Below are 144,179 nucleotides of genomic sequence, written 5' to 3'. Positions count from 1 at the left end.
TTGCAGCTTACAAATCAGTACCATTTAAGAATCAAGGGATTAGCAAACTATCTACTTTCGATTATCCTATTTGTTGGGATACTGCATGGGAGGACTTAGGGGGTTCATCTAAGAATCCCAATCATGAGCGGAAACACTTTAATTTCACATACAGGGTACACCGTCCACCAAGAAAATGTAATTTAATGAAAATCATAACCTCTCCTCTGTGTGATCTATGTAACCAAGGTGCCTTGGGCTCACAGGAGGTTGGTGCCACCTTAATTGGGGAGGATGGGCTTGTGGTAATGGCTGGAGCGGAATCAGTGGAATGGTATCACATATATCAAACACATGGTTTGATGCCATTCCATTCGCTCCGTTCCAGCCATTATTATGAGCCGTCCTCCCCTCAACAGCCTCCTCTGCTTGGGCTCCTTTACGCATATGTACTGAGAGGGGCAAGGGTGTGGAGAAATTTTGGGAAGAGGTATCCTCTGTCTTATCTGGCGTACTTGATATGACTATACCTTGTTCCCCCAAACTGTTATCACTTAATGATAATTCCCCACTTATCATGTCATTACAGAAAATACGTATCATGTTGTCAGGTTTGACAGCAGCTAAAAAGATATTGGCACTAAGATGGCAACCTCCACATTCTTTGGCTATGTCCCATTGGATCCGCCCTTTTGTAGATATAATTTATTTACAACTATCCACTGCTAGGATCCATGGGGCTAGCCAAGAAACAATTGACAGCTGGTTATCTGCAGCTGAAACCATCAAACTACTATAGTGCATATATTTCCCAACAGATTGCCTGTTACTTGTTCATTTTCGGTCTCATGTGCAAAAGTGTACCCCGCTGATTTTATCACAATTGCTTGATTTAGTTTTTAATTTCATGGAGATCAGGTTGGGTGGGTTGGGGTGGTCGCCAGGAGGGGATGGATGGTGGGTTGATGCAGTTGGGTGGCCGATATATGTGTGCATAGGCTATGTGGTCTATTCTACTGTAATTATGTAACCATTCCTGCTGCTTTTTGTTATTGTCTTTGTTCCTTTGAAAATAAATAAAATGTTGATCCCAAAAAAAGGAATAGGAGTCAATAAATGAAAAATACAGATTTTGTAATAAGGAATAGGCTTTTATTTCTACTGTGTCTACTGTTAACTTGTAAATGTTAATTACAGTACAAAAACATGGCTGTCATTTAGGCATTTTTAAATTACAGTAAATTGTGTTTACTTGCATCAGGTATCTGTATCTGTAATTGACAAAACAACAAAACAAATTGCAAGTCATTCATTAACATTGGTATCATGTTCAATGAAAATTGCTGAAAATTGCTATTCTTGGATTGCTTCTTTCTTAGACGTCTGATGCAGCAATGTTCTTCTGAAAACTATTACAAACTCATTTCCAGAAAGATAAACTTGCCTGCCTCAGCATAAGTGCTTCAATTCTCTAAATTAAAATAGTCAACTGAACCCAGCAACTGTGGGGTGTCTGTCTTTTATAGGCAGTGAGACGGTGAGAAGCAGAAACAGCAGCTACATCACTGTACACGGCCATGTTTGGTCCAGGGTAACAAAGACCTTCAGCTCGAATCGTTGCCCAATAGAACTGTGGCAGCATTCAACTGTGTGTGGGTATCTTATCTATTTTCATGCAGTAAAATAGGGCCCTGTTTCCCTCACACACTCCCTATCTAATGATCAGAGAGGTCATCTGTGGACTGGCCTACACCTGTCATTCAACTGAGTACCTGCCAATCACTGTCACCCACCTGCTCCGTCACTGTGTGATTCATGTAAAGGTAGAACCAGCTGCCTGACCATGAGACTGCACATCTCACAGCAGTGCACTACACTCTAAACTAATGGCCACGTCTTAGAGCACAGACATGTTCCTGAAAGAGCAGTGGATTACAGGCAGTTATTAAAAGACTGTTAGGATGGTTTGCTCTTCTAGCTCTTTGATTCACATTTGTAATGATGAGGCTTTTGGTTGAAAGAATGTTTCAGAGTTATAGTCCTTCTCTCTCTCTCATGCTTTGCCATTTAAATGCTCTTGTGGATTTTAAAGTGAAATTGTCAAAGGCATTTGTAGCCAATTATACACTCTGGCCTGCCTGTTGGGGAGGGGAGAATGAATGACAAACCTAAATTACTCTTAGCATCTCATCTCCCTAGCTGCATGTGGTGGGGCTCCACAGAGTGCCATCCACCTCTCTGAGCTGCTGGAGAAGGAAGGAGCGAGTGATAGATAACGCTACTCAAGCAGAAGATTTGCCCCCCACCCATATCCAGCATGTCTGAACAATGGATGTGTTCCCAGACTGACACTAACCATTATGATAATGTGGGGCTCATAGGGAATGATTGATGCTAAGGCAGGTCAAGTAGCTGGACCTGGACAATGGCACTGCCACTCAAATACACTACCTGTATCCCATCCAATAGTGTCAAACACTGCATAGACTACACTGTCCTGTCGCAATAGACTACACTGTCCAGTCCCTACTCCCTATAGCATCCACAGGATTCACCCCATGACCAAAACATCGAATCACGAACAAATCCCCTTAACAAATTGCAGATATAAGATATGGTCACAAAAATGAATATACAGTCAAACATTTAAATGAAATGTGCAGATGTTTTCACCGCATTAACATTTGGGAAATGCATATACACATAAATGGACCTTGAGGAATTCAAAAGAAATTCACATTAGGCACTAGAGAAATTCAAAAAGCCCAGAGTCAGTATTCATGACACACAGAACTGTTCAGGTTGATACACCGCAATCCACATGCATAATTCATGAGTAACAACATTATACCCCCCCGAATCATGAGTAACAACATTATACCTCCCCAAATCATGAAATTTTCATAGATCCAAAATGATGGTGCAACCCTGTGTTATATCACTCTGAGTATGAATGGTGTAGCAGAAGATGATCCATTAATTGAATAATTAATTCATCATTAAGTCTAGACGGTGATGACACACTCCTTAACCACCTGAGGCATTTCAATGACATGTCTCTTGGTCTGAGGGAGGGGATGTCACGTTGCTGAAACAAAATGTGCTGAAGGCCTATGCACAGCCATTGTCGGTAGACTTCTACAATGATATAGGCCTGCTAAAATAGCCTACTATGCTTGCTAAGTCTTGGTTATGTGACAGGGTTATGGTTCAATATAGCCTGTGGCCTATTTGAATGCAACACACATTTAGTTGAATGTGACAGAGACATAAGAATAGGATACTTGTTTGCTCTTATTTTAATAGGTCTTTATCAATAAAATGTCCCAATAAGGTGCAGAGCGTTCAATTTGCATGCTGGGGGGCAAGGACACCCGCAGCTCCACAAAAATGATTGACAACCATGTGCCATTATCACGCCTGCTTCCGCTCTCCCTCCCTGGCGCTCGAGGGCGCCAGGCTGCCCGGCATTACGCACTCCTGCCACCATCATTATGCAAACCTGCTTCTCTCGTCACGCGCATCAGTGATTCATAGGACTCACCTGGACTCAATCACCTTTGTATTTCCTCCCCTATATCTGTCTGCTCCCCAGCTCTGTTCCGCGCTTCTGCATTGATTGTCGTATGTCTCTGTACTACCCTGCTCTGACGCTGTTCCTGTCCTGTTCCCTGTCTGTTTAAATTAAATGCTCACTCTCCGCACCTGCTTTTCATCTCCAGCGTCGGTTCTTACAGAATGCTGAAGCCATCAAATGAAGCATCAAGGAGTGCTGGCGTTTCGGTTGGTGGTGACGTCGGGTCCGGGGGCTGCAGCCAAGGGAACCGGGGTTGCCTCAGCTGGCTCGTCGGGCTTCCACGCCCTAGCTGGCTCGAGAGGTCTCCTTGCCCCGGTTGGCTCGGCCATCCCACGTCAGGCCTCCGCTACATCGTCAGGGTCCAACGCCTCAGCCGGCTCATCAGGCTCCCACGTCCCAGCGGGATCATCAGGCTGTCAGGCCTCGACTGGATCGTCAGGCTCTTACGCCTCAGCCGGCCCATCAGGCTCCCACGTCCCAGCGGGATCATCAGGCTGTCAGGCCTCGACTGGATCGTCAGGCTCTTACGCCTCAGCCGGCCCATCAGGCTCCCACGTCCCAGCGGGATCATCAGGCTGTCAGGCCTCGACTGGATCATCAGGCTCCAACGCCTCAGCCGGCCCATCAGGCTCCCACGTCCCAGCGGGATCATCAGGCTGTCAGGCCTCGACTGGATCGTCAGGCTCTTATGCCTCAGCCGGTTCGCCAGGCTCCTACGCCTGTGCCGTTTCGTCGGGCTTCTACGCCCCAGACGGCTGGTCCAGCACCCATGCCTCGGCAGGCCCGTCAGACTAGACCAGGTGGGATGAAGGGTGACACCCCTAGAGGGGTGGGTACTGTCACGCCTGCTCCCGCTCTTCCTCCCTGGCTGCCCTGCATTACGCACTCCTGCCACCATCATTACGCACACCTGCTTCCCTCGTCACAGGTATCAGCGATTAATTGCACTCACCTGCACTCAATCACTTGTGCTATTTCCTCCCCTATATTTGTCTGTTCCCCGCTTCAGCATTATTTGTCATATGTCTTTGTATTTCCTGGTTCTGACGCTGTTCCTGTCCTGTTCCATGTCTGTGCAAGATTAAACATTCACTCTCCGTACCTGCTTCTCACCTCCAGCGTCGGCTCTTACAGCCGTTTTCAAGGGATTGCTAAATAAATGTGAACTGTGAGCATATATTGTGAGCATAGTCCGAACTACACATTTTCGATAATTCCATACAACACAATTGTGCACATTTAGCTCTATCAGAGTTATACAGCATGCTCTTCGTGGGCTCTCCCTGTCAAACAGCAGAAGGCTGCACTTGCCGATGTACTGTTAGCTGATAATGTTTACTTTGCAAGCTACTGCCAGAAACTTGGCTAACATGTGAAGTTGGCTAACATCCCCGTTTCAACATTGTTTTCAAGCCTGTTTAATCACGATTGCTGCTGACAGACATGATAGGCTACATTGATTGATGGACCATGTCAAATTGGCTAGCAGGTTAATAACAGATCACGTTAATATGGCTAGTTAACAAGTTAACTTTCAGGGGATAAATTATATGGCTGTATATCCAAATATTGTTTGATGTGCTTGCCATCTATAGTGGTGATGACATTAGTCCGACTGACAACTTTGTCAAACTCTTTCCAAAAGCATAATCTCTGATGACACACTGTTTGTTTGCTTAGCTAGCTACATGCCAAATGGATAGTCTAGCCTCACGTATCTGAAATGACATCATCAATTGATGTTTACTGAGCATAAAAAGCATGCAGTTACTTGCTGTATAACTCTGATGATAGAGTTAAATGTGGAATAATTGGAAATGTGTCGTTCTGACTATACTCTTCAAGAGGTGATGATATTAAAACCAAATAGTTATAACATTTATTTAACAATCCCTTGAAAACGGCATACAGTTGTCAATGGTTTTAGCGGAGTTGGATGTCTCCTTGACCCCTAGAAGTCAAATCGAACTCTCTGCACCGTATTGTGATGTTTTATTGAAAACAACCTATAGCAGGTAGTGCTGAGCAATCAACTCAAATGTCGGTTATTGTCAATATGTCAATATTTAAAAAACTAATTGACCAACATCGGTTCAATTATTTGAATTCCATTTCGTTCTGTTTTTTTCTGTGAGCTCAATGCCCAGAGAATTCAGATCAAGCCCAAACTGTGTGATGTAGTAGGGAGCTGTAGTTTCCAACAGGCCAATATTATACCTAGTTTAGTGCAGAAAACGTGGTAATTAATTACAATGACCATAATCCATTGCACGCCCACTTGTCCGGTCTGTTTGGTGGCAGACACACGAAGAGGGAGAGGGAGTTGGAGAGGGAGAGGGAAAGAAGAGACAGAAGAATGCACAATTGAGAGGATAGAGAGCAGTTGCTTCACAAGGTATCTCTACCTGAAAATACATAATCTACGTGATTGCTAGTTGGTATTCAACAGTAAAACTATGCATTATTTACTTTGAAGAACTACTAAAATAGTGATTTTGGCAGACAGCATAGGCAGCAGCTCTATAGAGAAGAGATGACTTGGAAATTCAACTAAAACAAATGTAATATAGACAACTTTTATTAAAGTAAAGTAATATGAATAAACAAGGGTTAATAAGCTATAAGCGGAAATGGGCAGTAACTACCATGATGGGACTTTAGTTCATTGTTGTGTTGTGTGTTGTTACAGACTTTAACCCACATCATGTATATTGCATTTAATGTTTTAACAAATGATCTGAACTGAAATCTAAAACCATGATTATTGTTTAATAATCTAACCAAAACCGAACCGACCTCAAAAAGCACCAATCACTCAGCACTAATAACAGGCGTCTACATATTTTTCCACCAAGTTGTCGGCTCCATCATAGGCAGCTCTCAGTGAAAGACGAAGTCTAGATGTGCCGACAGATGTGCCTAAATATACGCTGAGTGTATAAAACATTAGGAACACCTTCCTAATGTTCAGTTGCAACCCTTTTTGCCCTCAGAACAGCCTCAATTCATCGGGGCGTGGACTCTACAAGGTGTCGAAAGCGTTCCACAGGGATGCTGGCCCATGTTGACTTCAATGCTTGCCACAGTTGTGTCAAGTTAGCTGGACATCCTTTGGATGGTGGACCATTCTTGATACACACGGGGAACTGTTGAGCGTGAAAAACCCAGCAGAGTTGCAGTTCTTCACAAAATAAAACCGGTGCGCCTGGCACCTACTACCATACCCCGTTCAAAGGTACTTAGAATCTTTTGTCTTGCCCATTCACCCTCTGAATGGCACACATACACAATTCATGTTGCAATTGTCTAAAGGCTTAAAAATCCCTCTTTAAGCTGGATCCTCCCCTTCATCTACACTGATTGAAGTGGATTTAATATGTGACATCAATAAGGGATCATCATTCAGTCTATGTCATGGAAAGTGCAGGTGTTCTTAATGTTTTGTTTACTCAGTGTATTTGCATGATTTGAGTGTAGGCTACTGTAAGCTATTACAGCTAACTAACCTGCGGACCAAAATAAATGTACACATACATTTATTCAATCATTGCATCCACACTGCTCACGCGCATTAACGAGTATATGCGTAGCCAGGCTCTAAAATAGAACTTGGTTCTATTTCTGATGCTTGACGCGCTGCAAGGTCCCGCCTCTCCCACCTCCTCATTCGTTTTTAGGAGCATATACCCACATGGGTGATTGAATAATGAACTGAGGTCCACACTCCAGTCCAGTTGGTGGTGGTAATGCACCTTAAAGTTGGTTGCCAACCGCCATATAAAGTCCAAAGAAGAAGAAGCCCGAAGGAGGAGAGATTACTAGAAGCTAACTCAGTTTACTCTTTTAACTGAGGATTTATTGTCAGAGTAGAGGACCTCGTGCATTTCAAGTAAAATAACAACCCAATGTTAATATCCCAGGACAAATTAGCTAGCAAAGGCAAGCTAGCTAGCTAAATTGCAATGAATGTGTAATGCTTTTCGACCTGTCCCCAAATTAATATAGTTCGTTTCAGAGTTTGTTTTGACATTTCAACCTGCGTGTCCTGATCGCATCTGGTGTGGGTAGACAAAATCAAAATGTATGTGGTGGCGCACGTGGACGCACTGGCGTGCCAGGTGTAGTCAGCATGTAAGACTTCATTCACGATTTACAGTTGCATTTGGTTATATTTTGCCTATTGTAAGTTTACCAATACCTTAAGTATTTCCGTATACATAGCCTACTAGGATGAAGAGGAAATTCAGCAACTCTTGGAGGGCAGTGGAAGTTGATAAAAGAGTTTATGTGAAAGTAATGTGGGTTTTATACATTTCAAAACGCCCTTCTATGAGCCCAAAGACCAATCAAAATTGGAATACGAAACAAACATAGACTGACCAATAGGCTAGATTACGATTATGGAGGATTAAATTATTGTAAATGCAAATCACAAATGTATTTAAAAAGTCTTAAATCAAATAGTTTTTATTTCAAGGAAGTACTATTTTATTTGAAGTCGGGCTTTTTTTGTAAAGCATTTTTCCCAAAAAACGGAATCAGCCATTGCTTAGGACCTTTGCAAGCCTATTTTAAAGTAAAAACTATAGAATCTATAGAAAAATATTTTACACATGCCTTTCTGTAGGGAACATTTAAAGCTTTTGGCATATATCACAGGTGAGAAGACCATATGAGGGGGAAAACTCCTCCATAAAATGTATTAATGAAAGCCAACTCCCGCGCACTCCCAATGTGACTTTGAGTCGGTGGGTAGTAATGCATAATATGTCCTAAATTATAGGCTACTAGTACACAGGAGTGGCCTCGGCGGATGCTGATTTGACTGGGCAGACAGTTTGGCTTGTGAACAGGAGTATCTTTCTTTAAGCAAACAGCCCTGGAGCTTTGACATTCATGGAGTTCGAGGACAGGCAGACGTAGAAAACACACGCATCGAGAATATTGTTTTAAACGATCATCATGTTCCAGAGAGAAACGCGGGGTGTGTGGGTCCAGCATCAGTGACTGATAACTCACGGAACAGGTGGCGCACAGAGACCTTCAGGGCACAGGGTAAAGGGAGATCCGGGAGCAGGACACTGCTGGGCGGGCCGCTAATTTCTGCATTTCTGTGTCACGATTCCCTCTCTGTCTCTTGGCGGCTTGTAGGCTCTTTAACAATATGACCTATTAATGTAAACTAGTAGCTTTAATTATATACTGCACTATATGATTTAGCTGGCACTGGTCCCACGACGAACCCAGCGCTGTACCTGTATCGCAGTGATTAGTGGAAGCGCGCTCTTCTGGAGAAGAGATTAGTAAAATCATTAGAAGAGAGACTTTTATTATAACTTTGCACACATATTTAAATGTCACCCCACATAACGAAATTATACACATTATATAACTAGGCTATATAAGGCCTGTTTTTAGTAATAACACACATATTATTTAAAATAAAATAATGAATCAATACTAATACTACTGCTAATAATAATTATAATAATAATATTACGTATCCTTTAAGTTACTTTTTAGTATTTGCTTTCGTTATTTCTATAACACTATCATTTAAATAGACAACCACCTCGATTCTAAGACATAGCCTATACTTCACAGGACATTGGGATATTATGTTGATATAGGCCACCGGCAGACAATATTGTCAAACAATAAGCGGCTAAATGTACGGCGTTGTAATATTAATTCAGAAGTGAAATAGAAGGACACCATCTGGATAATCAATCACATTTAGTCTGTAGTCTACGCTATGAAATAATGACATAAGAGTATCGCTCCTGATCATTGTGGACAATGAGGTGAGCCGGTCGGTGAAAGAGCACGAGAGAGAGACCCCATGCTGTTCCCATGCCTCTGCTATGCCACATTGGTTGCTTTTTATTTCCTGGGCCCCGCCCCCTGAACTAGCCTACACTACAATACATGGCAGTGATCTAAACAGTTATTTTGGTCTCTTAATTACGTCTAAAACGTATACATTAGCCTTCTCAAAATGCCACATCAGCATCGTCACACAGCCCTAATAACTAACATCTAATTCCCAGTGGTGATTTCCGTCCTCCTCCTTCCGGAGCATCTTTTAGCCTATCTGTCTATGACGATCTAACTATCAGGCACGGTGAAGCAAACAGACATTCCTTGTCCCACCCCTTAACTAGGAGCCCAGCACATGAGCGTAAATGTAAACATACACAGACATAGGCTACAAAACAGTAGTATCCTAGCGGATGTGGGGTTGACACTTTGACAATTAACCGCGCGCACTCATTCGCACACGTGTGTGTGTGTGTTTCTGTGTGTGTGTAAAGCAACAACGTACTGCTTTGCAGGAAACTCCCACATGCCACAAACATCTACAATAATTACACTTTTTTATGCTCTCATTAGAGCCTCGAATGCTTTAAAAAATATATACAGGTTTTGAAAAGGGTGTTGCTGCGTGCATACAGAAGCAAAGAAATGATACCAGAACCGACCTTTATGCATTCCAGTAAACCTGTCTTTCAGCACAGTGAGTTCGTATATCTTTCCGAATTCCTCAAAAAGGGGCTTCAGATCTTTCTCCTCCAGGTTTCTGGGAATCTGTCCGATAAACAGCTTGATGGCGTCGTGGTCCTTCATTGGAATGGTGTTCTGACCGATCATGAGTCCGTTCATCCTGCCGGCGCTGTTCGTGGTGCTGAATCCATTCTCTTGCTGCACTCCGTTTGCAGTGACTGTAGCCATCTTTCCTAAATGGGCCGGCGGCTGGTCTTTCTCTCGCTCTCTCTCTCTCCCTTTCTCCCTTTCCCTCTCTCTCAAGTCAACTGCAAACTCCCCCTACTTTATTTGTATCTTCTTTCTCTCTCCCTGTCCCTCTCCCTTTTTACACAGTTTCTCTCTTCTTCTTTCTCCTTTCTCTCAATCTATCCTTTTGCTTTGATTTCGCTTTATTTATGTTTGATGTATTTTCATTCCTCTAACCCGTTCTCAATCTGTTTCTTTCTCCCTGTGTCAGCTGCCACTCTGCCTAGTGACGTCAGCTCGCAGGCTTCTGACTAGACCCCTAGCTAATTTGCATAACAAGCCCGGTTTAGCCAATTGGAGGGCAGAACGACCGAGAGCGGACAGGGTGTAGTGAGAATCCAAACATTTGTGTAAAGGGAAAGCTCGAGACTTTTAAGAGGAACAAAAACAGGAACGTGCCGCTACTTAGGCTACGTATGAAATTGAATTCTGTAGATAATCATTCTCACAGGTAGCCTTGTTCTGGCTAATAGGAAATACACAGTTAGATATGTGTAGGCTATTGTCTGCTGTGTTTTGATGTCGCGCGCTCAAAGAAAACCCAGTATCTACATTCCTAACATGTTGCTGTCCATGGTGCTGAATTGGCGCTACCGTTTAGTTTCAACAGTTTTTGGACTGATCTACGGGTTAATTTCCCCCGCTTCATAATCAACGGGACTTTGTCTATACATATCAAAATCCACATAACTGATGTATATGTTGTCATATTAAAGTACAACTAATTAAGTTTTGCTTTTGGTAATCATGGTTTATGAAAGGCTCAACAGTTTGGTCATAATTAGGTCAGAGATCCTAAGTGGTGATGATGTGCACTATTACGGCAGGGATGAGATTACTGATGGGATGCTGAATGACTCCAGTACTGTAAGGCTATTTTGAGAGCCAGGCAACAGGTTATGCAGAGATTAATTGTTCATCAGTCAGTGGTGGCAAATATTCTAGAGAAGGATATAACTACAGTTGAAGTCAGAAGTTTACATACACTAAGGTTGGAGTCATTAAAACTCGTTTTTCAACCCCTCCACAAATTTCTTGTTAACAAACTATAGTTTTGGCAAGTCGGTTAAAACATCTACTTTGTGCATGACACAATACATTTTTCCAACAATTGTTTACAGACAGATTATTTCACTTATAATTCACTGTATCACAATTCCAGTGGGTCAGAAGTTGACTGTACACTAAGTTGACTGTGCCTTTCAACAGCTTGGAAAATTCCAGAAAATTATGTCATGGCTTTAGAAGCTTCTGATAGGCTAATTGACATACTTTGAGTCAATTGGAGGTGTACCTGTGGATGTATTTCAAGGCCGACCTTCAAAAGCAGTGCCTCTTTACTTGACATCATGGGAGAATCAAAAGCAATCAGCCAAGACCTCAGAAAAAATATTGTAGACCTCCACAAGTCTGGTTCATCCTTGTGAGCAATTTCCAAATGCCTGAAAGTACCACGTTCATCTGTACAAACAAGAGTACGCAAGTATAAATACCATGGGACCATGCAGCCGTCATACCGCTCAGGAAGGAGACGCGTTCTGTCTCCTAGAGATGAACGTACTTTGGTGCGAAAAGTGCAAATCAATTCCAGAACAACAGCAAAGGACCTTGTGAAGATGCTGGAGGAAACAGGTACAAAAGTATCTATATCCACAGTAAAACGAGTCCTATATCGACATAACCTGAAAGGTCGATCATCAAGGAAGAAGCCACTGCTTCAAAACCACCATCAGACTACAGTTTGCAACTGTACATGTGGACATAGATCATACTTTTTGGAGAAATGTCCTCTGGTCTGATGAAACAAATAGAACTGTTTGGCCATAATGAACATTGTTATGTTTGGAGGAAAAAGGGGGAAGCTTGCAAGCTGAAGAACACCATCCCAACCGTGAAGCATGAGGGTGGCAGCATCATGTTGTGGGGTGCTTTGCTGCAGGAGGGACTGGTGCACTTTACAAAATAGATGGCATCATAAGGGAGCAAAATTATGTGGATATATTGAAGCAACATCTCAAGACATCAGTCAGGAAGTTAAAGCTTGGTCGCAAATGGGTCTTCTAGATGGACAATGACCCCAAGCATACTTCCAAAGTTGTGGCAAAATGGCTTAAGGACAAAAAAAATCAAGGTATTGGAGTGGCCATCACAAAGCCCTGACCTCAACCCTATAGAACATTTGTGGGCAGAACTGAAAAAGCGTGTGCGAGCAAGGAGGCCTACAAACCTGACTCAGTTACAGCAGCTCTATCAGGAGGAATGGGCCAAAATTCACCCAACGTATTGTGGGAAGCTTGTGGAAGGCTATCCGAAACATTTGACCCAAGTTAAACAATTTAAAGGCAATGCTACCAAATACTAATTGAGTATATGTAAACTTCTGACCCACTGGGAATGTGATGAAAGAAATAAAAGCTGAAATAAATAATTCTCTACTATTATTCGGACATTTCACATTCTTAAAATAAAGTTGTGATCCTAACTGACCTAATACAGGGATTTTTTAATAGGATTAAATGTCAGGAATTGTGAAAAACTGAGTTTAAATGTATTTGGGTAAGGTGTATATAAACTTCCGACTTCAACTCTATCTAGAATATATGCCTAACTAGTGGTTAACATTCAGATATTCTCATTACATCTTATGCATAGTTACATAGGCGCGGCAAATATTGATTGTTGCATGATTGTAACATCTATGCATATGATAAATATATATATATATATATATGTATGGTATGTCACTTCAATATTTTTTATTTATTTATTTTTTGAATTTTACCCCTTTTTCTCCCCAATTTCGTGGTATCCAATTGTTTTAGTAGCTACTATCTTGTCTCATCGCTACAACTCCCGTACAGGCTCGGGAGAGACGAAGGTTGAAAGTCAAGCTTCTTCCGATACACAACCCAACCAAGCCGCACTGCTTCTTAACACAGCGCCATCCAACCCGGAAGCTAGCCGCACCAATGTGTCGGAGGAAACACCGTGCACCTGGCAACCTTGGTTAGTGCGCACTGCGACCGGCCCGCCACAGGAGTCGCTGGTGCGCGATGAGACAAGGATTTCCCTACCGGCCAAACCCTCCCTAACCCGGACGACGCTAGGCCAATTGTGCGTCGCCCCACAGACCTCCAGGTCGCAGTCGGTTACGACAGAGCACGAACCCAGAGTCTCTGGTGGCACAGCTGGCGCTGGTCAATTCAATATTTAATACATATCCCAAGCATATCCTCTATGTTGAATGAAATCAAAATAGATCTTGCAGATGTTTTCATATTTGTCTTTGTAGGAGAAGGTTCCTCTCCTATGTATTCAGGAGTGTGGTTGTTGTTTGGGGAGAGGAGGGTTATTTAAAAGGCTCTAGTAACATCTGGCATTGCATTGCTTTGGTTAGCTTTAATAATTTATTTTCTATTTAATCACATCCTTGTAGATCGTTTTTAAAAAGATCCTGCAGAGTTTACATGCTGAATGGGGTATTAAAGCACAACAGGCCCCCTTGTCAATACCATCAGAGGCATTCATTGCCATAAAGGCAGAGCTAATGTAACGTCAGTGTCGCCCTTTGGTTTTGTGTTTTTTTTTTGTTTCCTTCTTTTTGTCGTCTCTCAGTGGGGAACCTTGCCTGCACAGCTGTGAAGACTTCCAAACTGCTTGGCAGGGGAACAGACATGCAGGTACTGCTGCCTGGCTGCATGCTATCTCCTATTATGCCACTGCTGCTGCTGTGTATACATCTTTTTGTTTGAGTGCGGGGAGGCGTCTCAGAAAGGTTGACAGGGTTCTCAGGCTTGTCGCTGCCAAGCCTCACCACCTGTACGGAAACGGAGGGAACCGACGTGCTTGGGCCTCTCACAGATGGAGTGCAGTCAGATGAGTTCCAAGCTGTGCTTGTGGAGGCATGTGAACTTTTCACAAAGAAAGAATGCACACAAGAAGAATATTATGTGTCCTCCAGGATTTTTCACACCTGAATACCCCATGTCACTTCATCTCTTTTTTATGACAAACATTATTCACAACGTATTCAAGGTGACTCACCGGAAAAGTCACAGGCAAGCTATTTGAAATACCTCCAAATAGATTCAGTGCCTTGAATTTCCCAAATCAGAGACGGACAACCCTGGGAGTGAAAAATGGTTTTAAAGGAAATGACCTCAGTGTGTGTTCATTATTAACCAATTAAACAGATCACGGGGAGTAGACGAGGTGTAATGCAGTCAGGCATCAACACATTTCACTGTCCATCTTGTAAGAATGAGTCAAATTGAAGAGAGAAAATAGCCATTGATATTCATGTTATTGCCTCTATGAGGTGTGATAGTATTTATGTGAATTTAGGAGTGGTATGGTAATCCTGGAGCTTTCTCCAACACACAGGCTCTATCTGCTGCTGGCTGCCTCGGGGAGGGGTTGTGCTGTCAGTGCACTGTTTCCCCACACGCCCCAGGAGAGAAAACCACTCTCTCTGAAGCAATCATTTGCTTTCAAAACTTGACTTCCCTCAAAATTCATTCATTTGCCTGTGCACAATGGAAGTGGCAGTATACCACTTGTTGGTCCAGGCCTGGGCTGCGTATAGAGGGATTTTTTAGGCTTGGTTCATTTTCATTTATAAAGGCTGGATTACATCTCATTGATGAGGGACTTATATCCTTTATGGTGGGCGTCCTCTCTAGTGTTAGTGCCTGGCCGTTCCACTGAATGCCAAACAGGCATCTTGCATTGCACATTAAAGAGTCGCAGTAAACAGAGGGAATGAATAAACGAGAGACAAACAAACAACAGGTCATAGAGACCGCCATGAGTCATCTGCTTCCTGGCAGCTAATGAATCCCACAATCCTCTCTGCCTGCCTGGTTCCCAGGAGTATGTTGCGCACTCAGGCATTTTGCTCTCTCTGTATGGTTACATTTCTCCATTTAACAACATCTGAATATGCATTTTTTTTGTTGCATTATGTTGGATGTAACAAAGCGACTCAGCTATATGAATACACTGCTGTTGGGTTATTGCAATGTCACAGTTTGGTGGAGAAAACCCCTCCCTCCCTCCCTCCCTCCCTCCCTCACACACACACATGCACACGCACACACAGTCACACACACGGACGCGGACACACTCACGCATGCACGCACGCACTCACGCACACACACACCGCTGTGAGTCAGATGAGGACAACATGGGCATCTACACAGTACTGTTAGGTGAGTAGAGAGTAGAATGGAGGACTCAGAGTCCATTCACACCCAATGGCAGGAGGGATCCACTGAGGAATCACAGGTAACAGTACTGACATACAAGCAGCCAGCAGGATCACTTCCTGGCAAGCCCATTCACAGAGAACAAAGAATCATCACCATGTTTTTCTCTCAATGCCCAATATGTAGAAGTAGGCAACACATTCTGTTTGATGAAGGGTATGTGGAGAATGAGTCAGTGTTATGGTGACAGCTGGAGGTGAGGCGCACCAGAACTCTCAACAGCAGCATCACATAATGTTAATGGACTTCTTTACAGCGCCGAGCGTACAGTTGTCATGGCAGTCTATTTTTACTTTGGTGGAGGCCCAGCAGGATCAGTGGTTCAGTGTGGTGTTTGAAGCTCACACCGATGAGATGAGTCACACGTATAGCAGCCCGGCTTCACAGAGCCCACTCAACTAGTTCACAAGCTGTTCTCGGTAGCTGCTGGCGCACATGTTGTTTGGCTTCCATCATCTCCTCGCTTTTGGAGAGAGAGGGAAGAAAAATAAATCTTTTTCACCAAATCTATTTTTCATTAGCTTTTAGCGCTTCTCTTGTATTAGCTGTTTGATTTCAGCAGAGATGTCTCTCGAGCAGTGTATTGTAGTGCCGTGTAGTGAGTTCTGGCTGTGCTAAAGAGTAGCTTACAGACCTATGAAAACCTTTGGTGGATCTTGCTTGGCAGGCATAGGAGCAGGCTTTACTTTGAATGCAGATGTAGAACCATGAGCAAAACGGTACTATTTCAAAAGCATGTAAATGCATATTCTGGGGCGTTTATTTGGATAGTACATCTGTAGACGCTCTACAGACTCACTAACATTTCACATCACTAACATTTCAACTAACTATCTACTAACCCTAAACCTCCAACCCTAACCCTTATCCTAACCATAAACTTAACCGTTACCCTAACCCTAGCCCTAACCTTACCCTTATTCTAAACCTAACCCTAACCCTAACCGTAACAGATAGTTTGTTGGTAGTATGACCATCTGTAGAGCATCTACAGATGGAAAATCCGGGACTATACAACTAAAGTGTGAATGTTATTTTATTTCAGTACATTTTCGACATTTTCATTTTAAGTTTGGAAAAGGTTGATTATTCAAATATCACAGCTTTCCTAAAGTCAGTAAGATAGTTCCAGTCTTGTCAATGTCAAGGCGAAGCAACAGTGGGTTGTAAACGTGGGATAACAATCTCCTTGGAGGAGAGGCAGGTATATATCCTCTGGCAAAGACATCAGAGAATGAAAGATAAACAGGGGGGGGGCAAAGACTAAATGTAGCCACATCACAATATGACTGAATTATGAATGTCTACTCAGTCAGTATGTAGGACACTTTTCTCTGAGGGCTTCACAGCATCATCCAGTTGACCATTGGGCAGTGGTATAATGGGTGACTCAATCTGTCTGTGTGTGTGTGTGTGTGTGTGTGTGTGTGTGTGTGTGGGTGTGTGTGTGTGTGTGTGTGTGTGTGTGTGTGTGTGTGTGTGTGTGTGTGTGTGTGTGTGTGTGTGTGTGTGTGTGTGTGTGCGCACTGCAGCTCAGTCAGACCACTGTATGATTTACTTAGATAAGTCTACCTGTTAGGATGCCTGTGTACCTCAAGGGTTCAGTACAGCATTATGCAGTTCCTCTCATTTCATACCACACAGAATAAACAAGAGAATGTGCCATTACTGTATGCAGGCCTAGTTTATGTCATATAGAAATGTTTGCTTTTCTCACAGTCAATACATTTTCCTCCTACAGAGTAGACAGACAGTTAGTCCAAGGTTGCACATGAATACATCTGCAAAGAATTGGTACTGTATGTTTGGGGTGATACAGAGGTCAGTATGCTGTATGGTTATCTTATGCTAATGCTTGCTGGAATATTGAGAGTAGTATGGCCAGCTACAAGAGGTTTTAACTGTCACATTATCTGGCCCTGTTACCCCTGCCAGCCAGTCATGCTGACCTCTGGCCAAACTCCTCTGGTCAACCTCCAACTACCATCAGGGGTTTTAATAGCTGTAAGGTCACTTCTGGCTATAAATACACATTTATTAAGCATTTCTGGAAAATCATGTGCTAACATACCCATATGTATTTCCTGTGTATTTACACATATTTGTGTCTATTCATGGAGGTGACATGTTGTAGCTGAATTATTTTCCAGTCTACTCTGCTAGCCTCCCTCCACCGGGTCCCAGACAGAGGCAGGACTAATGTCTGGTCCAGGGGGTTCCTTGAAGCTCTCCTGCAAGTTAATACATTCTGGGCCATCTGTTTCCACACACCTCCTTTCCATTACCAAGTGCCCCCCTCCCTGGCCCACAGTCTAATTAACTTTGGTCCCTCTCCCTCTCCCTCTCCCTCTCCCTCTCCCTGTGCCCAGACTCAAACTGCCCCTCTGAGAGAAGGGGAGATGGAGAGAGAGAAAGATAATGAGAAAGAGAGAGACAGAGAGAGCATCTTCCCCAATATTTGGAACCAAGGCCTGATCACCCCAATCCACAAAAGTGGAGACAAATTTGACCCCAATAGTTAGTTATTGGGGTCAAATTTGTCTCCATGCGTCAACAGCAACCTTGGGAAAATCCTCTGCATTATCATTAACAGCAGACTCGTACATTTCCTCAGGGAAAACAATGTACAGAACAAATGTTAAATTGGCTTTTTACCAAATTACCGTACGACAGACCACGTGTTCACCCTGCACACCCTAGATGACAAACAAACAAACCAAAACAAAGGTAAAGTCTTCTCATGCTTGGTTGATTTCAAAAAAGCCTTTGACCCAATTTGGCATGAGGGTCTGCTATACAAATTGATGGAAAGTGGTATTGGGGGAAAAACATACAACATTATAAAATTCATGTACAAAAACAAGTGTGCGGTTAAAATTTGCAAAAAAAACACACATTTCTTTCCACAGGGCCATGGGGTGAGACAGGGATGCATCTTAAGCACCACCCTCTTCAACATATATATCAACAAATTGGCTAGGGCACTAGAACAGTCTGCAGCACCCAGCCTCACCCTACTAGAATCTGAAGTCAAATGTTTACTGTTTGCTGATTATCTGGTGCTTTTGTCACCAACCAAGGAGGGCCTACAGCAGCACCTTGACCTTCTGCACAGATTCTGTCAGACTTCGGCCCTGACTTCGGTCTCAGTAAGACAAAAAAAATGGTGTTCCAAAAAAGGTCCAGTCGCCAGGACCACAAATACAAATTCCATCTAGACACCTTTGCCCTAGAGCACACAAAAAAACTATACATACCTCTGCCTAAACATCAGTGCCACAGGTAACTTCCACAAAGATGTGAACGAGCTGCGAGACAAGGCAAGAAGGGTATTCAAAAAATTTGACATACCAATTAGGATCTGGCAAAAAATGATTGAATCAGTTATAGAACCCATTGCCGTTTATGGTTATGAGGACTGGGTTCCGCTCACCAACCAAGAATTCACAAAATGGGACAAACACCAAATTGAGACTCTGAATGCAGAATTCTGCAAAAATATCCTCAGTGTACAACGTAAAACACAAAATAATGCATTCAGAGCAGAATTAGGCCGATACCCGCTAATTATCAAAATCCAGAAAAGAGCCGTTAAATTCTACAACCACCTAAAAGGAAATTATTCCCAAACCTTCCATAATAAAGCCATCACCTACAGAAAGATGAACCTGGAGAAGAGCCCCCTAAGCAAGCTGATCTGGGGTTTCTGTTCACAAACAGGACAGCAACACAATTAGACCCAACTAAATCATGAGAAAACAAAAATATATTATTTGACACATTGGAAAGAATTAACAAAAAAACAGAGCAAACTGGAATGCTGTTTTGCCCTAAACAGAGAATACACAGTGGCAGAATACCTGTCCACTGTGACTGACCCAAAATGAAGGAAAGCTTTGACTATGTACAGAATCAGTGAGCATAGCCTTGCTATTGAGAAAGGTCGCCGTAGGCAGACCTGGCTTTCAAGAGAAGACAGGTTATGTGCACACTGCCTACAAAATTAGGTGGAAACTGAGCTGCACTTCCTAACCTCCTGCCAAATACATGACCATTACAGAGACACATATTTCCCTCAGATTACAAAGATCCACAAGATTTCGAAAACAAACCCAATTTTGATAAACTCACATATCTACTGGGTGAAATACCACAGTGTGCCATCACAGTAGCAAGATTTGTGACCTGTTGCCACAACAAAAGGGCAACCAGTGAAGAACAAACACCACTGTAAATACAACCCATATTTATGTTTATTTATTTATCTTTTGTACATCGTTACAACACTGTATATAGACATAATATGGAAAAATATATATTCAGTCAACCTGTTGTTTTGAAGAGGACACATCTCTCAAGGCTACACATTCTGGGGTCCACACTATTCTGAAAGACTTTTCATTGTTCAGGGACAACGTTATTAATTAGCATGTGTGTGTGAAGGGTACTTAACACTTTGATAAAGAGAGGGAACATTTGTGAGCCAGTTGTATCACTGCTATTTGTAATAACCCAAATCCTTCGTTGGGAGAGGAATACTAATTGTAGGGGGATGAATAAATGAAAAGCCACAGAACAATTTAAAACCGAAGACATTCCCTGTGAAGAATAGACCCACAGAATGAAGGCGAAAAGGAAGTCATGAAAACTCGTTTGATCTATTCACATTTATGCCATTCTCAAATAAACATGAATACATCTCGTTTGAAACCATTTTTTGTATTTTCTCTGGATCTATTATTTTGTAAAGAACTAAGATGTAAATTGATGTATAACCTGAGGTGAGAGTAAGAACAGAACCATCGGGCTTTGGAAAAAGATCATTTAAAAATGTCGACGTCTTTAGATAATCGCGTGCCCTTGGCATATAGCTCGGTACTTGTTACAAACACTTTAAGCTTTTATTCCAGTTTAAATTCTCGAATCTTTGTTTTGTCATTGATCTCTAAAAAGTCACTCAAAACATGTACAAATTGGAGTATTGCAATAAATTATATACAATTTGTCACCCAACAAGCTTAGGCGACAGTACTGTATGCTACCTTAACACAGGTTCAGCACCTCCATTAAAGAGAAATGCAGATTTTATATGCAGCCACATGAAACTGTAATGGTCTTGGAGGAGATGATACCACAGCAACTTGCCTGTTGACTATGGAAGGGTGGTGTATACGGTTTTTTGACACCCTGTTGAAGAGTCTGGTATTTCCATGAATCCCATGCATAATAAATCGTACAGACCTGTTGTCAACCCTGGGAAGTCTCTTCATGGGGAAGCATGGCAATAAGTTACTGCTTCTTGTCATATGCCAGCCTGGTTTGCTATTACTGTTTGTGTGCAGGACCATTGTCTGTTGGCCCAGGGGGTATTCTATTCGAGGCTGATGTCAGCTTTATGACGCAGACAGACAGAGAGAGCCTCTACAAATACTAGGGAGCAGGCAGAGCCTTGGCAAACACCTACATCTCCTCTTCAAATAAATATTTCAATTCCCCTCCAAATTGAATTTGTGAGATGCAAAAATAGGTGGTGAGTATTTGCACATGACCATCAGTGGTGGGAGAGGAGGGGGAGGAGGGGGAGGAGGGGAGATGATGAGGTGTTTTACAACTCCGAGGAGCCTATCAGGAAGGGCACGTCCCTCATTACCTGGTGTTTGAGAGAGATGCAGCTGCAGCACGTTAAGAGGCCCATTTCACCCAGACCTCGACCTGCATCAGAGAGGGGAGGGAGAAAATCTCTGACATGACCTCCAGCGAGGCGAGCGTGTCGGGAACCACTGGAGACGGGGGTTGGAACGGATGGAGGAGAGGGGGATAAACACATGCCTCGCAATCAGCCATGAAATGCAACCTGGCAGCTATTGGGCTTTGGCCTGCAGGGGGCCTCTCTCTACAAAACCGACTGAGGCCTGTGGAACGACACTGAGGGAACCTGAGAGAGGGAGAGGAGAGAGAGAGGGTGAGGAGAAAGAGGGGGGAGAGGAGAGAAAGGACAGAGTGAGGGGGAGAGAAGAGAGGACACACCACCTCACAGGGCTGTTTATTAATGTAATTAAACACAGGCTGGCTTTCACTCTACACCACACCTGACCTCCACAGGAGAGAGAGAGAGAGAGAGAGAGAGAGAGAGAGAGAGAGATGGAGTGTTGTAACTGGGACAGGATATTGGAAGGATAAGGCAGGAAACAAGAGAGGACAGGCAGAGACACATTAACATATGACGTGATGAGAGGGAGGAAAGATGTGGACACAGAGGATGAGAACCAGGGACAGAAATAGAACAGGCAAATAAACAGATAGGATATAAAGAAGATGCACAGGTGGAGAGTGAATCACAAACCAACAACAGAAGAAGACATAACAACAACAGAAAGCCACTGAGAGGTAAATGAGAGGCCAAATGGAGGGGATCTAGGGAGAGGGAGAAGGAGAAGGCCAGGGCAGATTGTGGCCCAGGGGCCTGTGTGAAATATGAAGAATGTCATGTAATCACATTAGACAAAGTGCACTTCTGTGTCTAATCACTTCCCGTCCTGCCTGTCTGTCCCTCTCTCCATCCGCTCACCTGTGGGCGGAGGGACCCAGTGAGGCAGACAGGGCGGGAGAGACGGGACTGGGCTGTGAAAGGGTGGAGGGATGTGAGAAGGGTGAGTGGGGAGGGGGGTGGCAGCTTGAAGCACACCCTGTCACGATCCATTTCTCGTCTCCACAGCCCACATTAGACGCATTGTCACAATAATTACATTTCTCTGTATTAATTGACGACTTGTAATGGAAATGTGAGCAGTCGGGGAATGTATCAAAGTACAACAACAACAATAGCAGAGGCAATAACAAAACAAATATCATCTGGACAATTGAGGGAGGGAATTAGACATGATTGATGAGTATTGGGGCTTCAGAGTCAGCCACACACTGTCACACTGTCTGTGTGCTCTGGGACGTCTGACACTATGCATTTCACTGGCTTGTGTGTGTGTGTGAGCGCACGTGCCTGAGATTATGTGCATTTGTCTGTTTGCATGTGGGCTAAAGACTTTGCTCAGAGGGAAATTACACCAGCTAATGAGGAATGAGGAATTGGTAATCCACAGCAGAATTGAATTACCATGCAATAATACTTATTTCCATAACAAAAAACAAAAAAACGGACGTTTTGAGGAGCTTAATCCCGTTCATCTGTAAGCTTTCCTTTTGTCGTCAGTGTTTACACAAAATCATTTGAGCATAGAAGCACAGAATCATTACCTCATTGGCAGGAAAGCCCATTTCTCTCATGTTCTACATGTTCAATGCAGTTGGATGTGACCCTACCTGTTATTCTAGTTCTAGCACTAGATTCAGCCTTCTGATCATAGGGACAAGTACTGCAGAAGATTCAAAAGAGCTGCAGAAAGTTTCTCGCCATGTATAATCAATACAATAAACAGAATCAATCATTAGTTATAATACTCTAATATATCTGTAACCCCAGTGATCCTTCCTCATCTCCTCTATCTTCCCAGACCCATCACCGCGCCTTATCTTGCCCCACCATATGACCTCATCATTCAGGGCCATGTCCTGTTGCCCTTGGGGACAGGGCCACATGTTTGACTGACTCACACCACTCCCACATGGCTCTTCTACAGTACATAGGTAGAGTGGTTATGGACTGTGAGCTGCTACCTTTCTTTCAGCCTCTCAGTAAGGATGTGGGCTCAGGTTTGCAGTGTGTTGGAATGTCTATGGAGACAGGAGGACTTGAGTTCAGTGTGGTCCAGGGAGAGAGAGAGGGTGACCAATGAGTGAAACATCTGGCTGGAGACAGGGATTGGGACAGTATGGGAGTGGGGAAACAGAGAGGAAGCTCATCTGTTTGGCACATCTCCTTTGTCCCAGCCTCTCTTGGAGCACAATCTCTCCTTCAATGTTTCTGGCATCTTTATCTGAGACTGACAGATGGATCTCACTCCCTCGGCACACACCCACACAACTTGTACACACACACACACACACACACACACACACACACACACACACACACACACACACACACACACACACACACACACACACACACACACACACGCACACGCACACGCACACGCACACGCACACACGCACGCACGCACACACAAATCCATCCTTACTCTTCTCTTGAATGCTTTGGAGAGAATGGGAAGCTGCGCAAACATGCCTGGCACTCATTCCAGGGTTCTGAGTGAAGCTCCAGCCACCACAGCAAACATTTCCCCACACAGTTTTTATTCCTTATAACCATGGCGATGCAGCCGAGGCCCTGGCGAGGGGAGGCTCAAGCGCTTTCAGCGTGGCCAGGAAGGAACCAGTGAGCTGAGCTGAGCATACCGCTCTCTCCCTGTCTCCCTGCCTGCTCCAGGAAACATCTGCGTATTGGGGGGAAATGTGCGCGAGAGTAGGGACCCAGGCTGTCCCCGGGGAAAATGAAATGTAGATTTTGCGACGTGGGCTCATTTTCTGCAGTCTGGAGCTGTCTGATAGGGCCTGACTGGAGGCTTATTTGATTAGTTTAATTCACAGCCTCGTGTGGTCCTCTGCAGAAATGTACCCCCAGGTAATTAACAATTTTGTTTCTGTTGAGCAATGGAACAATCACACACAAAACTGTGAACTGTGTGTATGTTGCCTTCACAACAATGTTCATAGTTATGACACCTACACAAGAGGTGGAACAATCATCTTTTTTATTGCTGCCATGATTTGATGACTCCTGAGAGTGTGCTCTTCTCCAGCACGTCAGTGCCTCATCACTGTGAGATAAGCTGCTCTGCAGCAGGCAGCATCACTTCAGGAATCGCTCCTAGCTGAGTCATTCAGCACATCGTATTTCCTCATACAGTCTCGTACATGCCAGTGTCTCTTCTTCCTGCATCCTATGACTAACAACATGAGACAAAAAAACAACAGCATTCACTCTTAGAATTAGGGGTGACTCGAAGAACCCTGAAGATCCTCAAGGAACCCTGGAATTCCTCAAGCAACCATAGCTTTCAATGGTTAATACTTGCACCTTTGGTTAGTTGAGGGGTTCTTGGAGGAACCTTTAATGTTTCAATGTAGCAAAGGTTCCTGGAGAAACAGTATACACTTCCACCTTTAATGACAATACAACAAAACACATGATCAGGCATGACATTTACTCTCACGTGTGGTCCAAAATAACGATCTGATAGCCACACCTCCAATAAGTCACACCTCCAATTTTCTGATAAGGTGCCTCAACTATAATATATTATTAAAACGGTTCAACATTTAACCCCTCCCACAACAGAAAGGTTACTATTTGAACCTTTACAACGGGGTTTCTTTGAAAAAACCTTTTCAGAGGGATTCCTCAAAGAACCTTGAATTGAAAAGGTGCCCCCATAGTGGCAAACGTTTTGAACCCCAAAAGGTTTTTCGAGGCTCAGACATAGGAGCACACACACACACTCACACACACACAAGGGAACATGGACAAAGAAAACCGTAAATGTCACGCCACAGTGAGGAAGAAAGTGGAAAACAATGCATGATGGGAGGAGGGGTTAAGTGATCAGAGTGGGCGACTCTTACATCATGTAGGGCACAGTGCATGATGGGAGTAGGGGTTTGGCAACATACCCTTCTGAATTCCATATCTCAGTCCTCAAGCACTGTGAAATTAGATTACAAATGAAGACTAGACTATTTTGCCATGAGATCTGGAGGCACGATTTGAAGTGACAATGGGCAAAGGGGACCCAGCTCAGTAAAGGGGACCCAGCTCAGTGCAATATCTACGGTATCTCTCCTACCAAACGGTAAAAAAAAGTCTTGCTCCCTCTGCCCTTCTCCTTCTGTCTGCACCCTCTCATTTGTCACATTTACAATGGAAACATCCAAATTTACAGATGCTATCAATTAATCACCTCCGGTCTAATTACAATCCAATTAACCTCGCTTTCCGTGCTCCATGCCTGCAGCAGGACGGACACTTCTCTGTCCCAGTTCCCTCCATACTCAATCACTAAGCACATATACACACACACAAAGAGACAGGAAGTGAGGGAGAGAGACTGGAAAGAAAAAGAAAGAATGAGAGAGAGAGCGTGAGAGCGCAAGAGAGAGCAAGAGAGAGAGAATGTGACCATGAGCTGGAACCGGTCTCTCTCTGGAGGGGAGACACAGGTGTGTCTTGTGAGAGAGAAGAGCTGGATGAGCACTGTCAAGAGGAGGGAGGGATGTGTTCAATCTTTAGGCTTTGCTTTCCTCTGTCACCATGGGATAATTCAGTGTCATACACCAATTGGTGCCCAGCTCGTATGGGCTTATACGACACTATTTCTTTAAGTAGGTGGATGTGTGTGTCTCTCCCTCAGTTCTAACCCCAGATGGATATACACCATGACTATTACCTGAGTAGGCAGGCCTGGATTTACAGCGGGCTGTCAGCCGGGGCTTTTAACGTCACACTGGGGCTGTTTTACAGCTCTGCCCGAGGGCCCCAATCGGCTTTCAATTAGCAGGTGAGCTGCAGCCCTGCTACCAATCAATAGCCTAGTCCAGCCCAGGACACTGAAGCACAGGCAGGCTGGCTGACTGGATGGAGGGGACCCAGGGGCTGGCAGGGGGGAGAGGGGGGTGTACAGGAGGGGCTAGGTAGACTCATGCCACATAGCCAGAGGGCTGCAGGTGGAAAGGGTCTGTCATTCTCTGTCTCCCCTCTCGTTTTAAACTCAGTCTGCAACCTCCAGTGTGTCTCACTACTGAGAATACAAAACCGAGGGAAGGGAACTGAGGAACAGAGAAAGAGAGAGAAAAGACAGAAAGTGATTGCCTCAATTCTTATCGTCAACCTCTATGAGATGGTCTCTCTCTCTCTCTCTCGTACATGAAAAAGCCCAACTCCCCCTAGTGTCAGAAGAGAGAACAGACCTGCCAAGCCAGTGAATACTGTAGCATGGAATTACATGCAGCTCTTTCCTTGCATCACACTTGATTTTGAAAAGCGATGCTGTCATACCATTTCTGTTCTTATTCTGCTCACTTCAGCATTCTGTCTCTCCAAAGTCACAGCTCAGAAACAAAGAGAGGGAGAGCAGTATTGTGTCTAAGGGATGAGTGAACATAGAGGCATGGAGAAGAGGAGCTATGGAAGGAGGAATAAGCAACATGGGTCTCTTTGAACGCTCCACGGGGTGGGGATAGGGGAAAGGGTTTTGGGGGTTGTTGGGGGTTGAAGTTGGGAGTGGGGCCAGGGTATGCCTCCCTTCCACGCGGGGTAGCTTCAAGGGGGAGAGGCAACATGGGCGTCTTTGAAGGCTCCTCAGCAGGGGGGTAAGGGTGTGTGTGTGTGTGTGTGTGTGTGTGTGTGCGTGTGTGTGTGTGTGTGTGTGTGTGTGTGTGTGTGTGTGTGTGTGTGTGTGTGTGTGTGTGTGTGTGTGTGTGTGTGTGTGAGCGTGTGTGCGCTTGTGAGTGTGTGTGTCTGTGTAGAGGGAGGGATGTAGTTGGTAGAGGAGCATGGCAGCTATACATCTCACTCTGAGCAGAGAGAACAGAGCTGGAAGGGGAGACAGGCAGCTCTTCCCTCCACACATCTCTGTTCAAAGGCGCCATCAAAGTCTGGCAGAAATGTCAGTGCTGTAGGCAGGGGACCGGCCTCTGAATGTCACTCCTTCTCAGGTCAGCACAGAGCGTGCCTGCCATGCTCCAGAGGAGGGAGGGAAATCGAGAGAGGAAAAGTAGAGAAGGGATAGTGTCTGTGAGAAAGTACAGGGCTACTCAGTCTATCATACGATATTTCTGGGATTTTTTTTCCAGGCTGTTGGAGAGAGAGGTTTCTGAGATAGGTTTGACACCTGCAACCTCCTAGGTTAACAACAACCGTTCCCACAACTTTAGAGAACATTCCTTTCAGAGTCTTATTAGGTCATTGTCTAATGTTTTCTAGGAATGTTCCTTTGATGTGCAAGGAATGTTTCCAAGAGACCTTTCCATTAATGTAAATGAAAACGTACTCAGAATGTAAGATATGAATGTCCTAGACACGATACATGGGAATGTTACGAGAACATTCATGTGTCCAGTTTTCTGAGGTTTAGGAGAATATCCCATCAAAGTCCCACCAAACACACACAGAATATGGTTGCCATGTTCTCAGAATAAAAGATAATGGGGCCTCCCGAGTGGCCAGGGGTCTAAGTCACTGCATCGCAGCGCTAGAGGCATCACTACAGACCCGGGGGCGATCCCGAACTGTGTCACAACAGGCCTTGAACGGGAGTCCGATAGGGCAGCGCACAATCCTCCGAAGGCACTTAAGTAGATGAAACAATTTGATAGGTGTAAGCAAAAGCGTGAATGCACTTTTAAGTAAATCTCAGTTTTGTTAAAAGTACACTCAAGAAAAACTATTTTATTGATCATAGTGATTCAAGAGTATCATTAAAACAGGTTAACACTCTCCACCAACATTAGACAACTATACTGAAAGCTCTTAAATTATAAGTAAATCAAATCAATTATGAGAATAGTCAGATTTACCGATACATGACACAGACATGGTGGCGTAGCGGAGCACCGTGAACCAAGAGGTTGTGAGTTCAAATCCCAGGTGAGGACATGTTGAATAATAATTACTGCATAAATGAACATGTACAATGTAATCATGTACGTCAAATATGTAAGTTGAAAACACTGTATGTTAAAAACACTGTGTGTGAGTTTCCCTAACCTTGCCAACAGACAAAGAGCTATGAATGGATCAGTGGTTCACCAACCAGGGCCTTGATTGGCTCGGCGACAGTAACAAGGCGAGTTGTGTAATGCCATTTTTTGGTTTGGAAGAACTTTTCTTTGGGACCATCAGGCGACGTCCTGAGAACTGATACACAGAAACGTTCCTGCAACATTGACAATAAAAGTGTCTAGAAAACGTTTAGCTTATGCTCTGAGAACATGGCAACCATTTCCTGTGTATGTTGGGTGGGCAGATGATGGCGTATTCTCCTAACCCTGACAAAACTGGACACATGAATGTTCTCATGAACCAAGTCTAGAACATTAAGATATTGTCTTTGACCCACATCTCCAACGTCGTCGTCACTCTCCGCCACATGGCCTCAAACTGCACCATCTTGTTTCTTTCCATCGCCCATAAACTTTCAACATTTAGATAATAAAGAATTTTAACTTTCCATTGTTGTTAACGACAGAGGATTGGTTGATTTCCCGTTTTTAAGTGTATGTTTCTTCGTGACGATTGACTAGAAGAAAGAAATTCCAACCCATCGGATGCCACTGCACCCTCATACGGCATGTCGTGATATATGCAGACAGACGGATTAAAAGTACGTTTACATTGTAATACTTCTAACAGCCAACTTTCTACCGCCGCCCATACGTTTTGGACTTCATAACATTCCCAGAATGTGGATTATTGAGTCATTGTTAGTTGTACACTTCAAACATGACTCTGCCGTTATACTGTAGAATTTGTGAATTTTATCTCTTTGTATCAAAGTTCTATATTTACTTTATACTGGATTAAGCATACATTTTCGTTAACTGTAATTTTGTTAGTTATGTTCCAACATTCCCTCCATCTTGTGCCAATATCAGTTATTTTAAAGTTTTGGTTCCAATCATTTATATTATTTCTAAGAGATTGTCAGTTGGATAGGCTCTCTGCACGGTTTTGTATAGGCTACCGGTCATATGAATATCCTTTTCTGACTCAAACAGGGTTCCCTCAAGATTTCTCTGATGTACAAAATATTTCAAAACGAAATGAAAATATCTACAATGTTCAATCCAAAATGGCTTTTTAATGCTGTCATGGAAATGTAAGGTTTGTCTATGCCTTTAGTTTTCTTTGTGCACCAATTTATTGGTGAATTCTGAAAAACTATACAAGGATTGTTCCATAGGGTTGAGTTTTAGGGAGTGATATTGGTTCTTGTGAAATGTTTAATTTTCTTCCATATCATTATAGTGTTCTTAACTATGAAGTTGTTCATGTTCTTAGCTTTATCCTTGGAAAATAGACATGTGAAAAGATTCTGGGGGTGAGCTCATCTTCAATATGTTCACATTGTTCCTCTTTAGTGCATTTAACTATATGTGGCAAGTAAAAGCCTTGGGTGGCGAGTTGATACAATCCCGAGTCTGGAAGGTTAAAACCACCCTCAGATTTAAGAAGATGTAAAACTTTCCTTTTTATTTTATGAGTTTTATTTGCCCATACTGTATAAAGTCTGCTATGAACAAGTATACTTAAAAAATACATATGTATTCGATGGGGTAATTGGGATGACCGAGTATAAAATCTTTGGGAGCCATGCCATTCTGAATAAGTTTATTCTACATGTTAGATTTATGGGAAAACATGTTCATTAGGAGTGCTTTCAAATGGTTGAGTAATGGGATAAAGTTGTATTAATATATTTGTTGTTTGTTGTCAAGCATCCTAAGTATTTATATATTTTAGTCATCCACTTAAAGGATTGCTGTTATTGTCATTACTCAATTTTTTTCCACGTAAATTTTATATCCTGACATTTTACAGTATTCTTAAAATATTGAGTTTTCAATATTGGTCAGGTATATCAGGAGGTCGTCTGTATCAGGAGATCGTCTATATCAGGAGATTGTCTGTAAATAAGTTTAGTTAATATTTATGTTTACCAATATTGATACCTGTTACGTTTGGGTCCTGTCTAATTATTTCTGTAAGTGTTTCAATTGCCAGTGCGAACAAGAGGGGGAGAGAGGACATCCTTGTTTTGTGCACCTTTATAAAACAATTTCATCTGATAATGTATTGTTTTTGTATGTTTTTGCTTTAGGAAATTTACAGTGCATTCGGAAAGTATTCAGATCCCTTTAATTTTTCCAAATGTTGTTACATTACTGCCTTATTGTCACGTTCTGACCTTTATTTCCTGTGTTTTGTATTTATTTAGTATGGTCAGGGCGTGAGTTGGGTGGGCAGTCTATGTTTGTTTTTCTATGTTTTGGGGTATTTCTATGTTTCGGCCTAGTATGGTTCTCAATCAGAGGCAGGTGTCATTAGTTGTCTCTGATTGAGAATCATACTTAGGTAGCCTGGGTTTCACTGTGTGTTTGTGGGTGATTGTTCCTGTCTCTGTGTTTGCACCAGATAGGACTGTTTTGGGTTTTCACGTTTCTTGTATTCAGTTGTTCATGTGTACATTTACGTATTAAAAGAACCATGGACACTTACCACGCCGCATATTGGTCCTCTGATCCTTTTCGCCTCTCCTCTTCGGAAGAAGAGGAGGAAATCCCTTACACTTATTCTAAAATGGATTCAATCTACACATAATACCCCATAATGACAAAGCAAAAACAGGTTTCCATAAATGTTTGCACCTTAAAAATATATATATATTTATGGAAACCTGTTTTTTCTTTGTCATTATGGGGTATTATGTGTAGATTGAATCCGCAAAGTCTCATAGCTATGATACGTTGCTAAGAGACTCCAAATTGAAACGCCAAATGAAACTCTCCAAATTAAAATGCATCTTGTTTCCATTGATCATCCTTGAGATGTTTCTACAACATTATTGGAATCCACTTGTGGCAAATTCAATTGATTGGACATGATTTGGAAAGGCACACACCTGTCCATATAAGGTCCCACAGTTGACAATGCATGTCAGAGCAAAAACCAAGCCATGAGGTCAAAGGAATTGTTTGCAGAGCTCCGAGACAGGATTATGTCGAGGCACAGATCTGGGGAAGGGTACCAAAACATTTCTGCAGCATTGAAGGTTCCCAAGAACACAGTGGCCTCCATCATTCTTAAAAAGAAGAAGTTTGCAATCACCAAGATTCTTTCTAGGGCTGGCCTCCCGGCCAAACTGAGTAATTGGGGGAGAAGGGCCTTGGTCAGAGGGATGACCATGAACCCGATGATCACTTTTACAGAGCTCCAGAGTTCCTCTGTGGAGATGGGAGAACCTTCCAGAAGAACAACCATCTCTGCAGCACTCCACCAATCAGGTCTTTATGGTAGAGTGGTCAGACGGAAGCCACTCCTCGGTAAAAGGCACATGACAGGCAGCGTGGACTATGCCAAAAGGCACCCAAAGGACTCTCAGACCATGAGAAACAAGATTCTCTGGTCTGATGAAACCAAGATTGAAGTCTTTCGTCTGAATGCCAAGCGTCAAGTCTGGAAGAAATGTGACACCATCCCTACGGTGAAGCATGGTGGTCGCAGCATCATGCTGTGGGGATGTTATTCAGCAGCAGGCACTGGGAGAATAGTCAGGATTGAGGGAAAGATGAAAAGAGAAAAGTACAGAGAGATCCTTGATGAACAACTGCTCCAGAGCCCTCAGAACCACTTTACCATTGAGGACCACTTTGGAAACAAGCGTTTTAATTAATACCTTCAAGTGATATCCTCTGGGTCCACATTGTACATTTTGTTGTATTTGTCTGTTACCAAAAATAAATTCAATTCAGGACCTCAGACTGGGGCGAAGGTTCACCTTCCAACTGGACAATGACCCTAAGCACACAGACAAGACAATGCAGGAGTGGCTTCGGGACAAGTCTATGAATGTCTTTGCCCAGCCAGAGCCTGGACTTGAACCCGATTGAACATCTCTGGAGAGACCTGAAAATAGATGTGCAGTGATGCTCCCCATCCAACCTGACAGAGCTTGAGAGGATCTGCAGAGAAGAATGGGAGAAACTCACAAAATACAGGTGTGCCAAGCTTGTAGCGTCATACCCAAGAAGACTCGAGGCTGTAATCGCTGCCAAAGGTGCTTCAACAAAGTACTGAGTAAAAGGTCTGAATTCTTATGTAAATGTGGTATTTTAGTTCAATATTAAATTCTTATGTAAATGTGATATTTCAGTTTTTATTCTTAATACATTTGCAAAAAAATCTAAATAGGGGCTCTACTTTGTCCCAATATGTTAAATACAATTCTATGGGAAAGCCTTCTTAAATACCTAAATGCTTTTAAGGATATACAATGAAATCAATGTGTATTTCTCACCATGTAAGGCACAATTCAACATCAAGAAACGGCCTTTGTGGTCCGTGTGCTGGGATATTAGCGAAAAGGGTGTATTCTTATTTATCAGGATGTTTACACCTCTACTGTTACTAGAGTAGGTGGCAGCATAGGCCTCACCAACCCAGCTCCTCTTTAAATATTCAATTTAGCCTTTTTTGAAATGTAACTCTTGCAGGAAAACAACATCTGCTGATGGCACCACAGGCTAATAGGCACCACAGGCTAATAGGCACCACAGGCACCACAGGCTAATAGGGATTTTTTTCTTTACTCTCATCAGACTGAAACTTTCCCATTTGAAAGTATACATAAATACAATATATTATTGTATTACAAGTTGTATTTATTTTAAAATGAAAATATGCAAATGAGGCAACCCACCATAAATATGCGCTAATTTGCATATTACGACAATCTGTTTTTCAACACATTGCTTCAAGGCAGAATGTTTTGTTGTTGTTTTATTGTGATAAAACACGCAATGGTCAGACTTCTACAGATCAGTTTATCAAAATATTGTCATTTCATGGAATCATTTAAAAAACACTATTCACATGTATGACGGATGCATATTTTGCATAAATTTGCACATAAAATTACACTTAAAATCAAAACAACACTAGATATAAAAAAAAGCCTCTGTTAAAGAACCTGTGTGTGGAATAATGGGTATGTACGTCCTTCGAAGACTGATAAAAATGAATTGGCGCCCCAGGAACATGTCATTTTGAGAAAATGGCTGATAAATGATAGTCTATTGCAATTAAAATGTACTTTCCATAAATATGACCATTTATGTCACATTAATTAAACTCTTATTCACATATCACTTCTAAACTGACAAATAAACATAAAATATACATTTTACAAATACAATAGCATATTTAATACATTTGTTTCAACCTATGCTTTGAATACTGGTCTTTGGCAAATATGCAGTTTTGGGCAAATTCTCATATCACTTTGCTCAATTCGTCACATACAGTACAAAGATTTTGTATGACTGTTGAAATGTGCAGAACATTGACTGTAGATCTTTCTGAATCTCTGCAACTAAAGTGGGGGGACAAAGTACTTATTAAGTCTGTCGACATTACAGACATAACTGCAGGACTAAATATTAGCATATCAGCATGTAGGCTACAGCCCTATGACACTGTAAGCCTATGTTACAGTCTCAATGTATAGTTATGTTTTCCCATCACTCTGTTTTATTCACTTTGAATACATTTGCTGGAGCAAGGAAATAAATATAATTTATACACAGCAAGTCACCTGACAATAATGTGCTACAATCCCTTTTTATTTACCTGGCATGTCTCTGATATGAGCTGAGATGCAAGGAAGGAATCCCCAGGACTTTGCTTATTTTCTTTAGAGCTGCATAACCAAGTCCAAGTTCGTGGGCTAGAAGAACCATCCTCACATTTATATCAAATGCCACATGTACCCTGGAGCACTCCTGCAGCCTGGAGGAAGTGTCAACACTCCTAAATACATCACGATCACCTTCACAGTCTGCACATTCTATCATGACATAATTGCAGAATCACTGGTTGGTGAAGTCTATGGTGATTTTAAGTCCAGTGTTTAGACATTTATGGCAAATCAAATCATGTACATGTTGGTTTATTTGAGACATGTGGAATAAAAGCCATTGTTGTCTGTCTGCTGTCTGGTTGATCGCTGCTAGCGTAGTTGTCATCTTCATCTCAAATAATTTGGGTCTCAACGCGCTGCTGCGGGCTACTTCCTCTACCTATACTGCCACGATCGGCGGATCAGACAGATTTTTTCTTTCATTTACTGCTTTTCTCGCACTGGCTAACTGAGATCGCCTGTTTTTATTCACATACTGTAGGTATATTCTTCGACATTTTCTAATTGTGTCTCTTTTTACGTTGACTCTTCGCGGGAGATATTTAAAAAAAAAAATTCTCTCCCTAGAATTGTTAGCTGGAATGATGTTGTCAACAACCTGAGGTCATTGGGAGAGGAATGGCAATTGGGGAGTCACAGTGGTTTGCTTGCAGATGATGTCTACTGAAGCTCTTTAGGCAAAACATTGCAAATTCAATCAACAAAGATAAACAATGTGTTCTCTATTTCTCTCTCTCACACACACACACACACTCACACACACACACACACACACACACACACACACACACACACACACACACACACACACACACACACACACACACACACACACACCACAAACACTTCCTCTCTCAGTACAAGTCATGAAGGAGCTGTCAGATTACAGGAGGGTAATTGAATTTGGGAGTGCTATGGGGAGGGACCAGACAACACATCTTCCATTGTCTCCCCGGAGTGTCAGGAACAGGAGCGGGAGCTCAGGGGAAATTCCTGCCCGTTGATGGGGATTTCGGGAAGGGAGATTGTGGAGGGCAAAGGAGAAACGAGGTGGAGGCTGGGACCCACAATATGCACAGCTTTATTTGGAAACTAGTTCAGAGGGGCAGCCTTCAGTGCGCTGCAGTCAACAAAGAAAGACAGAGAGACACGCAGAGCAAGTCAACATGACAGACACACAGAGAGAGGAGAGAGAACATAAGCATGACAGACAGAAAGAGGGAGAGAGATACGGAGAGGATCGATGCTGAGAAAGACATGTGGGAGGGAGGGAGGGAGGGAGGGAGGGAGGGAGGGAGGGAGGGAGGGAGAGTAGAGAGAGAGAGAGAGAGAGGGAGGGAGGGAGGGAGGGAGGGAGGGAGGGAGGGAGGGAGGGAGGGAGAGAGAGAGAGAGAGAGAGAGAGAGGGAGGGAGGGAGGGAGGGAGGGAGGGAGGGAGGGAGGGAGGGAGGGAGGGAGGGAGGGAGGGAGGGAGCGAGAGAGAGAGAGAGAGAGAGAGAGAGAGAGAGAGAGGGAGGGAGGGAGGGAGGGAGGGAGGGAGGGAGAGACAGACATACAGAGAGAGGCTCAATGTTGAGAAAGACATGTGGGAGGGAGGGAGAGTAGAGAGAGAGAGAGAGAGGGGGAGGGAGGGAGGGAGGGAGGGAGGGAGGGAGGGAGAGTAGAGAGAGAGAGAGAGAGAGGGAGGGAGGGAGGGAGGGAGGGAGGGAGCGAGAGAGAGAGAGAGAGAGAGAGAGAGAGAGGGGAGGGAGGGAGGGAGGGAGGGAGGGAGGGAGGGAGGGAGGGAGGGAGAGACAGACATACAGAGAGAGGCTCAATGTTGAGAAAGACATGTGGGAGGGAGGGAGGGAGGGAGGGAGGGAGGGAGGGAGGGAGGGAGGGAGGGAGGGAGGGGAGGGAGGGAGGGAGGGAGGGAGATACAGAGAGAGGCTCAATGCTGAGAAAGACATGTGGGAGGGAGGGAGGGAGGGAGGGAGGGAGGGAGGGAGGGAGGGAGGGAGGGAGGGAGGGAGGGAGGGAGGGAGGGAGGGAGGGAGGGAGGGAGGGAGGGAGGGAGGGGAGGGAGGGAGGGAGGGAGGGAGGGAGATACAGAGAGAGGCTCAATGCTGAGAAAGACATGTGGGAGGGAGGGAGGGAGGGAGGGAGGGAGGGAGGGAGGGAGGGAGGGAGGGAGGGAGGGAGGGAGGGAGGGAGGGAGGGAGGGACAGACAATCAGAGAGAGGCTCAATGCTGAGAAAGACATGTGGGAGGGAGGGAGGGAGGGAGGGAGGGAGGGAGGGAGGGAGGGAGGGAGGGAGGGAGGGAGGGAGGGAGGGGGAGGGAGGGAGGGAGGGAGGGAGAGAGAGAGAGAGAGACAGACATACAGAGAGAGGCTCAATGCTGAGAAAGACATGTGGGAGGGAGGGAGGGAGGGAGGGAGGGAGGGAGGGAGGGAGGGAGAGTAGAGAGAGAGAGAGAGAGAGAGGGAGGGAGGGAGGGAGGGAGGGAGGGAGGGAGGGAGAGAGAGAGAGAGAGGGAGGGAGGGAGGGAGGGAGGGAGGGAGGGAGGGAGGGAGGGAGGGAGGGAGGGAGGGAGGGAGGGAGGGAGAGGCAAGATCACCCGCCTTGAGTCCATCTGTCATTGAGCAGGCTCTCATACCACAGGAATTGACAAGTGACATTTGGGTAGGACAAAGTGATATACAGCGCAATACTATATGAAGAAGATCAGGAAAAATACAAATGAATCAATGCTTTTTGTGAATGGAACGTATGGCTTTCTCATTTCTCTCTTGAGGTTCTACAAGCCTACAGTATGAAGTGAGGGGGCCGAGGTGGCACATTGACAGGCACCAGACTTCCATTGGGTGTCCTGTCTCTCTCCACACTCAGGCAGAAGCCTGGAGGCTAACTGAGTTGGAGCAGCTAACATGGAGGGTAGTTCAATCAGGGGAAAGCTAGCTAGTGTCTGTCTGTTTGCCGGGTGTGATGATAGCAGACAGGGGATGTGATGTGTGGATGTCATTAAGTCTGTGAAGTGGAAATAATAAAGAATTAGGATTGTCTCAGAAGACATGAGAATTAATCCAAAATGAATTACATGAAGGAGGAGGAGGAGGAGGGAAAATAAACATCAGCTTCTTTCCTCTCCTCTCTGCTTCAAGCAAGATAGGGGGCAATTTCAATGATTTCTCTGAACTATGAAAAATTGTATTAATAAATGAGAGAGCAAATAAAAACAGATAAATTAGTAACGATGTGGGGGAGGGGGAGAGAGAGAGAGAGGAGGATAGTCAGACAGATGATAGAAATAGAGAGAGAGAAGGAGGGGAGGAGATGGGCCAAGGCAAAGGCAGTAGTCAAAGCCCTGTGGCTGCCAGATTGCCCTGGTCTTTTGTTCCTGGTGTTTTTCTGGAGAGGGCTGCCAGAGTTAAAAACGGCTGCCGATTGTAATAAACGCCACTTGTAAATCGCGGAGTGGAATTATACAGCATGTAGATGGATCCATATGCCATCATGTGCAAAACGTGGCCAAAAACTCAAAGTGATAATTAAGACTTAGGGGGTGAATGGCAGAGACATTTGTGACAACGGAATATGGCGTCTCCTGGCACTGGGGGAAACAGAAGGGCTCGGAAAAGCTCTGTGTCACAAAACATTACCCACGCAGCTGTTGGCTTTATGAGCAGAGCTGGTGTGCTCTTCCCACCCCCTCACCCTTCTCTCTCTGGGTCGATATGCACAGTGGTGCTGTTCACTCCCAGTTTGTGACATTTTAAAGCAACATGTCCCCTTCTCACCTCACACTCCCCCTCAGGGAATAGACAATCATTCAAATCCACACACTATTACAAAGTAAAGGCCACCAATTCAATCTGAACATTGTTATGGTTTCTACTGTACTGGTTGCTCCTTGTGTCATTTGTTATTTAACTAGGCAAGTCAGTTAAGAACAAATTCTTATTTTCAATCACGGCCTAGGAACAGTGGGTTAACTGTCTTGTTCAGGGGCAGAACGACAGATTATTACCTTGTCGGCTAAGGGATTCAATCTAGCAACCTTTCGGTTACTAGTCCAACGCTCTAACCACTAGGCTACCTGCCGCCCCAATTATGCAGTGTCTTTGGGCTGGTCTTTATTGTGTTAGAGCTGCTGATCTATCCCAGAGCTTGTGTGTGTGTGTATGTGATTGCACTGTACCCTGCAATCACACCTGCAACCATGTACATGTGACTATTAACCAATCTGAATCTGCGTATGTGTGTGTGTGTGTGTGTGTCTGCCCATTGTCCCCCTTGCACCAGGAGTGCAGGCAGCGTAGACATATAGAGTCTGACTGGGAGGAAACCCTTAGCGCCCTGTTAAACCGGCAACCTCCTCTGTCACTCCTCTGTCTGCCGCCACTCCAGACACGGGGCTGGAGCTGCAAACAAAGAGCCCCCGAGCTCAATAAAAATGTGGGTGATTAAACAACTCTCCTTAATTGCTCCTTTTGTCCGGGAATCAAACGGTCACCCTGATTACACAGGTATGGGAGGGGCAGAGAGCTGACCGTGCCGACGAGAAGGCCAGACACCTCTGCTATCCCTCTGCCTGCCCTCACGGCTCACGTCACCGCCTTTTTATCCCACTAAACTAAACAACCAGCATCTGTGTGATATGGTGTGTGTGTGTGTGTACATGTGTGTATGTGTATGTGTATGTCTGTGTGAGTATGTGTGTCTCTGGCAGGTAGGGAGAGTGAGGTAGAGAGACAGAGGAAGAGAGAGGGTTCTGAGGTGAGCGACACCAGAGCTCCCCACAGTGGACGGTTGCTGTATTACAGCAGGCTAGCACAGTCCACACTCTGGGCTCTGAGCGAACAGCCAACTGGCTGTACTGCTGAGGGGACGAGCCAAACCCAGGGCCTGTGTCCAACGTGACGCAGCATGTGTAAGATCACAGCAGCATGGGAACCATACACATCACCTGCCAGTCACAGAAATGAAGACATTTCACTCAAACACAAGGCCCCGAACACAGCGCCTGTCAAATGGGTCAATATGAAAGGGAGGAGCTCAATTACTGTGCCCGCAAATATACACATTAAGTGCCTTTCAAGGGTCTGTAAGTACTTCACTGCAGTACTTCAATGCTCTCTCTCTCCACATTCACCACTTGTGAAACACAGCAGCCATTTTGGTGCCAAAACACCCATCATATTAGAGCTGGGCTCAGTCAGTTTCAGAGGAGAGTTTTCTACGGTCAGATTTAGAGAGTCAGAGTGGGAATTTGGCTGGAGAACAGGTCTTAACAACCCCTCTCTACGAGGGAAACGTGCTCCCTGCTGACACCATATGGAGCACCTACCTACCAACACCACGCACAACAAACAGGTCTCCTGTTAATGCATTCGTCTGACCAAACCCAGCAACCACACAAACCCCACAATTATTGGCATCGCCACGATGCACCTGTACACCAGAATGGCTTTAGCTTATAAATGTTATTTTTAATTGATGAAGTTAGATGTTTAATAAAACTGCCATTGATCATCACGGTAGTGAGACACACTGCTACAACAGTTGGCATGGTGGACAGTAATCACGTCTGGGTAGTCACACGGAGCGAGGACGCCCCCTGCAGTCTGCGAGCCACCAGTGCATATTTTCATGTAACGCCGTACGGTAACAACACCCTTTCTGCTCCACCAATCAACGACTCTCTAAACACTACGGAAAGAAAAGGAGGCAATTATTAAAATTGTGCAAAATCTTTATTCATTCCTTTCATCATATCTTTCCATCGTCGTCACCATCATGAACACACCACTGACAGAGAGGGACAAGAACAGATAGGGATCTGAATACAGTCACTCTTAATGGGGGGACAATAGGTATCAGCTGTCAACGGGCCCTTACATACCGCAGCCAGAAGGAGCACTGGATACTGAAGGCTGGGTAAGGTGTTTCCCCCAGTCTTTTCATCTCTACAAACAATAATTGACATGTGCAGATAGAGCCATTTCTCTCCCAACAGTACATTTCTCCTTCTCTGGTCCATATTCACATTTACAATGTTCAACACAACGCCACTATGCATGTATGTCCGAGTGAAGACATTTTACCATTAGGGACATTTAGTTATTTTGTTCACTTTTACTCCAAATATAAATCTTTCGGTGGTTCCCTGTCTTTCTACACACTAGACAGGTAGACCTTGAGACAGGCTGAAAGAGAGAGAGAGAGAGAGAGAGAGAGAGAGAGAGAGAGAGAGAGAGAGAGAAAGAGAGAGAGAGAGAGAGAACATACATTTTATCTGGGCTAAGCATGAATGAAGTGCAATGTCCAGTATAATGTACTATAGTACAGAAAATACGAATAACCCACACATACATACAACTAATTGATAAACAGAGTAAATTATACACAGGGTTGCCGTTCCCCAAGGTAAACCATAAATATGTAAGTAAAGCACTTGAACAACATCCAGTGTCCTGTGGGTAGGGCCATAGCCATATAATATCTTCATGTATTATATCTCTCAGAGTAGGGAGGGATAGCGGGCTGTAGGGCATGGATTCACCTGGGGTCACTGCCCTAGTCTCTCAGAGTGGGATGGACGGTACTTTAAGGAGCAAGTCACAAGTCAGTGCGACAGTGCTATGGGTTTTGCATCATGCTCTCTCAAATTCAGCAGTCTAGAGGGCAGCAATATTCTCTCTGTCATCATTTTGACTCTCCGGTCTAATTTCCCTAAATGAAACATCAGGAGAAGACAAGAAAGCCTTTAGTCTACAGAGGGAGCAGGCTGTGGCTGTGTCTGTCTGTGACTAGTCTCTCCTGACAGACTGGTAACAATATTAACTAGTGATGGATTTGTCCTGTGTAACATACAATCATTTTACTCAACCAGAGGGCTTCAGGTCCCTCTGTCTGTGCTATCTGGAGACAAACTGACCCACTACATGACGAGGCACGGTAGAACACTGCTTTGACCCGGGAGATAATTGCATCTTGGCCATCAATTGATGTCATTAGTCAAAGAATAGGAAATAAACGGATCACTGAGAAAATGCCTACAACACAATAAAATAACACATTTCTACATGCATGTAGATCCATGATTCAACACCCACAGGGGGGTGTAATAAACTAAACATGACTCCTTCTTCTTCTTCTTCTAGATATCCACAATGAGAACTGATGAATATAGATACACAGTCCAAAGGACTCTCACATTTGCAGCTGATAAAAGAGAGTGGATGAGACTTGACAGTGGCTCAGGAGGAAATGAGAGACCAGGGGCTGAAAGGGAAGTGTGTGTGTGTGTGTGTGTGTGTGTGTGTGTGTGTGTGTGTGTGTGTGTGTGAGTGTGTGTGTGTGTGTGTGTGTGTGTCTGTGTGTGTGTGTGTGTGTGTGTGTGTGTGTGTGTGTGTGTGTGTGTGTGTGTGTGTGTGTGTGTGTGCGTGTGTGTGTGCTCTTGCGCTTCAGCTCAGAGTGTGTGTGGCAAACCAGTCCGGCTAAGGTTTCCTTCATTCATCCCTGTGTTTTCCAGCTCTATCTAGCCCACAGGTGTGGCTCACCGGAGCACAGAGTAGGAACTGTTACACATGCTAGCCAGACACAGGGAGAACGGAAAGCAGAGGAATAAAAAGTGAGGGGAAAAAAGGGAAAGGGATTGTAGATATGAGGCGTAAAGATCCTCAACCTCCCTCATCTGGTCTGAGTTTGTGTTTCCCAAATGTCTGTCTGTCGGTCTATCTGCAGTACAGACCTGTTCCTCCAAGGGCCACCGGGGAGCCTCCATTAGCTGGAGTAGATCTGGGTGCCGATCACACGCATTATCTCCTTCTGCACCTTGGGCTCCTGGGTGTTGATGTTGGCATCTCCCACCTGGCCGTCCTCGTACCTGCAACACAGAGGTGACAGTTCACATTGGATGAAACGATGTGACTGTTAGTTCGCTGTCTTGCTGTGCGTTACGTTTTTATCCTTCCTCATGTTGTTACATGGTTGTGGAACGTCTTACGGAAACGCAATAACAACTTTACAGACAACAGACGGAACCAACGTGTCGCACTGATTTCTAGGGGAACGATAAGAGCCAGGACGAGGTTACTCACACGAAGAAGAAACGCGTGCAGACGTGGTCGGACACAGGACACACCCAGATGTTGCCGTGCTTCTGCAGGTCCTTGGACGTGATCACTGAGACAGGCAGACGGCGTTAACAAAACACACCACCCCACGACCAAGAACAATTGACCCAGCTCGTCTGTACATTTCATGTGGTACAGTATTTACCTTCACAAAGGGCAATGCAGTTTAGATTCCGGCTCTGGAGAAACCTTGACTGGATAGGACGGCTCTGTGGAGGCAGCCAACACAGAGCATGATGTCATGCTCGGACACGTATCAACAGGGCAAATGGTTGTAAGTCCTACGTGTATGAGTCTCTCACCATCAGACACTGCACCTGTGGAACGGTATTCATTCGGTTGTAACGCTGCACCAGCTCATCTTTGGTGGGCATGCGGTGCTGTCCTTTACCCATCCCTGAACACACAAACACGGATGGGAACAAACGCCAAGCTGGTCAGAGCTGTACTGGAGCTGAGATACTACCATATGCTGAGCAGGTCAACGGCTGAACATACTTTTGAGTTCTGTTGCTGGAACAACACAGAGGAGGTGAGGATGGCATAGGGTCAGGGTATTGCTCAACCTCACTTAAAGATGGCTGCTTGCTTACCCAGTTAGACTTGGACGCACATACACACACAACTAGATGACGTCAGATGAGTGTGTGATATGCAATGCACAGAGCCAGACACATACAGACCAGACCAGCAGCCCCACAGTGGACACACAGGACAATGTAGTGCAGGGACAGCACAGGTAGGTGAACCCAACCCAAAGATGAAGATGGACTGTGCCAGAGACAGAGACAAGTCAGCTGAACAAAGAGAGCAGACACAACCAACCGTCTGAAGGACGAGGGGTGAGAGAGAGAGAGACAGAGAGACAGAGAGAGACAGAGGGAGAGAGAGAGACAGACAGAAGAACAGAGCGAAACAGAGTGAGACAGAGAGAAAGACAGAGACAGAGATAGAGACAGACAGAAGAGCAGAGCGAGACAGAGAGACAGAGAGAGAGAGAGAGACAGACAGAAAAACAGAGTGAAACAGAGCGAGACAGAGAGAAAGACAGAGACAGAGAGAGAGAGAGAGATAAACAGACAGAAAAACAGAGCGAAACAGAGCGAGACAGAGAGAAAGACAGAGACAGAGAGAGATAGAGAAACAGACAGAAAAACAGAGCGAGACAGAGACAGAGATAGAGACATACAGAAGAGCAGAGCGAGACAGAGAGAAAGACAGAGACAGAGTGAGATAGAGAAACAGACAGAAAAACAGAGCATAGCAGATGGAGACAGAGAGACATAGAGACAGAGAGAGACAGAGAGAGAGAGAGAGAGAGACAGACAGAAAAGCCGAGCGAGACAGAGAGACAGAGAGAGACAGAGAGAGAGAGAGAGAGAGAGAGAGAGACAGAAAAGCAGAGCAAAGCAGAGCGAGACAGAGAGACAGAGAGACAGAGAGACAAAGACAGAGAGACAAAGACAAAGACAGAGAGAGCGAGAGCAGGCCATTGCCTGCAGGACAGAGGGTCATTCCTACCTGAGTATCCAAAGGAAATGCTGGAGATGGGGCTGAGATAGATACCCTTTCCATAGGCTGCACCATGCAGCTTGTGTTGAAAAGAGCAGGGGGAAGAATCACTGAGAGCCCACCAGCAGAGCACACACTCAAGAGACACACACACACACACTCAGAGACACACTGCCAGAGGAACATACACTCAGAGACACACACACACACACACACACACACACACACACGCACACACACACACACACAGAGAGGTAGCAGTGCAGAGAGAAGGTAGAAGGTAGAACACAGTGGGCTCTATGTTGAACCACGAGGTGAAGTGCAATAGAAAAAGAAACCTGCCTAAAGTACAATATATTGACTATTGTAGGACCCCATGGTCTCCTGTTCCACTCCCCCCACTAAGACCTCATAAGATGTTGAGGGGAGGTAACAAACGTCCATGTAGAAGTCTTGTGTTGAATATTCATGTAAATCATCCATAAGGACGTGGAACTACATCAGAACGGATGGCGACAGAACAAGGGGAGGACGAGGATGAAGACGGATGATGAAGACGGGGAATGTTTGATGGACATCCATGGCAGAGCAGAGGGAGTTTCAGCTCCAGTGGAGAGGTGACACCCACGGAAATACTTTGTGAGAGTGGAGGAAGAAGAATCACTTCTGAGTTTAGGAGACAGAGATGACATGTATCTGAAGGACAGCGTGAGAGAGAGAGAGACAGAGATGACATGTATCTGAAGGACAGCGTGAGAGAGAGAGACAGAGATGACATGTATCTGAAGGACAGCGTGAGAGAGAGAGAGAGAGAGAGAGAGACAGAGATGACATGTGTATCTGAAGGACAGTGTGAGAGAGAGAGAGATGACATGTATCTGAAGGACAGCGTGAGAGAGAGAGAGAGACAGAGATGACATGTGTATCTGAAGGACAGCGTGAGAGAGAGAGACAGAGATGACATGTGTATCTGAAGGACAGCGTGAGAGAGAGAGACAGAGATGACATGTGTATCTGAAGGACAGCGTGAGAGAGAGAGAGAGACAGAGATGACATGTATCTGAAGGACAGCGTGAGAGATAGAGACAGAGATGACATGTATCTGAAGGACAGCGTGAGAGAGAGAGAGAGATGACATGTATCTGAAGGACAGCGTGAGAGAGAGAGACAGAGATGACATGTGTATCTGAAGGACAGCGTGAGAGAGAGAGAGAGACAGAGATGACATGTGTATCTGAAGGACAGCGTGAGAGAGAGAGAGAGACACAATGAGATTTGCTGTGCGAGCTGAAGGCGTGACAGAGTGAACAAACACACGCTCAAGGTGAAGAGGAGGGAGAGAGCGAGGGACGCAGAACAAGGAGATGAAAGACGAGTCTTCAAAGCTCTAACGGCAAAGGTTCTAATACTGTAATATACTCATAATAAACTGCTCACTGACAACAAACACCCTGCTGACTTCTCCCGGTCATACAGCATAATACAACAACAGGAAGGAGCGAGATGTCGTGTTTCAAAGGTGCATTCAGCATGAACCTAAGAGTCTATAGACATAGAAGTAGATTGTCATGCATGTGGTTTAATGTCTTGTACATTGTCTTGGACTACCAGGAGGTTCAGCCATATACATATTAAACATCATTATGTTCAGCATAGAGGTAAATAAGAGAGACAGTATAGGTGATGACCGTTACTGACCTTTCTTGGGTCCCTCACCCACTCACCCACTCTGTGGATCCTCATAGCGAAACAGACATGGGGGCGGGGCAGCAGTCGTAACCTCTGACCTAGTCTACTCAGTGCTCTTAGTGGTCAACCCAGGCAGCCACGCCTTCAGCCAGGCCGACTGGTAACCCCCAGCCCCCCAGCAGACAACACAGCCCCTCCGCCTCTCTATCAGGACAGGAAGAGGCGTGGTGTCCACTGCTGTCAGAGCAGGAAACAGGAAGTGCTCAACATATGCCAGGGGGAAATTACTGGTGGGCCTGGCATTTTAATGCGTCCAATACATTGAGAGAGAAACCTGGCATCCGTTACTGTCAAAATGGATCAGCTGGACAGCCAACCTGCACTGTGTGTGAGGAGGACAGACAGGCTCTGTCCAAGGGAGGATGCGTCTTAGTTCAGCCAACTGCTGGATCTACATACCTGCAGTTTGGTATAAGAGGCATTGACTAGTCCATTTCTCAGAACGGAGTGCCAGTTCTCTATATGGGAACCACTAGAGCAGGTGCAGGGAGAGAGAGAGATAAGGAGAGCTGTGAATACTGAACACTTCTTCCTCAAACAGGGCCAGTGCTTTCTAAAGGCTCCAACAATGCTGTGCAGAGAGCGTTCAAAACATCATTATTTCCATGTTTGCATGCCCACCATTTATGGACAGATTGTTATACTGTACCTCGAGTAAAGCATTCATGCCCGTGAGATATCTACATCTTATTGGCAATGCAATAAGTCTGTTTCCACTGTGTTTTTGTCTGATTGTATGGGATAGTAATTCTATTTTCTCACATTTTCTAAACTTGTCATGTTTGTTTGCTAAAAACAGCAGGATGGCTGAGGACCTACAGCACAAGAACAGCTCAGAAATCTCCTGATATTACATCACCCCTCCTTCTCTTTTCAACAGCATGATGTTACGTGAATAGAAGTCTCGGTGGGAATACATCAAACTGTACCGTCTCTCATCTCTTATTGTCCTCAAATAAACCCAAGGGGTGAAACAGGGTAGCCATGCTGTTATTCTTAGAAGAGACAATGTTCAAGAGGAGTGGTTGTTGAATTTAAATCAGCTAGCTGCCTGGGGGACGGAGACAGTTCTGATTGCTTTGAGATGGTCCCATGCATGCTTCTGTTTCGTGCCTTTTGTACAGCAGGGGCATGGCTGTCTGTTGCTCACACTGATGTTGCTGCATCAGGGACCCAGTACTGCTGGGAAAACAGGGTGTGGTGTCTGTTCACTGTGCTGTCAGCTGGTGGATGCTGTAACTACCAGATATGTGGGACTCTATTATGTGTTGTCTCTGTGTCTATAAGACTGTGCGGCAGGTAGCCTAGAAGTTTCAATCCCGGATCTGACAGGGAAAAGAAAATCGGTCTGGAAGTGAGCTGGCAACCGGAGGATGCTGGTCTCTAATCCCAAATGCCGTTGCCTGACATTGTGCCCTTGAGCAAGGCACTTAACCCCCCACAACAACTGCTCAACTAGCGCCCAGTGTGGCAGCCCCCTGCTCCAACCTGGATGTGTCTTTGGGAGGGGATGGAATTAATTTAGGTTGGACTTTGTGCACAATTGACGAATCAAGTAATCTCAAACTTAATAAAACATAGTACCTATTCTGTATGTGGGAGTCTATGGTTACAGGGAGGTTGGTGCTGCCATATACTGTGTATGGGACCACTACAGGGGAGTGGCACCCTTAGGGGAGAGAGAGGGGACTCACTGGAAGGCAAAGGTGCTGCCGTAGAGCTTCTTGGCCGTGCGAAAGCGTGCCTCCTTGGCAGGCGGGCTGCTGAGTAACAGGAACTGGTGGGATGTGTGCATGAACTTCAGTTGCTATAGGAGAGGGAGAGAGATGGAGGGAAGGAGAGAGAGAATAGAGAATCATGTAGTGGAGAACACACGGCAACAGTTACGAGGAAGAGCAGACACCAGAAATCTGTGTTATTCATACCCTACTCAGAGGCAGCTTGACGATATGGGATCTGTTACTGGATATGATCCTAGAGAGGGAGAGAGGACGAGATAGGATGGGGAGAAGAAAAACAGGTTAGTGAAAGAGGCAGAACAAGGTTGGAGGTTTAGATTGCAGGAGGTGTAAGCAGAGACCTTCTACCTACCACTGTAGTAGAGGGTGGGCCAGGGGGTCCAGTTTGTCCATCTGTTTCTTAATCTCCAGATATGAGCCCTGGAAAAGACAGCTTTCATTATTTCACACCCCACTATCCTTTCGTCACTAGACTACCAAATCTAAATATGACAAGGAGACGACTCAATGCAACAACACATATATAGTCTCTTTTCACAGCCCAAGTCCAGCACAGGACTGCCCTTCCTTCATCCCAGCCTCCCCCAGCCTCAGTACCTGGGTCATCTCGCGGATGGACATGACACTGTCCAGTGCTTTTTGCAATCTCTCATAGTTCTTCTTCTGTGACCAGGGAGCAAGATGGAGCCACAGAGACAGGCGTCAGAAGGACAGGGAGAGAGACAAACATTGGATTAATACCTACAACCCATTCAATGAGCCCAAAGTAATGTTTCAGAATGTTATCACATATTAGGATAACCAGACATCCTGTAACGTGGTGTGTAACCACAGCAACAGTAGTAACCTTTGGGTTGAAGGCCAGAGTCTTGGGGTCGTTGGGGTCGACCACAGACGGGTAGGGTTCAAAGATGATGCTTTTACGAGGAGACTCCAGAGCAGCCCGACACATAGCCACCAGCAGATCCACCACCTAGGGATCAACATGAAAGCCCATCAGTTATCACCACATAGACAGGGACAGACAGACCAGACAGGGGGATAGAGAAAGTGTGTGTGTTGTTAGTCAGGCAGTCACCTCTGCTCCAGTGGCCACCTCCTCTGCTGCTCCTGACATCACCCCCAGAGTGTAGAAGGAGAACACACATAGCTCTCTAGTGCACACAGCCGGCTGCGCACCCACACACACGCACATGCACACACACACACACAGGGCAAGTGGCACACACACGCACATGAACAAACATCAATCTGAGTGAAACGGAGAAACTTGCTCATAACTGAATTGAAACGTTTACATTTTAACGTTCACTTCACACTGTATGTTTTCTGTGGTCTACCTTCAACATGGATCCGTTCTGAAAGACGTGCTGCTCGTCACAGACCACACAGTACTCATTGAGAGTGGGGATCCTCTGCTCCGAGTATTTCATTATCTGTCAGGAGACAAAACATGGTATTCCTGCTAATCACTCCCTCTTCTCCTCCAGCCCCATGTATCACTCTTCTATCATGACATGATCAGCTGACTGGGCCTCTTATCACTTTACCCAGGGTTGAAACAAACCCATTATACACACGCACATGAATCTAAATCATTTGATAGGTAAAACATTTCCTCATTTCAACTTTCATGAATCAATTAAACAGAGGTGGAGACCTTCTTTAAGCACACACTATGTCCTCTAACTCTTGGAAGGGTCATTTGACCCTTGATAATTTGACCCGTGATCAGTGTTTGTGCTTTGGAGTTGTTTCGGAAGGACGTTCAGAGTGAACTAAAAGCCCTAGCTTTGTCCTTGAGGTCTTATCTACCTGTACTAAGAAGCCATACTCCAAGGTAGGGATGTTCTTGCAGTGTCCGCCCGCCTGGGATGAGAAAAACAATTCAATCAGCTGCCTCGTGGTAATCTGCGCTGGGGCCCTGGCCGCCGGGACAGCCACAGTCTGATGGGTACAGTGAAGACAAAGCATTATGGGACACGGCGCCAGCCATGGTCAGGTATGGGTAGGGAGAGGCTCAGGAAGGAAGGTAAGGTACAGTACTGTAGGTGTGTTGGTTGGGGGAGGGGAACAGTCAAAGTGCTCAGGTAGTTCAAAGCGAGAAAACAATTAGATAGTGTGGATAATAGAATGGGGAAATAGTTGCTTGTTACGAGTATTGCTCTGAATTCATGCACTTTCTGATATGGATGATGCATTGTGTTTGACTGTTCTAGCTAGCTGTAAGGTCACAGTGATTTTTTGAATGCAATAGAATACACGTCAAAACACACACACATGAAATTTCATTAGGTGCAATAACTGGGCTCTGAGCAATATTTAGACATGTGTTTCTGTGTTTCACAGCTCAAATATCATCAGGTTCAACAGCAATATGTGGAATGACGTTTATGTGTATTGTCTTGACCTCTGTTTTGAAACGTGTCTGCATGTCTTGACTGCTGTTTTGAACATGTCTGATGTATGTATGTTGACCTTTTGCATATAATGTTGTCATGTTTATGTGTTCACCTGCCAAGGTGCTGCAGATGTAAGTTAGCTGTTAGCTAAATCTGGTGCAATGCATCTCTTCTCACTTCTGAGATGTTTTTGTTGTCCAAATAAACTTAACAAATAAAAATAAATAAATATTGTGTTGTCTGTGCTGATGTGTATAGGGGTAGTCAGGAGAGGGGTGTGTGATGGTGGTGGTGAGGCGAGGTGGCCTCCGACCTGGCTGTTTGGGGGGTAGCTGAACAGCTCCCCCTTGGGGTTCTTCATGGTGCAGGAGATGGAGCGATTCATGAGCCGGGTCACTCTCAGCTCTGGAACACTCAGCTTCCCCTTCAGAACCGTGTCCTGGATCAGAGGGTAGCTGGGGGACCTGGGAACACACAGACACACACACACAAACCAGAGACCATTAATGGATAGACCTGGAAGTATACAGCACATACACATACAGACAGACATTCAGACTCCTACGCAAGGAAATTATACGAACACAAAAGTTCAGCGCAACCAATTAGTGAGTATGTTTACATGCAAACTAATAATTCGATATTAACCTGTTAATGGCAATACTCTGAGTTTGGCACTAGTCATGTAAACACCTTACTCTGATTATCTTAATCTGCGTAAGATCAAGCAAAGTAAAAGCATAACCCAGTTAAAACACCTCCATTATCTAGCAATCTAGGACATGTAAACACCTTTATTAGAGTTCCTGTGTTGTTATTGATCTGCGCGTGTGCTATCACCATCAATCAGAGCCTCCCTCGAGCGAAGTGAGTTCAGGAAAATGTCTTTAAAATAGTTTACACATACAAATGTTATACGTCCAAACTCAAATAGGCTTCCCAAAAATAACGTGGTCGCTGTGATACAACGTTTATTTTGATTGGCAATTTTCGACATTTTTCCATCAGGAAGCCGGATTATGCTCTGTCCATGTGTAGCGGATTGTAAGCGAAATCGTTCTTCTTGCAAACCATGTAAACGTTTTAATCTAAATATTATATTAAACAAGAGTATTCACAATAACTGTAATGTTGAATGGATGTAAAATGTACCCATTGACTACTGAGATGACAGTGATGATGAAATCTGACGTAGCCGGGACAGTACTAGAAGCTATAATAGTATCCGGGATAGTACTAGAAGCTATAATAGTATCCGGGAGAGTACTAGAAGCTATAATAGTATCCGGGATAGTACTAGAAGCTATAATAGTATCCGGGATAGTACTAGAAGCTATAATAGTATCCGGGATAGTACTAGAAGCTATAATAGTATCCGGGATAGTACTAGAAGCTATAATAGTATCCGGGACAGTACTAGAAGCTATAATAGTATCCGGGATAGTACTAGAAGCTATAATAGTATCCGGGATAGTACTAGAAGCTATAATAGTATCCGGGATAGTACTAGAAGCTATAATAGTATCCGGGATAGTACTAGAAGCTATAATAGTATCCGGGATAGTACTAGAAGCTATAATAGTATCCGGGATAGTACTAGAAGCTATAATAGTATCCGGGATAGTACTAGAAGCTATAATAGTATCCGGGATAGTACTAGAAGCTATAATAGTATCCGGGATAGTACTAGAAGCTGTAATAGTATCCGGGATAGTACTAGAAGCTGTAATAGTATCCGGGACAGTACTATAAGCTATAATAGTATCCGGGATAGTACTAGAAGCTATAATAGTATCCGGGATAGTACTAGAAGCTATAATAGTATCCGGGATAGTACTAGAAGCTATAATAGTATCCGGGATAGTACTAGAAGCTATAATAGTATCCGGGATAGTAATAGAAGCTATAATAGTATCCGGGATAGTACTAGAAGCTATAATAGTATCCGGGATAGTACTAGAAGCTATAATAGTATCCGGGATAGTACTAGAAGCTATAATAGAATCCGGGATAGTACTAGAAGCTATAATAGTATCCGGGAGAGTACTAGAAGCTATAATAGTATCCGGGATAGTACTAGAAGCTATAATAGTATCCGGGATAGTACTAGAAGCTATAATAGTATCCGGGATAGTATTAGGAGCTATAATAGTATCCGGGATAGTACTAGAAGCTGTAATAGTATCCGGGATAGTACTAGAAGCTGTAATAGTATCCGGGACAGTACTAGAAGCTATAATAGTATCCGGGATAGTACTAGAAGCTATAATAGTATCCAGGAGAGTACTAGAAGCTATAATAGTATCCGGGATAGTACTAGAAGCTATAATAGTATCCGGGATAGTACTAGAAGCTATAATAGTATCCGGGATAGTACTAGAAGCTATAATAGTATCCGGGACAGTACTAGAAGCTATAATAGTATCCGGGAGAGTACTAGAAGCTATAATAGTATCCGGGATAGTACTAGAAGCTATAATAGTATCCGGGATAGTACTAGAAGCTGTAATAGGAGCCATACTTGGGGATGGGAGAGAAGATGCTGAGTCCTGCGCGGAACTTCTTAATGGTTCCCCCGGCCTTGAACCAGCTGTGTCTCTTCTCCTGCTGGGCCTTCAGGAACTCATTACTGAGGTGCTTCCACTGCTGGGACGTGAACGTACTCAGGATCCTATAGGGCAGACAGCACAACCAGTCACAATCAATTAGCAATTAGCAGATGTCATTGACTCTACTGTACATTTAAGTCCATAATATACATTAAATGACCAAAAGTAGGTGGACACCTACTTGTCGAACATCTCATTCCAAAATCATGTGCATTAATATGGAGTTGGTGTGCAGGCCAGTCAAGTTCTTCCACACAGATCTAGACCATTTCTGTATTGACCTCGCTTTGTGCCCTTGGGCATTGCTATGCTGAAACAGGAAAGGGCCTTCCCCAAACTGTTGCCACAAAGTTGGAAGCACAGAATTGTCTAGAATGTCATTGGATGTTAAGATTTCCCTGCACTGGAACTATGGGGCCTAGTCCGAACCATGAAAAACAGCCACAGACCATTATTCCTCCTCCACCAAACTTTACCGTTGGCACTGTGCATTCGGGCAGGTAGCGTTCTCCAGGCCTCCGCCAAACACAGATTCGTCCGTCGGATTGCCAGATGGTGAAGCGTGATTCATTACTCGAGAGAAGGCGTTTCCACTGCTCCAGAGTCCAATGGCGGCGAGCTTTACACCACTCCAGCTGATGCTTGGCATTGGGCATGGTGATCTTAGGCTTGTGCACTCGACCGTTGGCGGTCCTTTTCTGTGAGCTCGTGTGGCCTACCAGTTTGCGGCTGAGCGGTTGTTGCTCACAGACGTTTCCACTGCACAATAACAGCACTTACAGTTGACCGGGGCAGCACTAGCAATCCAAAACTTTGACGAACTGACTTGTTGGAAAGGTGGCATCCTATGACAGTGCCACATTGAATGTCCCAGAGCACCTCAGTAAGGTCATTCTACTGTCAATGTTTGTCTATGGAGATTGCATGGTGGTGTGCTTGATTTTATACACCTGTCAGCAATGGGTGTGGCTGAAGGGGTGTCCACATACTTTTGCATATTAAGTGTAAGTTGTATAGGTGTCATTGAAAATGGTGGAAATCTTGTGAAATTAGCGTAGGACCCATGGATAGCCTCTCTGAACCAGAATGTGAGGAATCGTGCTGAGTGGCATATGACTTGAGTAGGACTCACTTCTTGAGCTGCAGGCCCAGGCTGAAGCCCTCTTTATTGGAGGGCTGGAACACCTCCACTGACGGTTCTGAGAATAGATTGCACATTATTTCGCAACCCATAGGAGTGACGAGCTCAGCTCTCATTAAACACACACAGGCACACATACAGTTGAAGTCGGAAGTTTACATACACCTTAGCCAAATACATTTAAACTCAGTTTTTCACAATTCCTGACACTTAATCCTAGTAAAAATTCCCTGTTTTAGGTCAGTTAGGATCACCACTTTATTTTAAGAATGTGAAATATCTGAATAATAGTAGAGTCAATGACTTATTTCAGCTTTTATTTATTTCATCACATTCCCAGTGGGTCAGAAGTTTACAAACACTCAATTTGTATTTTGTAGCATTGCCTTTAAATTGTTTAACTTGGGTCAAACGCATCAGGTAGCCTTCCACAAGCTTCCCACAATAAGTTGGGGGAATTTTGGCCCATTCCTCCTGACAGAGCTGGTGAAACTGAGTCGGGTTTGTAGGCCTCCTTGCTCGCATGAGCTTTTTCAGTTCTGCCCACAAATGTTCTATTGGATTGAGGTCAGGGCTTTGTGATGGACACTCCAATACCTTGATTTTCTTGTCCTTAAGCCATTTTGCCACAACTTTGGAAGTATGCTTGGGGTCATTGTCCATTTGGAAGACCCATTTGTGACCAAGCTTTAACTTCCTAACTGATGTTGAGTGGTTGCTTCAATATATCCACATAATTTTGCTCCCTCATGATGCCATCTATATTGTAAAGTGCACCAGTCCCTTGTCATGGAAAATTGCTAGATTATGTTATAATGCTTGAATTGCTTTATAATGGTTATTTTATTCGACAGAATAGAATATTCTGTTAACTATTGTGTGTGTGTTCTACTGAGGATGGGCCTCTATGACATAACATTGACAAAAGAGATTTACGATGTCTTTGGGTGATAAAACCTAAAGAGCATTCCAGAGAACATGAGCGAATGGTTCTGTTCTATACCGTACCAGGGAGAGACGGTTTCTGTTTGGAGTAGGAGGGCCAGAAACTGGTCTTTACAATGAAAACTGTTGACACAGCAGTAACTGTCTGCTATGTTCTATAGATATCTTTCATACAAATCTTAACCTTTGTGAACTGTTCCTAAGATCTGTGGTTCGTCATGTAAGTTGAGAGGGGTGTATCTTGGCTATAAAAGATCTTTGTACTTTTCTGTTGGTACTTTTCAAATGGTTCATTAGAGATAGCGCATCATTGAAAGTCAAAAAGGCTATTGCAAAGCTCTTATTATTAAAGATGTAGTTTAATTATAACTCTGACTGGTGTGGGAAGTTTGTAACTCTCCTCATTTGGTAAAGCAGAAAAAAGCCACCACGCCCTCCTGCAGCAAAGCACCCCCACAACAGGATGCTGCCACCCCCGTGCTTCACAGTTGGGATGGTGTTTTTCGGCTTGCAAGCCTCCCCCTTTCTCCTCCAAACATAACGATGATCATTATGGCCAAACAGGTCTATTTTTGTTCCATCAGACCAGAGGACATTTCTCCAAAAAGTATGATCTTTGTCCCCACGTGCAGCTGCATACTGTAGTCTGGCTTTTTATATGGCGGTTTTGGAGCAGTGGCTTCCTCCTTGCTGAGCGGCCTTTCAGGTTATGTCGATATAGGATTAGTTTTACTGTGGATATAGATACTTTTGTACCTGTTTCCTCCAGCATCTTCACAAGGTCCTTTGCTGTTGTTCTAGAATTGATTTGCACTTTTCGGACCAAAGTGCGTTCATCTCTAGGAGACAGAATGAGTCTCCTTCCTGAGCAGTATGACGGCTGCGTGGTCCCATGGTGTTTATACTTGCGTACTATTGTTTGTACAGATGAATGTGGTACCTTCAGGCATTTGGAAATTGCTCCCAAGGATGAACCAGACTTGTGGAGGTCTACAATATGTTTTCTGAGGTCTTGGCTCATTTCTTTTGATTTTCCCATGATGTCAAGCAAAGAGGCACTGAGTTTGAAGGTAGGCCTTGAAATACATACACAGGTACACCTCCAATTGATTCCAATTATGTTAATTAGCCTATCAGAAGCTTCTAAAGCCATGGCATCATTTTCTGGAATTTTCCAAGCTGTTGAAAGGCACAGTCAACTTAGTGTATGTAAACTTCTGACCCACTGGAATTGTGATACAGTGAATTATAAGTGAACTAATCTGTCTGAAAAAATGTCTTGTGTCATGCACAAAGTAGATGTCCTAACCGACTTGCCAATGCTATAGTTTGTTAGCAAGAAATTTGTGGAGTGGTTGAAAAACAAGTTTTAATGACTCCCACCTAAGTGTATGTAAACTTCCGACTTCAACTGTACACAGGCAGGCGAACGCATGCACACACACACACGCACAGCCACTGGGGTTCTTCTCACCCGGTCCATCTAGGTACTGGGAGAGAGAGAACCGTAGTCTCAGAATGATGGGCTCTGTTCGGATGACCTTCCAGGCTGTTGCCACCTCCTCCTGGAACAAACACACACACAGATGATATACACATACACGTTCTACTATGCTGAATTGTAATACTGGAATGCCCAAAGATAATAAAAATGAAAACTCACATCCAAGAAACTGATATTAATCTGAAGGTCAATGTCCACATCATCAATGGTTCCATACTCTCTGAAAGAAGAAGAATAGCAAACATTCAGATGTAATAATCACATTAACTGAAAAGCTTTTCCGCACCAAGAAACTTGACATCTCAGTGGGTCTGACGTTCTCTGTAGCAAAGTATTTACTGATAATGACAATAACAGTTAGTGGTCTTGGTTTCCAGACTTGGCTGTGGCGACTGTGTGTGTACTGTAGTACCTGACAGAGACAGCACTGTCGGTATAGATGTCCTTCACTGCCTCGATGTCTGCATCCAGTTGGGGGTGTCGGTACAGGTCAGCAGCACAGCTCCCCTACAGGCCGGGAGGGGCACAGGTCAGACCACTGAATTATCCCCGGAGATGCTGCTGTAGCATCCATGTACAGTAATATGAGCTAGCACTGATACTCATGTATACAATGACTGTAGTATTAGAAAAGCTACAGGGGCAGTCTCCTGTTCTGCTGCCTCACAGGACTGTATCGGCGTGTCTCTATCTCTAGTTCCGTCTTCTATCTGTCTCGTTCTCACACACATATATTAGTGCCTACAAACAGGCTCTCATCTCTCGGTAGATGGTCTGAATCCACTGGAGAATAGGCTTTTAAAACCGGACTGAATTTACAGTACTTTCAACTCAATCCTTTAGAGATAACCTTTTGTAAAAAGCTGATTGAAAGATTAAGACATTGTGTATGTCATATAGGATTTGAGGTAATAAGATTGCAGTTACTGAAGACCCCTAGGGGAGTTCTGTAGACCCCATGTGTTGATTCTGTTTGTATTGGACCAAAGAGCCTAGTGGGCAAAACTGGTTGAAATGAAGTCATTAAGACATCATTTCAACCAGTTTTGTCTGGTTTGCCCTCTGGGAGGGATAGGAGGCCTGGGAGGATGTCATGACGGCCTGGGTACCTGGATCCCATAGAGGAACTGCTCCGACTCATTCTCCCCATCTGATTCCTCATCAGTCCAGGACTGGCCTTTGATGTCCTACAGGCATTCAGACAGATGTGAAACGCCATTCTAGTTATTATCGCTCCATCTCCCATCCTTTCTCTCTCTCTGTCCATTTAGCTGCCAGTTCTTCAAAGACTTCCAAATAAAGCTTTTTATGTCACGTCAAAGGGATGGACGGAGATCCATTTGGATAAACAAAGTACAACTAGACATGAAATAAGCCAAAGATATTCAATACATTATTTGTAAAACATGTATGACGATTCACTATTATGTTATTGTACTGCTTAGTAGTTATCGACAGCAAGGGATCACGCCTTATATATCTATTAGAGATCTACACACATCAGACATTCTGACTGTATCTATTATGATAACTGCAGTCTGATGATAAACAGAGACTACAGTATTACGACTATGATACTACCATTGGATATGGTGTTATACGAGTTGTCTCACCATTGGGTCTGTTGTTCATAGGGGTTTCTCAGACAGGGTTAGGCTTCTCCCATCCATAACAGCTGAGCTCCATGTAGGTGGAGGGATTGAGGTTGAAGTCTGGCCTGGTCACTCGGACTTCCTCTCAAACTGTGGTACCTAATCATTTGGCATGAGAGACAGGAGGAACACGAACAATAAGCTTACAGTATGTCTCTTATTTCAGCATTTTCACAAAGCATCTACCTTAAATAAACACAGTCTACTAAACAGTGATGCAATGACGTTTTACGCATTGCCACTTCCTAATGGTGGCCTCCTTTTCCCCTTTTTCTTTCAATCATCTGCACTCCACCTTGCCATGTATCCTAGCAACAGCCACTTCTGCCATCTGTCACCGTCCCATTAATCACAGTGAAGACGGAGAGTGTGTGGGAGAGAGAGGCTTTATGTGTTTGTGCTTTGTGCACAATTTTATGTTTAGGTCATCTGAATATCCAACAGAATCTTCATCTAACCTTTTCAATCTGTGTACAAAAGATAAGGAAAGGGTAGTCCATTTGATAAAAATCACTTCATTGTATTACCTGCACTGTCAAGTTTAGGAATAGTCTTTGTTAGGAATAATCATTGAAATTGTGCAAAATATTTATCTGGCTGAATTGGGAGTTAAAGCCAGGGATGGATATATTTCTCTCAGGGCATTTTTTACATTTTCTCAACATCCTAAAATTGTGATATTTCAATAGAGGTATCATCATCAGCCATTAAGCTCTCAGACCTCACAATGACATCAGAGGATGAGATCACTGTGCTAGATGGCACCAGGTGTGTACTTTTATAAACTAAATCTATGATATATCCCTAACAGCTCCTAACGAAAGCATAATAGCGTTACAGATTATACCGTACTTCCCTCCACATATTCCAGCTGCCATATCTTTACATTCAGATGTAAACACATCAGACATTGTGTCCCCTAAGCTAAATACAACATGCACTGAAGGCAATACCTTTTCAACATTGGACAAAATTACAACATAGATGGCAAAAGATCTAGAGTGACACATCCAACACAAAAATAATATTATATCAGTTAAACTGCATAATGGTAATGGACTCCTGTCAGCTGAACGATGCTCATAGTTGATAAACACACACTCACGCTAATAAACACACACTCACAACACATACACAGCCTGTGGCTGTTAGCATCAACAACAAATCCAACGATGCCTCCTCTACCAGATATGTATGAGTCCATAAAAATGAAAAAACACTGTCTCTCTTTTCCTCTCCCTCTCTCTGTCTCTCTCCTTTCTTCTTCTGTGCTTACTCAGTTCAGCGACCTCATCTCTCCCCAAAACTGAGCCATTTTGTTTCACCAGAAGCTGCCTCTAGCGAGACCACATTCAATTTCAACTATAATGTATTTATCATGCGTTATTTTGCTATTAATGGTTTTCCACATTTCCTGGATGTTCAGCAATCCTCTTTTGGAACCCCCCCCCCCCCCCTCCTCCCGTATTCCCCCACCTGCATTGCCTATCCCCCGACCCCCCCCCCCCCATCCCCACCCCCTCCCCTCTCTCTGTCATCTCACATACCGATAGAGATGCAAACTGACCCCCTCCCCTCATTCCTTCAATGAGAATTAAACACACGCAGAGGCATGCAGCTTTACCCATCCCCCACCTCTCTTCCGTCCGACACGCTTACCTATACAGGAGCTGGAGATGGAGGATGGAGATGGAGGATGCTGTCCTTGGTCCTGATCCTTTCCCTCTTAAAGGGAACACCTGCTTTTATATCCCTGCTATGTCCCCCCTGAATGAAACATTTAAATAAAATGACTTAAAAACAGCAGTGAGAATTGTAAATGCCAAAATGGCTGCCTCCCTCTCTCTCCCTGTCGGTATCAGCCTCTCTGCTTCCCGATGGCTGCTCTATGTCTGTGTTTATCTATTGCAGATCTCTGCTCGTACTGCCGTCTTAGTTTTTGCCTGACAACACTGAGGAGCCTGAGCATGCTCAGTTGGAGCTAGCAGCTGGTCATGTGACTTGCAGCTGACTGTGTTTCTGCTAAGGGGAGAAGGGGGAGAGAAAAATTTAGGAAAATGGCAGTCCTGTTAGTGCTGTGATGACTGTGTGTGTGTGTGTGTGTGTGTGTGTGTGTGTGTGTGTGTGTGTGTGTGTGTGTGTGTGTGTGTGTGTGTGTGTGTGTGTGTGTGTGTGTGTGTGTGTGTGTGTGTGTGTGTGTGTTTCTAAATCTGTGCCTGTGTATCTACCAGAGCAATCACTTTTTGAGAAAGAAGTGCATGTCTGTTGTCTGATACTATTTTAGTACCATTCTGTCTGTTACACTCACAAATCGCCTTTTCTAAAAGATTAAATGAAGAAAATATATACAGTGAAAACTCAGGAACAAAACCACAAAACATTAAACATATTACATTCTAATTAACTAATGAAATGTAGAAGCATTGGTACAGTATTTAATGTATTGCAGTGTGTATATCAATTATATAGCAGCATATTGTTTAGGATATTATTGTACAGTGGCTGAGTCAGCGTCTGAGCCAATGGCAATTAGCCTCTGTGCAACAGTCTTAATCAGTGTTTATCCTGGTTAGCTCCCTGCATCGTGGTAAGTACTGACCAATATAACGGACAGATTAGGCTCCGGACGAACTGTCTGTTTGGCTCTGCTCTGTGTCCACTCTTAGTAAGGAGTGCTGTCTCACTCTTTGCTGATGTGTTATGGCAGGAATTCAAAAGTGCAGTGACCCTTGTCAAGATTTTCTGCCTGAAGACAAAGATAGGACATACAGTGCATTCAGAAACTATTCAGACCCCTTGACCTTTTCCACATTTTGTTACGTTACAGCCTTTGTTCTAAAAAAAAAATATTTTATTTTTTAATCTCACCAATCGACACACAATACCCCATAATGACAACGCAAAAACAGGATTTTAGACATTTTTGCAAATTTAAGTATTCAACATACACTACTGTTCAAAAGTTTTAGAACACCTACTCCTTCAAGGGTTTTTCTTTCTTTTTACTATTTTCTACATTGCAGAATAATAGTGAAGACATCAAAACTATGAAATAACACATATGGAATTATGTAGTAACAAAAAAGTGTTAAACAAATCAAAATATATTTTAAATGTTCAATTATTCAAATAGCCACCCTTTGCCTTGATAACAGCTTTGCACACTTGGCATTCTCTCAACCAGCTTCATGAGGTAGTCACCTGGAATGCATTTCAATTAACAGGTGTGTCTTCTTAAAAGTTCATTTGTGGAATTTCTTTCTGTCTTAATGCGTTTGAGCCAATCAGTTGTGTTGAGACAAGGTAGGGGGTACATAGAAGATAGCCCTATTTGGTAAAAGACCTACTCCATATTATGGCAAGAACATCTCAAATAAGCAAAGAAAAATGACTATCCATCATTACTTTAAGACATGAAGGTCAGTCAATGTGGAAAATTTCAAGAACTTAGAAAGTTTCTTCAAGTGCAGTCGCAAAAACCTTCAAGCGCTATGATGAAACTGGCTCTCATGAGGACCGCCACAGGAATGGAAGACCCAGAGTTACCTCTGCTACAGAAGATAAGTTCATTAGAGTTACCAGCCTCTCAGCATCAACTGTTCAGAGGAGACTGTGTGAATCAGGCCTTCATGGTCGAATTTCTGCAAAGAAAACACTACTAAAGGACACCAATAATAAGAAGAGACTTGCTTGTGCCAAGAAATATGAGCAACGGACATTAGACCAGTGGAAATCTGTCCTTTGGTCTGACGTCCAAATTGGAGATTTTTGGTTCCAACCGTTGTGTCTTTGTGAGATGCAGTGTGGGTGAACGGATGATCTCCACATGTGTATTTCACACCTTACAGCATGGAGGAGAATGTGTTATGATGTGGGGGTGCTTTGCTGGTAACACTGTTTGTGATTTATTTACAATTTTAGGCACACTTAACCAGAATGCCTACCACAGCATTCTGCAGCGATACGCCATCCCATTTGGTTTGGGCTTAGTGGGACTATCATTTGTTTTTCAACAGGACAATGACCCAACATACCTCCAGGCTGTGTAAGGGCTATTTTACCAAGAAGGAGAGTGATGGAGTGCTGTATCAGATGACCTGACCTCCACAATTCCCCGACCTCAACCAAATTGAGATGGCTTGGGATGAATCAGACCGCATAGTGAAGGAAAAGCAGCCAACAAGTGCTCAGCATATGTGGGAACTCCTTCATGACTGTTGGAAAAGCATTACAGGCGAAGCTGGTTGAGAGAATGCCAAGAATGAGCAAAGCTGTCATCAAGGCAAAGGGTGGCTATTTGAAGAAACTCAAATGTAAAATACATTTTGATTTGTTTAACACTTTTTTGGTTCCTACATGATTCCATATGTATTATTTCATAGCTTTAATGTCTTCACTATAATTCTACAATGTAGAAAATAATAAAAAAACACTTGAATGAGTAGGTGTTCTAAAACTTTTGACCGGTAGTGTAAGTATTCAGACCCTTTAATTTTGATTGATTTATTTTTATTAAACCTTTATTTAACTAGGCAAGTCACTCAGTTACTAAGTAGTTTGTTGAAGCACCTTTGGCAGCGTTTACAGCATCGAGTCTTCTTCGGTATGACGCTATAAGCTTGGCACACCTGTATTTGGGGAGTTTCTCCCATTCTTCTCTGCAGATCCTCTCAAGCTCTGTCAAGTTGGATGGGGAGCATCGCTGACCAGCTATTTTCAGGTCTCTCCAGAGATGTTCAATCGTGTTCAAGACCGGGCTCTGGCTGGGCCACTAAAGGACTTGTTCTGAAGCCACTCCTCCGTTGTCTTGGCTGTGTGCTTAGTGTCGTTGTCCTGTTGGAAGGTGAACCTTCACCCCAATCTGAGGTCCTGAGCAGGTGTTCATCAAGGATCTCTCTGTACTTTGCTTTGTATAACTTTCCATCGATCCTGACTAGTCTCCCAGCCCCTGTTGCTGAAAAACATCCCCACAGCATGATGTTGCCACCACCATGCTTCACCATAGGGATGGTGTCTGGTTTCCTCCAGACATGACGCTTGGCATTCAGGCCAAAGAGTTCAATCTTGGTTTCATCAGACCAGAAAATCTTGTTTCCCATGGTCTGAGATTCCTTTAGGTGCCTTTTGACAAGCTCCAAGTGGCCTGTCATGTGCCTTTTACTGAGGAGTGGCTTCCATCTGGCCACTCTACCTTAAAGGCCTGATTGGTGGAGTGCTGCAGAGATGGTTGTCCTTCTGGAAGGTTTCTCCCATCTCCACAGAGGAACTCTGGAGCTCTGTCAGAGTGACCATCGGGTTCTTTGTCACCTCCCTGATCAGGGCCCTTCTCCTCCAATTGCTCAGTTTGGCCGGGCGGCCAGCTCTAGTAAGAGTATTGGTTGTTCCAAACTTCGTTAATTTAAGAATGATAGAGGCCATTGTGTTCTTTTTGGAACTTCAATGCTGCAGACATTTTTAGGTACCCTTTCCCAGATCTGTACCTCGACACAATCCTGTCTCGGCGCTCTATGGACAATTCATTCAACCTCATGGCTTGGTTTGCTCTGACATGCACTGTCAACTGTGGGACTTTATATACACAGGTGTGTGCCTTTCCAAATCATGTCTAATCAATTGAATTTATCACAGGTGGACTCAAATCAAGTTGTAGAAACATCTCAAGGATGATCAATGGAAATAAGATGCACATGAGCTCAATTTTTAATCTCATAGCAAAGAGCCTGAATACTTATGTAAATAAGGTATATTTAAAAAAAATGTTTTAATACATTTGCAAACATTTCTAAAAACCTGTTTTTGATTTGTCATCGTGGGGTATTGTGTGTAGATTGATTAGGAACATTGTAATTTAATCCAAGGCTGTAACGTAACAAAATATGGAATATGGGAACTCTGTCAGACCGCAGAGTGAAGGAAAAGCAGCCAACAAGTGCTCAGCATATGTGGGAACTCCTTCAAGACTGTTGAAAAAGCATTCCAGTTGAAGCTGGTTGAAGGAATGCCACGAGTGTGCAAAGCTGTCATCAAGGCAAAGGGTGGTTATTTGAAGAATCTCAAATGTAAAATATATTTTGATTTGTTGAACACTTTTTTTCAATACATTTTTAAACATTTCTAAAAAACTGTTTTCGCTTTGTCATCATGGGGTATTGTGTGTTGGTTGATGAGGTAAAGGGAAGGGGTTTAATTACTTTCCGAATGCACTATACTTCAAGAGCCTATGATGGGGGGAGTATGACATAATATTTTAATCAACTCAGTTCTATTGCACAGTGCATGACCCTTTCAATAGACATAATTATACAGGACAAATGTACACACCATCTCAAAGGATGGCTCTAGCTGCATGCGTACAGGGGATACTTGCCATAGACATAGAATAGATAGTTTTGCAGTGAATAGTGCTTTTCTAGGTATTTTTCAAAAATGGAATAACTTCAATGAAATATTATAAAAACCAGATGAAGATTTTCACATGATATGAAAATAAACTATCATCTTAGTCAGAAAACATATAATCTCACAAATCAAAATATGAATATATCATCACAGCCGCTTATCTAATATCTATCCTATATATCTATAGGATTTGACTGTGGATTTCACCAGGGTGAGGGTTATCTTACTGTATCTCATGGCTGTGGTGTGTGAGATGATAATGCCCTGTGACTGGTAGGGGCTTGGCCAGTGTGGCCAGGTGATTGGGTTGGAGGGAATGTCCCTCACCTGGGCAGGTGTCCATTGGTCTGAGGGAGCAGAGCAGAGTGCAGGACACAGCCAGAGTCTGGCCGGGGCCAGGGAGAAGCCAACAGTGGCAGCAGCTGCAGCAATGTTACCGTTGAGATCAGGTGAGGACTACCGTAGGAGCGGACAGAGAGGGAGGGGTTACATTCCATAACTGAATGGTGAACATGATGACATGTAGACAATCCCTACACAGTTAGAACACTTCGCCAGTGACAACAGGTAGGAATTTTCCTCTAACTTGGCTTGATGAGGGTTAGGCAGGACTTGTAGTCTCACTCCCATCTGTGATGAGAGCTTGAGTTGAGTAGGAATACAACAAGTCAGATTGAGTGAAAGGGTTTTTGTTTATATAACTCCTTTACCAAAAATATATTGCATGATATAAAAGTAAGAGAAAAGGTTAGAGGGAAACCATCAAAGGTTTGTGCTGGGGGAATGAATATTCAATTGTAGTTTAGCCACAGCAAGCTAAGCCTCAGCTAATCTTTTCTTGATAATGAACACTAGAGGGAGCTGTTGATTATAAATTATCTCATCCTCAACTGTTACAGTATACCAAAGATACTGTCTCCTAACTGTGGTTATACTTGTGCTGATGACAGACCCCTCTGAATTCTCTAAATTAAAAAGGGAACTGTTAAAGTGAAATGTTGTGGAACTGCCTTGCATGATGAGTAGTATCGTGATGGTAACTACAATTATGTAAAATATCGTTATCATCATCAGATACTATGTGTTTGGGTGAGATGAGTGGAGATTGGAAAGGATTAAAGTACTGATTTGTTTGAGTGCGTGAGACACGATCATTTTCTGACACATTTGTTACTTAACACAATAATATAACCTTTCAGTCATGGGCATCCCATGAGACACTGCGGCTTCGAGGATGTACGTGCAATTTTAGGTGTGTCTTTCCTGGGATTTTCACATCTCCAACCACCATGATGGGTATACATTTATGCAACTATTGACTATACAGTGAGATTGAGCATAGTGTAACTGAAATGCAGGTGTTTGAATATAATGCCCTATGGTACCCATTCCGATGAGATGTTCAAGAAATTGTACCGCATCCCTAAGTCACATGTCGGCCCCATACTTCAGAGATGCTTCTCGTTCCTGATTGGGCATCAGTGGTATCGCATCACCGCACTTTCATTATGTTCCTTTATGTAAACTTCCCCATGGTTTATAGTTCCAAGCCCTAGTTAAGCGGGTGTTTTTTTCTCCAAAGAATACATCATAAATCATACATAAATACATTCTAAATATGTCTGAATTATTGAAACCATATCTTTCGATTGAATTCATTATATACTTGTAATAGCGACTTATTTATCGCGGATGGATACGTGATGCATCGAACAAAAATAGTTCCGCTTTAGTATAGGAGATCACCTTGAGCTTCTGGGTGTAAGAGAAATACGTCAGTCTAGCTGTTGTTCATCGATAGAAGGTGAGTATCATCACAAGAGTTGTAGCTAGCTAATGACATGATGTGCGTTTGTTTTACTGTACTGCTGTCACCAAATTACAATTGTATTCAATTGACGTTATCATATTCTGTGTTGCCAGCTGTTTTTTTTAGTGGCGTAGTCCAGGCAAAGGATGGATTCCAAAAGATAATTGTCTAGCTACCTAGTAAGAGGTAACAGTAGTTTACACTTTGAACCATCGTAAACCGTTTAAATTTACAAACCATGTGGTGTTGTAGTCCTACAAAGAATGGTGTCGTTTGTCAGTGACTAACTCGGTGTGATGCAGTTTTCTCCAGCTAACTATTCATACAGGTTAACAACTATTTTTATGAGTGGAGTTATTTGTCATGAACTAACATGGTATCAGTCTAAAACATGTATTTTAAAGCGGAGAGAAAAAACTAACGCGCTCGTATTTTACTAGTCTCGTCTGGTGGGTGTGGTTGCCCGATGAACTTGGAATTCCATTGGCTAGGTTCTCTTCGCGATATCTTAAATTCGTGAAAATGTGACGCAGAAATGGAGACGTGCCCTGTGGCGCATCAGTGGATGCATTGTACTGCAAACTAATGACTGACCATTCTCATGTTACCAATTTACTGAATCGATTGCTTTTTAATAACAATGTTCAGATATGTGCGGTCCTCCCGGCCCCCTGAACAAAGCTGTTATTCACACTGACATTCAGTGGTCTGTTGTCCTTTTGTTGGAAGTAAGTCTACAACAAGCAGTAATGTGGCCTCGCTGACCTGTCAAACTCTAGGGCCCTATAAAATCCGTGAAAGTGGACAGCAAAAAAACACTTATATGGCCCTAACTATTTCTGAATGGATTGGCTTTGTTGACACTGGGGGGAGTCGGTGCAACCTTCTAGAACCCCTCTTCTGCAGTGCCTGTTTATTGACTAGTCATACATCAATACTGTAGCTCTTTCTATCAGCTAGCCTGCATCAAACCCTGACCTCGATCAGTTCTTCCATTTCTCCCACCTCCCAAATCAAATGGTCATGTAGGCCCTCAGTTTATTTATTTAATTTTTTTATGAAACCTGTCAAGACTTGAACAATTTGCAAATTTCATATCAGAAATGTGTGTGGTTAGTCAGTCTCAGAACTAATTTAGGCTTCAAATTAAGGTTTAGTGCTCCTCCTACGTCTGGTTAGGACTGTTCCTGAGATGCTCAGCCATTGTTATGTAACAGATTCTTCTGGCCCAGAGCCCTGTGTGAGTGTAGGAGGAAATACAAGCCACCCTGGCCCTATACTTTACACCGCATCAGCCAGGTCGCTTGAGGGAGACAACTTCTATTTTGGGATGCTAGGGCATAGAAGCACTTCTCAGTAGGTTAGGAATCATGTGTTATCAGTGGGGACAGGAGTGGCTATACTATGGTATGTCCCAACATAGTGCTTCTTTTAGGGGTGTGAGGCCTAGTTTATAATGCATACGTCAGTGCCCTATCTGGCAATCTGCATACCCGGAGTACTGGGCTGAAAGCACGTACGCTGCAGGCCCCACAGTAAATGTCTAAATACTCCCAGTATTGTGTCACTTTTAGTCATTTCCTGCTGTAACTTTCCAGTTTCAAATATCATGCTATAGCCCCTAATGGTGCACAGGGAGAATGACTAGGCACCTCTTCCTCTGAAGTTTGTTCTCAATGAGGTGAAATAAGAACTCAGAATGCCCAGGTTGATAACCCCACCTATGACTCACTATTCTGCACAGCATATTCCTGGTCTCCTACTCAACTGCAATTGAGAGTTGACTAAGAAGAAATCTAGCCATGGCTCCTCTTTGAACTGTCCTTAACCTGCTGCAGTGTGGAAGGGTGTAGGCCTACACGGACTGAATTTGTTTTGCTGCAGTAGTCCTGCTGCAGCTAGTGTCACTTTCATGCAGTCTGCCATACATAGTGGTAGTCTTGCCTCCTGCTCTTGGCTATGTCTGGCAATGTGAGACTAGCATAGTGGCTACAGGTGCTGAGTAACGCTAGGCTGCAGCGCAGCAGAGCATGGATACTATCTGCTGTGTAATGCAATGCAGCACAGAATGCAAATGTGTCACCCACCCAGTGATGTATGACTACTGCCACCCAATGGCAGCATGAAATGCACTAATCCCAGGCTAGCGTTTTGTCTTCTACACAGGCTTACCATGTGTTATTATTAGAATACACATCCACCATTTTTAGAGCCCTAGGGGTAATATGACCTAGTGCTGCCAGCATAACATGGCTGTGGTAAACGGCAGGTTTGAAGGTCTCATGTATAGCCGCAGTATCAGGGCACGCAGCCTGAACTGTGTGTACTGCAGCACGTTATCCTTGCTGAAGAGACTGGGATTTATTCCTGAGCCGTGCGTAGGCAAGCGAGTCACTCTACCGGGAGTTCCTGCTTGTCCGGTTAGCTCTACTGCTGTTCCTGCTGCGCTCTGTGGGGACCGGGGGTCACACAGCCTGGGGATCTTCAGGAGGTCGGTAGCAGCTACGTTCTTGTACGTCCCCAGGAGGAACAGAAAGGTTTACTGGTATGTAATGCCACATTGCTGGATGATGAGACTGAATCAATGTAGCGCAGGGGGAGAGTTAGGCTTCTGAGGTCGCCAGTGTAGAATTATTGGTTACGTCAGGGTCGTCATGGCTGCTCCTAGGATGTCATGTGATGTCACTCCTGTAAGGCAACCTCTGGCTATGCTGCCAATGCGCAGTGGAGACATCGCACAGTGTGTGCATGCATGTGTGAAAGTGAGGGGAGGGGGCAGTACGTAGGCAGAGGGGGCAGTACGTAGGCAGAGGGGGCAGTACGTAGGCAGAGGGGGCAGTACGTAGGCAGAGGGAGTGCATGGAGAGCGAGGAAGCATATTCTGTTCCAGTGAGAGGTGGTGGTGTTGGAAGGGATTGGGGAGGATTGATAGCAACAGGGCAGCTCTAAAGTTAGATATGCATCTGGGTCATTTAGTTTTATTACTGGTGTGTGTCACTGGCCCCAGGTCAGCCCTAACATTCTTTACATCTTTGTCACAGGCTTATGTATGATGTCTCAGTGATAAAGGGTGGATCAGACTGGCCTGGCATGGCCTTGGACTGTAGAGCATCTTTTGGCGAGCCATCATCAGCCCAGTTGTGTGTTGTGTTAGTCACAGGGTAGGAAGGGTTTCCTGCGAAAGCATAGCAGGCTGGGTTATGTCAGAACTAGAGGTCGACCGATTATGATTTTTCAACGCTGATACCGATTATTGGAGGACCAAAAAAGTAATAATGACAATTACAACAATACTGAACGCTTAACTTAATATAAATACATTTTGCCTCAAATAAATAATGAAACATGTTCAATTTGGTTTAAATAATGCAAAAACAAAGTGTTGGAGAAGAAAGTAATATGTGCCAATATGCAATATGTGCCATGTAAGAAAGCTAACGTTTAAGTTCCTTGCTCAGAACATGAGAACATATGAAAGCTGGTGGTTCCTTTTAACATGAGACTTCAATATTCCAAGGTAAGAGGTTTTAGGTTGTAGTTAATATAGTATTTACAGGACTATTTCTCTCTACCATTTGTATTTCATATACCTTTGACTATTGGATGTTCTTATAGTGACTATAGTATTGCCAGTGTAACAGTATAGCTTCCGTCCCTCTCCTCGCCCCTACTTGGGCTCGAACCAGGAACACATCGACAACAGCCCCACTCGAAGCAGCGCTCCACAAAAGCCGCGGCAAACTACTCCAAATCTAAAAGCGAGTGATGTTTGAAACGGTATTAGCGCGCTCCCAGCTAACTAGCGAGCCAGTTCACATTGGTTACACCAGCCATTAAGCTGATAGGCTTGAAGTCATAAACAGCGCTGTGCTTGCGAAGAGCTGCTGGCAAAACGCACGAAAGTGCTGTTTGAATGAATGATTACGGGCCTGCTGCTGCTCAGTCAGACTGCTCTATCAAATCAGACTTAATTATAACATAATAACACACAGAAATACGAACGAGCCTTTGGTCATTAATATGGTCGAATCCGGAAACTATCATTTCGAAAACAAAACGTTTACTTCAGTGAAATACGGAACCGTTCGGTATTTTATCTAACTGGTGGCATCCCTAAGTCTAAATATTCTTGTTACATTGCACAACCTTCAATGTTATGTCATAATTACGTAAAATTCTGGCAAATTGTTTCGCAATGAGCCAGGCAGCCCAAACTGTTGCATATACCCTGACTCTGCGTGCAATGAACACAAGAGAAATGACACAATTTCACCTGGTTAATATTGCCTGCTAACCTGGATTAGTAGTTATGACTAGTGATTATGATTGTTTTTTTATAAGATAAGTTTAATGCTAGCTAGCAACTTACCTTGGCTTCTACTCCATTCGCGTAACAGGAGTGCAATGGTTAGAGCGTTGGACTAGTTAACTGTACGGTTGCAAGATTGGATCCCCTGAGCTGACAAGGTGAAAATCTGTCGTTCTGCCCCTGAACAAGGAAGTTAACCCACCGTTCCTAGGCCGTCATTGAAAATAAGAATGTGTTCTTAACGATCGCTACAGTTGCATATCAGGATATTATTTTTGACAATATCACTTTTGCAGGCTGTACCAGAACTCCAGTATTTTTCCTTCAGAGCTTGTTTTCAGAGCTTTTATCTCCATGACTGATAATTTGTTTTCTCATGGTTTTGGGATGCAGAATACAACATTAGCCAAACAAATTTAGCCTCGGCTAATTCAAACTAGCCTGGTCATTTTGAGGGGAGGTATGTGATACGATTGTGCTTTGCAGTAAATGGGGCTACTGAGGAGGATGACATGCTCTCTCTGTCCCTATGCATTCTGCAGATTCTCATCTGTTTTTAAGTAGTGTCTTAGAGGTCTGCCAGACTAGTGAAACTGTTCACTGCAACAAGGTAGACTAACAGATGTAACCTATTAGAAAGCTTAGTATTTCCTAGAAGCTCCACCTTGAAGAAGCAATCAGTGAGCGTGTTCTCTGTTCATGTGATTGTCACTGTATAATTTAGACTGGGTTAAATTAAACTATCCACTGGTTAGTGTTTAGGCTAGTCCAGGTTGGTAACCCTGACTTGTCTAGGGCAGCCCTCCAGTGATCCCCCTCAGCCTACATACCACAGACGGCAGGTATGACATCTATTGCCACATTCCTTGGTTATGTAACCATGGCAACAGCCCCTGAAGCAGAGTTGACTCTACACTCTCAAAGAGATGCTCCACCTTGCACAGAGCTACCATATTGACTTTTTATTTATTTTTTTGCCTGCCCTAAAGCCACTGAGAATTTGGCCTGACATATAGTACCTGTACAAAGAGCCTGTTGTGTAATACTGTTAAGACACACACTAGAGAAGGGAAGAGTCTTGAGCAAAATAACTTTATGGTGCTAAGTTACTTCATATTGGGTTTGATGCAGTCCTCATCGAAATGTCCGCTTGTTTTCAACAGCTCTGTATTGAGCCATGTTGAAAGTGATCTGTCCCGGGCTAGGAGGAAATAATGAAAGCACTGCCAGTCAGGGCTGCGGTTGCCATGGGTGACTCAGACGAGGGGAGGAGGGGGAGAACACAATGTATAATGTGCAAACAGCTCAATGTGCTCCTCAATTAAAGAATGTTACTGGCTAGGAATAACCTCAACATGTTTCTGTAGCCCAGGCTATGTTATAGATCAATCGTATCTAGGCCCATGTCTTTTGTCTATTGTGCAGCATGAGAACCAGCAGGCAAGGGCTTCAATCACACTTCCTGTTTTTTCAGATGTGGTCCTCTTTTGAATAGGTTCCTCATTCCACAAACAAACGGTTATTTGCACAGATGTCAATTGATTCAAAGCCACACACTGTGCCTCAATAAGCTGTTGTGTGCTAATTCCTAGACTGGTGGCTCTAAAGTTGGTTTCATGAACCAGTGTGGTCATGTGTGTTTAATGTGGCAGTCCAGTCCATGACCTGATAATGCCTGAGATTGGAGACACTGAATTGAGTGAACCATTAGCACCTTACTGTCTTAGTACGCCCTTCATATCACCTCATCTCTCTCTTTCCTCCTCCAGGACTTCAAATTCTGCCATCATGCCCGGTTCAAAGTCTCAAGACATGGGCTCTGCCTTCGTCCAGACGCAGCAGCTCGGCGCTGCCATGGCCGACACCTTCCTGGAGCACATGTGCCTGCTGGACATCGACTCTGAGCCCACCACAGCCCGCAACACTGGCATCATCTGCACTATTGGTCAGTGGCCACGCTCTCACACACTAGGCTTGGGCGGTATCTAGATCTTCATACCGACCTTGTGCCATCCTGGGATATTCGGTAATACCGGCACTGAACACAAGGGCTGCTATTTTCAAACTCCACTGAGCCTCTGTAATCCGAAGGTTAGCAATGCTAACAGGTACATGTAAAATCCCATAGAAAATGCTAACAAACGTATTGTCAATGTCTCTGACCTAAACTATTTGGAGGACTGACATCCCATCTTCAGCTTCAGCTAGATGGCTAACTAGCTACTAAATTAGTAAACCAAATGCACAACTTGAGAGCATTTAGGACATTTTTAGACAATTAACTTAATAGTTATACGGTATCTAGATGGCAAACATTTAGTTGTGAATTCCATACTGTAACTAGATCACCTGGCACGTGCTGCACAACAGTAGGTATCACGGAATATCACCTAACACAATGAATGTTAGCGTTCAAATGTCTGTAGGCCTATAATATTTTTACATCTGTATTTTAAAGGCCCTCTACTAAGGATGATGCTGTGAAATACATACTGTATGACATCACACGTGTGTGTGCGCTGATGTTTCAACCCACCTCTGTCGTAACAGGGCCAGCCTCCCGCTCTGTGGACATGCTGAAGGAGATGATCAAGTCTGGGATGAACATCGCTCGCATGAACTTCTCCCATGGATCTCACGAGGTGGGTTCCCTAGCATGTCTAGACACCTAGACTTTTTCAGTGGAGGATGATCACACACTTCTATGCAGACTGGATCCAGTCCTAAAATCACAGTATCGAATCGCGATACATATCATATCGACACCAAAGTAGTGTGATATCGTGTCGCGATGTCCCTGGCAATTCCCAGTTCTACTGAATAGCACAAACCCACACAGGCTGTTTTGATGATTAGGTCAAGGACATTATTATTTTTTAAACAAAACATCAATACAAAACTACATGGGGGAACACAAGTGTGTCTGTGTGTCATATACACATACAAAGGACAATTGGGCTAGGGGGTGCAATATCACGTTACACAAGGACCTTAAGGGAAATGGAATAAGTGTTTAACAGCTTTTTTGTTGGTAGAGTATTTAAATGTCTTAAAATATAGTTACATTTATTTTTGTAAGAAATGCGGTGTTTGTAAATTGAGATTTTGAATATGAAATTTGGCCCCAAAAATTATGAAATTAATTACATAATTGTTTCAACTTATTTATATCGTAGTTAAAGAATCCAAGCAGTACATCTCTCCATAATAGTGTAAAATCCTCATAAACGTGTTCAATTATAAAGCTACTGATTCCATGAATACAATGCCAAAAAAATGCAACACCGTTTCTGGGTGGTCATTACAAAAGGTACAATGTGAATTAGTGTTTTTCTTAAACTTCTTTGTATGGTGGTTGGCAGGATAATAATTATGAAGAATTTAGAAAGGAACTTCCTTAATTTAGTTAGTAAGAAGAAAAATCTTTGTTACTGATGAGTCAACAGGGTTAATAAGTAGGTATGTTCTGAGAGTCAGGTCTTGACACGTTCCTGAATAATAAAGCAACACCTGAGGGAATGACATCTAAAGTAATTGCAAAATCATGAGGTGTTACAGGGATCTTAAAGTGATAAGAATTACCCTCTGCATTTTCAAGTTGGCTCACCGATAGGATATTATTTCAGAAACCAATATTCTAAAAACGATTTAAGTTATTTTATACTATGTCCTGATTTATTCCATATATAATGTGTGGAGAAATTGACGAGAACCTGCCGACGAAAAGCAGAGTTTCACTGGAACTCTGTCAATATTATAATTACAAACCAACGTGAAGTGAAAGTCACCAAAAGTAGAGAAGACATGATGAGGAATAAAGTTCTTCTTAGGAATTGATTTATCCAATTGATCTTAAGTATTATTTAAATTTAAGTCCAGTAAATTCAGCCCACCATACTCGTTATAATGCTCATTATAAGTTTCTTTCCTAATGTAATGGGTACGTATGGGTCCTCCACAGAAATTAGAAAAGCATCTGGTTTCTCTTTGTTTATTTTACTGTAAAGATATTTCTAGACTAACATATGCTGCTCTAATATGAGTACAAAGCTGTCATCAAGGCAAAGGGTGGCTACTTTGAAGAATCTCAAATATAAAATATATATTTTGATTTGTTCACTTTTCTTTTGGTTACTTCATGATTCTTAATGTGTTATTTCATAGTTTTGATGTCTTCACTATTATTCTATAATGTAGAAAATTAGTAAAAATAAAGAACCCTTGAATGATTAGGTGTCAACTTTTGACTGGTAGTGTGTGTACATTCTTAAGACCGTTCTCACTTAGAAAGAAGTATTAATAGCTACATAGAACAATAACAGTGTAAAATAAGTCATAACAGATCTGTATGCCTCAGTTACTGTATGCAGAAAAAAAATAATACAACTTTCAGTCTTTGTGAGTTTGCAATCAAAATAGGCCGCTATCTGGTCATGCAAGAAAGAAAAAAAAGAATAAATGATTGCAGTACCTGGTTCTAGGGAGGAATATGGATTTCCAAACTGTTGATGAAACCTCGTTCTCCGTAGTAGGCAGCATTTCATGCTTTTTGATCGTTGGCCGCAACTTGTTCCTCGTTTCTATGTCCTCCGGGTTGAAATGCTTGGCGACACGCAGACCGTGGCTCTGAAGGAACACGTTCTTCCGAACCGCCTCCCAGACAGCATCACTGTAGATACCCCTTAGTCTTGAATCATTTTGCTTTTTCTTCTTGGCGATGCACAACATCGATGGTAACATCGACGGTCTTCTCTGCAGGCGTTACTACTTGGCAGATGTGGATAGCCTTGCGTTGAACATCCTCATTCTCCACTTCGGGCATGCCGTAGAGTCTCAGGATTCATCTTCTTGTGTATTGCTCCAGATTAGTGAGATGTCTATGGTAGACATTGTTATTCTGTTCCACCTTTTTCCACACGCTTTTCAACTTTAGCTACTCATTTTCACATGCAAACTCCAATCTTTTTCCAGCCTTTGATTACCATGGTGTTAGTGAATACCATTTTCTCAATGGCATCAGACCTGGAGTTGATGAGTAAGGAGAGTGGAGGTTTGCACGGAGTAACCGATGACGAGTTTCCCTCTTTATCGGTTACTCCGTGCAAACCTCCACTCTCCTTACTCATCATCTTCAACAGCCTTCACATGCGTGAGATCATCCATAGGGCAAACTTAGTTATGGCAGTTGTCTATAAGAACGTTCCTCTCTTGTTGTTTAGCAATAGAACGGCTCGCTTCTTCCTTTCTCTTTTTGTCACGGCTTTGCATGGACATGCAAAAATAAATGATCCACTTATCATTCCAGTCACTGAAAAAGCTCTTATATCTTGAGCAAGTAAAAACAATAATAGGAATGTCTGGAATCGTTTTATTTCTTTCTTTTTTTTAAATTTATTTATTTTCTTTCTGAAGTTTGGTGCGCAACTCGCTAAAGCGTCTGTTCTAGCCGCCATTTTGACCGCCTCCCCTGCTCCAATGTCGTCATAGTGCCACTCGTCATTGTCTGTCAGGCATGCTTCTTTGCAAAGTATCATCTACCTTCAGAAGATGTCGTTTGAATATGAGATGTACTCTGTGCCAACCAGGGTGTGCAGTTCAAGGGTAGAGTCAGTGTGGAGTTGTCTGCTCAGGATCAAAGGTAGGCCCTAAACTGTGCGATGGAGCAGGCAGACCGCAGTGGAAACCTTACCTGAGGTTGCTTGTGCCAATATAAATACTTAATCTATGCCTTCATCTTGTAGTTTTATCACCCCGCCCAGGGTGCAGGCCTGGAGCAACGGGTGGAGTTCCTCCCACTCTGTCAGTCACCTGCTTCAATTCCCTATTCAGTAGAGGTCACTCAGCAGGCCAAAGACGCTTCCTCTTCCTCTGTCTTAACCTGCTACTCTCAGACAGGGGGCCTGAGCCACTCTCCTGGCCCTCTACTGTATCATGGAGGCTTATCAAAATGTTAGGAAGTGCACTTCCACGTCTTTATTTATATCTTCATGAAATGACATATCCACTCGCTGAAACTATACCCAGTTCTCAGATGACCTGGCTTTGTCTGACTAGCTGCTCTAAGGCATATGCTGCGAATGTAGTTATCTTGGTGTAGTTTGGCACTGTGCACTTGGCTCAATTTGATGCCAAGGCTTTTTGTGGTGCTACAGTAACAGCAGAATAACTGGGAAGGAGAGAATGGAAATGAAGCCCTATGTGACTACCTGCCAATTAAGTGCTTAGGTAAAGCTCAGGTTACTTTACCCAGATGGGGAGAAGCAGCATGAGCCAATTGGGGGCAGCTGTCTCCAAGGGTAGTGCTAGCACTGCCACTCAAGACCATTAGTATAGTTGTGATGTACATGTGGACAGGCAGGTTGTAGTAGTGTATTTAACTATTTGTACATATCCAGGTCATGCTGTCTGTGAATAAGGTTTTGTGTTAACCACACAAGTTTACAACGGATAAAGGGTGTTGTCTAATCTGAAATGGGGACTAGCCATAAATCAGGGGTTGATATTAAGCTTTCATGGGCACTTGCTCATCTGGCAAGTTGGGAGCAGTTTTCACATGCCTGAAGATTATGGTTTGGTTTTGCACATGCCATAAATGGAATTCTTTTACTCCAACGTGGGGGCATGGAATTAACTTTTTGGTGATTCAGCTGGTGAAGAAAAACAAAATCACCAGCCACTGACTTTACTGGGGGGTTGTAACCAATTGCTTAATGGCACACTAGCAGTTTGCAAAATAGCACCGGAAAATAGAGACACCAATTATTCACAAAAATGCAGCACGTGGTTGGAACACAGGCCAACTTCAATCCACCAGACCATTTATTTGCGATAAAGCGTTCATGATTTGGCAAGGAATGTAGTTTGTGTATCCCATCAGATGTTTTCTAGGCAGTATTTCTGCAGGCCTAATGGGAGCGTGTGTGTGATCTAGAGGGCGCGGTGAGACATGCAGGGGAAAGGAATGTAGTTTGTGTATCCCATCAGATGTTTTCTAGGCAGTATTTCTGCAGGCCTAATGGGAGCGTGTGTGTGATCTAGAGGGCGCGGTGAGACATGCAGGGGAAAGGAATGTAGTTTGTCTACAGTTTTGTGTATCCCAACAGATGGATATGTTTTCTAGGCAGTATTTCCGCAGGCCTAATGGGAGCGTGTGTGTGATCTAGAGGGAGCGGTCGGCATTGTAGGGGAAATAACTGTATAATGGCTTGGCCTTGGTTTATTTTTTTGTTGCGATTCGCTAATGCACATTAACAAATGGAACAGTAGAATCAATTTTACCTGTCCAATCGGGTAGCCACACAGATTTTCCACCTGCTCTACTGTTCCGTTTACCTGCCCAGGGCAATCGGGCAACAGTTAATGTCAACCGCTGCAAAATGCATTTGCCTTCTTGCCTCTCACTGTTTACATAAAGGAATTACTCTGTACTGCATGTTGTAGCTGAAAATATGACCAGTTTAAGTGACCTCTTCCTAGAAATCCGGGGAGAATGTTTTCTATTGCGCTTCAGAACATCTTAGCCTTAATTGAAAACCATTTGAACGTTCTCAGTGGTACCTATACAGAGGGTAGCTAGATGGATGTTTGCGCTACTGGTAACAGTTGTCAAGACTCTAGACCACATCCTGGATTGCGTCATATTTCTCTCACGCGTATGACCCCTTTTGTAGTAGTTATAAGCAGTGGTGGGGAAAAAGTACTAAATTGCCATACTTGAGTAAAAGTAAAGATGCCTTGTTAGAAAATGACTCAAGTAAAAGTCACCCAGTAAAATACTATTTGAATAAAAGTGTTTGGTTTTAAAAAATAAGTAAGTAACACTGAAATGTACTTATAAAAAGTGTATATATTTCTAATTCTTTATTTTAAGCAAACCAGGCAGCAATTTCTATTATTTAATTTTTTTGGGGACGGATAACCAGGGGCACACTCCAACACTCAGAAATAATTTACAAATAAAGCATTTGTTTAGCGAGTCTGCCAGATCAGATGTGGTAGGAATGACCAGGAATGTTCTCTTGAGAAGTGTGTGAATAGGACACTTTTGGGTGTCAGGGAAAATGTATGGAGTGAAAAGTACATTTTTCTTTTTTGGAATAAAGTAAAAGTTGCCAAAAATTACTTAAGTAAAAATACTAAAGTACTTTACACCACTGGTTATAAGATGATGCATTATCTTCTTATTGCCCTGCCCTTATTGCCCTGCCATGTTGTCAGCTGATTGTGTTCAGTTGCGTGACTCATTACACCTACACTAGGTTTCTACCCTCCGACATGAGTTTTCCCCATGCCTGGGTCATCTCTCACATTGTCACTGAAATAAAATGTAAATATCTGGCTGACATGTTGCTTTAGTGTTAAATGTACAAGCCTGTTCATAAATGATTTCCTTCTTATAGAATGTTTTATTTTTGTTCTTATTATATTCTCTGTTGCACAGTACCACTGTGAGACTATTAAGAATGTGCGTGAGGCCTGTGAGAGCTTTGAGCCAGGCAGCATCCACTACCGCCCCGTGGCCATCGCTCTGGACACAAAGGGACCTGAGATCAGGACTGGACTTATCAAAGGAGTGAGTAGAACCAACCAACACTTAACTACCATGTTCCCAGCACACATCAGCTGATTGGAGGCCCTATCAAATGTTTACTACACTCATTTTGTTGTACTAAATATTGAGTACAGATGTGGGATCTTAATTTGAGCCAGTTTGCTACAGCAGGAAAATAATCCTGCAGCAACGGGAAATGTGGATTATAGTTACTTGGCATGTATATAGGGGTTGATCCTTCTTTTCTTAAGGCAAAATCGAGCCTGAAATTGTATAGTGGAATTACACATTTCATAAGCCTTTTAAACCTCAAATATACAACAAGTTTTACATTTCTTGCAGGAAAGTTCTCCTGTAACTGGGTGATCAAATTAAGATCCTACATCTGTATGACATATTGAATGGCTTGTGGTAAAGATATCTTGGACCACTACAAGCTTGAGAGATTTTTCTTGACCAATTTCAAACTCTTCAATGAGCCATTGAGTGGTTGAACCCCCATAGTCATGGTTCCTATTGAGACTCATCCATGGTCCTTTGTGTGTGTCAGAGTGGCACATCTGAGGTGGAGCTGAAGAAGGGCAACATGATCAAGTTGACCCTGGATGATGCCTACCAGGAGAACTGTGATGAAGACAATCTGTGGCTGGACTACAAGAACATCACCAGGGTGGTGGAGCAGGGCAGCAAGATCTACATCGACGATGGACTCGTGTCCCTCCAGGTCAAGGAAATCGGTGAGTCCATGTCTGGCTCCCACTTAAGAGCTGAATAGACTAGAGAATATTCCTTTGAGGATCTATGAGCCCTAGAATCTCCTCACTTACTGAACCTTTGGGTGGTTAAAGGATGGGCAGATGGTCCTTTCCTATTCTTTATTGCCTGGAGATAACAGTTAAGTGTCTCCTCTCCAATGTGTGTCCCCAGGTGGTGACTACCTGATATGTGAGATTGAGAATGGAGGGACCCTGGGCAGTAAGAAGGGTGTGAACCTGCCTGGTGCTGCTGTGGACCTGCCTGCTGTCTCTGAGAAGGACATATCTGACCTGACCTTCGGCGTGGAGCAAGGAGTGGACATGGTGTTTGCCTCTTTCATCCGTAAAGCAGCCGACGTGCACGCTGTCAGGAAGGTGCTGGGAGAGAAGGGCAAGAACATCAAGATCATCAGCAAGCTGGAGAATCACGAGGGAGTGCGCAGGTCTGTGTGATGGCATTAAATGCACAGAAATCCAAGCTGATTTTGGACACTTGGATAGTAGAAATTGTGCTCGACTGGCCAGTGCCCAAAATCTTTGTTCCAGCACTAAATTCACATTCACCAACTCGATGGGAATGTTAAATCCGAATACTACATCTGAATCTGGTTTCCGGTCCCCTGTGCAGGTTTGATGAAATCATGGAAGCCAGTGATGGCATCATGGTTGCCCGTGGTGACCTGGGAATTGAGATCCCCACAGAGAAGGTGTTCCTGGCCCAGAAGATGATGATTGGCCGCTGCAACAGAGCCGGCAAGCCAATCACCTGCGCCACACAGGTCAGTTTACTTGTGTTAATAGCTTTTATTTATTTATATAATATATATATATCTCAGGGATGCTACAGTCTGTTGTGATGTGAAAGGTTGTGTGTGTTATTACACTGTTGGTAGCCTGACATTGTGAATCCCTGTCCTTTCCACAGATGTTGGAGAGCATGATCAAGAAGCCCAGGCCCACCCGTGCTGAGGGCAGTGACGTGGCCAACGCCGTGCTGGATGGAGCTGACTGCATTATGCTGAGTGGAGAGACCGCCAAGGGAGACTACCCCCTGGAGGCTGTCCGCACACAGCACATGGTGAGACAGTGCCCCCTACAGTTAGGCTCCAGTACTGTCCTTCAGTCTGGATCTCATCAGCCCTCGACTACCACTAGTCCTGACCTACACTGTGTAGACCTATCAACAGCAGGGTCAGGGCTACTGGAAGTCATGTTGCAGATGGAAGTCAAACACAAATTTCCACTTTTTTTATTTGTTTGTGTTTTATGTCATGTGATGTTTGTCAGGGTCAGCAAAAGCAGTCTGGATTCAGCCGGTATTATATTGACTCATAATGATCCATAGAATGGTTGCTCACCTGGTTTTAATAGTACAGAGTGTAGGACATGGGTGGAGAATGTGGCTGACGCTGCCCTCATTTCCTTCTACTCAGGCCTTTAACAGCTGACTCTAGTTCAGCTGCTGCACTCCTCTCTGGATGCAGGCAGGAGTGACTCAGCAGTCCTTGAGCAGCTGCTTATGGGTTCCCTGCAGCACCAAGTCCTTCACTCTTTAACATGTTTTCACCTCTTAAGAATGCATTGTGAGTTAACTGAAGGCGCTGTCCTCCGCAAGGCTGACGTTACGCTCAGACTAACTCTGCCTCTTAACAGCTTCTCTTTTACGGTCTTAGAATGTTTTCCCTCTGTTTAGTTTTTTTATTAGACTGAAAGATGTTTCTTATTCCTCTCATTTCCTGTTTGACTATCTCTTCATGTGTGACTGTGCAAGGCGTGCATGTTATAACACCAGTTGGCTATAGTTACCTGCCCATCTCATAAAACCTCTTCACAGCTAACTAGTTTGAATGAGAAAAGTCAGTTTGGGTGGTATGTAGAATTATATTCCGATACTAACTATAGAATTAGCATAGGATCATAAAAGCCGTTTAGTGTTTTTGTAATGCTGTGATGTTAGACGCCATAGCTAAATGCACTGGCTGCGGTGGCCCATTGGCTGTGTTTTAACATGTATGTTTTGTTCTTGTCTCACTAAACTGCTTTCTGACTAAACCTACATTTCTGCCCTTTCTCTGCCTACCTCCTCTCCATCTCCTCATCCTATTCCTTTCACCTTAACTTCCTACCCTCCCTCTCTTGTCTCCTATCACTCTTTCCTTATATCCATCTGTCTGGTGTTCTTCCTGTCCGTCTGCTACATCTTGCCCTCGCCTGTGCCAGATCGCTCGCGAGGCAGAGGCAGCCATGTTTCATCGGCAGGTGTTCGAGGACCTGCGGCGCGCCGCACCACACTCTACCGACCCGGCCGAGGCTATCGCCATCGGCGCTGTGGAGGCCTCCTTTAAGATCTTGTCCTCTGCGTTCATTGTGCTCACTAACTCTGGAAGGTAGGCAGGTGGCTGTAGCACAGCTGTTCGGGAGGGGGACTCAGGAGGTTTGTGAGAAGCCAGAGTAGGGAGAGACAGGGACTGAATGAAAGGGCATGGCACACGTTTACAGGTCTTTACGGTCACAAACTGGAGAACACTAAAAGTTGTCTCCATTATAAGAATGGGGTACATATCTGGTAGTGCCTCTGCTTGACAGCTGTTACATCCACCGAACTCCTTAAATGAACTGGACCAGGACTGTATAAGCGTTTGCCATGCCTCTCAGGTGCGAGGCATGCCTCTTGGTGGTGTGACTGAGTGTAACCCCCGTGCCTCGGGCCCACCCTCATACTCAGATTGCTCGGGAGGCTGAGGCAGCCACCTTTCACAGACAGCTGTTTGAGGAGCTGCGGCGCACCACCCACCTGACCCGGGACCCCTCTGAGGCCGTGGCCTGTGGCGCAGTGGAGTCCTCATTCAAGTGCTGTGCTAGTGCCCTCGTCGTACTCACAAAGACCGGCAGGTAAGAGGGACAGGCAGCGGCAGGGAGGAGAGGGACAGGCAGCGGCAGGGAGGAGAGGGACAGGCAGCGGCAGGGAGGAGAGGGACAGGCAGCGGCAGGGAGGAGAGGGACAGGTGGGTAAGAGGAAAGCAGGGAGGAGAGGGGACAGGCAGCAGCAGGTCAGGGACTTACAGAACATGCAACTCTGACCCTTAACATCCTATTCCCCTACTTTAGATTGGTGGGGAACGGTTGCATTGTCCCAGATAGACGTCACCCCTCTGTGTGGGTGGAGACAGTAACGTGAGCTGTAGAAGGGTGGGTGGGGAGTATTATGGGTTGCACAGACAGAGGTCACTCTGTAGAGACAGATCTGTAGATAATAAATAAAAGAAGAAAATGTGTATTATTCATTTTAAGAGTCCTCAACATTATTGGGAACACCTACATTGGTAGCGCCATACAGTTTCAGGGTAGAGATTTCTGTGGCTGTATTGACAACACTGCAGGAGTCATTAAATTGTGTTCACCCTCACATCAACTGACCCTTTTGACTGCTCAACCTTGACATTTTCCTAATATTTTTAACTCTCAATGTGCGGACTTTGGTCAAACAATCTAGAGTGACTGTCTTTGTAACCCCAACAGAACCAACAGGATGAAATGTTAACTGGGGCTTGTTTAATGTTCACAATGAGACACATCCTTGGACTTGGCATGTAATTAAAATTAGCTCCCATTGACATCAATGCACACTATAGGTTTACGCAAACATTTATTTTACTATAGAGTAGGTCCTATACTAATCAAATCATTAGTTTCCTAATATTTCAGAAATACATTTTAATTAAAAGTTTCAGAAATCTATCCCCTTTATAGATTTCTGTAGGCTTTGTTCAAGCCATATTGCCAGTATCTGAAATTGGAATGGCAGCAGGCCTTGGGTGTGTCCTTGGCTGACAGAATCTGAGCTGTGTTGTCTGTGTGCAGGTCAGCCCACCTGATCTCCAGGTACAGGCCCCGCGCCCCCATCATTGCTGTGACCCGTAACGGCCAGACCGCCCGCCAGGCCCACCTGTATCGCGGGATCTTCCCCGTCCTCTACAACAAGCCTGCCCACGACGTCTGGGCCGAGGACGTCGACCTCAGGGTCAACTTCGCCATGGAAATGGGTGAGAGTCCACAGCCATTACAAAGATAATTTCATGAGCTGTAAGATGATCTCCTGGATATTTATGGTATTTTAGTGTTCACCAGAATCAAAGCTCACTCCAAACGGTCTAAACCAGGGGTCTACAATCCAAGGTTTCAAATAGGCACACTTCTCTCCCCTGCAACTCTTCCATGTCATTAGTGTACAAGAGAAAATGTTCTGCACTGTTCTGTCAATATACCTGGTAAAATAGTTAAACAATAAGGCCCGGGGAGATGTGGTAATGGCCAATATACTATGGCTAAGGGCTGTGTCCAGGCACTCCACGGTGCGTTGTGCATAAGAACAGCCCTTAGCTGTGGTATATTGACCATTTATCACAAACCCTTGAGGTGCCTTATTGCTATTATAAACTGGTTTCCAATGTAATTAGAGCACCCTTTGTTCTGTCATACATTTGGTATACGGCTGTCAGCCAATCAGCATTCAGGGCTCGAACCACCTAGTTTATAATGATTATTAAAACGCCCTATAAAACCTTGCACCTTTTAAAAAGATGACTACTTCTATGCAAATGTTGCTCAGTACAATAAAATACGTCCCAAAGGGAAGCAGATTGTAGCCCCAGGTGACAAACTGTAATCAGCCAGAAGAAGCTCAGCTCAAAGCATTTAGTGAGCAGACCTAGGCTACATCTTGATTTACAGTTTATCAAGACCTACTATTCAAATAATGACTACCCATGACTACTGTCATGTTTTATGTAGTTGGATTGTTTTCACAAGTCAAATTGATTGTATAATTGATTCATACATGACTGTCTCAAATAAATATACTTTTTATTTTAAACATTCCAAATGTAATCTTGAACTTGAGATGCCCAGAGATTTGTCAGATCAGTGTAGTAGACTAGTTTCTGTCTGGATCAAGTTCTTTGACTTTGGATCATCTTTATAGAATTTGTTTTTTTTTGCCATTGTATTGCAATACTAAACCTGATATCGAAGTCAAAATCCTGGTGTGGTGACAACACTAGTAGGAGTATGGTGGTGACAACACTATTAGGAGTATGGTGGTGACAACTTTGCTCCTTGTTTTCCAGGCAAGGAGCGAGGGTTCTTCAAGGAGGGAGATGTGGTGATCGTCCTGACCGGTTGGCGCCCAGGCTCTGGCTATACCAACACCATGCGTGTGGTCGTGGTTCCTTGAATTATGACTACCCTCCTTTGCCCTTCTCACCCCTCCACTGTCTTGCCCTCCTTGTCCCTCTGCTCACCGCTCACTGTCCCAACACCAGGGCTCAGACAGACTTGTACAGCCCACAACAAACACCTGGCCTTTTCTTCCTCTCCAAGAACAGGCCAGTGGTGGTGACTCGACCAATAGGAAATCTCCCCACTACAGTCCACCCCAGGGTTCCCCTCACGTAGGTGTGCTCTGTTCGCCCCCAGTCTCCAGGGTATCTGTACGCGCCCACCAGAAACAGCTGTATTTATTCACACAAATCCATGTATGATTCTTACATTCAAACCAGACTGAAAGAGCTACAACCTAGCCTGTCGGTCTGCGCGTCCCAGGCACCTCTGTTTTGAGAGGCAGGCGGGGCACACCTTAAGAGAGCCTGCTATACTGTAACTTGTAAAAATAAAAACACACACTCCAATTCCTATAACACGAACAAAATGGTGGCAACCCGACGAACAGCTCTTCTTTAAGGCCCTGTCACAGTTAAACTCTTCCCCCAAACATAGCCCCTTGTTGTGCTGTCTGTATTTGCATTGTGTTCTGTATACTTTCTCTGCACTCCCAATCTACTGTAGACAATGTTACATTCTGTATTATACTTGACTTTTGTGAAAGGTGAATTTAGATTCTGGGCATCCAATACTATATATTTTGTCTAACCATAAAAGTCCTATAATAGTTTGACAGGTTACTTTTTTTGTGTTGAATTATTCTTAGAAAGCCCTTACATTTTGGTCATAACTAAGTTGGCACTTAAGAACCACTGTCTGTATGTCTGTATGTATGTAAGCTGCTACATGGCTCTCTCAAATGAATGCTGTATGAATTCAGTACTTTGAGGGTTTTTCAGAGGGCACTGTGGGAGGGGGGGGGGATAAAGGAATGAGTTGGACCCCTCCCCCTCAACCTCTTCTTTCCTCTTGCTCCTGTCTGTCGGTGACCTAGTGTGTATGTGTCTAAATGTCCAACTGCTTCTTTGATTGTGAGGGTAGGGTGTAACACAATGTTAACTGGTGTAATGAGTTGTCCTTTACTACTGGATTTCAATCATTAAAAGAGATGAGCACCTATCTTGTTCCTGTCATGTTTGTGTAACAGTACTCTTAACTGGGTTCACAAGATTTGTGTACGTGCCATCACAGACTGGCTTGGAGCTACTCACCACTGACTAACTGTTGACACTACATAGAATTTACACTCCAAATGTGCCTCAGTTCATTTTCTTAATGTGGTCTTAAAGGATTCCATAGAATCTATGATATTAGGGAAGGTCAATTAAGTGTTTTGATGACAAAGACCATTTAGTGGATCATTTTATTAAACAACGGTCTGTTGGTCACTGGCGGTCCTGGCTGTAAACCACTCCCACCTGCCTGCGTGCCTCATCCATCACCTCAGCCAGGAGCAGAGAGTCTGCCTGGGACATCCTGGGGCTCTCCTTCAGGCCTACAGGACACAAGAGAATCACTAGAGATTGCATTGTCTGACATGTTGCCAGGAGCCATTAGGCAGAGCTTACATCAGAAGACATATGCACTGAAGGTACAACTGTTTTCTGATGAACACATCCAATAAAATGTTATTGGTCACATGCACTGACTCCAACCGGTGTAGACTTTCGAGCCCATTCCCAACAATGACCAGTTGAAGTAAAATATTTGCTGAATGAAAATCTACTGAACAACAAAGTATTGGTTTCATGAGCTGAAATAAGACTGCACAAATCTGTTTACATCCCTGTTAGTGAGCATTTCTCCTTTGACAAGGTGGGCCACGCCTGTCAGGTGGATGGATTATCAAGAAGCTGATTAAACAGCATGATCTTTACAAGTGCACCTTGTGCTGGGGACAAAGGACCACTCATATGTGCAGTACCCTCTAGTACTTTGCAGTTGCCATACCAAGCAGTGATGCAGCTAGTCAGGATCTGGGGGCCCATGCCAAACCTTCTCAGCTTTCTGAGGGGGAAGAGGCACTGCCGTGGTGTGTTTGGACCATAATAGATCCTTAGTGATTTGGACAACGGGGAACCTGAAGCTCTCATCCCGCTCCATTGATGTGAATGGGGGCGTGTTCAACCCTCCCATTTCCTGTAGTCCAAGATAAGCTCCTTTGTCTTGCCCACATTGAGGGAAAGTTTGTCCTAGCACCACACTGCTCATCGTTGTCGGTGATCAGGTCTACTACCGTCGCGGCCACGCTGTCGTGGGTGAACAGGGAATACAGGATGCCTACCCTTACCACCTGGGGGCAGCACGTCAGGAAGTCCTGGATCCAGTTGCAGAGGGGGGTGAATAGTCCCTAGCTCCTTAGCTTAGTGATGGCACTATGGTGTTGAACTCTGAACTGTAGTCATTGAACAGCATTCTCACATAAGTGTTTATTTTGTCCAGGTGGGAAAGGGCAGTGTGGAGTGCAATAGAGATTGCGCCATCTCTGGATCTGTTGGGGCTATATGCAAATCATCTCACAAATATTGTTTCTCCACACAAATACATATTTGTATTATTATTTCATGAAAAGGCCCATTGTTGAATTTGCCAGTGGTTTGTTTTGTCTGTGGAGTAGTCTCAGGAAACACACAGAAGTCTTGAGCTAGCTGAATGTCAGAGACATGTTGAGGACATTTCAGATGGTTTGCTGCCATCTTGTTGTGATTTCACACTGAGTAAACAAGACATGGGTCTGTAACTGCTTCAACATTTAGGGAAGGCGGGGAGCTAGTTGAAAGGCAATCCATGTCGCACACAGTTATATCTACGGTCTCATTAGTGTACCTTTGAGCAGGCACTGGCGCACCTCCTCTGCCTCATAGCGCATCCCAGTGCTGTTGATGAAGTTGAGGGGCAGGTAGGGCTCAGGCAGAGTGTATTGAATCTCCTTACCATTCACCACCAGGGAGGTAGGACACCATATGTGCTCAGGAACCTAGGTGAATTAACACAGTGTACACCACCACTAGAATACATACTGTATAATTAGACTTTTTATGATTAGCAGGTGGTTTGAATTAGCTACGATGCGACATTGATTCAACGTATAAAATATGTTTCTGGAGGAGTGTGTCCCTTGTAGAACCGACCCTGATGGTTCCCTTGGTGCCAATGATAACAGCGTCGTTGGGAAGCTCCACAGCAATAGAGCAGGTGAACACTGCCATTCTGTTCCTGGAGAACTTCAGGGTGACCACCATGCCTTCATCCACACCTAGCACAAACACAATGCCATGGCTGATAAAGGCACCTGTTAACATGTTCAACACACATTGATACACGTTCCCTCCCTCTAACATTTCAGTAGTCCTTCCATCATGTCATTTCCACAGACCATATCATCCATTCAAACTAGAGTGAACACGGGTCTACAGCTCTGCGTTGTAATGAACTTGCACTTGCTTAGTAGCACTGTCGTTGCAGGGAGTCATTAACATTCCACTTTTGGACTACCTGAATAGCACAACGTAATATTTTCTGACAGTAAACGTGATAGAGGTGAGAGTGAAGCCTAATCTAAGAAAAACTAGAAAGACTGGCCCTCTCCCTAGGTTAAAAATGACAGAATTGACAGATTCAGTAGGTAATACGAAAACAGCTGTTGCACAACTTTTACAGGCTAACCATTGTAAACCGCAAGCTAAACGGTTATAAAGAAGACCATTGTAATTTAAACCTCAGTGGCAATGGAATGACTTCTGAGTGAACCCAAAGAGGACAACAGAACAGACAACAGAGTGTAAGCAGTCATTGTAAATAAGAATTTCATTTTAACTGACTTGCCTAGTTAAATAAGAGGTAAATTTTTTTAAATGTTTAAAAACAACAGGGAGAAGACTAACACTGATATCACAGGAATATATATCAGAAGCAGGGAGTTGACACAAGGACTAAAATCTTAAAAGTGGAGGAATATAAAGATATGACCTTAGTGTTCTCTACAATTGCTAGCTGCGGTACTAGGATATCCCCAATAGGTAAATAACTAGTAATATATCCCCAATAGGTAGATCACTAGTAATATATCCCCAATAGGTAAAGCACTAGTAATATATCCCCAATAGGTAAATCACTAGTAATATATCCCCAATAGGTAGATCACTAGTAATATATCCCCAATAGGTAAAGGACTAGTAATATATCCCCAATAGGTAGATCACTAGTAATATATCCCCAATAGCTAAAGCACTAGTAATATATCCCCAATAGCTAAAGCACTAGTAATATATCCCCAATAGGTAGATCACTAGTAATATATCCCCAATTGGTAGATCACTAGTAATATATCCCCAATAGCTAAAGCACTAGTAATATATCCCCAATAGGTAGATCACTAGTAATATATCCCCAATAGCTAAAGCACTAGTAATATATCCCCAATAGGTAGATCACTAGTAATATATCCCCAATAGCTAAAGCACTAGTAATATATCCCCAATAGCTAAAGCACTAGTAATATATCCCCAATAGGTAGATCACTAGTAATATATCCCCAATAGCTAAAGCACTAGTAATATATCCCCAATAGCTAAAGCGCTAGTAATATATCCCCAATAGGTAGATCACTAGTAATATATCCCCAATAGGTAGATCACTAGTAATATATCCCCAATAGGTAGATCACTAGTAATATATCCCCAATAGGTAGATCACTAGTAATATATCCCCAATAGGTAGATCACTAGTAATATATCCCCAATAGGTAAAGCACTAGTAGGATATCCCCAATAGGTAGATCACTAGTAATATATCCCCAATAGGTAAATCACTAGTAATATATCCCCAATAGCTAAAGCACTAGTAATATATCCCCAATAGCTAAAGCACTAGTAATATATCCCCAATAGGTAAATCACTAGTAATATATCCCCAATAGCTAAAGCACTAGTAATATATCCCCAATAGGTAGATCACTAGTAATATATCCCCAATAGCTAAAGCACTAGTAATATATCCCCAATAGCTAAAGCACTAGTAATATATCCCCAATAGCTAAAGCACTAGTAATATATCCCCAATAGCTAAAGCACTAGTAATATATCCCCAATAGGTAAATCACTAGTAATATATCCCCAATAGGTAGATCACTAGTAATATATCCCCAATAGGTAAATCACTAGTAATATATCCCCAATAGCTAAATCACTAGTAATATATCCCCAATAGGTAGATCACTAGTAATATATCCCCAATAGGTAGATCACTAGTAATATATCCCCAATAGGTAGATCACTAGTAATATATCCCCAATAGCTAAATCACTAGTAATATATCCCCAATAGGTAGATCACTAGTAATATATCCCCAATAGCTAAAGCACTAGTAGGATATCCCCAATAGCTAAAGCACTAGTAGGATATCCCCAATAGCTAAAGCACTAGTAGGATATCCCCAATAGCTAAAGCACTAGTAGGATATCCCCAATAGGTAGATCACTAGTAATATATCCCCAATAGCTAAAGCACTAGTAATATATCCCCAATAGCTAAAGCACTAGTAGGATATCCCCAATAGCTAAAGCACTAGTAATATATCCCCAATAGCTAAAGCACTAGTAATATATCCCCAATAGGTAGATCACTAGTAATATATCCCCAATAGGTAGATCACTAGTAATATATCCCCAATAGCTAAAGCACTAGTAATATATCCCCAATAGCTAAAGCACTAGTAATATATCCCCAATAGGTAAAACACTAGTAATATATCCCCAATAGCTAAAGCACTAGTAGGATATCCCCAATAGGTAGATCACTAGTAATATATCCCCAATAGCTAAAGCACTAGTAATATATCCCCAATAGGTAGATCACTAGTAATATATCCCCAATAGGTAGATCACTAGTAATATATCCCCAATAGCTAAAGCACTAGTAATATATCCCCAATAGCTAAAGCACTAGTAATATATCCCCAATAGCTAAATCACTAGTAATATATCCCCAATAGGTAGATCACTAGTAATATATCCCCAATAGGTAGATCACTAGTAATATATCCCCAATAGGTAGATCACTAGTAATATATCCCCAATAGCTAAATCACTAGTAATATATCCCCAATAGGTAGATCACTAGTAATATATCCCCAATAGCTAAAGCACTAGTAGGATATCCCCAATAGCTAAAGCACTAGTAGGATATCCCCAATAGCTAAAGCACTAGTAGGATATCCCCAATAGCTAAAGCACTAGTAGGATATCCCCAATAGGTAGATCACTAGTAATATATCCCCAATAGCTAAAGCACTAGTAATATATCCCCAATAGCTAAAGCACTAGTAGGATATCCCCAATAGCTAAAGCACTAGTAATATATCCCCAATAGCTAAAGCACTAGTAATATATCCCCAATAGGTAGATCACTAGTAATATATCCCCAATAGGTAGATCACTAGTAATATATCCCCAATAGCTAAAGCACTAGTAATATATCCCCAATAGCTAAAGCACTAGTAATATATCCCCAATAGGTAAAACACTAGTAATATATCCCCAATAGCTAAAGCACTAGTAGGATATCCCCAATAGGTAGATCACTAGTAATATATCCCCAATAGCTAAAGCACTAGTAATATATCCCCAATAGGTAGATCACTAGTAATATATCCCCAATAGGTAGATCACTAGTAATATATCCCCAATAGCTAAAGCACTAGTAATATATCCCCAATAGCTAAAGCACTAGTAATATATCCCCAATAGGTAAAGCACTAGTAATATATCCCCAATAGGTAGAGCACTAGTAGGATATCCCCAATAGCTAAAGCACTAGTAATATATCCCCAATAGCTAAAGCACTAGTAATATATCCCCAATAGGTAGATCACTAGTAATATATCCCCAATAGGTAGATCACTAGTAATATATCCCCAATAGCTAAATCACTAGTAATATATCCCCAATAGCTAAAGCACTAGTAATATATCCCCAATAGCTAAAGCACTAGTAATATATCCCCAATAGGTAGATCACTAGTAATATATCCCCAATAGGTAGATCACTAGTAATATATCCCCAATAGCTAAAGCACTAGTAGGATATCCCCAATAGCTAAAGCACTAGTAATATATCCCCAATAGCTAAAGCACTAGTAATATATCCCCAATAGGTAGATCACTAGTAATATATGCCCAATAGGTAGATCACTAGTAATATATCCCCAATAGCTAAAGCACTAGTAGGATATCCCCAATAGGTAAAGCACTAGTAATATATCCCCAATAGGTAAATCACTAGTAATATATCCCCAATAGCTAAATCACTAGTAATATATCCCCAATAGGTAGATCACTAGTAATATATCCCCAATAGGTAGATCACTAGTAATATATCCCCAATAGCTAAATCACTAGTAATATATCCCCAATAGGTAGATCACTAGTAATATATCCCCAATAGCTAAAGCACTAGTAGGATATCCCCAATAGCTAAAGCACTAGTAGGATATCCCCAATAGCTAAAGCACTAGTAGGATATCCCCAATAGCTAAAGCACTAGTAGGATATCCCCAATAGCTAAAGCACTAGTAGGATATCCCCAATAGGTAGATCACTAGTAATATATCCCCAAAAGCTAAAGCACTAGTAATATATCCCCAATAGCTAAAGCACTAGTAGGATATCCCCAATAGGTAAAACACTAGTAATATATCCCCAATAGGTAGATCACTAGTAATATATCCCCAATAGGTAGATCACTAGTAATATATCCCCAATAGGTAGATCACTAGTAATATATCCCCAATAGGTAGATCACTAGTAATATATCCCCAATAGGTAGAGCACTAGTAGGATATCCCCAATAGCTAAAGCACTAGTAATATATCCCCAATAGCTAAAGCACTAGTAATATATCCCCAATAGGTAGATCACTAGTAATATATCCCCAATAGGTAGATCACTAGTAATATATCCCCAATAGCTAAAGCACTAGTAATATATCCCCAATAGCTAAAGCACTAGTAATATATCCCCAATAGGTAAAACACTAGTAATATATCCCCAATAGCTAAAGCACTAGTAGGATATCCCCAATAGGTAGATCACTAGTAATATATCCCCAATAGCTAAAGCACTAGTAATATATCCCCAATAGGTAGATCACTAGTAATATATCCCCAATAGGTAGATCACTAGTAATATATCCCCAATAGCTAAAGCACTAGTAATATATCCCCAATAGCTAAAGCACTAGTAATATATCCCCAATAGGTAAAGCACTAGTAATATATCCCCAATAGGTAGAGCACTAGTAGGATATCCCCAATAGCTAAAGCACTAGTAATATATCCCCAATAGCTAAAGCACTAGTAATATATCCCCAATAGGTAGATCACTAGTAATATATCCCCAATAGGTAGATCACTAGTAATATATCCCCAATAGCTAAATCACTAGTAATATATCCCCAATAGCTAAAGCACTAGTAATATATCCCCAATAGCTAAAGCACTAGTAATATATCCCCAATAGGTAGATCACTAGTAATATATCCCCAATAGGTAGATCACTAGTAATATATCCCCAATAGCTAAAGCACTAGTAGGATATCCCCAATAGCTAAAGCACTAGTAATATATCCCCAATAGCTAAAGCACTAGTAATATATCCCCAATAGGTAGATCACTAGTAATATATCCCCAATAGGTAGATCACTAGTAATATATCCCCAATAGCTAAAGCACTAGTAGGATATCCCCAATAGGTAAAGCACTAGTAATATATCCCCAATAGGTAAATCACTAGTAATATATCCCCAATAGGTAGATCACTAGTAATATATCCCCAATAGCTAAAGCACTAGTAATATATCCCCAATAGGTAGATCACTAGTAATATATCCCCAATAGGTAGATCACTAGTAATATATCCCCAATAGCTAAAGCACTAGTAATATATCCCCAATAGGTAAATCACTAGTAATATATCCCCAATAGCTAAAGCACTAGTAATATATCCCCAATAGGTAGATCACTAGTAATATATCCCCAATAGGTAGATCACTAGTAATATATCCCCAATAGGTAGATCACTAGTAATATATCCCCAATAGGTAGATCACTAGTAATATATCCCCAATAGCTAAAGCACTAGTAATATATCCCCAATAGGTAGATCACTAGTAATATATCCCCAATAGGTAAATCACTAGTAATATATCCCCAATAGGTAAATAACTAGTAATATATCCCCAATAGGTAGATCACTAGTAATATATCCCCAATAGCTAAAGCACTAGTAATATATCCCCAATAGGTAGATCACTAGTAATATATCCCCAATAGGTAAATCACTAGTAATATATCCCCAATAGGTAAATAACTAGTAATATATCCCCAATAGGTAGATCACTAGTAATATATCCCCAATAGCTAAAGCACTAGTAATATATCCCCAATAGGTAGATCACTAGTAATATATCCCCAATAGGTAGATCACTAGTAATATATCCCCAATAGCTAAAGCACTAGTAATATATCCCCAATAGCTAAAGCACTAGTAATATATCCCCAATAGCTAAAGCACTAGTAGGATATCCCCAATAGGTAGATCACTAGTAATATATCCCCAATAGCTAAAGCACTAGTAATATATCCCCAATAGCTAAAGCACTAGTAGGATATCCCCAATAGGTAGATCACTAGTAATATATCCCCAATAGGTAAATCACTAGTAATATATCCCCAATAGCTAAAGTACTAGTAATATATCCACAATAGCTAAAGCACTAGTAATATATCCCCAATAGGTAGATCACTAGTAATATATCCCCAATTGCTAAAGCACTAGTAATATATCCCCAATAGGTAGATCACTAGTAATATATCCCCAATTGGTAGATCACTAGTAATATATCCCCAATAGGTAGATCACTAGTAATATATCCCCAATAGGTAAATCACTAGTAATATATCCCCAATAGGTAGATCACTAGTAATATATCCCCAATAGGTAGATCACTAGTAATATATCCCCAATTGCTAAAGCACTAGTAGGATATCCCCAATAGGTAGATCACTAGTAATATATCCCCAATAGGTAGATCACTAGTAATATATCCCCAATAGCTAGCTAAAGCACTAGTAATATATCCCCAATAGCTAAAGCACTAGTAATATATCCCCAATAGCTAAAGCACTAGTAATATATCCCCAATAGCTAAAGCACTAGTAATATATCCCCAATAGGTAGATCACTAGTAATATATCCCCAATAGGTAGATCACTAGTAATATATCCCCAATAGGTAAAGCACTAGTAATATATCCCCAATAGGTAGATCACTAGTAATATATCCCCAATAGCTAAAGCACTAGTAATATATCCCCAATAGGTAGATCACTAGTAATATATCCCCAATAGGTAAATCACTAGTAATATATCCCCAATAGCTAAAGCACTAGTAATATATCCCCAATAGGTAAATCACTAGTAATATATCCCCAATAGCTAAAGCACTAGTAATATATCCCTAATAGGTAGATCACTAGTAATATATCCCCAATAGCTAAAGCACTAGTAATATATCCCCAATAGGTAGATCACTAGTAATATATCCCCAATAGGTAGATCACTAGTAATATATCCCCAATAGGTAGATCACTAGTAATATATCCCCATTAGGTAGATCACTAGTAATATATCCCCAATAGCTAAAGCACTAGTAATATATCCCCAATAGGTAGATCACTAGTAATATATCCCCAATAGCTAAAGCACTAGTAATATATCCCCAATAGGTAGATCACTAGTAATATATCCCCAATAGCTAAAGCACTAGTAATATATCCCCAATAGGTAGATCACTAGTAATATATCCCCAATAGGTAGATCACTAGTAATATATCCCCAATAGCTAAAGCACTAGTAATATATCCCCAATAGGTAAATCACTAGTAATATATCCCCAATAGGTAGATAACTAGTAATATATCCCAATAGGTAGATCACTAGTAATATATCCCCAATAGCTAAAGCACTAGTAATATATCCCCAATAGCTAAAGCACTAGTAATATATCCCCAATAGGTAGATCACTAGTAATATATCCCCAATAGGTAGATCACTAGTAATATATCCCCAATAGCTAAAACACTAGTAATATATCCCCAATAGGTAGATCACTAGTAATATATCCCCAATAGCTAAAGCACTAGTAATATATCCCCAATAGCTAAAACACTAGTAATATATCCCCAATAGGTAGATCACTAGTAATATATCCCCAATAGCTAAAGCACTAGTAATATATCCCCAATAGGTAGATCACTAGTAATATATCCCCAATAGCTAAAACACTAGTAATATATCCCCAATAGCTAAAACACTAGTAATATATCCCCAATAGGTAGATCACTAGTAATATATCCCCAATAGCTAAAACACTAGTAATATATCCCCAATAGCTAAAACACTAGTAATATATCCCCAATAGGTAGATCACTAGTAATATATCCCCAATAGCTAAAGCACTAGTAATATATCCCCAATAGGTAGATCACTAGTAATATATCCCCAATAGCTAAAGCACTAGTAATATATCCCCAATAGGTAGATCACTAGTAATATATCCCCAATAGGTAGATCACTAGTAATATATCCCCAATAGCTAAAGCACTAGTAATATATCCCCAATAGGTAGATCACTAGTAATATATCCCCAATAGGTAGATCACTAGTAATATATCCCCAATAGCTAAAGCACTAGTAATATATCCCCAATAGTTAGATCACTAGTACCCCCAATATCTACAACTAGTATTATTTTCTAAGTGTCCCATCGCTGTCTCACTACCTGTGTCCAGACAGACACCGGTGGCTTGGATGCACTCAGGCTTCTCTCCATTGTACACCATGCATATAAACTGCAGGCAGTAGATGCCGATGTCCAGCAGCGCCCCTCCTCCCAGCTCCTTCTCCACCGCTCTGGGCACGTGCATGAGGGGCACCCCAAAGTCTGCCTTTACCATCTTCACCTCACCCACCTCCCCCCGAGACAGCAGGCGCTCGATCTCCAGAGAAGCTGGGAAGAAGCGGGTCCACACTGCCTGGAGCATCAAGGGAGGAGGAGGGAGAGCACTATGGTTAAACACAAATACATGAACAAAGATGAATTAAGTATTCTTTTTAACACACATGGGGCTGCCTTCACCTGAGTGCTGTTGAAACACTGGCTGAGTATGTGACGTGGTCATAATGACACAGGTGTAACAGTCCGTTTTACCTCCATCAGAAAGACTTGGTTCATCTTAGCAGAGGCCACCAGCTCTTGTACCTCTCTGAGGTTCATGGCCATAGGCTTCTCACACAGCACATTCTTCTGGGCCTTCATGAAGAGCATGCCAACTGGCAGGTGGTATGGGTGGATGGTGCCCACATATATCACCTCTACCCACACACAGTGACAATGAGGAGACAGGATTAAGGATACATTTTGAATAATTAGAAGAGGAATACATTGTATTACTGGACATGAGGCCGTTTAGAAAAATGCCGTAATAAAAGGCACTAATAAACACTGTTCTGGCGCATATTACACACGCCGAGAGGGACATTAAGCACCGGAGGTGACGGCTAGATTATGTTTGAGACAAGACACTGACCAATCTCTGGATCTCTGGCCAGTTCCTCATAGCTGCCATAGGCTTGAGGGATGCTGTGCTTCTTTGCAAACGCCTCAGCGTCCTGTAGTTTCCGTGCTGCCACAGCAACAATCTAGGGAAGACCAAAAGGTGGGCTTTTTCATTCATTCATCACTTTACATTTGCAACATGTTTGTAGCATGTTGCACTTTTAAATAAGCCACTTTCACATTTCGATATTACATTTGCCCACATGCTCATTTAGTTCGAGTTTTACGGTAAATCATTCATTTGTGCAGAGTGTACCGTGTGGCAGTAAACGAGAATGTAATGTCAGCAACTCGAAGAATTCATTACAATTGGCCACATTGTAACTGTTACAATCTACTTAAAGTTAACTACATAGGTGCAGTGCAACCTTCTGATTTCTGATCATAAAACGGGTGGGTATAATTAGTTGAACGGTCCAACAGGAATCGGAAACTTCGTAAAGTACAAGGTTGCCTACAAACAACGCATACAGCAGTTCAGATCATTCACGTCCATTTGAAACTCCACGCCGACGATAGCAAACTGAGGCTTGAACACGACTACAATAAAGTCTGTGGTGGTGGGTGTCACTGTCTACTGTAAACGGGTACAAGTACCTGATGGTCTCCGGGAGGGAGGGTTTTCAGTGCCACTGTGAAATCATGGCTGATTTTCCCGGCGCTACAGATTCCCCACCTGGTTGCCATATTGGCGTAGAAAACATGTAACTATTAGCCAGCAGGTGGAGACAGACTCTGTTTTGATGAACCAACCAGCCGTGTTCGGAATATTACAAATACATCCGGGTATATGAGGCACGCACGTTATATAACACTGGTGTTGCAGTAACGTACATTTACCAACAGATGGCATCAACGTGCCATTTTACACCCATAAAAGACCGAGGTTTGGTGGTGATTTTTATTGTGTCTAATGAATAAATGGTGTTCATATTTTGCATTAGGCCTACAACACTTCAAATCTTTAATATAAAATATTTTAATTACTTTTAGATTACATTATTTCCAAATGTGTTGCTTGGTGTACTGAAACCTAAAAGCTGGCCAAGGTAGCCTATGTTGTCAAATGTGCCATATCTAAACTTGCTGACTCATCAGGCCTTTTTTCCACCCATGACCTTGGGTAGCAAAGTCATTGGTCGTTGTTTACTCAGACAATAGTTTTCAATATGGGGGTCCGACAAAGTGTCTATGACAATTCGTTTTTTCTCCAATTTCGAATGTATTCTGACTGATGATCACCCTCTTAGAATGATATTGTCACCTCATGAAATAAACCTCACCATGACAATCAGTGTCCTTTATTGAACCCATCAATCATACACTTCACTGTGACAGATTTTGGTACTCTTAATTTAACCTGTCAGTCTTAGCAGCTCACAGTAGCCTACTAATCAACTCAGGCTTCCTTGTCTTTATCGTCATCGTGTTCAAATTTGTCTCACATCAGGTGCAAGCTGTATAGGGCTAAGTCATGAGGGGATCATATACACTCAGGGCTTGATCCCTCTCTCCTGCCTCAAACAGCTCTGTCCATGTCCAGGTCCTGTGGCACAGGTCAGATGGACTATGGTCGAGTGGCGAGTGAGGGGTGGTTATTGGCGGTCCTGGTTGAAGACCACTCCCACTTGTTTCCTGCACTCATCCATAACCTCAGTGAGCAGGGCCGACTCAGACAGGGGCATTCTGGGGCTCTCCTTCAGTCCTGCGGAAGAGAAGGAGATATTGACTGACTATTGTAAGCAGAAATCGACTGACTGTATTGTAAGCAAAGGTTCAGGTTGGAAGCAGCATGTATAACAACAATGTTATTGTTTATTTTACTGTTTTTACGGTTTATTTTCTAGGATCTACCAACAGCAGTGCAATTGAATTGTTGTTGTATATCTGTTCAAACAAACACTCATCTTAGAACAGAGAAATTGTGTTTTTCTCCGGTAAGACCTTGCGAGCCACCATACCTTTGAGCAGGCACTGCCTGACTTCCTCAGCCTCGTAGCGCAGCCCAGTGCTGTTTGTGAAGTTCAGAGGTAAGGAGGGCTCCGGCAGGGGGTACTGTGTCGTCTTCCCATTCACCTCCAGTGTGGTGGGACAATGCATGGGACCTAGAACCTGAGAGGACATGAAACAGCCATTATGTTTTATGTGTATACTTATCAGTATATGCATGTATAAATAATACATCTCAATGAAATCTCAATCAGGGACATACTGTAGATAAGACATTGTCTAGCATTTGTCGGCTCTTTCATCAGCGTATTACATTTCCCCTAAATGAAGATAAAACAGACTGGGCAGTTTAAAGGTTGATTCAGTAGCAACATACCCTGATGGTGCCCGTTGTTCCGCTGATGGTGGCGTCGTTAGGCAGTGAAACAGCGATGGAGAAGAAACAGCAAGCCAGCCTGTTCCTGGGAAACTTCATCACCACCACCATGGACTCATCCACTCCTGTCAAACATCAACAGGTCAAACAGAAAGTTCGCCCTTTACACTTCAATAAGTAATGAATTATTGTCGTAGGCCTAGTTAATACTGACCCCAATGTTAATCTGATCCTTGGGTTGTGCCCAATTCCAAACTCATTGTCCCCGTCCCACCCTCTGGTTTACTTGATCGGTACTTGGTTTACATGACCAGTGAGTAGTATCTTGTGATAGATTGTTAGCTGGCCAGCACGCACAGGATATTTGGTACTACATGTAGGTGCCAAGATTAATACCTGAGTTGAGAAGAACTCCAGTGGCATGGATGGACTCTGGCCTCTCCCCGTTGAACACCATCAACACAAACTGCAAGGTGTAGACCCCAATGTCCAGCAGAGCGCCTCCTCCGAGCTCCTTCTCCACCGAGCGGGGGATGTGAAGCTGAGGGGAGCCAAAAGAGGCCTGCACCAGCTTTACGTCGCCGATGGCGTCCTCAGCCAGCAGCCTGCGAACCTCCCTGTGCAGTGGGAAACAACGGGACCAGATGGCCTGGGAGAGCACAGAGAGAGACCATCACCTCACAGAGTGGACAGACAGTTCCTTTCTATACCGCAACAGCCCTCATATGATCAACAAAATCCAGCCATATATTTGCCAGACCTTTGTTCAAATATATGTGTATTTGAGGATCTGGTATTTAAAATACTTTTTTTCTGTATTTGAGTATTTTCAAATACACAGCCCAAAACAAGTACTTTTATTTGAATATTTCAGTGGTTATTTGTAAACACCAAATAGTCTACCAAATTGTATTTGAAAGTATTTTCAAATACCTTTTCAAATAATATATTAAAATACCTGGGTTAAACGTATGGGAGTGTATTTGAGTATTTTCAAATACTTTGCAAGTGTATTTCCAAATACTTAGCTACTTGTCTTTTCAAATAAAAGATATCTGAATACTTACTTTGCATGTACAGCATGTGAAAGTAATTTAGATATTTTAAATAGTATTTGAGCCCAGGTCTGATATTTGCTACAACAATGTGACAACAGTACAAATGGTGAGAATCAAGCAATAAATCATGTTAACAGACTGAGACACGTTGATGGAACCCCCAACTCTCATTGAGCCTTTCCCACACCTCCATGAGAAAGACGTTGGACTTCTTGGAGGCAGCAATGAGGTCCCCCACCTCCCTGGAGTTCATGGCGAAGGGCTTCTCACACAGCATGTTCTTCCCTGCGTGGAGTACCAGCAGGCCCAGGCGCCAGTGCTCCGTGTGCAGCACGCCCAGGTACACCATGTCTGCAGGGACAGTCACACAGTACACATACTGGAGGCTGATTTTCAAACAGTTACGTCCTTAAGCCATTATCTGTGGCTGCACAGACAGGCCCTCCGAGGCTGTTAACCCACCAATCTCTGGGTCGCTGGCCAGCTCTTCATAGCTCCCATAGGCCTTGGGGATGCTGTGCATCTTGGCAAACTCCCGGGCACGCTCCAGACTCCTCGCAGCCACCGCCACTATCTGGAACGAGAGGGGAAAACACACAGACATTCATCACTTCTAGGCAAGCTGTCAGTGCCGACGGAGAGAGAGAGAGAGAGAGAGGCAGGAGGAAGAGAGACATCCAGCATGTGAATCACAATAGAATGTGTTTGTTTGGGTGGGTGGAGTGGAGTGGGGTACCTGGTGGTCTCCAGGAGGGAGGGTTTTCATGGCCACACTGAAGTCGTGGCTGATCTTCCCCGCACCGCAGAGTCCCCACCGGGTCGCCATCTTGAACAGATGGTAGTTGGCAGGTAAGAGGGGCTGTGCCTGGGCCTCGGGTCAGAGCTGAGGAGAGCGGTTGTGACCTTGTGGAGTGCCGGATCATCAGATGTAGTGGAGCTCCACAGAGCTGGTAGCTTCACCCTGGAGAGCTGCTGCTGCATTTATATGCTGGAGAGGCTGGGAATACCAGCTCTCCACTCTGCTGCCCCTCGAGAGGCGTGAGTATCACACACACACTCATACATATGCGTAAGCATACACACACGCACACACACATATGAGCGCACACACACACACACACACACACACACACACGCACACACACACACACGCACACGCACACACACAACCCTCGGAGCACCACCACAGGTTCATACAGTCATGTAATGCTGCTGCTGATACAAGTCTTTTACAACCAGGCCAAAGTGGTTTGTACCGGTTGTCTCTGACAATCTGTAACAGAACAGTTCAATGGAATTCTCCAGGAACATTAGCATCATGGGGAACTGGACGGTTTAATGTGTAGAGACATACTCACTTTGCCCTCACATAATCACTGTCCCAGAACGCTGCAGGTCAACCCGGGGAAGCTGGGACTATTAGGAAGGAGGTAGGGGGCTGTGATTAGGCATTGATTAGCCTGCAAGGGCTTGACAGCAGCACACAGGCCAATGGATAAACTGGAGCCCCACAGGGACCACTGGGGTGAACAAGTAGGCTATGCAGTGTTCACAAGATCCCATAGGAACACACAGTACAGCCAAGCACAGTTGTTTAGCTGCTGGTCAATAGACTGAGCTAGGATGGCTATGGAAATGAGAGAGCTCAGTTGCCCCTGGGCTAAACATCAAACAGTTATGACAGATTCATTACCAGAACGGATAAACAGATGGATTACCAGAACGGACCACTAGATGGCAACATGTTATAAGTGTAGTTCAGGGATCCTGCAAAGCTCTGAGAATTTCAAATGGATTATTGTTGTGTGTTACATTATAAAAGCATCATCAGGTATCAAACAAGTGTCAACCCGAAAATACAATTGTTGACATTTTTGGAAATGGCCATAGCATCTGATTAGAGAAAAACATACATTTATTTTGTTTTCTAATTGTTGTGCAACTTATACCATTATTGTATTTATGGCTGATGTATTTATGACTATTATCACATTTCATATGATAATAATATGTCCCAATAAGCCAAAAAATAAATATATATTTATTTTTTCCACATATTTATTACACAGTGTACTTTCTTCCTCTATCTTAATTCAATTTCAAACAGATACATAGAGATTGGATTCAAATGAGAACATTGTCGAAAACAATTCTCATTGTGAAAATTTTATTTTATTTTTATCAATGACTCTGCTGGTCGGCTGCTTTGCCTTTGTGTCTCACTTCCAAAGGCATTCTGGGAGCTGTGTGCCGTTGTCATAACGACAAGGTACCAGCTGGGCAATTTGTATGCAAATGGCGTCAGGCTTGGCCTAATCTCCCTGCCTATACCACAGGACCTGGTTGCCATGGGAATGCCCATCTCCGCCTTGGGTGAAATGTTACACTTTCTTTGTGTAAACGTTGTGTGCAGCAGGAAAGGTGCACATAGTGATGTTACTGCCTGGTGGGTAGGGAGAGAAAGAGAGAGAGGGAGAGAAGCAGGAGGAGTGAGTGTCAGTCAGGGCCGTACCTGAGAGGACTGGTCCATCTGGGTGTTGGAGGTATGGAGGGGAGGACAGGGCCTGGTGGCACTGTGGCAGTGGCAGATGATGGGGGCAAGAGAAATAACCTAGAGTCTCAGGTGGTCTGCTATGGACATTCTGGACAGGGCTGGTGCAGAGAAGAAGCCAGGTACTGGGACCCAACGTTCTCCCTCCAAGCTGTGACACTGCCAGCCATAAGAGGGAATGAAAAGTCAAACTTTCTTTGCAGAGACTCGTCAAGACATCTTTCTCTGTTTCCAGCATGGCTCTCAAGGTCAAGAAGAGGGCATGCGTGCCTCTGAACTGAAGACGAATCAGACAGGCTCACAGATCTGACAGAGATGGGCTGAAGGACAGGAGGATTGGCATGGTGTGGGGTGGGACCAGGGGCCCTGTGGGGATTGTGCTTGAGATTAGAAGACGAGACGTCATACAGTAAAGATGGAGTTGGCTCCAGGAACAGAGACTGCTGATGAGATGAGCCGAGTCAGGACGTTGGCATGCAGGAAGCCAGGCGGGGGCTTCATTAATTCACAGCAGCCAGGACGATTGCCTTCCATTCCTATCACTTCTCACTGAGTGCTTATTTGATTAAAATTTCATGCATCATCTCTGTCTGACTGTGTCCCTGGCTTTGTCACTGACAAGGCTGGGGGAGTGTTGGGGGCTGGGTGGCTATCAAAGATGTCACCGTGGTTGGTATCCATGGCAGGAGCCATGTTGTTGTTGTTGTGTGAAGGTGGCTGATCACAAAAGACACTTTTGTCTTTGCACTCCGTCACATCACTTCATCTTAGCTTTCAGCTGTCAGTAGAAGTGCCCTTCTTTTGGAGCTGCAATAGCTGTGCAGCTATAGACTTCATCCTACAAAACAACATTTCATCTCTGACTTGAGCTTAATGGGAAATAAAAATGTCCATGCAGGGAGAGACTGTATAATCCTGTTTTGATTTAAAGGGTTTCTATTTCCTCTTAGACACAGCTGCCCATAAGTGTGCAAATACTTAAGTGTGCAAACACCTAGCTCTAGATATACTGTATATCTAGAGCTAGGTGAATTTGGGGGGACTAGTATCGCTGTACTAAAGGAGCTACCATCTCTCCATCTGTAACTCAAGGTCACTGCAGAGGGAGGAGGGGTGACAGCCAGGCAAGGAGAGGGAGGCGAGGGCCGGGCTGGTGAGGAGAGGATGTGCCGAGGGCAGGGGAGTTTGAGGTGGAGGGAGGCTGGGAGGAGAGCTTGATGAATGTGGGGGGAGAGCAAAGTGTGCAGGGGACCAATAAGTCATTTTGTCAATAGAACGGGATGTACTGACGTTTGGGGCTGCAGTTTTTCCTTTCCATTATAAAAAGTGTGATAGAGCAGAAGGATAGAGCTGAGGAAGAGACGAGAAGAGACGAGCTAGAAGGCTGTAATGGCAGTCTTTGAGCTTCTGCACTGTGCCAACCCTATCGGAATCTTATCTGTGTCTGCAGCACATACCCATTGGATGAGACTATACCTCAGCTCACTTAGCAGCCCTTCAGTCAGCAGGGAAAGAAAAAGTACAGCCAGCTATAGAGAGAGAGAGAGAAAGAGAGAGAGAGACAATGTATTCACCCTGCACACCATAATTGACAAATAAAAACAAACAAACAAAAACAAAGGCAAAGTGTTCTCATGCTTTGTTGATTTCAAAATAACTTTTGACTCAATTTGGCATGAGGGTCTGCTATAGAAATGGATGTTAAGTGGTGTTGGGGGGAAAAATATACAACATTATAAAATTCATGTACACAAACAACAAGTATACAGTTAAAATTGGCAACAAAAAAAAACACTTTTCGGCCTCCTGAGTGGCACAGCGGTCTTGAGGTGTCACTACAGACCCAGGTTCGATCCCGGGCCGTATCACAACCGGCCGTGATCGGGAGTCCCATAGGGCGGCGCACAATTGGCCCAGCGACGTCCGGGTTAGGGCTTTACTTGGCTCATCGTGCTCTAGAGAGTCCATGTGGTGGGCCGGGCGTCAGGTGAATGGTGTTTCCTCAGACACATTGGTGCAGCTGGCTTCCGGGTTAAGCGGGCAGGTGTTAAGAAGAGCTGTTTATCGGGTCCTGTTTCGGAGGACGCATGACTTGACCTTCCATTCCCGAGCCCGTTAGGGAGTTACAGCGATGAGACAAGATTGAAATTGGGGAGAAAATAAAAAAATAAAAAAACACACACATTGCTTTCCACAGTGCCGTGGGGTGAGACAGGGATGCTCACCCCAATCAGTTATAGAACCTATTTCCCTTCATGGTTGTGAGGTCTGTGGTCCACTCATCAACCAAGAACTCACAAAATGGGACAAACACCAAATTGAGACTCGGCTTGCAGAATTCTGCAAAAATATCCTCAGCGTACAACATAAAACACCGAATAATGCATGCAGAGCAGAATTAGGCCTATACCCGCTAACAATCAAAATCCAGAAAAGAGACGTTAAATTCTGCAACCACCTAAGAGGAAGTGATTCCCAAACCTTCCATAACAAAGCCATTACCTAAAGAAAAATTAACCTCAAGAAGGGTCCCCTAAGCAAGCTGATCCTGGGGCTCTGTTCATAAACACAAAAATACCCCACAGAGCCCCAGGACAGCAGCACAATTAGACCCAAACAAATTATGAGAAAACTAAAAGATAATTACTTGACACATTGGAAAGAATTTACCAAAAAAACAGAACAAACTGGAATGCGTTTTGCTCCTGAACAGAGAATACACACAGTATACCTTCCCAAAGGGTTGGTCAGTATACCTGACCACTGTGACTGACCCTAAATTAAGGAAAGCTTTGACTATGTACAGATTCAGTGAGCATGGCCTTGCTATTGAGAAAGGTCACCGTAGGCAAATCAAATCAAATCAAATCAAATTTTATTTGTCACATACACATGGTTAGCAGATGTTAATGCGAGTGTAGCGAAATGCTTGTGCTTCTAGTTCCGACAATGCAGTAATAACAAGTAATCTAACTAACAATTCCAAACTACTGTCTTGTACACAGTGTAAGGGGATAAAGAATATGTACATAAGGATATATGAATGAGTGATGGTACAGAGCAGCATAGGCAAGATACAGTAGATGGTATCGGGTACAGTATGTACAAATGAGATGAGTATGTAAACAAAGTGGCATAGTATAGTATAAAGTGGCTAGTGATACATGTATTACATAAGGATACCGTCGATGATATAGAGTACAGTATATACGTATGCGTATGAGATGAATAATGTAGGGTAAGTAACATTTATATAAGGTAGCATTGTTTAAAGTGGCTAGTGATATATTTACATCATTTCCCATCAATTCCCATTATTAAAGTGGCTGGAGTTGAGTCAGTGTCAGTGTGTTGGCAGCAGCCACTCAGTGTTAGTGGTGGCTGTTTAACAGTCTGATGGCCTTGAGATAGAAGCTGTTTTTCAGTCTCTCGGTCCCAGCTTTGATGCACCTGTACTGACCTCGCCTTCTGGATGATAGCGGGGTGAACAGGCAGTGGCTCGGGTGGTTGATGTCCTTGATGATCTTTATGGCCTTCCTGTGACATCGGGTGGTGTAGGTGTCCTGGAGGGCAGGTAGTTTGCCCCCGGTGATGCGTTGTGCAGACCTCACTACCCTCTGGAGAGCCTTAAGGTTGAGGGCGGTGCAGTTGCCATACCAGGCGGTGATACAGCCCGCCAGGATGCTCTCGATTGTGCATCTGTAGAAGTTTGTGAGTGCTTTTGGTGACAAGCCGAATTTCTTCAGCCTCCTGAGGTTGAAGAGGCGCTGCTGCGCCTTCTTCACGATGCTGTCTGTGTGAGTGGACCAATTCAGTTTGTCTGTGATGTGTATGCCGAGGAACTTAAAACTTGCTACCCTCTCCACTACTGTTCCATCGATGTGGATAGGGGGGTGTTCCCTCTGCTGTTTCCTGAAGTCCACAATCATCTCCTTAGTTTTGTTGACGTTGAGTGTGAGGTTGTTTTCCTGACACCACACTCCGAGGGCCCTCACCTCCTCCCTGTAGGCCGTCTCATCGTTGTTGGTAATCAAGCCTACCACTGTTGTGTCGTCCGCAAACTTGATGATTGAGTTGGAGGCGTGCGTGGCCACGCAGTCGTGGGTGAACAGGGAGTACAGGAGAGGGCTCAGAACGCAACCTTGTGGGGCCCCAGTGTTGAGGATCAGCGGGGAGGAGATGTTGTTGCCTACCCTCACCACCTGGGGGCGGCCCGTCAGGAAGTCCAGTACCCAGTTGCACAGGGCGGGGTCGAGACCCAGGGTCTCGAGCTTGATGACGAGCTTGGAGGGTACTATGGTGTTGAATGCCGAGCTGTAGTCGATGAACAGCATTCTCACATAGGTATTCCTCTTGTCCAGATGGGTTAGGGCAGTGTGCAGTGTGGTTGAGATTGCATCGTCTGTGGACCTATTTGGGCGGTAAGCAAATTGGAGTGGGTCTAGGGTGTCAGGTAGGGTGGAGGTGATATGGTCCTTGACTAGTCTCTCAAAGCACTTCATGATGACGGATGTGAGTGCTACGGGGCGGTAGTCATTTAGCTCAGTTACCTTAGCTTTCTTGGGAACAGGAACAATGGTGGCCCTCTTGAAGCATGTGGGAACAGCAGACTGGTATAGGGATTGATTGAATATGTCCGTAAACACACCGGCCAGCTGGTCTGCGCATGCTCTGAGGGCGCGGCTGGGGATGCCATCTGGGCCTGCAGCCTTGCGAGGGTTAACACGTTTAAATGTCTTACTCACCTCGGCTGCAGTGAAGGAGAGACCGCATGTTTTCGTTGCAGGCCGTGTCAGTGGCACTGTATTGTCCTCAAAGCGGGCAAAAAAGTTATTTAGTCTGCCTGGGAGCAAGACATCCTGGTCCGTGACTGGGCTGGGTTTCTTCCTGTAGTCCGTGAGCAAGGCAGACCTTGCTCTCAAGAGAAAACAGTCTATGTGCGCACTGCCCACAAAATTAGGTGGAAACTGAGCTGCACTTCCCAACCTCCTGCCAAATGTATGACCATATTAGAGACATATATTTCCTTCAGATTACACAGTCCCACAAATAACATTTTGATAAACACCCATATCTATTGGGTAAAATACCACAGTGTGCAATCACAGCAGCAAGGTTTGTGACCTGTTGCCACAAGAAAAGGGCAACCAATGTAGAACAAACACTATTGTAAATACAACCCATATTTGTGTTGATTTATTTGACCTTTTGTACTTTAACTATTTGCACATCATTATAACACTGTACATAGCCATAATATGACATTTGAAATGTGTATATTCCTTTGAAACTGTGTAATGTTTGTAATGTTTACTGTTAATTTTTGATTGATTATTTCACTTTTGTTTATTCTCTATTTCACTTGCTTTGGCAATGTAAACATATGTTTCCCATGCCAATAAAGCCAATTTAATTGAATTGAGAGAGAGAGAGAGAGAGAGGGTGGGTGGGTGGGTGGGTGGGGGATAGATGATGTGAGTGCTGTTATCAGCTGCTGCTGGTGGAAAGACATCTACATATATAGATATGACATTTCCTGGCTTGCCATGGATAACGTGCGGTTTCCATAGGTTTGATATCATTCCATTTATTCCATTTCAGCCATTACAATGAGCCCGTCCTCCTATAGCTCCTCCCACCAGCCTCTTCTGCTACTATCTGTGGCCACTCGCCTGTGCAGACACTCCTATATTGTTTTCACCCAAATGCACATTATCCACGGCAGGCCAGGAAGAGTCATGGTAGGTGTCACTCTCTGGATGTGGTGTGATATGGATGTCCTTCCACCAGCAGAGGCTGATAACAGAACTCACATCATAGCAGGAGACAGGAATAAATATTCCGGACTCCGCAGTAGTGATAGGTGCTAGAGGTTTCCTGAGTTGAGGTTAGAGGTGCTTCTCTTTTCTCATCTCCCTCAGAGACGTGGAAATGTGATACTGTGGTTTGTTATCTTTTGTACCAGCCTGTAGTAAATGCTAACAAAGCACAGATGCAACTAGTATCTGTCTGTGTCATTAAATGGAGCCTGATTCTTCCCTCACGCACCCTCCCTCACGCAAGTTACCCGTGACAGTGACACTGAAAGTAGACACACACTGAAACACACACAGTACACAATTTGAGCCCTTCCATAAAAACTATCCCAGTGTACAGTAGAGACACTAGTATCTGCAGACTGACTGAGTACAGATTGTGTAAGGAGATACAGTTGAAGTCTGAAGTTTACATACACTTAAGTTGGAGTCATTAAAGCTAGTTTTTCAACCACTCCACAAATGTCTTGTTAACAAACTATAGTTTTGGCAAGTCGGTTAGGACATGTACTTTGTGCACGACACAAGTCATTTTTCCAACAATTGTTTACAGACAGATTATTTCACTTCTAACTCACTGTATCACAATTCCAGTGGGTCAGAGGTTTACATACACTAAGTTGACTGTGCCTTTAAACAGCTTGGAAAATTCCAGAAAATGATGTCATGGCTTTAGAAGCTTCTGATAGGCCGATTGGCATCATTTGAGTCAATTGGAGGTGTACCTGTAGATGTATTTCAAGGCCTACTTTCAAACTCAGTGCCTCGGAGCAATTTCCAAATGCCTGAAGGTACCACATTCATCTGTATAATCAATAGTACGCAAGTATAAACACCATGGGACCATGCAAGCGTCATACCGCTCAGGAAGGAGACGCGTTCTGTCTCCTAGAGATGAACGTACTTTGGTGCGAAAAGTGCAAATCAATCCCAGAACAACAGCAAAGGACCTTGTGAAGATGCTGGAGGAAACAGGTACAAAAGTATCTATATCCATAGTAAAACGAGTCCTATATCCACAGCCGGAAAGGCTGCTCAGCAAGGAAGAAGCCACTGCTCCAAAACCGCCATAAAAAAGCCAGACTACGGTGTGCAACTACACATGGGGACAAAGATAGTACATTTTGGAAAAATGTCCTCTGGTCTGATGAAACAAAAAATTTAACTGTTTGGCCATAATGACCATCGTTGTGTTTGGAGGAAAAATGGGGAGGCTTGCAAGCCGAAGAACACCATCTCAACCATGAAGCACGGGGTGGCAACAGCATGTTCTGCGGGTGCTTTGCTGCAAGAGGGACTGGTGCACTTCACAAAATAGATGGCATCATGAGGGAGCAAAATTATATGGATGTATTGAAGCAACATCTCAAGACATCAGTCAGGAAGTTAAAGCTTGGTCGCAAATGGGTCTTCCAAATGGACATTGACCGCAAGCATACTTCCAAAGTTGCGGAAAAATGGCTTAAGGACAACAAAGTCAAGGTATTGGAGTGGCCATCACAAAGCCCTGTCCTCAATCCCATAGAATTTTTGGGGGCAGAACTCAAAAAAGCTTGTGCGAGCAAGGAGGTCTACAAACCACCAAAATGGGCCAAAATTCACCCAACTTATTGTGGGAAGCTTGTGGAAGGCTACCCCAAACGTTTGACCCAAGTAAAACAATTTAACGGCAATGCTACCAAATACTAATTGAGTGTATGTAAACTTCTGACCCACTGAGAATGATGAAAGAAATAAAAGCTGAAAGAAATCATTCTCTCTACTATTATTCTGATATTTCACATTCTTAAAATAAAGTGGTGATCCTAACTGACCTAAGACAGGGAATGTTTACTAGGATTAAATGTCAGGAATTGTGAAAAACTGAGATTAAATGTATTTGGCTAAGGTGTATGTAAACCTCCGACTTCAACTGTATATACAGAGTCCATCACTAGGCTTCCACTGGGGAGGGAGTGTCAGACATGAGGAGAGCCAAGAAGACAGAGCAAATACCAACTCCTATCAACAGGTTGATAACAATGTCCTCTTCAGCTTCGGGAGCTTCCATTATGTCGACCTATCAACCAGTTGATGTGAACATATCAAACAGTAATCTACCAACCAGTTGATAATGTGCCAAGAAACAAGGCTAATGTCAATCTCTATCAACCAGTTGATAGTAATTTCCTCCAGTGCTTGGTAAATGTCCATAACCTCTTGATGGTCCAGAGTGGTGTATAGAGGTGTTGTATTGAGCATGTCAGTACTCTTCCTGCAGCCTTTCTGGAGCCCTCCTGCTCTGCCCACTCATCTGAACCCTTCTGTGGGAGTGAGAACCATCAAATAGTCCCCACACTTAGCTGTGTTTCAGTGTTTAATTGCCTGATATGGCCTGTAATGTTTTTATCAGCAGTCCTGTGGCGCAGGGGTGCCATGGGAGGAAGAGTGAGGCCCTGCGTGTGTTTCATGCCTCGATACACCCCTGACAGCAAAGACGGAGCTGCCTGCCTCCCTACCTGCGCTTCATGCACCTGTAAAGTAAAACACTGACCCAGCACCTTACCCGTGGCACATCACAGAACATCCATACTCAAAATAAGCGTATGCTTTATAGAGCTCTATAATCATCCTTTCAGAGCTCATTGTGGGTTACACACACACACACACACACACACACACACACACACACACACACACACACACACACACACACACACACACACACACACACACACACACACACATACTACACACCTTCCCACTGGCTGCCAGTTTTATTAACTGTATGCTTGTCCACAGTCATAGTCGGTTAAGGCTTTCGAGGCTGGTGGAGGAAGAGGTGTCGCTGAGAGCACCAGCGATATAAGAGAGAGAGAGGGAAGGGGAGGGATGGAGGGAGAGGGAGAGGACACAGAGGAGCCTGTAATGGAATGCCTGAGCCCACTAACTGTGGACCAAGATAAAAACAGGAAAAACCAATTCTCTCCTTTTGCCAACTGAGCTGCGGCAGGGATTAGAGACTGGAGTCTGCTTCCAGTGTATCTCCCCAGAAATGTGAGCTGTGTTTTATGTGGGAATTATTGAAATCGTTCGTCGTCTCACTCAGTGGCGGCCTGGGTAATTTGATGACGTTAGCTCCACACTCTGATTGGACATAGTAAGTTAGTCACGCCGTCTTACAAAGCTACCATCCCGCAACAAAGTGGGCCAAGCCAGAGAGATATCATGCAAAATATGCCAAACAGAAATAATAAAAGTCAATCAGTGGAATTCATGACTGAAGCTCATCTATGGAACAAATGCACCAAAACATATCCCCCATGTGTCATTATAACATCTTGGCTAGAAATGTGTGTTTGGGATCTTAACAAAAGCTGAAGAACATACGCAAATCCAGGTACTTTCCGTAGGTGCTTTCCATTTGTTTGGGATCTTAACCCATTACACTCGTGGAAATTGGCCTATGTGGATCGGGCCATATGTAAATGTTTGTGGTTTTTGTTTGGAACACAGCCCATCACACATTTACTGTTGTTGTTAACGCAATCCAAAAAGGTTCCATTATAAAATCGCCATCTGGGTCAGGTGGACATCATTTGAAAGTTTATTCTATTGCCAACATGACTAGCTAAGTGACAGTATAAGGCTTTCAAAAGGCACTTCAGACAGATTGTCATTTTGGTGCGCATAGAATGGAGTCATGAGTTCATTCACGTGTGTGTTCTGTGGTTAACTTTCTTCACAATACCACAAACATAGACTCATTCTTGCCAGCAGCATACCACCCTGCATACCACTGCTGGCTTGCTTCTGAAGCTAAGCAGGGTTGGTCCTGGTCAGTTCCTGGATGGGAGACCAGATCCTGCTGGAAGTGGTGTTGGAGGGCCAGTGGTGGTGTTGAGCCTCTGGTCAAAAAAAATGTCCCAAAATGTCCCCAGGGCAGTGATTGGGGACACTGCCCTGTATAGGATGCCGTCTTTCAGATGGGACGTTAAACGGGGGTCCTGACTCTCTGAGGTCATTAAAGATCGCATGGCATTTATCGTATGAGTAGGGGTGTTAACCCCAGTGTCCTGGCTAAATTCCCAATCTGTCCCTCAAACCATCACGGTCACCTAACAATCCCCAGTTTGGCTCATTAATCCCACCCTCCTCTCCCCTGTAACTATTCCCCCCAGGTCGTTGCTGCAAATGAGAAAGTGTTCTCAGTCAACTTACCTGGTAAAATAATGGATAAATTAAAACACTCTGTTCAGGACAACCCAGGGAATAAGGTGACTGTGGATCAAACATAGAGATCATAAATGTTGATACTGTAAATTACATGAGCTTTCAAATCTGGAAATGTGAAGTGCACATTTGGACTCATGGGTTTGTTGTTTGTTTGTATGACATCAAATCTGTATTTATTGTAATTCTCAACGTCTCATCTTTTAGAACCTAGCGATTCCTCTCGATTAACAGCATGTTCCACTCACACAAGAACAAATGTGCAAAAGTAGCCCAATTAGCTGGAGGGATAGGGGCATCTTGTTGTGCGTGTTGCTTAAGTTTATAACGGCTGTCGGTCAAAACCCATACAGCACTGTTAAATGGAGAACCTGAACTCTGACATCATGTGTAGCATGTTACTGTACAGTCACTGTGTTCCAATGTATTTATAAGTGTTCCAACTTATTAATGACTAAATCTGCCATTTTCAACCGGTATACGGGATGACAGGGTCTACGAGTGGAAAGGTCTTCTCAACTTGTTGATTTAAGCATTCTTTCTTATACTGTACGAATATACAGTGTAAACTCTTTCAATCCAGTCACCAAAGTACCAGAGGTATATCACACTTCAAAAAAAGAGGTCCCTTGAATATGTAAATCAAAAAAATAAACAACCACATGAATGGGGCAACAGGCATGGAACCGACATTCCTCAACAGACCCAGAAACATTGTATTCTCTTTCAAGAAAATGAAACAAATAGGATGTGCATTAATTATCTGAATCCCTGTGTGGTTGACTCATAACAATCATGAAATATTCAGAGATTAACAGTCTCCCTTTTAATCCCAACGGCTGGGGCAGGATAATAACAACCAGAACTGGATGCTCAAAAACACAGCCTCTCTCCCTCCGTCTCTCTCTCTTCCACGTCTCTCTCTCTCTCCCTCCGTCTTTCTCTCTTCCACATCTCTGTAAGAGGAGCACCAGGGATATGTCACTCTTCTCCCTCTCTCTCTCTCTCTCTCTCTCTCTCTCTCTCTCTCTCTCTCTCTCTCCTCTCTCTCTCTCTCTCTCATATTCATATTCTCCCACAAACTCGTTCCCCTCACAATCCTTCAACCTCCCTCTCTCTCCCCAAATCCCCTCTGCTCTATTTTCTGGGTCATTTTGTTCTGATACTCTCCCTGCCCTCTCACCCACCTTAACCCCCCCCCATTTCTATCCACTCCTCCCTCTCACCCAGTTCATATTGTTCTGGGGTCTTGGTATAGTAAGACATTATACTGTGAGATGTGTGGTTTAACATAAATGCTACTGAATGAGTAATGCAAGCAAAGACAACCCCTGAAGCCCACCAGAAACACCAGCAGTAGTAACATCAAAGGACGCTTGGAATATATTAGTTCTAAGAATAGTTGAAGCTAACTATTTTATGCAAATGAGGATCTTCCTATTTCAATGCAATACATGCTGTAATGTTAATGGTTCATCCCTGGGTCTGGCCAGCTCATTTCAGGGGGATCATACAGTCAATCAACCAGAGAGAAAGAAGCAAAGCTTGGAACCCAGATGTGAAAGTAAGCGCTCACAATCTACCCAGATCAATCAGCTTCAAGGCAAGGAATTGAGTTGCGGCACACCGGGGTGGGCAAACTCACAGGGGGTGTTGACTATACAGCAGCATCACACGGTGAAACATTGGAAGCCATTCATTTTCAATGGAAGTAAAGTGAAGAGAAACTGAGTGGGCGGGGGACCAATTAGCGATGCGAGCATGGGCGAGGGAGCTGAACAGGGTGGGACTAGAGTTAGGGAAAGCTGTACTTTATGCAAATCGTCTGCAATATCGTGGCGCGAGTGACCAATCACCACTGACCTTTTACCTTTTCAACCAAAAGATAACACATTTGTTATTGACAACTACAGCCGTATCAATGTGGATAATGTAGCTAGTTTGACTATAGGGTTAATGTTAAGCAAGCTAGCTAACTTTATTACTAACAATGTTAGCAAGCTTATCATGCTAGCAATTCCCAGTTTCGTATTTGCCATGAGCACATGAAGCCAGCCTGAATAAAGATATCCCATCAAGGCCATTTACCATTGAAAAAAATGGTCACAGTTCTAGTCTACTTAAACCAGGGGTGGCTCTCTCCATTGACAGAGGACTCGTGCCCAAATGCCAGTTTTAGCATGGGCAACATCATTAGGGCCTCTCACCATCTGGGTGAGACTTCCTATGGGTTAAGGAAAGGTCACATAATTTAATCCAGGTCATCAAGAGGGATCAGCCAATTAATTATACTCGTGAGCAAACATTTCATAACTGCAGGTGGCAGTAAATCGCCAACCTTGACATTGTAGCTGTTCAAACAACACACCCCAGGTGGCAGTATGCACCTTTTCAGTTTGTTTACCAACTCATAGAAGTATTAGAAGAAGAAAATTAACTACTTCAAAATGGAAATGCCGCAATGGCACTGCCCATGCACTCACAGACACCGATGATCGGTTTGAACATTAACATGCATTGCTTGTTTTGGAAGCACCTTTTGGTGTCACCCCCGCGGGACGGTTGAGCTAACGTAGACTAATGTGATTACCATGAGGATGTAAGTAATAAGAACATTTCCCAGGACATAGACATATCTGATATGGGCAGAAAGCTTAAATTCTTGTTAATCTAACTGCACTGTCCAATTTACAGTAGCTATTACAGTGAAATAATACCATGCTATTGTTTGAGGAGAGTGCACAGTTATGAATTAATAAACCAATTAGGCACATTTGGGCAGTTTTGATACAACATTCTGAACAGAAATGCAATGGTTCATTGGATCAGTCTAAAACTTTGCACTTACACTGCTGCAATCTACTGGCCAAAATCTAAATTGCACCTGGGCTGGAAAATACATGATGGCCTTTCTCTTGCATTTTAAAGATGATGGTACCAGACCTAATCTGTTATATTCTCCTACATTAATTTAACATTTCCCCAAACTTCAAAGTGTTTTCTTTCAAATTGTATCAAGAATATGCATATCCTTGCTTCAGGTCCTGAGCTACAGGCAGTTAGATTTGGGTATGTCTTTTTAGAGGTTTTAAGGATTCTCTATTGCTGATGAAAGATATTGGTCATATGTTTCGAAAGCCGTATTGCAAGCGATAATTATTGACGATTCTAAATGTTAAAACACAGCTTCTGGATTTTAGTTTACATGAGACAGTCATGGGCAAAGCTAATGGCTGAGAACTGTAGGGAGGTGGAATGAGGCCTCTAGTTTTCGAGAGCTAGCCTCACGATATTTCTGATTATTGGCCACCATTAATTGGATATTTGAGTGATATAAAATAAAAGTTAACTATACCTGACAAGTATGATTGGTTTCTCATCCTTTGTGGGCTCTTTGTATTTGCCAATGTACTTGATGTACTTGATGGCTAGCTGATATTGTTTAGGCCTACTTAGCGAAGTTATCTAACATCATCCCCTTTTCAACATTGTTTTGAAGAGTGTTTAATCACGATTGCTGCTGACAGACATGATAGGCTACACTGATTGATGGACCATGTCAAATTGGCTAGCAGGTTAATAACAGATCACGTTAATATGGCTAGTTAACAAATCAAATCAAAGTTTATTTGTCACGTGCGCCGAATACAACACTGTAGACCTTACAGTGAAATGCTAACGTACAGGCTCTAGCCAATAGTGCAAAAAAGGTATTAGGTGAACAATAGGTAAGTAAAGAAATAAAACAACAGTAAAAAGACAGGCTATATACAGTAGCGAGGCCATAAAAGTAGCGAGGTTACATACAGACACCGGTTAGTCAGGCTGATTGAGGTAGTGACTATTCATATTAGCCAATGTGCAGGAGCACTGGTTGGTCTGCCCAATTGAGGTAATATGTACATGAATGTATAGTTAAAGTGACTATGCGGGCCTCCCGGGTGGCGCAGTGGTTAAGGGCGCTGTACTGCAGCGCCAGCTGTGCCATCAGAGTCCTGGGTTCGCGCCCAGGCTCTGTCGTAACCGGCCGCGACCGGGAGGTCCGTGGGGCGACGCACAATTGGCCTAGCGTCGCCCGGGTTAGGGAGGGCTTGGTCGGTAGGGGTGTCCTTGTCTCATCGCGCACCAGCGACTCCTGTGGCGGGCTGGGCGCAGTGTACGCTAGCCAAGGTGGCCAGGTGCACGGTGTTTCCTCCGGCGCATTGGTGCAGCTGGCTTCCGGGTTGGATGTGCGCTGTGTTAAAGAAGCAGCGGCTTGGTTGGTTGTGTATCGGAGGACGCATGACTTTCAACCTTCGTCTCTCCCGAGCCCGTACGGGAGTTGTAGCGATGAGACAAGATAGTAGCTACTACAACAATTGGATACTACGAAATTGGGGAGAAAAAGGGGTAAAAAAAAAAAAAAAAAAAAGTGACTATGCATATATGATAAACAGAGAGTAGCAGCAGCGTAAAAAGAGGGGTTGGGGGTGGCACACACAATGCAAATAGTCCGGGTAGCCATTTGATTACCTGTTCAGGAGTCTTATGGCTTGGGGGTAAAAACTGTTGAGAAGCCTTTTTGTCCTAGACATGACACTCCGGTACCGCTTGCCATGAAAACAGTCTATGACTGGGGTGGCTAGGGTCTTCGACAATTCTTTTGGCCTTCCTCTGACATTGCCTGGTTTAGAGGTTCTGGATGGCAGGCAGCTTAGCCCCAGTGATGTACTGGGCCATACGCACTACCCTCTGTAGTGCCTTGCGCTCAGAGGCAGAGCAATTGCCGTACCAGGCAGTGATGCAACCATGCTCTCGATGTTGCAGCTGTAGAACCTTTTAAAGATCTCAGGACCCAAGCTAGGATCCAAATATTGTTTGATTTGCTTGCCATCTATAGTGGTAATGACAGTAGTCCGACAACTTTACCAGGACGGGGACTTGCCGATGTCAAACTCTTTCCAAAAGCATAATCTGATTAAGCAAGCTAAATGACACGTTGTTTACTTAGCTAGCTAGCTTTATGCCAAATGGATAGGATTAACCTCACGCATCTGAACATGTAAAGCCTTTACTGATCATGTAAAGCCTCCCGTTACTTTCTGTATAACTCTAATGATATAGCTAAATGTGGAAAAGTGTTGTTCTGACTATGCTCTTCAAGAGGTGCCAATATTAAAAACAAATAGTTCTAACATTTATTTAACACTCCCTTGAAAACGGTACGTAGTTGCCAATGGTTTTAGCGTAGCTGAGAACTCCTTGCCCCCCAGCAGGTAACTCGAACGCTCTGCACTTTTTTCTCTCCATTTTTTCTCCCCAATTGGTAGTTACAGTCTTGTCCCATCGCTGCAACTCCGGTACGGACTCGAGAGAGGTGATGGTCGAGAGCCATGCGTCCTCCGAAACACGACCCCGCCAAGCCGCACTGCTCGCTTAACCCGGAAGCCAGCCGCACCAACGTGTCGGAGGAAACACCATACAGCAAGCGTGCATGCGCCTGGCCGACACAAGGAGTCGCTAGAGCGCGATGGGACAAGGACATCCCAGCCGGCCAAACCCTGCCCTAACCTGGACAATGATGGGTCAGTTGTGCACTGCCTCATGATTCTCCCGGTATCGGTCGGCTGCGACATAGCCCCGGGATCGAACCCGGATCTGTAGTGATGCCTCTAGCACTGTGATGCAGAGCATTAGACAGCTGCATCACTCGGGAGGCCCGGTCTGCACCTTCTTGTGACGTTTTATTGATAACGCCCTATATAGTTACTACTGTTTGGTTATTGCATATTAGCCCTTTTCAAAATGCCCTTTACAACAGAGGCCAGAGGCCCAGGCTAGGTCAATAAAATCAATGTCAATCAGTAGATAGTATACCATCATTTAGACCTTGTATAGTCAATACCTTGCACTTAATTGTCCCCCACATTTGTTAATACGTTTGTTAGTTCCACGCAATATCGATTTTGACTTGGGTGAATGATGCGTCTTGCCATAGAGATCCGGCATTTACAAAATGAAACAGATTGCTTGGTCTTAGGCAGGAGTTACAGTGATGAACTGAAATTTGTTTGTCAAATGCAACATCTCAATTGGCCCAAGGGGGGGCGCTGCATCCTTCGTGGGGGACGACGTGTTGGCTGTTGCCTTGTTACTCTAGCTCAAGGTCTTTCCCCTCTCTCTCAACCGTCTCTCCTCTCTCTTTCTCTTCTTGTCCTATCCCTTTTGAATCTTTCATCATCCCTCTGTCTCTTCTCCTCCACAGCCTGCTCATATTGAAAGGTCCCCTGTTTAACTTCCCTGTCTATTTTCTATTCTATTTTGGACTATGAATATCGCCAGTCACTATTGGGGGAGAATGTATGCCATTGTCAGTAAAGACATCTTTTGTATCTTCTGTGACCACCTCGGAACACCAGGCTCCGTCCTTCACCTCCTTCACCTCTCTTCTCTCCTCCATCTCTAGGTACGTAAGTGTTTCTGGGGCTTCAGTCACTCCTAACAATATCTCAGACAATTCAAGGTAATTTGATTTGAGCCCTTCTAGGCTCTCTGACATAATATAACATGGCATATAACATGAGATGACGTTGAACAGAAACTTTCCTTCTGGCTACATATATTCACATGCACCGCATCACGTCCACTCTGGTGTCTGTGTCTGTTCATGTTGTGGGACTGGGTTAACGAAGTACATCATGGCTACACATTTCAGAGCACATCAAAATGGGGAAAGATTTCCGACATCAATGTCACGGTCGGTCGGTTCACCTCCTCTCGGATGGATGGATGATGTTTGTTTGTTTATAGGATGAATGGAGCAGAATAAATTGGTCTCTGACCCATGTGAATTAAGTTAATGAGGCCTTTAGGTTTGCTTTCTGTTTTTTTAATATCCATCAAATTCTCTATGGAATTTGATTTCACAACATAAATAGCATATTTTTTTTGTCTATCCTGATGGCTGGCTGGGTTATTAATTTGAGCAACAGGGTCAAGAGGTGCATTACAGTCTAGGTCAGAAATATACAGGTTAAGACAACATCATCATAAATCTGGGACAAGCACTGTTGCTAACTAGCATAGCTGGTCCCATCGTTGCAAAGAGTTATGGGATATTAGGATCCTGTTGTCTTAACCTTTGTCATCTTTAAACTAGACTACAGTGACATCCATGACGCTGGCTCTGGCTGTCAACAAAATGGTTCCCCTCCCTCTCCTTTCCAAGAGAAACTGCTGCTCTGCTCTGCTTTGCTCAGTGGAGTGTGGTACTTCTGCCAAACTAATTATGGGAGTCATTGATGGCACTTCAAACAACCTTAATTGTTCTGCACAATGAGCGGATAGCCCTGCACATGTAATTAAGCCCCTCTAGATGCACACTGACGATAATTATTTGATTACCCGGCTAGCTCTTCCTGCTATCCTTCCCTAGCTTGGCCCACATGAAATTAGATTTCTATATTTCTTAATTAAGGCCAACAATGGATGAGAAAATAACACTAAATTATAAATGAAGATGAACGCAATCCTTTTCCTGCTACATTATCCAAATGCATTTATCATGAGATTGATATTCAAAAATATTGATGGGAGATGGAACCTGATCCATTATGTAATATAAGTGTGCTCATAATAACGTATTCTCTATTGCACATATACTCTATAGCAAGTCTCATGAGAGAAAAAGAGACAACATTGCATATCATACAATTCCCCCCACTCTGTCACAGCATGTGAGGCGGAAGAGGATCACACACAGAAAGGCGTTTACATACATGCGTTCACATACATCACCTCCAAAATGATTGACACCCTTGATAAAGATGAGCAAAAAAGACTGCATGAAATAAAGCAGACAAATACTGAGCTGTATCCATCCCAGTGTCATTAAACATGACAGAAAAAGGCTAAGTGCAGGTATCCTCGCGAGGGGAGGGTGTATTAGTATTAACAAATTGCCTAAAGACAAATTGAATATATGGCAATATTATTATTATTATTGTATTGTATGCTCCAATTTGTTAAAATTTGTTATACCTTCTTTTATTGTCATATAATTCCGAAGATAAATATATTTTGTTTTACAAGTAATATTGTTTTCTCAAAAAGATAGGGTATCAAAATTCTTTCTATACTTTGTGCACCCTCCCCTTGCGAGGTTAACTGCACTTAGCCTTTTTCTGTAATGTTTAATGAGATTGGAGAACACACTGGGATGAATCTTTTCTCCATACAGAATCTTTCCAGATCCTTCATGTCCTTCGGTCTGCGCTTATGGATGGCCCTCTTCAATTCAAATCACAGTTTTTCAGTTTTCAACGGGGTCCGGAGGCTGAGATGGCCCTTGCAAAATATTGATTTTGTGGTCAATTTAACTAACCATTTTTATGTGTGCTTGGGGTCATTGTCTTGCTGGAAGACTCACTTATGGCCAAGTTTCAGCCTTCTGACAGAGGCAACCAGGTCTTTGGCTAAAAATGTCCTATTACTTAGTAGAGTTCATGATGCCGTTGACCTTAACAAGTGCCCTCAGACCAGTGGAAGCAAAACAGCCCCATAACGTCAAATATCCGCCATATTTTACAGTAGGTTTGAGGTTCATTTCTGCACATGCATCCATCTTTTGACACCATACCCACCGCTAAGAACTCTATTTTCGTCTCATATCACCATAGCACCTGGTTCCAATCCAAGTGCCAATAACATTTAGCAAGTTCCAGGTGTTTACATTTGTTGGTTACTCTCAATAAAGGCTTTTTTTCTAGCAACCCCTCTAAAGAGCATATTGGCATGGAGGTGGCCTCTAATAGCAGATTAAGAGACTTGGTGACCCCAAGATGCGACCAAGTTCTGTAATTCTCCAGCTGTGGCACTTGGACTTTTCTTTGCCTACAGAACTATCTTCCTCACAAGATACACATGCATCCTCTACCAAGCAAGTTTACCTCTGTTCCAGTGGTTTTAAAATGACTTATAAGCCTTGAAAAGTTTTTAAAAACAGGCTGGCCTCCTGAGTGGAGCAGTGGTCTAAGGCACGGCATCGCAGTGCTTGAGGTGTCACTACAGACCTGGGTTCGATCCCAGGCTGTGTCGCAGCCAGACCGCGACTGGGAGACCCATGAGACAGTTCACAATTAGTTCAGGTTAGGGGAAGGTTTGTCCAGCCGGGATGTCCTTGTCCCATCGTGCTCTAGTGCCTCCTGTTCCTCCGACACATTGGTGCTTCTGGGTTAAGTGAGCAGTGTGTCAAGAAGCAGTACGGCTTGGCAGGGTTGTGTTTCGGAGGACGAATGGCTCTTGACCTTTGCCTCTCTTGAGTCTGTACGAAGTTGCAGCGATGAGACAAGACTGTAACTACCAATTGAGGAGAAAAATGTGAAACATTTTTAAAATAAAGACAGGCTGAGTGGGCAGGAACTTATATTCATGAGGTCACCTTGAATGACAGCTCTTTGAAATGCCTATATCAAGCAACTTGGATGCAGTGTTGCAGTAAACTCATCTCAAGCAAATTTGGTGATATACAAAGCAACTCTAACAACGTTGAAATTGCATCAATGGAAGACAGTATATTTTTTATAGATCTCCCGTTTGGCATGTCTCTTGTGATGTGGTTCACAGCAGCACTGATGGATGTGTTGAGTTGACAACTACATTGTGAAGACTGCATTGTGAAGACCTAGCTAGCCAGTAACTAGCGAACACCAGACACAGATGAAAGGGGAAACCTATAAGTATCTTTTCCATAGATTAAAAGGGTAAACTTTTAATTACATTTGCTGACACCCTACAGTAAAATGTTGGCACCAGTAGAGTAGCTAGCGAGCTATATAAACTACACCCCTCTTCAAACACACCTTCTCCGATGTTGGTTACAAGGCGGTACTTATTTAAATTAGGTAAGAGAATATCATGTTACCATTGGTGTATTAAAATGAGGTAACGTGATGTCACCTTGTGCCCTTAATAATTCATCCAAGTGTTTGGCATGGGGGAGGGGACCAGTAACTTTATGTTCAAACTTTATCAACGTAGAAGCAACAGTCATTTATCATACATTTGTCATCATACTTTGATCTGGTTTCCATCAAATATCATCTGAGTTCATGAAAAACTGGATTTTGACCTTTGACCTTTAATTATTGCCTTAATAGTAGTAAGTGGTATATTTAGTTTTTAGATATTGTTTTGTACACAAACTGCTAAAATAGCAGTTTTATTATATCTATAGTTGTTGTTGTTTTGACCCTAATAAAATACTAAGGTCAAAAAGCATTGTCTCTTTTCGTTTGTGAATTCTTTGCCTTTTCCCATGGGGATGGATGACAAATGGATTTTACATGTGTGTTACCTGATTTGTATACCCCAGTGGCACAGGTACTCACACATACACACATATTGGTGCCACATACACACACAAATGATCACACATGTACAGTATACATACACATATACTGTACACTGCTGCTACTTTCACTCTTATTAATATCTAGACGATGATTAGTCCCGTTACCCCTGCCTACATGTACATATCTACCTCAATTACCACGTATCCCTGCACATTGATGTGGTATTGGTAGTCCTTGTATATAGCTTTTTTTTGTTCATCTTTTTTTTCTCATCATTTTACAAGGGAAAGACCTTGTAAATAAGCATTTCACTGTAAGGTGAATACCTGTGGTATTCGGCGCATTGAAGCCATGGAAGTCCACAATACAGTTTCTTATGAAGAGATTAACTTATAAAACCGAACATAATTTTTTTTTATCAAGGCTGACACTAATTTGAGGTGACTGTATAAGAACACACAATGGGATTATTCAAAGCTCTCTTCACCCCACTTGTGTGATGACACTTGCGCATGTCTGTCACTTTCAATTTCTCTTAGAACGTCTGATGCCCTTAAATGTGTGTCTGTGGTGATTGTGATGAATGTGCGCTGTTTTCAGTCCCCCCACTTCTCACTGATAAGCGGTGAAAGAGAGACAGATGGAAATTGTGGGCTCTGTGTAGTATCAGAAGCGATTGGTAATCCTCTCCTCAGATGCTCTAAACTGCTTCTTCTGGGGCTCAGATGTTGAGATAGAGAAAGAGGCCGTTTTCTCCCCCTGACTAGTTGAAATAACGGAAGGGTAAAGGCACCATTTCAGGGACACAAGCCTGCCTCCTTTACAGGTGTTCCAGAAGCTCTGCTACAGTAGGTGATATTGGTGTACAAGACAAGGCCATTTACGCTTTCTTCAAATGATTTGAGTCTAGTGATTTATGGTATGGCCATCTAGCCACCCAGGTCTATTTTCTCCCGCTCAGTTCAAGGAAGACCCTGTTACAGAGAAGCTCAAGAGCTTGGGCTAATATGATAAGCAGGGAACTGGGAGCAGGGGACAGTGGAGACTTCTGTTGAGTAGCATTTACCTTCCGCTACAAACAGAGTGAGAGAGGAGGGTCAGAAGAGAGGAATCTTTCCAGAGCAGAGCCATGGGGGAGAAGAAAGGCTATTGAGATGGGAACTCCTTCCTCACCATGTCCAGGTCTTAGCTCAGGAAGATGGGAGGAGGAGGAGGAGAGCACTGGGATCACCAGCCACAAAGGATTGTTGTTATCGAAGTGAAATTAAATAAGAAAATGTTTCTCAAACCAATTTTGTCTATTTCATTTTTTACTCCAAAGTCGCCAATTTTAGAAGTTGACTGAATTGTACGGAAATTATCCAGAGCCCAAGAAAATAGTCAAACAAATGAACTGTAGCCAATATGAGTTATATAAAACAGACAGGCAGTCAGAACTAGGGTTATAGCATTACAGTACCAGGGATGAGTTTATATAGAAGCATTCCTAGAAAAAAGGCAGACGGGCTATGTAAGGCGAGCATTAACAGACAGGTCACCGTGTAGATTAGTAGGGTGTAAGGTTTAGTAGTGAACATGGGTTGAAAGGCATGAATATGTGAGCTTAGCATAATATATCAGAATTAGCTGTTACCTATTATACTGAATTTCTTATCACTTAAACTCTGTATGTATTTCTTAATGTGTTTTCTTCTTTTGAGAGGCAGCCTATGGGTACATGTTTTATAAACGTATAATTTGAAATAGATAATGTACATGTAACCCCACCCCCACAAAACATGTATTCTGTGGGGTTAGCATTAGTGAGCTAGATAGCTACAGTAGTATTGTGTGCTGGCTGAGTGAGGCAGGCAGGCTCTCATAAACAGACAGTGAGGACTGTTAGCAGACGCGAGGGTAATGATTTGAGCAGTTTGTCCTCGTGTTGTCATCTCTCAGGGGATTGCAGCTCAAGACAGAACATCATTTCTGAAATGGTCCATGAGACAGTGCTATACAGTAGCTGCTGGGACCTCGGATGAATTGAGCACAAGCACATTCAAAGAGATACTATCTCCAATGATTCTAATACTGACCCATGACCTGTACAACAGTAAAATACACCCTAACCTACAATAAAGCTTATGACTTACTCTTATGTTGAGCTAACGCTCATGCGAAATGTCACACAATTCCCAGAGCGGCACACGTCATAACAGTAAAGACCTTTTCCCTAAAGTGGACCAACTCACAGATAGTCCAGTTATGTCACTTGTCTCTTTCTCCTAATTCTAAATAGGGCAGGCATGTATCCATCCATGACCATTGACAAGTTTTATAGGGAGAAATTACCATTTTTGTGTGAAACTGGGGATCAGGTTGGATGGCCTGTGGCCATCTTAATCTCAAGGTTTATCATACATACACTTCCCTGAACCCTAATACCCTAAGGAGCTACCCCACAAAATAAACACATCGACACAAAAAAAATGAAAAACTTTCAGCCGTGCGCATCAAAGGCTGGAGCCTTGCTAAGTTGGCCTTTTGACAATATTTGCGAACATGCTGGCAGATGTCAAAAGGCTTTGACGGTAGGATTTTATAGGGGTAAAAAAACACTAATACGGATGTGCTGTAGTTTCTGTGTGTTACTGAGTGTTCCATGTCTGGGACTGCCAAAAAACAACGGGGCAGGCCAGCATGCTTCAGAACGAGTGTGAGAAGATCTGCAGAAACGGAATGAGTAGTCGACCCAAAGCCAGTCTTCTCCTTTTACAAGGGGAACCGTATAATGATGAATCTTAACCATATAATGATGCATCTTTGTTGTGCTCATGTGAATTTCTATAATGATAGGTTATTCCTTTTGATCCAGAGCAGAACTGTAGCATAGCTCTTAGACTTTTAGCATACTTAAATTTCATCCCTCTGGTTTGTTGAAATCCACTCTAATCCCCATGTCCCCTGAAATACCACTATGAAAACATTTTAATTTATGTAAAAGTCAAGGCCTGCTTACCGCCCCCTCCATGACCACAGAATGCTCCGGCATAGAGAGAGAGAGAGAGAGAGAGAGAGTCTAAATGGTCATCTGGAAAGGAGGGAAGACTTGAGAGAAACAGACACACACACAGCCGCTCTACCCCAGCCTCGGCCTCACAGGGCAATGAGTGGGATTAATTACTGTTGAGTTTGAACCAAGGAGGCCCAGAACAGATTATCCTAGATGCTTCACAAAAAGGCATTAGCACTAGCTGTCCATCCCACCATGGCAGGAGAAATCGAGATGACGGGCAGTGCGATGGAAGTCACTGTGGAGGCACACATATATCCACAGTCGGAGGATATGAGAGTCTCACATCGGAGAAGTGCTACTCACTTGCTGGCTTGCTTGCTATGCAGAGTTTTGTCTCATTTCTGAACATGGGGTTAGTAGGCATGAGTATGCCAATCTCTGCACACTCCTCACAGCAGGCGTATATCACGAGAGGAGAATTCTGTATAATTAAAAGAGACCATCTAAAACAAAAGGCCTTCACTTTCAATGAGTCCCTCTCTCTCCTCTCCCCTCCTCCCAGGGAAGGTTACCTCAAGGGGGAATTCTAATGAAACAGATGGCTGAGTGCTCACAGGGGCAGAGTTAGACAGTCCCCCTTTTACGATCTGCCATGCAGCATAGCATTCTGAGGAGCCTCACTTCTTCTCACTGCCTGCCTGTGTGCATGTGCGTAAGAGAGAGAGAAAGTAAAAGAGAGAGGGGGAAAAAAGTGAGAGAGAGAGGTGCTGAGAACATGTGAAAGGCAGGAGTGTGTACTGAACTGTGGCTACATGTACTAGTGAATGTATTGGTTTGGGCATGTGTGTGGCACATTCTACAGCAAACACTGAATAAGACAATGAATGGAGAAAACACTCAAAGCAGTTGTTCCTTATATTTTATTCGATACCTTTTTAATATTATCCAGTATGTGTGCTTATCAACAACCCCATTTATGCTTTGCCCCCCCCCCCCCCCCCCCCTCATCATCCACATTGTTACTGGACAGCGCTGGTCGTGCTGATAACACAGTGCCTGGTAAACACAGCCAGTCACAACATACCTGTACATCTCCCTTATTGCTATATCCCATGGTTCCCATTTTAAACACAGCAAATATATATTGATATCCATTGATCAATAGCAACGCAGTCAAAAATACTGTCCCCCGCAGAGATGTGTCTGTGTGAGAGCTGTGGGACTGTCACTGCGGTTACAAAACAGAACAAAGCCATCTGATAGAAAGTGATGTACCGTAGCGCGTCATGTCCCACTCCTGCACATTACCAAAGTCAAAGAGATTATACAATGCAAACAATGTGTTTCGTTTAAAAACCATAATGATGATATGAATCTGTACATACACACAGTTTGGTGAACATTGCTTATCTTTATCATGGTGATGATGACGTCACTTAAGAATCTAAAATAAATACAGAAATATAAATAGGTCCTATGGAAATATATAAATCTGTATACGTAAATATACATTGACATATGATCCTAAGCATCATCAGAGTATGTGAGATATACATAGTTCAGCAAAACGAAAGCTACAGTAAGAGAGAGAAGCAGGTTGGTTCACCTCCACTCCATGTACTGTATGCCCTTTCCCCCCTAAGCCAGTGAGGAGAACTGGAGGGTCTTGCTCCAAAGCAGCCTTGTTTGACTAACACCCATGACGCCTCTGTGTTGCGGTTCTGAATTGCACACTCATGCGTACCACCCATCCTTGATTTGACGCACTCATATTTGCTACACTCTCACTAAACTGGGCCATATCCGGGTTGCACCCTTAACACTGCTCCCAACAGCATACTTAGGGATTAAACTCACATCATTTTCATGTTATTCTATCTGACCGAAGTAGAGTGGAAAAGAGGTCAGTTGCATCAGGCCCTGCCATAAACACTAGTTTTAACCACATTCGATTTCTCTATTTGAAATATGTTGCTACATGTGTCCCTGCCTCAGATGCCTACATAGGCTGGGATGGTTTGTTTGTTGAAGGTTAAGAATGAATCTGTGGTTCTAAATGAGTTATGAAGGCGTCTAGTAAACACAACGGTTTCTCTCCTCCCCCCCAGCCTCCGAAATAGCAGGTTCAATTCTGCTGCTGTTACCTCTAATCCTCAATCACTGCAGCTGATTTCCTTTTAGTGTGCATCACTGAATTCCCCCACCCACATTCACGGCCCAGTAATACAGCACAATGGGAAGTGGGGAGGCAAAGATTAGGTTCGGAAATTGGGAGTGGTCCAAATGGAATCAAAATGTGTTGTGTTACAGAGACCGCCCTGAATTGGAAATGCTGCTGGGTATGCCAGGAGAAGATTCTCCAAGACTCCTATACAGACAAGAGTCCGGGATGAAGCACTACAACAGCAGCACAGAATCCCATTCCCTCCACTTCCTCCAGCTCTCCAGCCCTGGCTAGTGCTATAGGACCAGAGCATGCTAACACACTAAGGCCCTGGAGTGATCTGGACAGAGGTGAACACAATGACATACATCTGCAGGCAGAAGGAAAGAGAACAAACTTCCACCCTGCCATTCTACAGTAAACTTGTTTGGTCTGTTTTTACTGAATTACAGAAAGACAACATCCAAGGGTTATGTCTGCCTATCCTGAAATGAATTCAGAATGGAGGGGCTGTTTGTATTTGGATTGAGTAGTCTTTAGTTGCCACGCTCCCACTGTCCTTGATATGTCCTTCATATGCTTTCTCTGGCATTCCACAACACACCAACCTTCCCATGTTGGATGAATGGTAAAAGGGAAATGGAATGGAAATAGCTCTACTGTATATTGAGTCAGTCTCTGATATGTAGAATTCAAACACGGTTCACTGTTTTGTAGAATTAAGTCTATTTATAGTCTACCATAGATGGTCTTTATGGATGAGCTCTGAAATCTCCAAGGACATAACGTTGGTATGCCTCTGTTTGCCTCTGTTCCCCACAGACATCCTTAAAGACGATCTATAGAAAGCTACAAATTTATCAGCAGCAATTAATCAAAGGCCATGTCTAGACTTGACAGTTCATGCAGCTTTTGTATTCTGATCATGGAGTTCTGATCAATTTTGAACACCTCATACCTCTACACCTACATTTAAATGTCTACCGTGTCCACATTCCCTATATTCAAATGCAGTATACATTCTGCAAATGTTGGAACAGGCTAAATCTGATATTAACAAAACAACTTGATGGCAGTAGCCAACTACTGTAGCTAGCCAACTAACCTCTGTAACTAACCAGCAAGCTAGCTAGCAAAGCTAAAGCGATTGCAAACGGGTTAGCATAACTCTAGCCAAAGAAAACATTGTGTTTTTATTTTATTTTAGCTAGCTGGCTAGCATTTATGAAGCCAGTAAATACGTTCCTCCCATGCTAGGTATGTATTTCCTCCAACATTATTATGAAAAGGTGCCTCTCGCACCCAAAACACACGTTTTCTGGAGACTTGTGGGCAGAGTGCTGATGACGTCGCCCACTGTATGCACTTTCGGTAGCCTGATTGTGTCCAGACTGAGGAGAAATCTGCACACAATACATCCCTGACCACCTCCTGAAGTGGTCAGGCAGATCTGAACACAATCGAGACACAATGGGACTTTTGTGCATCTAGACCCGTCTTTTCAACGTGATCTTCCTATCCTGATAGCAGAAGTTGCATGTAATTGTTAGGTGTAGACATGGCCAAAGATAACCAAATCCACTTGAAGAACAAATAGCATCAAAGGAAGACCAGACAGTTCAGTGTTAGGGAGGTGTGGCCTAGGTGAGAGACAGAGTCATGTACATTCAGATGGGACACTGACAGCTCCCTGAATGACAGCGGCAGACTGGAATGATTGACACACTATGCACGTCCTTATCTGTGATAATGGCCCAGGTCTTCCAGGTCAGGTCCAGACCCAGCTAATCGATCACTGTCTTATGCCTATCTCTCTTTAAGCCATGACCTGTGCCTCCCCTTCCAACCCATCTTCAGACACCGACCACTCCCAGACATCGACCCTGGCACTGGGTTGAGAACGCTGGGTTGTGATCTCTCCTACAGACACACATGTACAAACGCACAGGCACACACACCGTTACCTCAGCAACACCCAAAAGCTGCCTCAAATACCCACAAATCAATATCCTCCTCCCTCCCACAAACCTACACGAGCGCTCAGGAACAATCATAAGGCAGGGGTGACATGCCTTCAACGTCCCCCAGAAAACAAGCAGCTCGTCAGGCTGCGCACCCCATGGGCTGGCTGTCTACCTGTCAGCGCCCTGACCGTCTGTCCAACCACGTCATTCCTCCAATCTATCAGTGTCTCCTCACATTTACTCCTCTGTCTCAACCACTAGCTCCCTCAACCCCGATCCAAAGTAGTCACATTTCCCAACTCTTGGACTTAATAAGGTCATATTGTGGAAAATAAACAAACCGGTTGAGGTTCTTGTTGTTTTTTTGTTCAGATGTGAAACAGCCACGGCAGTCTATTGGCTTTGTGTTTTAACAGCTCCAGCAGTCACAGTCTTTAACGATTGCACTGTACACACTACAGACATTAATATTCCTCTGCTGGAGCTGATCACTTCCCTGTTCCCTCCCTGTGTCCAGCCAATCACGCTGCTGAGTGTTATATCTGAGAGAATAAATCCCTCCCTGTCTGTCTGGCTGAGGTGATGTCTGTGGGTTTCCCACCGTCAATCCGGCCTGTCAGGGAGTCATGTGCAACATGCCAGACAGACACAGACAGTGAATAAATATTTCAGATATTTCTAGATAGATAGCGCCTCGCTGCAGAAGAAGACCAGGTGTAAAACAACAACAACAAACAGAGGGAGGGAGAGAAAGAGAGACGATTTAAAACCGATACTTTAGATCTGCATTCACTCCAATAGGAGAACAGAACTAATTTTAAAAGCCCTTTTAATTAATAGAAATCTTACTGTTCTGTTCAAATTAATTCAATTAAACACTGCAATTTGCACTGGGAGACTGCCAAGGCTTGTGTGTGTGTATGCATGTGCATGAGTGTGTGCATGTCCATGTATGTGTGTGTGTGTGTGTGTGTGTGTGTGTGTGTGTGTGTGTGTGTGTGTGTGTGTGTGTGGTTAGCCCTTGATACAGGCCTGCTGAGGGAGGTAGTAATGAGGGACTAGAGTGTGGTCACTGTGCACTTCTGTCAACTAGCCCATGCTGGCCTACATGGGTCAGAGGTCGGGCTGTGTTGTTAAAAAAGAGTGTTGTGGCTGAGTGGTGTGACTGAGATAGAGATGGACCCAGCTGTCTGAACCCAGGGTAACATGCTGCTCCTTATGATGGGCAGGAGAGCAGGAGAGGGATGGGCTGTGGAGAGAAGCAGAGGTGATTACTGCTACCTATCTATACAGAACACACAGCCAGGCATACAGCTGGTTGGTTGAAATGAAGTCATGCTATCTGGCTGGAATGACGTCATTTCAACCATTCTTGTCCGCTGGGATTAACCTCAACATACAGGTCTGTGAAATTGTCCACAACTACCATTTTTATTCCGTCATGACCCGTCTTTCTGTCTGTACCTCCTTGATGTAAAACCGCATGACCCATATTTATTCTAAATAAAAAATCAATGAAACGCGCATACATTCAACATGTTCAACTCAACACTGGCAGTCAATGTGGGAGAATGTCTACGTTGACCGTCTAGCAGCTGTGGGTAGTAATATGGAGTGGTAAGATCTTTTCTATCAAGCAGCACTTACACAGGTATCTGATATCATTACAATAACAAACGTAATTGCTTATGTCCAAATGGTCTATTTTCTGTGTGTTCGCTACATTATCTGACTGTGAAGTATGTGTGATTGACGGCTCTGGGAGCACTAGTGAGTGTAGTGTTTTCTAGCATTGAGAGATTGAAGGGTCCTGGAGGTAAACAACTCCATACACAAGCTGGGATGGTAGTCCTAGTTTTGTGAAAAGGCAAAACCCTCCTTGGTTAGTCTTCTCCTGCATTAGACTACTCTCGCTCTCTTTCTCTCTTAAACACACAGACAAATCACTCAAACACACACTCAGTCACTATCACACACACACATACATTGCCTTGCGAAAGTATTCGGCCCCCTTGAACTTTGCGACCTTTTGCCACATTTCAGGCTTCAAACATAAAGATATAAAACTGTATTTTTTTGTGAAGAATCAACAACAAGTGGGACACAATCATGAAGTGGAACGGCATTTATTGGATATTTCAAATTTTTTTAACAAATCAAAAACTGAAAAATTGGGCGTGCAAAATTATTCAGCCCCCTTAAGTTAATACTTTGTAGCGCCACCTTTTGCTGCGATTACAGCTGTAAGTCGCTTGGGGTATGTCTCTATCAGTTTTGCACATCGAGAGACTGACATTTTTTCCCATTCCTCCTTGCAAAACAGCTCGAGCTCAGTGAGGTTGGATGGAGAGCATTTGTGAACAGCAGTTTTCAGTTCTTTCCACAGATTCTCGATTGGATTCAGGTCTGGACTTTGACTTGGCCATTCTAACACCTGGATATGTTTATTTTTGAACCATTCCATTGTAGATTTTTTTTGCCAAAAAGTTCAATTTTGGTTTCATCTGACCAGAGCACCTTCTTCCACATGTTTGGTGTGTCTCCCAGGTGGCTTGTGGCAAACTTTAAACAACACTTTTTATGGATATCTTTAAGAAATGGCTTTCTTCTTGCCACTCTTCCATAAAGGCCAGATTTGTTCAATATACGACTGATTGTTGTCCTATGGACAGAGTCTCCCACCTCAGCTGTAGATCTCTGCAGTTCATCCAGAGTGATCATGGGCCTCTTGGCTGCATCTCTGATCAGTCTTCTCCTTGTATGAGCTGAAAGTTTAGAGGGACGGCCAGGTCTTGGTAGATTTGCAGTGGTCTGATACTCCTTCCATTTCAATATTATCGCTTGCACAGTGCTCCTTGGGATGTTTAAAGCTTGGGAAATCTTTTTGTATCCAAATCCGGCTTTAAACTTCTTCACAACAGTATCTCGGACCTGCCTGGTGTGTTCCTTGTTCTTCATGATGCTCTCTGCGCATTTAAAGGACCTCTGAGACTATCACAGTGCAGGTGCATTTATACGGAGACTTGATTACACACAGGTGGATTGTATTTATCATCATTAGTCATTTAGGTCAACATTGGATCATTCAGAGATCCTCACTGAACTTCTGGAGAGAGCTTGCTGCACTGAAAGTAAAGGGGCTGAATAATTTTGCACGCCCAATTTTTCAGTTTTTGATTTGTTAAAAAAGTTTGAAATATCCAATAAATGTCGTTCCACTTCATGATTGTGTCCCACTTGTTGTTGATTCTTCACAAAAAAATACAGTTTTATATCTTTATGTTTGAACCCTGAAATGTGGCAAAAGGTCGTAAAGTTCAAGGGGGCCGAATACTTTCGCAAGGCACTGTAAATGCACACACTCTGTCCACTAGCACACAGATTGCAAGGCTCAACTTGTCCTTGTCCATCCAAAACATTTGCGGCATGATGAGCTTGGAAGACAAAGTGAATTTGTTAGGACAGGGTTGAGGACACTGCAGGAAGCCTATCACTAACACATCATACTTGATGTCTGTCTCACTACAGGGATGGAGGACCTGTAGCCCACTCAACACCCCCCAATATTACGACAATACAACAACACACAGGCCAAAGGGGAGGCAAATAATTTTTGGTTTCCTAAAATCTCTCCACCTCGGAAGGTTTCGTAAAGTCTATACAGTGGATAAATAAGTCATCTAATTGATAATAGTTTAAGGATCAACAACATGTGATCCTGTATGGGATGAAAAAATAAGTCAGTCTGCTCTTATTGAAGCATGTATTTTCCACTGAAAAGGTTGATTCTGTTCTTTTAAAACACACAAAAAAGCATCTATACATGCAGGTATTAGTGCATAGGTTCCTGCAAAAAAGTACTATTGTGTTGTCCATCTAACCATCAAACCAAACCCCATCATATGAATTTGGCATAGTTAGAAAGAAATGACCATCTCTTAAATGGATATCATTTTCTGTTCACACCCTCCTGTCCCTTGATTAGCATATCTTTTAAATATATTTCTATGTATACACGTATGAATAAAAAAGGGAGGAGGACAAAACAAAAACAAAGAAAGTGTAGTAGTCTAGGGAGCTAGAAGTTACCTGTTTAAGTGTCATCTTTTAAATCACAGTAATATTAAGATGGTGGAAATGATAACGGTTAGAACACAGTGAAGCCTAAAAGAGAATGACATCATACAGGAAGATTGTTTGTGTACTAGTCCAGGGAGGGTGTGATCAAACCTCACAAATTGGAGGTTAGTTTGGAGCGGACAGGTTCTAGTTCAGAGTGGGCTGCCGAGCCTTTCCGTGGCGGCAGGGCCGGGGAGGCCACGGGGGACTGAGTCTGGTGCTGCAGGTGTCCTGGAGACATCTGGGCAGGGACAGGAGGAGCCATGTGTCCTGACACCGAGCTACAGGGTTTGGGCACTAGGATGGGGGAGGAGTAGGGCGAGGAGAGACAGTATCCTGGCTCCATGGAGGAGCGTGGGGGTGAGGAGCGTGGAGGCGAGCTGCGAGGGGGTGAGGAGCGTGGGGGCGAGCTGCGAGAGGGTGAGGAACGTGGGAGTGAGGAGTATCCCATGGCCTGGGCCACATCCTGGGGCAGGGAGGGGTTAGAACAGGACAATAGTTTCATATCCTCAGAGAAGCTGCCCAGCCCCAGCAGAGACTCACTGCCGGCTGCGTGCTGCTGGCTGGGGAGGGAGGTCTGGGGCATGAGCAGAGAGCTGTGGGACCCAGTGGCACTGGAGGAGTCGCTGTAGTGGAAAGTCCTTCCTGTGACTGGGCTTTGGACCGTGGGGCTAGGCCCCAGGGGGGTGTAGCAGGGCGAGCCGTTAGCTGAGCCGTACTGGGCCAACGAGGCCAGGGCAGACCTCTCCAGGGACAGCTGAGGGACCAGGCCAGACTGGAGGCCAGACTGAAGTCCAGACTGTAAGCCTGCCAGGCTGAACTGGGCCAGGGGAGATGGGGAACCCTCTGGGGCCTGCTGGGTGGAGGAGGATGATGGGGAGGCTGGAGGGGGGGAGTGGTAGAATGCACTAGGAGTCCTGCCCCCGCCTGCAAACTGCTGCAGGGAGCCCACCTGTGGAGGATTTAGGGGCAGCTGGCTGTGGAGCAGTTGACAGGACTGAATGTTGACAGATGAACCAGTGGACTGGGGGCTGATACTACAACCAGAACTAGAGGTACCCAGAACTCCAATTGTCATTCCACCTATAGCCCCTCCCATTGCCCCTCCTATATGCCCTACAGCTGCCCCTCCCATTGCTCCACCAGTAGCTCCTATATGGCCTCCACTAGTTCCTCTAATGTGCCCACCACTAGCCCCTCCTGAGTACCCCCCAGTGTCTCCTCCTATATGCCCTCCAGTGGTATATCCTTCTATAGATCCACGTCTACCCCAACCAGTGGCCCTTCTTATTGTCCCACCTGTGGCCCTCTCATCAGCCCCTCCTATTGCTCCTCCTACTTCACCTTCAGTAGCGCCTCCTGAAGACCAATCTGTAGCCCCCCCAGTAGCTCCCCCTGTTGCTCCACCCATCCCTGCTCCCCCCACAGCTCCCTGCTGGAAGAGGGCAGCGAGAGGCGGGGTGGTGCAGCGGAATGGCTGCTGCGTCTGGGGCTGTGAATGGAGCTGGGCCGTGCTGTGGGAGGGGGAGGAGGAGAAAGGCCCAAAGGGAAAGGCGGAGGCCCCACTAGGCCCAGGCTGGGTTCCACTGCTGCTGGACGCCTGCTGACTGGAGCTGGCTGCCCCTGACCCCTGAGTCGTGTGGTGGGCCCGGAAGGAGGCCAGCAGGGCTGTGTCCATCCCAGAGCAGTGCAGTTTAGATGGGGTGCTGGAGGGGGAGTCAGGTCCCATGAAGGAGGTGGGCGCCGACGTGTGGAACTTCTTCAGCCGGCCGGGGGGAGGGTCCTGGAGGTTCCTGGAGCCCAGGACCGTGACCGGTGGGCGGAAGAGCGCGGCGGGGAGGTGTGGGAGGTGGGGGTGGTGCGTCAAGGCGATGGCCACAGAGGTGGTGGCGGCAGCAGCCTGCAGGGGTGCCTGGATGAGGGGAGCCCAGATGACGGGGGTGTGCCCCGGAGACGGGGGCTGAGGTGGAGGAATGTTCTGGAGGAGGTGGGCACAGGTGGCCATGTCTCTGTCATGCTGCACAATCTGCTGGATGATCTCGTTCTCCTGGTAGTTGAGAACGCCGGAGCTCAGGTCGTGCTGCACCTTGTGCTGCAGGAGGGAGTTCTTCTTCCCTGTAAGACAGACAGACAGACAGACAGACAGACAGACAGACAGACAGACAGACAGACAGACAGACAGACAGACAGACAGACAATCAGCCAGATCGTCCAGTTAGTTAGTTAAACACTGGAATTGAATCAGATTTAGAGATGATTTTTCCACTATACAGTTAGCCACACACTGCCTGGCCCTACTGCACAATAACCAGCTACATCATAATCACCCCTGATCCTGTGAACAAGCAACACATTTGCCAACAAAGGCCACTGAGTGTTACTGAGTTTTAGCCCCTAGGCTGCACATTGACTATTAAAGGGCGTCAGAATGGCTGTGATCAGCCTACTCCCAGACTTCTCTTTGATTCCTATGTCACACGGTCGCTGCATTCTGAAGCACTTCTCCCTAACAGCACCGAGCACAAGGACAGAGCTAGAAAAGAGAAACCCTGGCTGAAATTTGGAGGAGGGAGATAGAGAGAGGGAGGGTGGGAGGGAGGGAACGTAGCCTACCAAGAGGAATAACACAGAGGAAGCATGATAGCTCCAGCAGACTGTGTGTGTGTGTGTTTGTTTGACTAGCTCTTACTGTGGAGCCGTAGATAAGAGGCAAAGTGAATGCAGATGAAACATGGCTCTGAACGGGGACATGGCTGACTGATATGGAAAGAATGAGGGACTGGTCAGTGTTCACACTAACGTCAGTGATTTCACAGTGTAGGGCAGTGCTCTTCTGCTGTCATTGGATGGCCAGAGCTCCATGGCCAGTGGTGGAGGGGTCAGGGGTCAGCCACTCACCAGATTACAGAGACAGGATGGGGATGGCCTGAAATAGCTCACGAGCTAAGTAACAAATAGCCTTTCTTCGGGAAAAGGTGAACTCAACTCTGAGCCATATCCCTCTTGGGTGATGGTGCCAGCAGTGACAGGGTTAATTCACACAGCTGTTTTTTCTCAACCACTAATCCTGAAAGGGTTGAAATCGTACAGTACCCGCACGCTCAGCTCACTACTGTCAATGCAATTAGGCCCAGATCAATCTCTCTCCATTTCAGATATGAGAGGCTGGCGATTAGGGGGAGCAGTGCTGGGGGCTGTCTCTCGGTCAGCCCTGACCCCGATGCCGTAGCAGGCCCAGCTCTGATCCGATTGCACAGGGTCCACTAAGACAGTCATTAATTAGTAGGGCATCACTGTGTGAATGACTTCATTATGCAGGAGGACTGGCGAAAGGTGAACACCATTTTCACCAAAGAAAGAGCCCCCTGCCTGCAGCCATTTTTCATGAAGCATGCAGAGATAGTTATGATAGAGGCGTGCTGACGTTCATTGTGAATCTTTTATTTGTCTGGGCTGGCTGAGAACTGAATGAAGTGTCATATCAGTGCCCACGCTGTACACATCACTGAAATGGGGCTAGAATGAAAAGAACCAGTCTTCTACGTGCTTAACCATAACTACTGCATTCCAAATGCCTACCTCCCCTGTTCTTCAGGGCCAATACAACAGATGTGAGATGATCCATTCTCGTACTGTTAGCACCGGACATTCTATCTGTCACTGTCTGTTATGTAAATTCTATATTACTAACCAAACTAAATACACTACTTTTCACTAGGTCAACTAGGTGAGCTATATATAGTGAGTTCTTCACCACCACCATGGGGTTTTCCTCTCTTTAACTTACATCACTCTCCCTGCCTGGAGAGATTATCACATGAGATGATAAAACAATATCCTGTAGAATAGAGAGAGTTGTCTCCTCTCTTCTCTCTGCGGTGCCCATCCGTCCCTCCTCCCTGGCAGCCAGGGCCCACGGTGCCAGATGTGTGGAGGCCAGCGTGGGAGGGATGGAGACATCTGAGCTAATATGACATATCTGTTTGCTTGGCCTATTGGTCCAACTGGCCCCGAGCAGGTCACTAACATACACAAACACTGACTGCACGGCCTCCTCTCCTCTTCGCTGGCTGCTCACTTAGCTGGAAACAGCTCCCCTCCAGAGGATTCCTCAGCTGTGGCACATCTGTGTTTGATTCTCAGACAGACACCTCCATGTACAGTACAGTGACTGGCAGCTGACTCACTTTGTAATTTACTCAGCCAATCCATATCCATTTACTACATCACGTTTCATTTGTTCCATCTGGGATTTTAACCAGTGGCAATCTAGTACAGAGTGCTACCTGGGGAGTGTAACACGTCTTTGAATACATTCATACTTCACAATACTTGACAATGGAGAGGCGGATGGTTGGCTGTAACGATCAGCTCAATTACAGTGATACATATGGAGTTGAAAGTCATGTTGTGCTATGTAGTCTCTTACCTATGCGGTCCAGCCGGTCCAGAGCCACGGTCTCGAAGGCCCGTCTCATCATGGGGTACTCTTCCAGGACCTCGTTGAAGTTGTCCACAGACAGAGAGTACAGACGGCAGTAGGTGTCTGCTCTGACGCTGGCTGTTCTTCTACCCCGCGTCAACAGACAGATCTCTGCACAGGACACAGGAAGAGAGGAACGTCGACACTATGACGACATGATGACGTGTTCACTGTGGCCAAGGTAGAGATCCTGTTGTCGTGTAGGGCTGATGCTATGCCAACGTTGCTCCACTTCGTATCACACGTCAGGGAAATCTCTGTGAAGGCTGACTGAACTATTAAGACCTAATGTTTCCTTTAACATGTATCACCCCGACTGAATTCTCTCATGTGTGAACTAGACCTGAAGGGATTACGCACGCTGCTGGGAAAAATAGATAAATATCACTATTGTCCCACTTACCGTTTATGATGACGAAGATGGGGAACGTGAACGTGAACCGCTGAACCAGGGGTAGGCAACCGTGTTCCTGGAGGGCTGCAGGTACTGCAGGATTTTGTTCCAACTAGGCACCACACCTGACCAACTGAGCTAATCGATCAGTTCGGTGATTGCCTAAATTCAACACACCTGGTCTTCTAGGTCAAAAACATGAAGTGCTTGCGGCCCTCCAGGACCAGGGATGCCTACCCTTGTGCTGAACTGTTTTTTTGTCTCTCCTTTTTAGCATTACAAATTAGAATTTTCTGTAATCCACAGCTGAAGCACTTAATGCCATTTTGAAAGCTTAGAGGTTTGCTAGACCTCCTCTGTCATGCCAGATCAGGAGAATAATGTTCCACTTAGCAGGCAGCCGTGCTGTGGAGCTCTGACACCAACAGCACCCCTATGCCGTGTGTCTGCCGCGGGTGTGTGTATGTTGTTTGTGTGTGTGTGAGTGTGTGTGCGTGTGAATTTACTGTATGCGTGCCATGTGCTTTTCTGTCACAATCACACACATCCCACTTGTGGGCCACTCTCTGACTCTCACTTTCATCTACTCTCCAACTCTCAGTCCCAATCCCACTATAACACTTAGTCTTTCTCAGAAAAAGCCTTTTCCAACGCCACTCTTCTTTTCAATTCTCAGTTGGTGCAAAATGAACTGCCTTTCTCCTGCTCCCTATGTAACATTTACTAGGAATCCCTCTTCCATCATATCACTTTGAATCTCACTTCTCACTAATCTGTTTTTCTCTCTCGCTCCCCCTCTCCTTTTCCCTCTCATACTGCCTCTCTGAGTATTGTACAGTGCATGGCGGGTTAGAGAGGATGAGGGCTTCTGCCTTCTCTCTAGTGCAGCCAGATACCCAGCCAGCCAAAGCCTCCTTGTTCCTGACCATGACTGCCCTAATGAAAAACAACATGTGCAGCTCATCCTGTGTGTGTGTGTGTGAGGGGGAGTTGTGTGTGTCTGCGCTGCTGGGTAACCCCATTTGTGTGTTTGTGTGTGCGTGCTCCCAGGTCAACCATGGCTCTGCCTGTGTTGGGGGTCCGTTTTCTGCAGGCCTGCTCTGCTCCAAGTAATCCCCTCTGGAGAGGAGTGTCCTGCCCTGCCTGGCTGTGTTAAATCCTTTTGCCTCATGGCTTTCTGGCTGAAACCAGCACTGCTGAGATGAGACACTGAGCTGCAGAGCCTTTCTTCCGGCCTTATCTGCCTGTCTTAAGAGAAGAGGATGTAAAGCCCAGACTCTTAGCACTGGTATCTGAACTCTTGACTGTAGAAGACCCAGCATGGAGCAATGAGTAGCAGCTAGAGCTCAACGCTAAACAATGAGAGATTAACACTCAATCCTGGAGAACCAAGGATAAATGGAGGGACAAACCCTGCGACCCTAACGGAGGAACACTGAGTTGGACCCATGTCAGAACTAAAGATGAGAGTCATTATACATGGACGCCTGGTCATATTTGAGGAAATATGTCGCTCCCTATCCATAGGTATTATTGCTAATAAGCTATTGACTTTAAAGGCAAACATCCTCACGTGGTTCTTTCTGTGTTTAAACATTGCTGCTATACTGTACCGTGAAAGTCCCAAAGCACTAATTGTAATTGACTAATTGATTTTGCTGGCAGCCTACGTCGGCTATGAAACTACCATTTATTCGATGGTGCATCTAAAGGCACTGTGACCTCTGTTCTATCCTGCTCAAGCACAAACTCCTCTTGGTAGGTCATCATTAACAGTCAAATGATGTATGACTGGTTTAATCTCTATGCTGACTCACTTTTACAGTCTGTTGCAAAAGTACAAAAATCCTGCATGAAATCAGTGAACAGGCTTACTTTGCCCAGGTCTGCGTGTATGTTGTAGTGGCGTGTTTCCTTCTCTCGTCTGTCTTAGCTGATTCTTTTGGTAATCGTGCTGGAACACTTGTTCAGCAACTTCAAGGAAGAACATTTATTTCAAAGTTTGAGTGAAATGCTTGGAGTACAGCATGAACCCATTTAATGACAATGTTGTCATTAAAATGTAATTGCTCCAATTAAAATCGGATGCCTTGTTAAATGTGAGAAACAGGAAGGATGCTGTGCACGACTCCAACACCGTCATTAAGTTTGCGGATGACGCGACGGTGGTGGGCCTGATCACCGACGACGATGAGACAGCCTATAGGGGGGAGGTCAGAGACCTGGCAGTGTGGCGCCAGGACAACAACCTCTCCCTCAATGTGGGCAAGACAAAGGAGCTTATTGTGGTATTGTGGACTGCATCAATGGGGCTGTAGTGGTGCAGGTCAAGAGCTTCAAGTTCCTCGGTGTCCACATCACTAAGGACCTATCATGGTCCAAACATACCAACACAGCCGTGAAGAGGGCATGACAACACCTCTTCCCCCTAAGGACGCTGAAAAGATTTGGCTTGGGCCCTTAGATCCTCAAAAAGTTCTACAGCTGCACCATTGAGAGCATCTTAACTGGCTGCATCACTGCTTGGTATGGAAACTACTCGACATCCAACCGCAAGGTCCTACAGAGGGTAGTGTGTACGGCACAGTACCTCACTGGGACCAAACTTCCTGCCATCCGGGACCTCTATACCAGGCAGTGTTAGAGGAAGGACCTAAAAATTGTCAAAGACTGCAGCCACCCAAGTCATAGACTGTTCTCTCTGCTACCGCAAGGCAAGCGGTACCAGAGCACCAAGTCTGGGACCAAAATGCTCCTGAACAGCTTCTACCCCCAAGCCATAAGACTGCTGAACAGTTGATCAAATAGCTACCCAGACTATTTACATTGGCCCCTTTATTATAAATGTTTTGTATCTTCCTTTGTTGCACTGACTCTCTTAATTTGATTTGCTGTTGTACAGTACAGTATGACCTTGGTTACACAACACACATAACTGGCTGGCTCACATTGGAAGGGTTTGGGAAATGACTGGGAAATTATGGGGGTTGGTCTTGGGAAGACTCTGTGTGTGTCTGTGTGTGTCTGTGTGGGTGTTTATGTGTGTGTGTGTACAAGCTGGGTCTCCCATGGTGAGGTATCAGTGTCCTCCGGCCTGGTCTGGGGAGCCTCACCTGGACTCTGGTTCTCTCCTGTCAGCTCCCATCTCCATCGCCCATGGCAGCCCACAGGCCCTCTGAGAGGACACTCTCTAACCTTTGAAACATCTGCACCGGGCAGCCTGATTCCCCATGACACACCGCGCTCGCTCCCACCCTCCCAGCATTAGCATAGAGAAATACACACTGGCCTATGATGAGGAGAGGGGTCGGGAGTGTCTGGTTTAGCCATCACCATAGCTGGTGTCGTGTCACTTCTCATCGCGTCTCCTTCTTCCTCCAATGCTAACAGCAGTAATTGACTGTTATATACACTGCTGTTGTTAGATCTGTTAGATTCTGCATGGGCGAACTGCTAGCTTAATTCAAAGGTAGCTCAGTGTAGCTCAGTGACTATAATAAAGTCTTACAGAATAGATTAATTCAGTCCCTGACTCTTTTCCCTTCCCACCTTCTCTAGGAGGAGTGTTAAAATGGGTTAAGGGGCGAGGGGATTACCTGCGACTCCACTGCCAACCCCCCCCAATGACTCACTCAGTCAGGGCAGCCATTTGGCAGCTCTTCAGTCTGCTTTTCCACAGAGACAGGGACTGAGACAAGGACAGGGTCAGGGACAAGAGACAGGGACTAAGACAGGAATAGGGGACAGAGATAGAGACAGGGACTGAGACATGAATAGGGACATAGGCAGAGACAGGGCTCAGAGCAGAAGCCTGGGTACCAGAAAGCTCTTCTTTCCTGCCTGGACTTTAAGGGCCTAGAGATTAAGAGGAGCCGGCTCAGAGAACAGTTGATTCTTTCCTCCTCCACCACCCCAACCACCACCCCTTCCCCCTCCCTCAACCCCGCCACATCTCACTTGAAGGAAAAGTGAACCATGTTAGAGGTATGATCAAAGCTGCCTCTGTACGGTCATTCTACTGATGTAACTGTGCTGCACTATCCTGGAGAGCTGCAGTTCAACCAGGCACACAGTAATTACACAAGGATGACCTATACTAACACAATAACACACCCAATCTGGGGAGGGAGGGGGTCTTCTAGATGCTGTCCAGATAGGAGAGTCTGAATGCAGCCCTACAGTGGCGGGTTATTTTGTGTGTGTGTGTGTGTGTGTGTGTGTGTGTGTGTGTGTGTGTGTGCGTGCGTGCGTGCGTGTGTGTGTGAGCCCAGAGGACAGACCAGTGATTGGGCCTGGCTATGCTCCATGCGTCCTTTGGCTTGAATACTGCAGTCACATTATATGTCCCCTTCCCCTGGATTGCTGTATTTCTGCCCAGCAATCGAATCCACAACATGCCACACGCAATGCCCATATTAGGCTCCCCAGAGCAAGCTGATCCTACAGTTAGTTAACACAGACTACTGAGTGTATATTAATAATGCATAGTATTACTGATGACAAGCATGTACTGTACAGGACGTTAATGAGCTTACACACATACATCTACAGTACAGTCATCAATACAGAAAACACTGAGTGTCCACCCCCCTTTGCCCCTTGTGTTTGTTTCTTGGAAATCCTCACTCTCTCTCAC

At 43.9% G+C, this 144,179-nt stretch overlaps 6 protein-coding genes across 17 annotated transcripts in view; 1 reads left to right on the top strand and 5 right to left on the bottom strand.

Moving 5' to 3' along the window:
* LOC139412175 (CUGBP Elav-like family member 3-B) overlaps positions 1-10,288 on the bottom strand; it is a 163,840-nt gene extending 153,552 nt beyond the window's left edge. Inside the window, exon 1 of the mRNA XM_071158992.1 lies at positions 10,039-10,288. Within this exon, the coding sequence (XP_071015093.1) occupies positions 10,039-10,288 (250 nt within the window). The remainder of the gene's footprint in view (positions 1-10,038) is intronic.
* A 14,061-nt stretch (positions 10,289-24,349) lies between these two features.
* Positions 24,350-59,309, bottom strand: LOC139411423 (protein mono-ADP-ribosyltransferase PARP6-like). 6 transcript variants are annotated; one of them, XM_071157767.1, is made up of 24 exons: positions 59,074-59,309; positions 57,376-57,513; positions 56,872-56,949; positions 56,175-56,269; positions 55,922-55,982; positions 55,733-55,823; positions 53,305-53,371; positions 52,085-52,234; positions 49,877-50,027; positions 48,977-49,108; positions 48,502-48,597; positions 48,240-48,332; positions 48,009-48,134; positions 47,759-47,824; positions 47,514-47,581; positions 47,348-47,396; positions 47,117-47,229; positions 45,822-45,894; positions 43,683-43,752; positions 42,464-42,558; positions 42,307-42,370; positions 42,126-42,210; positions 41,777-41,911; positions 24,350-24,518 (listed from the first exon to the last, which is right to left on the bottom strand). In XM_071157767.1, exons 2-23 carry the CDS (start codon positions 57,376-57,378, stop codon positions 41,809-41,811), a joined length of 1,929 nt encoding a protein of 642 aa, XP_071013868.1. In that variant the 5' UTR covers positions 57,379-57,513; positions 59,074-59,309; the 3' UTR covers positions 24,350-24,518; positions 41,777-41,808. The 6 variants fall into 6 exon arrangements, 4 of the variants coding, with proteins under 4 accessions (XP_071013868.1, XP_071013867.1, XP_071013869.1 ...); XM_071157766.1 differs by lacking the exon at positions 24,350-24,518 and adding an exon at positions 39,755-39,831; XM_071157768.1 differs by lacking the exon at positions 24,350-24,518 and having other exon boundaries at positions 40,344-41,911; positions 47,759-47,821.
* Positions 59,310-64,304: 4,995 nt separating this feature from the next.
* Positions 64,305-85,575, top strand: LOC139411422 (pyruvate kinase PKM). 7 transcript variants are annotated; one of them, XM_071157763.1, is made up of 11 exons: positions 64,305-64,380; positions 71,702-71,877; positions 72,483-72,574; positions 78,373-78,504; positions 79,034-79,220; positions 79,411-79,681; positions 79,867-80,017; positions 80,164-80,316; positions 81,459-81,625; positions 83,100-83,281; positions 84,365-85,575. In XM_071157763.1, exons 2-11 carry the CDS (start codon positions 71,721-71,723, stop codon positions 84,469-84,471), a joined length of 1,599 nt encoding a protein of 532 aa, XP_071013864.1. In that variant the 5' UTR covers positions 64,305-64,380; positions 71,702-71,720; the 3' UTR covers positions 84,472-85,575. The 7 variants fall into 7 exon arrangements, with proteins under 7 accessions (XP_071013864.1, XP_071013863.1, XP_071013862.1 ...); XM_071157762.1 differs by lacking the exons at positions 64,305-64,380; positions 81,459-81,625 and adding exons at positions 65,346-65,617; positions 81,964-82,130; XM_071157761.1 differs by lacking the exon at positions 64,305-64,380 and adding an exon at positions 65,508-65,617.
* Positions 85,576-85,807: 232 nt separating this feature from the next.
* Positions 85,808-97,903, bottom strand: LOC139411421 (dihydrodiol dehydrogenase, tandem duplicate 2). Its single transcript, XM_071157757.1, has 7 exons — positions 97,728-97,903; positions 97,102-97,213; positions 96,723-96,886; positions 96,294-96,546; positions 87,590-87,714; positions 87,285-87,435; positions 85,808-85,953 (listed from the first exon to the last, which is right to left on the bottom strand). The coding sequence occupies exons 1-7, from the start codon at positions 97,815-97,817 to the stop codon at positions 85,844-85,846; spliced, it is 1,005 nt and encodes a 334-aa protein (XP_071013858.1). The 5' UTR covers positions 97,818-97,903; the 3' UTR covers positions 85,808-85,843.
* Positions 97,904-98,415: 512 nt separating this feature from the next.
* Positions 98,416-101,448, bottom strand: LOC139412174 (trans-1,2-dihydrobenzene-1,2-diol dehydrogenase-like). Its single transcript, XM_071158991.1, has 7 exons — positions 101,251-101,448; positions 100,977-101,088; positions 100,702-100,865; positions 99,853-100,105; positions 99,457-99,581; positions 99,092-99,242; positions 98,416-98,835 (listed from the first exon to the last, which is right to left on the bottom strand). Exons 1-7 carry the CDS (start codon positions 101,338-101,340, stop codon positions 98,726-98,728), a joined length of 1,005 nt encoding a protein of 334 aa, XP_071015092.1. The 5' UTR covers positions 101,341-101,448; the 3' UTR covers positions 98,416-98,725.
* Positions 101,449-134,778: 33,330 nt separating this feature from the next.
* The window catches only part of LOC139412173 (potassium/sodium hyperpolarization-activated cyclic nucleotide-gated channel 2-like), an 86,720-nt gene continuing 77,319 nt past the window's right edge, over positions 134,779-144,179 (bottom strand). Inside the window, exons 7-8 of the mRNA XM_071158990.1 lie at positions 139,096-139,260; positions 134,779-136,781 (exon numbers count right to left, since the gene is read on the bottom strand). Of these exons, the coding sequence (XP_071015091.1) occupies positions 134,779-136,781; positions 139,096-139,260 (2,168 nt within the window). The remainder of the gene's footprint in view (positions 136,782-139,095; positions 139,261-144,179) is intronic.

The sequence above is a fragment of the Oncorhynchus clarkii genome, chromosome 6 (assembly GCF_045791955.1).
Source record: "Oncorhynchus clarkii lewisi isolate Uvic-CL-2024 chromosome 6, UVic_Ocla_1.0, whole genome shotgun sequence".
NCBI classification, from domain to species: domain Eukaryota; kingdom Metazoa; phylum Chordata; class Actinopteri; order Salmoniformes; family Salmonidae; genus Oncorhynchus; species Oncorhynchus clarkii.
Note: the sequence above shows the minus strand (reverse complement) of the source record. Positions and strands in the feature narration are given on the sequence as shown.

Bases quoted from the DNA above. Each gene is read 5' to 3' on its own strand.
- LOC139411423 (XM_071157767.1), bottom strand. The intron at 49,109-49,876 runs GTCGGAGGCCAC...TGTACCCATCAG, and splicing joins GCTACCCCCCAAACAGCCAG to ACTGTGGCTGTCCCGGCGGC. The intron at 43,753-45,821 runs GTATGTAGATCC...TTTCAACACAAG, and splicing joins CCTCTTATACCAAACTGCAG to CTGCATGGTGCAGCCTATGG.
- LOC139411422 (XM_071157758.1), top strand. From the start codon at position 67,873: ATGGCTGTGGTAAACGGCAGGTTTGAAGGTCTCATGTATAGCCGCAGT. The intron at 79,221-79,410 runs GTGAGTCCATGT...GTGTGTCCCCAG, and splicing joins CCTCCAGGTCAAGGAAATCG to GTGGTGACTACCTGATATGT. The intron at 82,131-83,099 runs GTAAGAGGGACA...GTCTGTGTGCAG, and splicing joins GTACTCACAAAGACCGGCAG to GTCAGCCCACCTGATCTCCA.
- LOC139411421 (XM_071157757.1), bottom strand. From the start codon at position 97,817: ATGGCAACCAGGTGGGGAATCTGTAGCGCCGGGAAAATCAGCCATGAT. The intron at 87,715-96,293 runs GTAGTGAGACAG...TGTTTGTGCTAG, and splicing joins CGGTGTCTGTCTGGACACAG to GTGTGGATGAAGGCATGGTG. The intron at 87,436-87,589 runs GTCGGTTCTACA...TAATTCACCTAG, and splicing joins GCACCAAGGGAACCATCAGG to GTTCCTGAGCACATATGGTG.
- LOC139412174 (XM_071158991.1), bottom strand. From the start codon at position 101,340: ATGGCGACCCGGTGGGGACTCTGCGGTGCGGGGAAGATCAGCCACGAC. The intron at 99,582-99,852 runs GTATTAATCTTG...GATGTTTGACAG, and splicing joins TGGAGTTCTTCTCAACTCAG to GAGTGGATGAGTCCATGGTG. The intron at 98,836-99,091 runs GTATGGTGGCTC...TCTCTTCCGCAG, and splicing joins CAGGCAGTGCCTGCTCAAAG to GACTGAAGGAGAGCCCCAGA.